Here is a 144,179-nt window from a genome sequence, read left to right on the forward strand (position 1 = left end):
CTACAGGGACGAGAGACCTCATGCAGTCTCTCTGTCACTTCCTTTCTTCCCTTCTCTTGTGCGTTCTCATTTTCATTCCTACCTTTTCCTTGCTGTCTTCCTGCCCTGTGCTGCACCTCATTCTCCTAGCTGTCTGATCTACACTGTGTCTCCCACATCCTTCTCATCATTCTATGCCTCCTAGCCCTGTCTATCACACTCTTTCTCAGTGTGTGTGTGTGTGTGTGTGTGTGTGTGTGCATGTTTGTGGTGATTGAATAAAGATTCAGTTTTCCATTTCTGAGTCTGGCAAAAGGCCCTTTCACACTATGACATCTTTTTTTCAGATGCTAATTTGTGGGTACCATTATACTCCTGTCAACTTATTTTCACAATTATCTTTGTACTATTTTCTACAGTTTCTGCTATGAATTTATTATTAACCACAAAAGAAATAACAATATGGATCAACAAGTTTAATGACTCTGTAAATTTCATCTAGCTGCTTTGCATTGGGTGGGACTGTATTGGAAGCAGGAACCTCAAGTAACCCTTGGTACAAACCAGAATTAGAAATATACTCACAATCAACTTCCTCTCTCATCCTTTGTGCCTGTAATTAAAACTGTATCCAGTGGAAAGATTTTACTTAAGGCCAGTGTTCATAGGTTACATGATACCTCCATGACAACCTGCCTTCATGACAACTGACAAAAAGCTACTTAAACATTCATAAAGGCCTATTCCAACAGGTGTCAACTGTCTGTCAATTTTGATGTCAAGTTGAAATAACACCTCAATCAAGTGACATAATGTTGGGTTGTGACATTTACTTGCCTTAGAATGTCATATTGACTTTGTATCTCAGTGCACTTCTGATATAAAAATGTGTGACAAATTAAAGGGAAAAAATGGTGGCTATAATGCTGTGGGGGGCATTTATTTTTGCTAGCATGGTTTGGGTACACTTTTCCGCTTAGTCACCGTCACTGCAAATAAATACAAAGTTCTTCCGACTGATCACCTTCATCTTATGATGAAACATTTCTCGAATGGTGGGTGTGGTCTCTTCCAGGATGACTCCGCCCCCATCCACAAGGCACAAGGGCTCACTAAACGGTTTGATGAGGATGAAAATGACGTAAATCATATGCTATGGCCTTCAGACTCACCAGATCTCAACCCAATTGTACACATAACTATCTATGTATTCATAAAAATCTTATAAACTGCAAACTGATACCTTACCCAAGTCTAGCTGTACTGTTACAGCGTAATGACTGTCACTATTAACCCCGTATAACAGTGATATAGAGCAGACTGGCAAGCTGATGTTATTACATCATGTGCCAAGTTCATGAGACACAGAGCATTAGGAAATGCTAACCTTTGTTTGAGTTTTCCAACTGAACCCTTATTTCGCAAGCTACATCAAACAATCTCCATTTTGTGACTCTGACATACCAGACGTCCACTAACTAATAAGACGCTCTAACGTAAGTCAACCTGGAAATTGTCATAGCACGATGTCAACAAAAATCTATCACATAACGCAAGCATAATGTCAACTTAACATCGTCATTAACAAAAATAGTGTTACAGCTGAGACCTACTTGAATAAGCTTTTTAAATGTTTATGTAAGGTATTGTTAGCTGCTATGGAGGATACATGTAGTTGTCGGATAGCACTATGAAAACTACTCTTGGGTAAAGTGTTACTCGTTTTTAAAGCTGTATGATGTAATGGCACAGCTCCAGGGTCCTTGGTCCACCAGGGTTCCATCCTGAGCTCAGCTTCCTGTCTGTGTGCATAGGTTTCCTGCCGGTTCTCTGGTTTCCGTCCACTTCCTAAAAACATGCCGGCAGGTGAACTGGCAAGTCTAAATTCCCGCCTCGGTGTGAATGTGTGTGCACATTGCCCTAAAATGGACTAGAGTCCCATTCTGGGTGTATTTCTGCCCCACTCCCAGCATTCCTCAGATAAACCAGGACCAGGATAAAGCGGTTACTGATGAAAGATGAATGAGAAATTGAAGTTAAGCATTTTATTGACTCTACTGTTGGTAAATTGAGACCTTGAAAATTCTAAGGCTGAACCTGACAATTTTGTGATTCAAAGTGGATATTTAATATATTAGTGTAAAATTGTTTTATTATTTAAATATAAATCATTTTATATTTAAAAAAAATTACACGAATATAAATAATATAAAGTGATTTTAGCAATAAATTATTACAGCATTAAAACAGAAAATTACTAAAATAAAATGTATTATTAAAAATATCATTTAAATAAAAACAATTTTGCAACATTATTATTATTATTATTATTATTATTATTATTATTATTATTACAACACTCCAAAAGCTTACTGTTATGAATGTGAACACATGTTATTAACATTTGAAACAATGTTGACAGAGTGTCTAGGGAAAATTTGTTCCAGAAATCCTTGTATCTACTGGGAGTTTAAAAAAAAAAAAAAAAAAACCATTAGTTCCTACACCCTCATTACAAGCTGTTCAGATTAAGGAGGACAGTGCAGCTTCTATGCTTAATTGGAAGCTGCTGTTCCTTGCCTTTTTTCTGCATGTTCCCTACAAAATTTTAGCCCCTTGCTGTGGCCTCGCATCCGTGAAAACCACTTAATTGACCAATTCCGATATTGTCTTGCCTAACCGGCAGTGACGTGGGCTATTGTGTGGCTGAAAATAGCTGACATTTTGCACTGACCCTCCCTGTCCATCCACCCATTCCACTGCTCAGGAACAAAAAAAAATGGAAAGTGTTCTAAACGTGTAATTTCTCCTCACAGCCCCCAAAGTTCAATCCATTACAGCCATTCGATACATGAGCCCCGTGTGCAATCCGCCATGGTTGTCATGGTATCCGCATAGCAACCGAGCACAGCGGCAATGACTTCTAGTTACCTTTTGTAGCAGTGTGGTAAAGGGGGGATGGGTGAGTTGAGATGTTGAGATGTCCAGAATTGGGGATGGGGAAAATGAGTCAAGTCAGACAATGGGAGTGTACAAATGACTGACAGCTGCTTCAACACTCGTCTGTGAACCATGCAAATCACTCGGGAGGTGGGGAAAGTGAGCGATGCTTCCAGTTTGTGCAGGCAGGAAGTGGTGTCAGGCCTCAATGGGATCAGTCACATGAGGAGAATGAGGGCAATGTGAATGCCATCAGTTCTGGGAAGGAGTGCATGCTTGATTAGGCACCCGCATCAGGCTTTGCAGAATAGAGATGCCTTAAACTAACCCCTATTCTAGCCAATTGTAAATATCCCCTGACCAATCAGAGGCAGAGGAGTCTCATGTTTTATTTGTGAGACAGGTTTTATTTTAGGACAGACATAAAACAGCAGAGCTTTTCTCCTGAGCAGGCAAAAAAATGCTCCCAAGATGTGTGTACGCATCAGTATGTCAGACTGATAAAGGGAAGTGTCTATTTTCAACACACACACACACACACACACACACACACACAGGCTGTCGTACATATATTAGTAGTACAGACTTTTTCAGATGTTGTTGTGTGTACTCTAATTGGTGCATCTCAACACACACAGTGTGGAAATCATTTAATTATGAAATAATTTATTAAAAATGCATAAAAAATAAAAGTGAATAACAGTAAATACATAATAAGCTAATGAAGATTATTTCTGTAAAAATTATATTAATGATATAATAATTATATCAATTAAATTAAATTCAATAATCAATTCAATTAATAATAATAATAATAATAATAATAATAATGCTTATTATTATTGTTGTTGTTGTATATATATATATATATATATATATATATATATATATATATATATATATATATATGTATATAAATATATATATATATATATATATATATATATATATATATACACACACATATATAGGGACAGTACAGGGTGTGTTTTATATATGTGGGTGTGTGTGAGAGCTGTTTCATGAGTATATGGGTTGTGTATGTTTGTATGTGTGTGCACGTGTGTGTGATGCAAGCTGGTGAAAAAGTCAGAGCAGCTGAGAAAAGAGAAATGAGGCTTTTTTCTACCTCACGGAGACACACTTGGGCCCTTCAGCCAATCAGAGACCTCACTCTCTGTGATGTCACCACACCTCTGTCATCACTGATCAGTCTCTTCACATTCCTGAACGCCTGAGCCCGACTCTTCTCTCTCACGTTACAGCGTGAGAGCGCATCTTTTATTCATCAGCGCGTGAATCAGCGCAGATTCCGAGAGAGGAATTTTCCATAATGGCTATACAATTTCACAAACCACTTTTATTGACGATCCAGTCACTCTCATTCAGTCTGGTGAATAGCATAAAGAGAGGGAATAGATGAAAGAGGAGTAGGCGTAAACACTTGAAATCATCAGATCAGTGGCTTCACTTTATCCACTCTCACTCTCAGTCTCGCTCTTACACACAAACATAAAAGCAATCGACACGGGTCAAGGCTGACACGGGTCACTTCCCCTTCCTATACCAGAAAGGTCAGAGGTCAGGGTGAATCTTCCCCCTTTCTCTGTCTGAAATATAATCACGCAATCTACTCATTATATACATACTCACCTGGTGTGAGCAGGCATGTTAATATCCTGATTCATATCCTGATACATGTTAATATCCTGATTCGAATATGACAATATTCTATTTAATAATTTGGCTGATGCTTTTATCCAAAGTGATTTACAGATAGAATCCAATTTAAGGATATAACGGAGCAGTCGAGGGTTAGGGGCCTTGCTGAAAGGTCCAGCTGTGGTGCTGTGGTAGTCCTAGGCTTTGATATTACAAACCACAATGCATCAAACGTTAACTACTGCCCTCCGAATCATGAGCACTAGTGTGTCAGAGCAACACTACCAAAAGCCTACATCTACAAAAAATGTTTTACCTGATCACTTATCAAAAACAAAAGTATATTTTTTATATTATTATTAGTAGTAGTAGTAGGAGTAGTAAGAGGAGTAGTACATAAATAATATATAAATACTGTAGATAGTAATTACAGTTAGTATTACAAGTAGTATCTGGTACATACCTTGCATATTAAATATTAATATTAATGTTCAATAATGATATTAATATTAAATCTGTTATGTATTTAATATAAATGTTATATAATATGAATATTAAATATATTAGTTGCTACGTTTATTACATAAAACTACCAGCTTTGTAATGGCAGAGCTTGGTTCTACAGAGCAATAATTACTCAAACCCCTTATGACTAAGTATGTATTTTTCTAGAATATTAAAATTTTGTTACCTTTGAATTATAAGGTCCTGGGAAATTCATGATTTTAAAGCTATTGACCATTATAAAGTTGAATTTGCATTAACTTTATTATAAATATATTATATTTAAATATTTTTTAACTTGAGAATATTGAATGAAATCTGAGGATATACAGTATATGTGTGTGTAAAAATGGCATATAAATACCATTTTTTGTTTGTATAAAAAAAACATAATTTATATTCTAATATTATATTCTAATTATAATGAGTGTTAAATTATGTATTGTATGTAAATTATGTATTACAAGTATTATTACACATTTATTACCTGTACCAATATTCTACTACCTCTTAGCATTAAGTACTGAAGTATAACTGTTTTGTTTTTCACATTAGTTACAGAGTACTTATATTTTCAACTTGCAAATTGTTTTAGTATTACTTATAAGTCTTACATTACTAAATACTAAATTCTGAGTGATTTTTGCATAATGGCCCAAAGTACCGCTGCATTAACCAGCCACGTATGCTTATTGTATTCTAAGTGTTAAGTATTCTAGTTGAGTGATTTCCTAACACCTCACAAGGTTAAGCTTCTGGGATTCTCAGTTAAAAGTAGACGCTCTCAGAGTGGTCAAATCCAGCATTTAGCCAAACATCTAGTTATCTGCTATGCTCATATCCATGACTACAAAGTGAAGAGATGTAGAGGATGGAGTCAAAATGGAAGATATGAATGAGCTAAGTGCATCTAATGATTTTACGTTCTAGTGGAACCCCTAAATTCCTATCAAGCAGCAAACTTTGGCTGTTAGCTAACGATTGCTAGCAAAATAATGTTAGCATAGCCTAACTAGGTAGAATTTACCTAAATAGTCACTAAGCAACAAGTGTAGAAAACTATTTGAGTAGGACATCAGACCTTTTTATATCTGTGATGATGAAATCATCTACTGTTCCCTGGGAATCCTGAATGATTCATTTGTGGCCTAATTTACATAAAATCTGTGTTTCTGAGATTTGAAATTTTGAGATTTGTATTGAGAGTTATGATTTTTTAAATCTGAGATCCATAATCTTGAATTATATATTTGTAAAGGTAAATCTTGCCACTAGGGCATTCAAAAGAAAGAAAAACATGCAGTTAATGGACTGTTTTGGACTTATGGACTGTACTGTACATTGTAATGGTTCTCATTATAAGTACATTACTAGTATGTATTATTTCAGTGTGTGATGGTGTGTATTGGTCCTGACCGCAAAGAATGAATCTGGCATTCCAGCGATGCAGCACCCTACTCATATTTCCATTTCAGTGAATTCCTTCAAGACTCGGTCTGTATGGTAATGGAGCAGATCTTTGGGTTTCATCCAAGATGTTTCCTTGCTGGCAGTGGATGACCTTGTGGAGACCTCTCCTTTTAGCTCTTTAGCAGCAAAAACCCTGCTCGGGCTGTATGAACTTTATTCACTATTCTTATTCAGCTGGCAAAAAATGTGCACATCTATTCTTCTGCTTATTCTATTTTCTTGGCATTTGTGTTTCCCTCATGCAAACTTCTGTGTGCATGCCTGCAGAGTCATAAGTCCGAGGCTGGTGTCACAGTAAACTGTAGTTGAATTGTCTCCTCCCACATTTCCAAAATCCTACTCTACCCTAAAAAAAAAAGCAATTCTAATCTACCAAAATCTATCTTAATCACCCCTCTTTCCAATCCACTGTGAGGTTTAGAGATGAGATGATGTCCGTGAGTCTTTATGTGTATTTGCATTTGGATGAAGAGTGCTCCAGAGATAGCAGCACAGCAGGACTATGCTAATGCTAAACATGCTCAAGAGACCCCCACATAATCCAGATGAATACTGTCTAGACAATTCATTACTTTCTAATCACAGCTGTTGGGGAGAGCCACTCCGCCCGGTATGGTGCAGCCTGCAGGGGGAGATGGGAGCTGATGGTACAGGATGGGTGGGTGTGTAAGTTTGGCCCTTAACCACATCCCATTTGACATTTATATATGCACTCACAAAAAAAAAGGTACTGAACTGTGCCATTTGTTGTTGCTGGAGTGGTGCCCTCACACGTACAACTTTTGTACCTTTTGCTATGTATCTTTTAGATAGAAAGGTGCATATATTGTATCTTAGGTGCATTATGTACCTTAAAGCTTTTTTAAAAGTATGCATTATCCACATATTAAAGGCACAATAATAGTAAGATAAGTGTACCACCCCAGCAACAAGGAGATGTAATAGGAAGTAAGAGATGCTAGAGTGCTAGAGATGGTACAGACTTGACCAATGGCGGGCCAAATATCCTGAAACATTACCAGAGCAAGTTCCTATTTAGTGTCCTTAGGAACTAACTGGATTGGACAGTATAATCATGTGGTCATACCTTTTTGGATGATTTATAATACATGTGGTACATCTTTACAAAATAATGAATTACTGTATGTATCATTGGGCAGCAAGGTGGTACAGCAGGTAGCGTAGTCGCCTCACAGCTCCAGGGTTGGCAGTTCAATCCTGAGTTAGGGTTACAGTCTCTTCTGTGTTTCCTCCAGGTTATCCGGTTTCCTCCCACCTCCCAATTACATTCCTGTAGGTGAATTGGTTATGCTAAATTGCCCCTAGGTGTATGAATGATACCCTGTGATGGAATGGTGCATTCCTGCCCAGTGTTTCTGGGATATGATCCAGATGCACCAAACCCCTGACCAGGATGAAGTGTGTAATTAAGATAAATGAATGAAGGTGTGTGTCAATTTATATTACAGAGATTTTCCTCTTGGGAACAACAAAGTAAATACAGTAAAAAGGTCACTGCTTTGCAATGAACTTTCAATCCTTGCAGGGTTAATATTCCCACCTTAAGCCCAGTGACCCTGACCAGAAAAAAAGAGCTTTCTGATGATGAATAAACGAATGAGCTTTGGTTGGTGTCCCAATTCCTTCATGTTATTGACACTACCTGCCTTTGCACACACATGTGCCAGCATCAGTGTGCTCAAGAATGTGGAGGAGTTTTAGGGCTGTATTTCCTTTCCACTCACAGTAAAGTAAGATATATGTGGTTCTTTAACACAAATTGTACAACTCCGTCAATAAAATTGGCTAGGGTAATTTTAACATCCATCACTAACCATTATAGAGTATGAGTTTTAATTTAATTTAGTATGGATGTGGTTTAGATAATGATTAGGAGAAAACTGTATTTGAGTTGACTACAGGACTGTCAGCTATGTTGGGATCATTTGTTTGATGCGTCAGATGTTTATAGTTATGTTACATAATTCAGTTATGCATAATTGTTTAAGGAAGAAGCAAGAAAGACTTTTGTTTAAGGAGGCAGCAAGAAATTTATATGAAAAAACAATATAACTGATTGACATCATGGATGCAAGCACCATGGATAATGCAATGTATCCTCTTACACACACACACACTCACACACACACAGATAGAAACATGAGACCCGTGGTGTTGGCAGCTGTGCAATTGCTATAGGAAAAGAACAGCGACAGTGCCACAGAGGAAGCACAGACCAGTTTCGGCAACATATGTGTATGTGTGGGTGGATATGTGTGTGTGTGTGTGTGTGTGTGTGTGCATCTGAAATATTTATGTGGTGCAGGAAGATTGGGGAATGGTGCTGGAACACACTCACAATCTCCCTCCCTCCCTGCTTTCCTTCCTCTCCTGTGTATCTCTCTCCTCTCAGGTACTCGGTACAAATGTCTCGTTTTGCCGCCACCGTCGCTGTCAGCTGTAACATCGAATCATGTCCACTGAAGACGCCTGTGTCTGTGTGGTGCTAAAGATTCGACATAGCAGATGTGAGAATGGGAAGAAAAACACTGGCAAATCTCCCTTTCAATTTCTCTTCATCATTCTCTCCTTTCCCTATAGCCATATGCCGTGATAATTCACCAAATGTATGAACAGCCATCTCATTAATTATTGCAAAGACAATAGGTTTTAATTATCTGCAGGATTATTTTTGTAAAAAAGCACACACACACACACACACACACATTCCCCATGTTCACACACTACAGCACCAACAAAATGGAAGTGAGTCGTACCTAGCATCCCATTTCCTCCCCTTTAATTTAATCCTCGTATGCACTATGTGCAATAGCGCTTATATATCTGGAATTACTGTGTCTATTGTTAGCCACCTCTTAAGGTGAGAGGAAGCTAACCAGAAGCTGAACTAGAAATTTCTTTCATATAACTGGCTAATTAGAAGACGTCTACCTACAGAAGCAATACATTTAGTGGAGTCCTGTTTTGGTATGCTGTGCTGTTTGACTGGGACATCAGCAGATCACAGTAAATGTAAACAGAGAATTGGGCAAATAAAATCAGCAAATTAAGGGGAAAGTTGCAGTTGCTTAATGTGATCTTCTGGCCAGCCTATTCAGACTACTGAAATTACCTACTGGTGTCTCAGTCAAACAGCATGTAATCGCAGCTTTTGCCAATCAGTCTGGTACTTATCATCACTAGCATAGCCACTAGCCCAAAACTCTTTAAAAAAGTTTAATGCTTTGATGCTGAAAACATTTTTCAATCTAGTGACTTCCAGACCAGTGTATGGAAGTGTATATCCAAGGAAGTGCAGTGAGCCAGTCAGATAGCAAGCTTTAGGATTCTGAAGCCTGTGGCCAGAAAAGTGTACAAAAGGTAGCACATGGTTTCATATCATAAGAGTATGCATTTTTCAACTGAGATTGTCAATATAGTGTACCTTTAAAACTGAAAGTATAGCTGAGGTTCATATAGTCTAATTATTTACCATAAATGAGTTTTTAGAAAATGAAAAAACAAGATTACAAAAGTATTCACCATCCTTGACCCTTTTCACATTTTGTAGTGTTACAACCTGAAACTGAAAGGGATTTTACTCAGATTTACTCAGATCTACACAAAATAGTCCACAATATTGAAGTGGAGGGAAAAATCTATAAAATTTGCAGAATTATTTACAAATTTACAAATACCTAAATTAGTTCTGGTGCAACCAGTTGCTATCAGAAGTCACATAATTAGTTGAATGGAGCTCACCTGTGCGCAGTTAAAGTGTCAGATGATCTCAGTATAAAATATACCTGTTCCTCAAAGACCCCAGAGTTTGTTAGAGAACATACATAAACAAATAGCATCATGAAGAACAAGCAGCTATCAAATCATATTCGAGACAAAGTTCTGGAGAAGAATCAGTAAGCTGTTTGCTATTAAAACTATTCAATTTATTTTTAATATTATTCAAAACAATATTCAAATATTCAATGGTGGAGCACCATTAAATCCATTATGAAAAAATGAGGCCATCCCCCAAAAGTCAGGAAATAACTAAGGAAGGCATTAGTCAGAGAAGCAAGCAAGAGGCCAAGGGTAAGTGTCAACATGATGCTACCACAACCATGCTTCACTGTGGCAATAGTGTTCTCCAGCAAATGTAGCACTTTGTGATAAGGCCAAAAAAATATTTTGGTTCAGTTTTAGATTCATTTCAGTACCACTAGGAAACATGGAAAAGTTCAGGGAATACTTGCAATGCACGGCACTGTAAGTAAGTCTCTAAACCTGAAAAAAGTTTTTACTATGTCCTTCTCATATTGGTGGGTAATCTGAATAGTAGCTACTGCCCCAACTAGCTAGTTAGCACAGCCTCTGTTTTGTGCAAAAATAATAAAGTGGCCTTGACCACACCAGTTATATGGCTTTGGAATCCCCACTGAATCTTTTATGTGTGAGGGTTTATTTTATTCTCATGCTGACTCTGAACCAAGCCTCCATGACATTGGCACTCCATTTAAAATTTGTTAGTTCTATGTTTGTGCTGTAAAATTACAGTTTTTTTTTTTTTTTTTGCTGGCTTGGTTTATGAGATATTTTAATGGTTATATTTCAATATATCTGTGGCTGAGAGTGATGTCATTGTTCATCAAACCCTATTCAACTTCAACCTAAACCAAAAATTTAACCAAAATTTGTTGATTAGTGGATTATTTGTTTGTGCTGTACAAAAATAGTTTCTGGTGGTTTGACGTTTCTGGATTCTATGCGTAATGCCATGGTTAACCACAATGCCAGTGGTTCTATATTTATAGTCTTTTCCTTAAAGGGAAAAGTTACGTTTTAAAATTGGCTTGACTGTTTGACAGTGGGGAGAAAAGTCTACTGAACCTCTACAGGGAGATAGAAACTTTGCTTCCTGCCTTTTGATTTTGGAAAACCATATACAATCCAGAATTCAGAATCATGTACAACATGCCCCAAAGCAAACCCAAACCATATCCACAATGTTCATGCCTTTGCTGTAGATAAAAGTGTGTGCTGGTTTGGCAAACCATTACATTCTTGGACTTATATTGATGTATAACATAATATCTGAAAAAAAAACTAGCCAGCAGAGGCAATAATTCAGAACAGATCAGCACAAACTCAAATAAATGTCACTGGCTTTATGTAAGTTCTTTTTGTATGATGATGTAGCTTCACTGAGGTCTTTAAGTTGGGGCAGCTTTGTCAGCACAACTGTCAAGACCACCAAACAGACACACTGTGAGATGCTGTTCTTTGGTGTGTGATGGCAGTGAAGCACCAATTATAGTCCTCATTGAGGTTTTTATTGCACATCAGATAGGATCAGTAGATCTGTGTTTACTCAATTGCAACTGCAATGTGCCAGGGTCAGTCCCCCTAACAAGCACCTACACATATACGCACACGTACGCATCTGCAGGCATAATTGGAAAATCAGTCAGGATTGATCATGATGGTTTCAAATGTCCAGCACAGCTCAGACTCCAAACAAACACTGGGATGTCTGAGAGGTGCAGCTACACAAACATGAGGGTGTTCAAACTAGTGACACAAACTGGGATTACTAGTAACAATAAACCAGATAAATCAGAAATAAACAGCTTGTGGGTGGCCAGACCTCATCTTAAGAGACTCTTGAGCAAATAGTTCTGGATTCATTTCCCTCTGCATAATAAAAAGCCAAATTTATAATAAAGCTATATGTGCTACTTTCATTTTTTCACATAACGATAACTTTCGTGAATGCAAAATTCATTCTGTTAAGTGAAAGTTATTTTATTGGATATCAAATCCATGTACATGTAAGAAAAGCTATGATTGCTAACCCTGTACCCCTAAACTTAACCGTTTAATCTGTTCATTTTTATGCACACTGTTATGAATTCGTAATTATAAAACCCTGCTGGTGATGCATACAACCAGTCTACAGTATGTTCTGCTTAGTACCAAGTGTAGTCATTGTGAAATTCATGACAGCTGGGACTTGTGGAGAACCTCAGCTTTTTATGTTGCTTGAAAATGGTTTTTAGAGTTGGGACTATTCCAGGGACAGCTGTATCTGCTGAACAGTGCAGCGATCTTAATGAGATAAACAGTGCAGTGTATATTTATCATGTTGGTCAATGCTGTGTCAGCATCATTTTGCTCTGGAGTTTACAACAGCCCATTGCTAGTGGTGTCCCATTTTTCCTCAGTTTAACGCTTGCTGTGTTGAACAGTAATCATCGCAACGGAAAGCATTTGGTTTCTGGACTCTGAGTGTTATGTCAAGGTTAACCACAATGCCAGAGTACTCCTCTCTCTTAAAAGTCTTTTCCTTAAAGGGAAAAGATATGTTTTAAAATTGGCTTGATTGTCTGTCAGTCTACTGAATTGCTACATGGGTAGCAAGATGGAGAAATTCTGCTTCCTGGCTTTTGATTTGGAAAACTACATCCAAGCCAAATTCCATTGTGTACGCCATGTGCCAAAGACAAAATCCACCATGTACGTAATATGCCAAAGCCAAACCAAGTCAAAATCCACCATGTCTATCATATGCCAAAGCAAAAGCCAAAATCTGTCATGCACGTTATGTGCTGAGTCAACAAATGGATCCCGCTTGTCCTATCATCTCAAAATATGGGAATATAATTTATCCTGGAAGATCAGAAATGATTCAGGATTTTTGGTGGAAACACTTTTCCAGAGGACTGCTTCGTATATTGGAAAATGTTAGCTTTTCTATTCTGAAAAAATGCATACTAAGGGGGAATTGCTTTTGCAGCTCTGTCTTTGGCTTTTATTTTCTTGGCTCGTCAGTTAGTGAAGATCTTTCCTCTGCTCTGCCTGTCCAACATGAATGGTCAGCATTTATAACCCCTTATTATACAGAATTATGAAAATTGTTGGCCATTTCGAGGGCTCGACGCATTGGTGAAAAGACATTTTTGTGTCATATTCCTCCTGCTTTGGAGGGGTTACAGTGTGTCTTTTTTGGACAGAATATTGACATAGCATGTTTTCAACTCAGTTGTGTGGCCTAGTTTACTACGCGCAGTTTGCTTGCGTCTGTGTGTCTGGGAAGTGCTTCGATGCAGCATGTAAGACAGCAACAATGACAATGATGCTTAAAGCTTGATAGGAAGAGACTCAGAAGGAAGAACAGCCAGAGGACTCAAGCCTTGAGAAGTCTACTTTCAGGTGTTAAATTTATAAAAGAGACCGAGGAAGGGAGAGAAAGTTGTCTAGCACAATAGAGCCACCGCTATATGTACAGAATTAGGTCAGCGTTTTCTCCTCCACGTCTTCCCTGCCCCTCCTCCCATTCCCTCACTGCCTCTTCTTCGTGCTCCTCTTGATTATAAATTCTCTTTTACTTCATGTCATACAAGCAGCTGGTAGAGAGTGAGGACCAAAATTGAGCTCTCTTAAATCTCACTGACTTATGTTAGAGGCATTGGCACCTTTGTAGAAAGAGAGCAAGGAGACAATAAAGGAGGGTAGAGGAGGTATAAAAGATTTTTTTAAATAGCAAAGACATGAGACACTACACATATTACCAAATGAAACTACCATTTTCATATCTTGACAATGAAACAAAGCTTGCCAGAACGTGTTTTGCCAAAAATGCCAATATTTACATTATACAATGTTGCACAATATTCAACACGGACATATTATTGTATACTAACAAAAAAAATGTGTGATATGAATTTGTATGCTTGCAATGTATTCATATTGTATTCTAATTCTGCAAGTTTTACAGTACATTAACCATGAGATAACCATGTGCAGTTACTTCCTTCAATGAACAATGAACTTTGATACTTTCAGGTAGGCTATTTATTTTCTAATGGAGGGAGTATGACATGGTTCAAGTAATGCAGGACTTCTTTACATCACAATTTTCATTTGACATTGCATTAAATGTGTTATCTCTTTTTTTTTATTCTACTGTCTTTGTACCTTTCATTTCCTTCAAAAAGTTCAGTGGAGTATTCTGAATATTGTATATTGTGACAAAAAAAGCTATTTCAACTATTGTTTAATTTAGAAAGTTGAAAAGATGATCAATCATACACAGATCAATATTGATTGGAAGCACAGATCAATAATGATTATAAACACATAAAGATACTGTTCACCCCTTTGTGGATCAAGACTTTCTTGTGGTAAAAGGGCTTGTGTACTTCCATGAACATCATGGCTATATCACCAGGTGCTTGCTCCCAGTAGGGCCAAACTTGGTGAACAGATCTAAGGGGAAAGGACAGACACAGAGAGGCCTTAAAAAGACTATGTGTATCTTGTGGACCCACCCTTGGAGCTAGTCATGGGGGGGGTGTCTGGAGCTTAGCTGACCAGGCCACCTACATATCCCAGTCAGACTCATCTTGTTGGCTCACCAACTGCAATGCGAAGGACAGTCTTAGATGGACCTTTGCAGATCGACCACCAATCCAGAGAGGTCTTTCTCATACTCTGGATTTTCCAGATTTTCTGGATAGGCCTCAGACTGGTATGGGGACGCTCACCAGTCTTAGGCTGAGGTCCTGCAGGTAGCAGGTTGCAGTTTTTGGATAAGAGGGCTGCATCTATGAGGTTTTGTGCCTCAGGAAGGAAAACTGTTGGAAAAATGTTCGGAGTGGCAGAGATACTTGGAGATGCCTGATTGGGAGGAATGGCCTTGTGAATCTGAAACCTAATGGTGAAATGTTATTAGACTTCTGCGCAAGCGATTGGCCGCGTCTGAATATCCTTACTACCCTACTAGTATACAGTAGGCGAAAGCAGTACACCAAAGGAGTAGTATGTCCCAATTCTCAGTATTCATAAAACAGTAGGCGAGAAATAACTGGATGACCTCATGCTTCCACCGAGATTCTGCAGTATGGAAGCAATGGACACTGCGCAGAAGAGCTGTCAGAATCAAAAATGGCAGAAGTCAGCGCATTGTAAACGTTGTTCCTTGTTCCTTTTGGTTAAACCGTACTTGTTTAACAACACCTGAGTTAATTGTTAACTTGTTGAAGATTTAAACAAAAAAAATAGTTGCTGTAATCTGGCAGGCTGTTTAAGTTTTTTGCAGTTACTATGACGTCGTTGGTCACATGACAATGCCACCATGGTGGATGTAGTATGTCCGGATTGTATTCATACTACTGATCAGTAGGTACTGTATCAATGGCCAGGTAGTAGGCACTGAATCGAACGCAGTTTGTACTGTCACAGTGCACAATTTCGGACGCAGCCATTGTCAGTAATAACCCAGGGATAGAACATGAGATTGCTAAGAAGCGTACTTAGTTCCAGAGCACCTTTGGCCAAAGATCAGTGATCTATTTGACAATTGTATCTTCAGACTTGAAGCCATATGTTTCAGGTAATGAGAGGGGCGGTGCTGTCAACTGATCACCACCTGGTGGTGAATTGGATTTGTTGTACACGGCACCGCGTAGATTTACCAGGTAAACCCAGGAGATCTTTCTTTGGAGCATCTAGCAGAAGCTTCAGTGAGAGACAAATTTAATCCCCACCTCCAACAGGACTTCTACTTTTTACTGAATGACGGCAGGGACATGGAATCTCAATGGACCATGTTTAAGTCTTCAATTGTAGAGGCTGGAGGGTTGTCTCTAAGTGTCATGGCAGTTACCCTAGGATGTTCTCATGACCACCAGTGGTTCAGGAAGTCATCAAGTTGAAGATGTAGGCCTATAGAATTGTATCAGGCATGTTACACTGGACATGATAAGATCTCACAGTTGGCTTGGGAATATCTGAGGAATCCCCCAATATGAGTGGAATCTGTGCCTAGGGAGAGAGATGACAAGGCTGAACTTCTCAGCCTGTTGCACCCTCAGCAAAAAAAAAAAGGGAATGAAAATAAATGAATTGTAAAATGAAAAAAAAACACTGTTCATGATTTCCTCCTTGGCCTTGGTTGATGTATGAAGCCATGACAGCATTCCTTCCTATTATATGTATTATTCTTTGTAAAGCTTGCTCAACTAAAACAGATTTATGGACCTGGATCAAGAAGAGATATGGAAAGACAACAAAGTCATTTTAAACTGTGCATCAGGGCAGCACTGAGTGGGAGAGAAGAGGAGACAAACAACTGGGATGATCATTAGAGTTTAAGATGGCGGCATGTCTGAGGACCATCTATGATTTATGAATACTGGCACAGCTGAGTGTGGTTCTGAGTGATCTGTCATCTCCAACCTCTTTCTCTCTCTTTCACTGTCTCCTTCTCTGTCTCTCACTCACTCTCTCTCTCTCTCTATCTGTCTGCATGTCATGTAGGAGCCTGGAAGTTGGTCTGAAATGCACTGAGGTCACATTTCTGTTTAAAGCCAGGAGAGCCACACACTGTGGATTCAGAAAACGTGGCCATGCGTTTTCATTGCATTTGGTTTCTGTATCTTTACTACCAGGCCCTTGATATTGCTCAAGATTGTATTTATATTCTATATATTTTTATTTCCTGCCACATGCAAAAGTACACAACATTTTGCACATTTATCATGAAAAGTGTACAATATAGTCTTTAAGTAAGTCAACACTAACACCATTTTTGGCTTATTGGCTCTGTAGCGCAGTGAAGTAATGGCTTTGAGGTTAAAGTAAAGAATGCCACCTTTATTTGAGAGATACTTACAAATTAAAATGATTAAATGATATAGTAAGTAATTGGATAAATAGCATCAGATACATTGTCAGGGTTAATACTTGGTTGCAAATCTCTTGCATAAACATCTTCAGGTATCTTTCCTGGTGATGCTTGTCCTGCTTGTTGGGCAGACTTCTTCCCTTTCATGCTAGTCTTTAATAAGTATTGAGCATTGGATTCAGTGGTATCTGGCCAGTCAAGAACATAGTTTCTACTTTTTTCCCCCCAATTTCCACTTCTTGAGGCTTAGCTGTGGTTTGAATCTTGTGCAGAACTCTATAAGGGCATGCTGTTGTATTTATGGAGTCCCTAACTTTGTACATCCTTGTATTCTTGTTTTTTGTCAGTTGCTTTCCTTTTTTTTATCCATTACTGGCTGTCTGTAGTCTGCTAGCATTGTTTGTTATTACTTATCTCACCGTGACTAGCAACTGCAACAGATTCATGAGATACAGCTTTGCATGCGACATTTTGAATTCATGCAAATCTTTTTTTATACATGAAGTAATGATGCACTGACACACATTTGGCAAGCTATTTGAATTGTTCTTTTGTCTGAAAAGTGGGGACTATGTATTAAAAGAGTTATACAGTTTGTGTAATATAGATAGATGTACATACCCTCTAATAATGATGACATTCTGTACTTTAACTTCTTATTTTAAATTCAAAGTGCTGGAGCTAAATTTCATAACAGGTGTGAAACTGAACTTTTGCTCCTTTTGGTTTCTCTTACAGCGCCTCACCTGATCATTATGTGTCAGGCTTATTGGGAATCCCCTGGTGCCCATGCTTGAAGTAGAAGAGTGAGTATGTTAGATGTGGGAAATCTTCCAGTTAAAAAGACACATTAACTCTGCTCACTCTGCACATAGTGGAATATAGGTCATGGCTAGCCAAGAATATTCTCCTGCCAAATCACTGCACATCACCATGGACCTAAAAGCAGAGGGAGTTTATTTACAACATGGACAACTGAGTAATTGCATTATGCTAAACTGATGCAAAGCACAACAGCACCTTCATTCCATTAAATCCATTCTGAACATCTGGCCAATATTAAAATATCTAGTTATGATGAAAAAAATAGGACCTGTTGTACTGTGACTGTGGTCCCTGAACTTTCCTTGCGCCAGAAGCTCCACAGGCTCTTCAAGTGAGAGACCAATTTCTTTCTCTTGTGATAAAGTGATCTTTATTTTAGACTACTACTTATCAATCCTAATGCTGGAGTAACCTCTTGCTCTGGATCTAAATTCAATTCATTAGCAGATTATCAAGCCTCTTACTGAGGGTAAAGGCAACATGAAATGGAAATTCAATCCATTTTTCTTTCACGTGTGATTTATTTCTGAGTGAAGAGCATATTTGAGCAGGGATTATATTCATTGGCTAGTGCAAACATGGAGTCAGAGCTAGATGCTAACCTGAAGTCAGTCATGAAGGATTGCTCGGCTCATGCAACACCACCAGCACGCTCATTAGAAGAGGTGGAGATTTAAGAGGAAAAGTTTAAAATTTAGTCCCAATAGTAAGGCCAGAATTATTTAAGCCTGTATGTGGAGAAATGCCGAGGCCAAAGTTTGTGCTCACCCCCGCAAACACTCAGAAGCATTTACCATTACAAATGGTAAATGATGGGTTTGAGTGAGGAGACAACACCCAAAATAAATTGCACTGAGTGATTGTTGAAGATGAGGTGGTGGTGGTGGGTGCAAAAACTAAGTATCAGTCACTGGTAGAGAAAAAGAGAGAGAAAGATGGGAATTTATAGGTGGAAGATGGGTAGAAGGTGGGCCTTCAGGAGTGATTTTTCTTCCATAATTCAGTTATTTCATAACTCCATTTATTATGTTTTGTCCTGACAGCAATTCTACAGCAACAGTCAAAAATCAGAGGCCATTTATAGACCGGAAGATCTGGAAAATCGCTGCAAGTTATTGAAAAAATATGGGCAAAGAAGAATTCTGTCTTTTAAATAATTACTACAGATGAATCATGAACATTCTATCTAAGATATGAGTTAACAAGATTTTTAAAGTCTGTTTTCATGTCTGGTGTGTTAGAGGAGAGAAAGCAGTCACTTTTCAAGATTTTTCATAGCAAATTATCATTGTTTCATTCTTAGTAGCAATTCTCTCTATTTCCATTCTCCTGAAACAGTATCTTTGTATATTTTTATGTTTCTTGTTAGTTTTCCTTCCCCTGGTATTAACAGTATGCATTGAATAATAAGATTTGGCAGAGTTGCATGGTGAGTGGTAACATGAATCAGCCTTGACCCCTCACGAGAATGCAGGGTCATCAGCTGTCATTCCTCCCCCGGTTGCTCAGCATTTACTGGCATGGCTGATTCTGATTGGCTGAATTCTCAATGGACAAAAGCATTCACAATACCTGATTGGCAGGGTGCAGCCCAGTTTGGGTTTTCCCCATTGTGATGTAAGCTGTGGGGGAATTTAGCGAGGTTTGAGATGCTTTTATCTGACCAAAAAACCCCTTAATCACCATCACTGGGCAAAAATCCAATCCAGAGTAGTACCATGACATCTTCATTGTAGAGTTCAATGAGGCAAGGAGACAATTTTGTTCACTTTTTTTATTTTGAGTTTTTTTTGTCACACTCTTTGCTCACAATAATAAACAATAAAATTGTGATCAGTTATGTTTATGAGCTCATGTAAAGCAGAATTATGAAACTGCTGTACAAAGGAAGACGTTGAATACATTGTAAAGAAACATTTTACTCCCCCATTCCAAGAAAAAAATATATTTTTGTTCACCACAAGGCCCAGCTATGCCAAACGTCTTTTTTCTCATGTTATGATATTTCACTCTCATGCCTTTTATGTTAGTTACATGCCCAGGGTTGCGGGTTTTGGTAAAAGGTTGCGGGTGGCGATTTTTGTTTTTCTGGTATTAAAAACAGTCCACAGATCTTTTTTCTAAGAATCAAAACCTGTACATAGTTCTGTTAAGTGTGTTTTTTTAGTGAACAAAGAAGGGAAATCAATAGGATATGAGAGAAAAGAATGATGTTCATTTAAGTCAGATGAGTAAACCATTTATTTGTGTTTGAATCAATGACCCAACTATATTCTCGCAATTTTGGGGGCTTTTTGGGCCAGTCTTTGGGCTAGTTTCAGTTTTTTGTGATTTTTTTTTTTCAGAAATTTTGCAACTTGATAACCCTGTCCCTGCCTTTCCGCAAATCACACACGGACACAAATTCGGTTGTAGCTCGATGCGTGGGTGTGGGTGAGTGTGTGTATGTGTGAGACTATCCCAGCTGTCGGGTCATTACTCATCCCCTCCCCCATTCCCCACCACACATACACCCTTCCTATTGTTCACCCCAAACACAGAGACTAGTGTTATTGACTCAGCATTGCACATATTGACCACGGCCTGGCCCTGTCCCAGGATTGCCATCACTAACGCACTACTCTATCACTACACAATGTCCTAATGCATTCTCGCACACTGCACACACTTGAATCTGCATTCTGCACTCTCTCCGATGCTAGATCCCTCGCGCTTAGAGTACACACTCGACACCAACTGGCACCAACTGGAGGGGGAGGGTGACATACTCAAGGGTTAGATGAGAAAGATGATGAAGAAGTCAGGGGTGGGAGTGGTAGAGAAGGAAAAAAATACAGAAAAGATGAGATGAATAGGAAATTAAATGAAAGAAGTGAAAAATTGAATTTATTTAAGAAATGGCAGAGAGAGAGACTGAGTGAAAGGAGGGTTGGGCTGATAGATGAGTTTGTGTTTGTGAGGCTATCGTAGCTACACTGGGAGTAGGAGATCGTGACTAATTAGGGAGTCTGACAAAGGGCCCTGCATCTCTCTCTTACATCCTAGAGAGAGAGATAGAGGAGAGAAAGGATATAGCCAGGGTGGGCTAATCTCTCTGGGATCTAAACTGGAGTGTTTTAAGTGATTGGAGGTTTTAAAATTCTAGAGCTCTAGTCGAGAAGTGTACTCCAGAGATTGATTTGTAATACTACTATACTAGCATTTGAAGGATATTTTCAGATTGAATGGTCTGGACAGTATCTGGACAGCCAGGCATTCCAGCCTCGGGCCGTGTCCACTCATGTACTTCTGCAAATGCTCATCATTCCTGAGGAATTCCAGAGATTCTGAGACTCCAGCGATGTAATTATGGCATGTTTAGGACACAAGGCCCGCTTCATACAGACTCTGCAGGCTTGTAAATCTCTAATAGCTCTGTAAACACCAATCTAAAGCAGGAAGAAAGAAGGGAATAGATATGTAAATGTGTGTGGTCTCATTTTCCTTACTGCAAATTTGGTTCGTTGCTATTTTGAATATGCTCATTTCAGCACAATCAGTGCCACAGGTCTTTAAGTAAGGAATAAAACACAACAGGGTGTCAGAATGGCAAAAATTTAGATCACAGTGACTTTGACCGTGGCATGGTTGTTGGAGCCAGACGAGCTGGTCTGAGTATTTCAGAAACTGCTCGTCTGGGATTTTCACACAAAACAGTCTCTAGATTTACATAGAATGATGAAAAAAAAAAGATCCAGATAGCAGTAGTTCTGTCGTTGGAAAAGCCTTGTTGGTAAGAGAGGTCAGAGAAGAAAGGTTAGACTGATTTGAGCTGACAGCAAGGCTACAGCAACTCAAATAATCACTCTTTACAACCATGGTGAGCAGAAAAGCATCTCAGAATGCAGAGCATGCTGAACATTGAGGTGGATGAGCTACAACAGCAGAAAACCATATCAGGTTCCACTCTTGTCAGCCAAGAAAATGAATCTGTTGCTACAGTGGGTACAGACTCATTGAAACCGAATACTAGGCGATGTTTTTCCAATCTTCAATAACTTTTCCCACCAAACAGCATGACGTGGAACAGCGTGATTACTAATGACAATTAACCTTTACCACATAAATCTCATAACAGTAGCTAGAAAAATATTTCTCTAGTGGTTGTGGGATGGTGACATCATTTTCCACCCAATGTTAAGATTAAACAGTAACAACGTTAGCAAATAATGGAGGAGTGTTGAGGTATGCTTTTACCATTTACTCAGCGTTTGGTTTTATGTAAAGAGACATAAAACAGCTGACCTCTTGGCACTTGATGTAAATGTTATCAACCACTACAGAGTAAGTACTAAAGGGTAGAAAAGGGATTTTATAGCATATACTATTTTGAAATGTTCCATAGTAGCATCTGATTTGTGACACAGCCCTAGTGTTTTGTTTATTACTCCAGAAAAATCCTGTGTCATACTTTGAAAAGAAAAAAAAGGGGGGAAACTATTTTCTAACAAAAATGACTAAAGAAACCATTTACCTACAGATTTAACAGGACAGCTTTAAAGGTCTGAGTTTGTTGTGCCATCGTGAGCACCCGTCTTGTACAATCATAGTCATTAGATGTTTAAAATGTATGCGAATCATGCTGTGTTATCATCATAACTGAAGAGAGTGAAGATGAGCTCCCATCAGCCACTGCACCTCATTCACATCAAAGCCTGCAGCTTCACAAAGCCTGGCTTGTTTAAGGGCAGCTAAAGACCCTGCAAGCTGAATTGTCGCCCCCTCCCTTCCACCACATCCCTTAAAAAGAGTTTTAATGACTGTTACACAAAGTGTACTATTGTACCAGCCACACACTATCACTGTCATGGAATTGTTAGATCTGTATGCTTTACTAAGCAGCCATTACGATTAAGCGTTTAACTGGGACACATTAAAAAGGTCAAGTTGACGTCAAAACATGCAATCTGCAATCGTCACGTAATTAAATTTAGTAATGTCATGACAGATCCGCTGCCACGAGACTAAGCATGTCTAATGTGGTTATCAGCCAGTGGCGTTTATTCTCACACCCTCATATACGGATTGGATTTATTGAGGCTTTGCCAGTATGTGGTCCCTTTGAAGACATGTTTGCACCTCAAAAATATGTCAGTGGCATGATTGTGATGAAAATAGAGTCATGTTGTGACAGTCTCCTGCAGCTCTGCTTCCTTCTGAACCAACAAACAGCTACTTCCTGTTCACTTACTATTTTAGAGTTGTAACCAAGAAAAAGGAAGCAGTGGATGTGATGACAGCTGGTTCAATCACAACATAAGCATGGTTGGCACATATGCAAATACAGAGCGACATGTGGTAGAGCTGCTAATATTAAAAAGAGGAAAATCACATTCTCAGTGCTGCTATGTGAGATTCTCTCCGAGAGAATCAGATTTTGGATGGTGACCTAGTTTGGCTGCGGTTCACATTGAGGGGGAGAGAGCCTTTGACGAAGTCTTCACCTCCACAAAAGAGCTGATAATGGCCCGTTCCCACCCCTCTGCCACTCGGCTGCAGTCCTTAAAGGAGCGCAAAAGAAGGATTTAATGAGAGTGATCAGTAGTGCCGCTCACCTCGGGGCTGAAAAACTCTGCTGTGGAATTCTGCACACCAGAGAAGGGGGGAGCATTAAAGAAAAGGCGCTTCGTCAGCGTCGGAGTGTACGCTCGATTGAAAGACTAGCCATGCCAGAAGAAAGCCATTCTCATGAGAGAGAATGAAAAAGAGAGGTAGAAAGAAGGAAAGAGCATGTGATAAGATCGCTCAGATGTATTGATGAAGGCAGGTTAAAAAGGAGAAGGTGGTGTTTCATTGCTTTTTTGGCACGAGATACCCCTCACCCCTCCCCATACTCTGCAGATGGGTTCTTTTACACACACTCACACAATCGCTCGCAAACAGAAAGGTTAGAGCTCCATCCATTCACCATTAATTAGATTTAGCCTCTGTCGACCAAGAGGCGAGCTTATCTTTCTCCCCAGGAAGCCCATGGCTTGTTAGCTCTAGCACAGTTCCCTCTATCACACTAGGAGTCCAGCTCCATCGTTTACATGGCCTCGTTGTCTCAGCAGCGCCCCTCCATTTTGTCACTTTGTGCTCTTTGTGGACAGAGCGTAATCTGCATACAGACTGAGAGCTGTTCGAGATGAGCTGTATCGCACCAGTGTGCTGCTGTTGTTGTTTGTTTCTGCCAGACGTCTCTGTCTGCACTGGCTGTCTGCATCATAATAAGAGCAACAGAGTGTTATTATACACAAGGAATGAACAGATAATGCGTAGTAAATGAATACAAATGTAGATACAAACATGAGCCACACGATCTGTGTTTTTTTTTTTTCTAAGAAAGCTTGCCCAGATATTGTCGCAGGGCATCTGGTAGAGAATAGAGTTGTGCATTGGGTCTGGGATCCCACAGGAAGCAAGAAAAAGCTGCAATTTAATGCAGATGAGCATTAAGATATAAAGCTTGTGGGACAAAGATTTATTAAAGTGAATTTGCAATGTATTTACAACATTCATTGATTCATCCTTAGTTACCGCCTGGTCAGGGTGGAGGTAGTTTAAATGACTAGTTTGTTTATATTTTAGGAAATAGAATCAACTAAATTCATTAGAAAAATTTTCAGACAGGTCCAAACAACAATAATATATATATATTTTTTGTTTTTTCCAGTTTAGGCCACGCCCACTTTGGGTTTAAATCCAAATACAGATACAAATATGTGGAGCACTAAACAGATACAGATAGTGGCAATGTGTTACACCACTATTGTACACAAAAATTAAAACGTGTATGTGTAGAGGTGTGTGTGTGTGTGTGTGTATGTGTGTGTGCATTAGAAAAAGCAGGAGGAACAGTTCACTAGGGCGAAACAGGCCCAGTGGCAGTGCAGATGCAGCATTAGTGGGTCAGTGTCCCATCATCCCATTTATCAGCATTACCGTCCACTCCCTCCCATCTCTCTCTGTCTGCCTCTCTGTCTCTCTCTCTCTCTCTCTCTCTCTCTGTGTCTCTCTCTCTGTTTCTCTGTCTAGCTCTCTCTTTACTATGCTGTTTTACCTAAGGCTCACTGAGGATAATGCACACTCAGTGACACTATATAGGTATACTTTTGTTGCACTAGATGCAATGTAAATCTCTGCCTCAAAGGTACAACAGTAGTATTACAGTATGCATTCTAATCACGTTCTTCTATATATATCTTCCTCTAATAAAGGTACACTTACCCTTGAGTGTACTATTGCACTGACAAGAGTTAGAGCCTTGTATATTTCAAATTAGGCTATGAGAATAAGCCATAGAAAGACTTTGCTTAGTGTTAATGTTCATATAGGTTTGAGTTTGGACCATCATGACTGCTGTTCTCACCACCTTTCTCAATCACACGTGCACTGAACTGCCCATTGACACTCCCCACCCACACACACACACACACACACACATAAACACCAAATGCAAATAGAGAGAATAGTGCCTTAACGGTGGCTGCAAATCCTTTTTGAGACTTCAGCACACCATCAAGCTTATTAATATTACAACAGATAAACTCGATGCACGCATCTTGTCTTTCCTCTATGAAGATTCACTACATTGTTACTATGATTCATTATGGTTGTACTGTATTACAGTGAGGTTCTCAATTCTGATTGGCCAGAAGATGTTGAGACATTTTCTATAACAGCAGCTCTGACAGTAATGTTAGCTGTAATGCAAATCTCAGGTTCATATTAATGCGCTTGTACTAATATGCTATTATTTCTAGTAATCTCTAATACACAGGGACTTGTATGCTATATGCTAAATATTTAAAGAAGAGTGTAATTGGGAGGAGATTTATTTGTATTTTTGGAAGGAGTTGCTAGTGTCAGCGCTTTGTAGCATTCAGTGGTAAAGCTGTAACTTACAGTATTTTGACACAGCTTAGCCAATTTGAGGGTTTTTTGAGGAAAAAAAGAAGCTGGTTAGAGAACGACTGTTTATAGCTGCTGTAACATAAGCGATAACAGGAATTTACTTGTTTTGTGGACTTTCCACAACACTAAACATAACTATAAATGGATAAAAAGTATGACATGTTCTATAATAAATTTTGGCAAATGTCTGTGGGTATAGGAGGAATAATGCAATTTGGGACATGCTGTTATTGGAAATTAATCAACTTCAGCTTGGTAAGAGTAACTCTGCTTTGCATCAGGACAAATCACACCACCCTGTTGTTGATTATTTTCCTATAACAGCATGCTTCATGAGGTTTACTATAGTGTTTTAGGGTAGCTATTTACTTGTCTATGTGTCTATACACTTTTGCTCTAGTATCTAGTTACTATGGTAACTAGGATTGTTAAACTTTTGACCATTACCGTGGATCATATATTAACTGTTATGTTGGTAAAAATAAATAAATAAACGAACTATGACAGACATACCATAATAACCTGATCATAGTTTTCTTTGGTCGAGGGTCACGATAGGTTTATTGTGCCTACACACTAAAGAACAAAAGGTCGTTAACCTGCAGCGGTGAGATATGTAGCTCTTTTGAGATAAGATGCATGGCATTAGATTTTTAGATGAGGATATATTTCCTAAGATGGCTCTCACTTCCTCATGCAACAACGAGCAACTGTGTGTGAGCGTGTACTTCTGCCTGTGTGTATGCATGTGAAGAAGCTGCGCTGCCCACGCTGGTGGTAAAAATAATCGCTTCTCTTTTCATCCTTTCATACATGTGAGCATGTTAACCACATCTTCTCTCCCAAATGCCATGCTAGCTTAGGGGGTGACTGTGAAAAAAAAAATAGAAATAGAAAAAGAAGTAGAGGCCATAAATGGAGTGGTTCTTAAGAATTCTGAGGGAAAGTACAAATATGTTGATCAGTTCATTGGCCAGTACATTTTATTGTTCTATCCACTTTGTGGTTTACATTATTTCCTCCATCATCATTCATAGGTATTCACATGAAGAACTGACTGCTTCTGTGTCACCAGTGAGGTGAGGAGATGGTGTCCAATGAAGAAAAGAAACATCTGTTCACAAGACCCAGAAGGCCAGAGTGGCCGTGCTAATCAAATTCACAATATCGCTCTCTCTTTATTGTAGTAAACAAACCATTTTTCTGATTTGTGAGATCGCTGTGTAACAGAGGCTGCACAGTGTTTGTGAAGAGATGGTATGAGGGCCATCGAGTGGCTTGTTAGTGGTCAGGAGAATGAGGGTTAGGTAGTGAAATAATGGAATACAGAGAGTAAATAAATCTACCTCTTGTTTTGTTGTGACGCAAACAGCTCAATTACTAAGGTGTGCTTGACTCCTGATCATGACTCGTCCATAGGGACAAAATACTGTATATCAGCCATTTAACAAATGTTAATCTGTATAAAGTCTTCACTCATGACCCTTTGCATTCTACGTTTTGTTAAAATACTAATGATTTTGACCAACGATCAAACCAACAATTTAAAAAAGGTTGCTATTTCGCAGATATAAGCCAATGTTCCACTGGTTTGCTCACCTTTCTAGATGTTTCTAGAAAGGTGGGACAGTATTATTGCACATATTTATTAAAAATGGAAACTGCAGCAACGCTAGTAGAGGCCCATTGGCGCAGGAATCACATGTAAATCGAATTAATTTTTTGACAAAAAAAGGCAAAGTGTAAGTGCAGACGGTGTGTCTGTGATATATAGAACCATTTCTATTGTAAGATACATTACAAACATTGGGAGAGAGAAACAGGGATTATGAAGTAGATAATCAGAAATGCGTGCACACCACCGTGACTTCATTTCCTATGCAAAGGCTGAGAAAAAGAAGACCTATGTCCAAATTTTTGCTGAATCCTGACAACCTTGGTTAATGATTTTTGCTTTACTGTGTTCTTCTCGCATACAGTGATATGTCTATGTATACTCCTGACACATAACTCACTCAGAATGAGCAGCTACACTGTATGCTGGATGACTGTGTATTGTTGACTTCTAACTGCCTCATAATGGGTTACTCTGAAAAATTCACTAAATTGTAGCCTATAGCAAAAGTCAAGTATGATAGCCTCTCTATTTCATTTTGTTTTGAGGCTATGTCAATATTAATATCGTCCTTCCCCAACAAAATCTTCATGAGCCACTGCTGCTGGTAAAATAGGGGGATTTTATTTAGCAGCTCAACTCCAATGAATAGTCATTAATTTCACAATATTAGATGTAATGTTAAATGGCAGGCAGGCATTTCTACTTTAATCTCGCTAATGCTCCTGATGGGATTTCCCCCAATACAGCTTGCTCAGAAGTGGCAGGCAAAAGCAGAACATCTGAGAGATAAAGTGAAAGCAAAAGTCAGTGACATGAGCAAAAGTTTTGGGATTTCCAGTAAAATTCTTTTGCTGAGGAAAACACCTCACAGCACTGAGACACTTCTCAGAGTGCTGGTAAACAGAAGCAGTGCCTCTTTAAGCATTTATGGATGACATTGCCAAGCTCCACTGGGGATTGCAGGTGAATTCCAAAGCAAAGGTCATTAGTGTACTGCGGTGACATATGGAAAAACACAGCCTGAAGTGAACCAAGGGATTGGGCACGGTAGCTGAAAACCCCAGTGTTTTTGTGCCTACTACTTTCATAGTCTTTTTTTTTTTCACCTTAAAAAGATGGATGATACTTTTTAGAAACACAGCGGGGTTAAGACCTTCATGGTGGGGGGTTTCAGAGATCTCTCACTCTCACTGCTTGCCAGTTGGACCCACTATGACCATGTGAGGGGAATCATAGAGGTACCTGGCCTTTGACATCTTGACCTGGCAGCAGCTCGTCACTAAAGCTCGAAGCTAAAGTCAAGATTTTGTGTTTTTGTTCTCTGGCAGTCTTGGACATCTGTCTCATAGTTCTCTATGCCATATGCTCATGTTGTTGAAACTCATGCTAAGGTTTGAAACTTTGGGATCTGGAACCTGGAATAATAAGAGAATATAATAAGAGAAGAAAAAATTATTACAACAGAAGAAATTAAACATATCTGTGGTAACAGGCACAGTAAATATTTCCACATTATAACTGAATTATAGTGCTTTTCAAACCTAACCTCGATCATCTGCAACTCATCTTTGGATTGCATTGTTTGTGAACTGAAAAAGGAACATAAATCATTTACTGGAATTTCTTATACTGGATGCTTAGTGCTAGTTGTTTACTTTTTCAAGTTGTTTACAATAAATTCACATTCTTTCCTCAGTACGAGGAAGCATGAAATTCCTCTTCATGGTAATCACATGTGTTACAGATAAATGAAGAAAAAGGATTGTATTTGATACCGGTATTCGCTTGGGTTCTCAGGCACCAGATTTAAAGGCATTTTAATACAAAATCATAGCAACGAAAATAACTAACGAAATGCCTAATGACCAATGAAAACAGACGATGTAGTCATTTATATGTTCTGTTACAGGCACTATATTGCAGTGAGGTAATCACAGACCATGAATATCCACATGAGGAAATCCTGCTAACAAAATAGAAAGAAAACAAAACTGACTTATAGGTGCAAATGCTATTTTTACTTTGAGAGGTTTTATTTATGACAAATGTTGAACTTACTCAGGGTTTGGGGAAAGTTTTGAGTTAAACTAGGCTATGTTCAACTGGTGCAACCAGCCGCTGAAATGTAATCATTAGGATTTCATATATCCATCAATATAATGTCACTGTTTTCTCTCACTCATCCTTCTCACTCTCTCCAACTCCCTTTCCCTGAGCCTCCCCTCACCCCAGCTTGTGATGCTCATCAGTTGGCTTTCTGAAAAGAGAACAATAGGGCCTTTTCAGGATATAAATCTCACTCTGTGTTCAGGCATGAAATCTGGGCAAGCAAACAAAAAGAACCATTGACTCTCGTGGGGAGGAAAAAAAAGGGAGATAAGATGCCCCACGTTGAACATCGCTGAAACCGGTTCAGTGCCTCAGGGTTGTAGTGAGAGAGGGGGCAAACATGTGAGATGCTGTAAAGAGTTAGATACATCTTAGATACAAAAAAGTGAGTGGAGTCGGTGACTTGCCACTTATTTGTCCTCCCCTTCATGAAATCTCCACTCAATAAGACTGTCTTGAGCAGAGATGAAAATTCCGCATGTCATTTACTCGAAGTTTAAGAGTTCAAAAGTTCTCTGTTGAGTAAGAGCTGACTACACACACACTCATACTATCCTTCAACAGACATAATTAATACTAGCCTACATTTAAATCTAAATCTAACCTTAACCTCAGTACTTGAAAGAAACCTTTTTAACTCTTTTTTGTTCTTTGTTTGTTCTTTGTTTTGTGTGTGTGTGTGTGTGTGTTTCAATAAAAGCTGCAGGTTCCCAACAAGATATATAAAAAAAATGCCCCCTACCAACACACACACACACACACACACACACTGGATACCAGAGCCAAAATGGTTGGATTATCATTAAAACATCAACTGATCCCTCAAAGTAGATCATCTTCTCCAAAACACAATCCTTTAATGACATTTGAGCTCAGTGGAAGACAATGCCGAAAAAGAACAACAACCAAGAAACGCCCTCAGGTTTTAGGAGTGACATTTACTAGAATGACAAAAAGTCAAAAGATGCAATCGGACAAAGTCAGAAGAATTCTTCATGAGAGAACTCCAGTATATAATGTTCTATTTATTTCCCTCCACACAGGATCCCTCTGAACAAGAGAAGAAAACTCCAAGTTTCATCTAAAAGCCACTATGGTCTCATCCATAGCACCTCCACCCTTCCGCCTCGCCCCCTGCTGTGATCCAAACATTCTTGATGGGGAAAAGGTGTGTGATAACACTTCTCAGCTACTCCATCCATTTCGCCATCCTGTCACAGGCCCATCAACACGGCCATTCACATTCATGCCTCAGGTCAGCCCTCTCGTGCCCGGCGCACTTATCTCCCCTGTGATAAGGCAGCTCAGCGGGGACATTAAATAATAACACAATAAGGACGCATCTCTGTAACAGAAAAACGTGTGAAATGCAGGCTCCTCTGTGGCCCATCACTGCTCTCGAGTCATTTCATGACAATGAGGGCCTTTCACACCAGCTGATTTGGAAAGGAGGAGGAGGAGGAGAGGGGAGTCAGCAATACAGCATACAGAATGAGATGATCTGCACAAACTCATAATCAAAAAAACACACACAAAAAGATCCGGGCACTGAAGACTCCATCCTTTAACTCTCAACCTCCCAACTCTGTCCATATGGCAAAAAAGAAGCAACTGTTCCAGTATATGACACGATTCATGACATTCTTTCATCTCTCTGACACAAAACAAGCATTTTAACTTGATTTTGTACCTATTCTGAGAAAGAGGTGGAAAAAAATCTTCTTAAGCAATGCATGCCTTGCATTCCTCCATCGTCCACAGACAGTAGAGACTTTATGTCACTTGGAAAGGCTGAGAACAGAGACAGAGGTCCGGAGACACAGTCAATATACTTATTAAAATCAAAATTTTAAACAGACATGAATTGAAGGATAATCAGAGGATGGCAATATATCACACTCGATGATGTATAATTTTTTCTTTCATTTAATTTTATATATACATAATCTACAAGGACGAACAAAATTTAATACAACTTAAGAAATACATATGCATGTGTCTGTATACACAGTCATGTATGAGTCATATAAATGTCAGGATTGGCCAAGCGGGAAAAGTGCTAATATACTATAACATATTCACTGCTCAACTATATATCAATAATTGACTGATATATGCAGAAGTGATGCATTACTCACATGCACATACTGTACTTTGAGCGGTCTCAGTCTCAGCAGGGAGTTGATATTTTTTAAAATATATATCATCTCAGTATATATCATCTGAAATTTATCATGACATGATGATGTCCAGTGATCAGGCAGATAATCGCTGGATTATAAGTCAGTTGATTAGGAATTACTATGATCCACAGCACACTTTTTCAAAACCGTTGAACCTAGAAGATTCATTATTTTGACCTTTTTTTTTTTTCTTTTTTTTTTTTTACAATTTTTTACATCCAGTGAATAAATGATCTTATAGATCTTGTAACCCACTTGTAGCCTATGCACAGCAAGCTTTTTATGAAAATTTGAATTTCATATAATATATTCTGCCATTTATTTATTTATTTACTTACTTACTTATGTGTTCAATTTATCTAGCACATTTCTAACACCCAAGATAACATAAAAAAAAAAACTCAAGGAGCAAAAATAATAATAATAATAATAATACTGTGGTTTCTAATAATTAGTTTCAGTTTCAACAGGTCCAGTAGGAAAAAAAAAAAAAAAAAAAGGCATTCTTTCCCTAAAATCGAACAAATGGGCGGAGTCACGTAGGGGTCTTGATAGAAGGCGGGATCTGTTTTATGATTGGTTAAAATCTCAGGGACACGCCCATAGGTGGGGCTTGGGGTTATCTTCAAGCGCCGTTCAACTAGTATCGGTTTAGTAGTAGCGACGGACGACCAGGAGCTGAGAAGTCCTCCTGTACTCTTCTACACTACAGCATTTAAAAGGAAAAACACTTTTTTTTTTTTTTTTTTTTTTAATTCCATCTTGCTTTGCACCTTTTTTGGATTCGTGACCGAACAGCCTGTTGATTTGGATTTACTTCCCATTTTTGATTTTTTTTATTTAACAAGAAAAAAAAAAAAAAAAAAAAACTACAAATCATGGGATCACAGGCGTCTAAGGGAGGAGTGACCGCGGAGGGCAAAGCCGCCGCCGCCGCCGCCGCATCACCGGACGCCGCCGGGGCCAAGACTAACGGCCAGGTGGGCACCATCACCGCGACACACCCACATACACACACACACACACATCTCTCCATCTCTCTCTCACACACACACCTTACACATCTCTACATCTCATCACACACATCTCAGCAGCGCCTCTGACTTCAGCTCTGATTCCAGTTTGAGTTTCTCGAAAAAAAAAACAAAAAAACAATTGCATTATCATCTCTTCATTATTTATTACTTCATGCATTTATTATTTTGCAGACACACTTTTTTTTGCATGAGTCCAGAATTAGACATTTAGACATAATTAGGCTATTCTCAGTGTCTGTGCAGAAGTAGATGCAGGTGTTCGCGCGTGCAGCAGGGAATCAACACGCGCTTTTTCCTGTTGAAATGAAGGCTTTTGCTCACTGACAGATAATAGTTAATGCATGTACTGCATGAATGCATCGTTCTGATTGCGCGTGCTCGTCAGTCCGGACCCGTGCACTGCTCATGTCACCTGAAATCATGTGCTTTCAACTGTCGGATGTTTGTAGAGAGAAAAAGAGCGAAAATTCCTCCTCCTCTTCCTCAGATTGTGGCTAATCCGTCGTCGATAGAGAGGCAGTGAGTCCTGATGGTGTGAAAAGAAACGCGTCGATCGATTCTCGCAGCCTTTTGTCTCACAGCCGCCGTCTCGAGTCGCGTCTCGTCGCTGCGCCGCTCTGTGTGGCGCGAGCGCCCCCGCGCGGTGCATGACGGAACTGCAAGGCGTCACCTGCAGCACGAGGGCTTTGTGTTCGACGATTTAGGGAATGATGTTAAAATCGCTCGCGCTTCTTCCTCATACCTGAGCTAGCTGTGGACTTAGGAGTAAAGATGACGGGAAAAGTGACCTCAGTGTGAAAGTATTAATCTCGTATTAATCTCGTTTTGTTCATCCATTGCAGGAGAACGGACATGTCAAGACGAACGGTGACGTCTCTGCCAAAGCTGAGGGCGACTCCGGCGCCACCACCAACGGCTCAGCCGAGGCTGCCAAGGAGGCCGAAGCCGGAGCGGGAGACGCCATCGAACCCGCGCCCGCCGCCGAGGGCGAAGGCACCAAGCCCGAGGGCGAAGCGGCCAAGGAGACTCCTAAAAAGAAGAAGAAGAAGTTCTCACTGAAGAATTCATTCAAGTTCAAGGGTCTGTCGCTGAAGAAGAACAAGAAGGCGAACACCGAGGTGAAGGAGGAGGCTGTGAAGGAGGAAGAGAAGAAGGAGGAGAAGCCGGCTGAAAACGGTGCCACCGAGGAGAAGAAGGAGGAAGAGGCCAAGCCAGAGGAGAACGTCGCTGACGCCGACGCAGACGCCGCCCCGGCCGAGACCCCCAAGGCCGAGGAGGCTCCTCCCAAAACCGAGGAAGCCGCTGCCCCCAAGGAAGAGGCCGCCACCCCCTCGGCTGAGCCCACGAAACCGACAGAGGAGACCAACTCGACACCTGCAGCATCTGAACAGAAGGAGTGATTGTACGTCGCAAGGAACTATTGTGAACTGTTTTTCAAGAAAAAAAATCTATATATATATTTATATATATATGTGTATATGTATACATATGTATATATACATGGATATATGTATATGTATATATACACATGTATGTGGAAAAAAGAGAGAGACTCCTCGTGCCACTTTCTTCAAGATTTAATGAGAAACGACAGACTAGATTCACTAGTTCACTTCCCTATTAATGGCTCAAAGATCTGGGACTCTTGAATTTAGGCCGCAATCGATCGGAGACGTCGTCGCTGGAGTGAAGAGTGTGAGAGAATGAGATGAAGAGGAGGCATCTTTCAATCCCACCATCACCAGAGATGCTAATAATATAAAATCAAGTGCAAGATGAACATCACCACATAATGACTGTTAAAAAAAAAAAAAAACGAAATGGAAAAAAAAAAATAGAAAAGACTCGCCAACTTTCTACATTCCTATATTTTAACCCAAATTTAAGTATTTTGTGGTGTATAGAGAACCATTTTAAATATCCAGAAGGCTTTGTCTTGTTTGTTTGAAATAGCATTTTAATTTCCATCTTGGCTAAACACACACACACACACACACATACACACACATTTGAGCTTGCTATGTTCACATTTAAAGTTTAAAAAAAAAGAAGCAGAGTTGTTATGTGTTAAATGTGAGCCTTGATCTGCTTTTTTTGTCTCTGTAAATAAATTTGACCAATTTTGTTCTTTATTTTGCTAATGTTAAAAGATGTTACTGGTTTTATTGTAAAGTTGATAATGGTAAATAAATGTTGGTTACCTAATGAAGAGTGATAAGTGTTTGTCGTTCTTGCCATTGGTGGGGTAGAAAAGCTCAGAAAAATATGGGAGCTGGCATTCAGTCACAAGGAACGGCCAAATCACAAACACATTTCACAGAATTATATAGTCATAATCATAAGTGATCCTGAAATCACTGTAGAAAAACATAAAAGGTAGCACCCTCAACTGAGGTTACGTAAGAAATAACTCAATTTGGGATGGTTAACTCATGACCCAGAACGTAACTCTTATTTTAGAAAAATTCAAACAATCCTAAAAAGCGAATTTCTCTGACGCACACAACTAAGTGTTTAAAATTCAGAATGACGTTACAGACCTGATTCTCGGGTGCCTAGTGTCTAAATATAACCCAAAACCACTTTATTACACCTCTTATTTACACTCTACCACTTCCTTATCAAGGGGATCTCCAAGCCGAGGAAGGACTTTCAATCAATGTAGTTTACGCTGATCATCATGAGGATGTAGATAAAACAGATTGGGGATATTTAGATCAACAGTTACCACTGTATTGCATAATGTGGTAATGTGAACACTGTTAAGTAGAAAAAGGAACATGGGTGTTAAATGACGTGTGTTAATTTGAATCAAATTATAAGATTGCTGTCATACATCTTCATAATGTAATGTAAAGAAATGTCAGCTTAAGCTAAGTGAATTAATAACGAATGCCCAACATTCGTCAAATCCGAATCAACCAAAGAAGAAGAATTCCTGTTGCTCAAGCAAGCCTATAGATTGTACTGCTTCATTCATTTTCACTTACACCGAGGCACCAGTCCAATCCAAGCCTACAGATAAACAGCTGAGGGAGAACGGACCAACCGTGGCTCTCTGGCTGTCCTGAAACTCTCAGCAAATCCTTAAGTCAAGTTAAATATTAGTCTAAATATTCAGTCCTGCCTATCATTATGTGCATGCATACATGTGCACAAAAGATCACCGATGATATGATTTGCAGAGGAAGAACAAGAAGGTCAGGGTGTTGTAAATGTAGTTTAGCATCAATTAACATTTCTCTAGCTGTATTTTATCAGTTAAAACCTTACGTAGTTGCACATTCTGCAACCTTGACTGCCATTTCTTTCAGGGACTACCTGTCCTTCAACAACAAGCGATTTTAACTGATGAACCTGTGTGAACTTGAGATGTGTGTCACTGCAGTGAGTGTGTGTGTAAATAATATAACTGCATCTATATTAAACAACTATTTATCATTCTGTGTAAACACCGTGTAAACATCAATTCCATCCAAATTTTTGTGCTTATTCTTAGGGTGTAGGTCAAATGTGGACATAGAGCACCACCATGTGTCAGATAGCTGCATTGATACCATGTATAAGTAATATTTGTCAATATTTTTTTAAAAAAAAACATCATTTAAGATTATTTATACCACAGCATGGTTGAATACTGAATTCAAATCTGCTTATTCGGAAAGTGGTGATTAATTTTCTATAACAGCAGCTCTGAGAGTAAATACAGCAATCATTTAAATCAGAGGTTTCTATTAATCAGCTCGTTTTAGTTTATTGTTTCTACAGTAACAGCTCATTCACAGGGATTTGTAAAAGGGACACTCCTCATAATCTAAATCTAATAATATGCAGATTTTTTTTTTTAAATGTGGTATTTAAACAAAGAAAAATATAATTGTTTTTGTGAAGTTTGGAAGCATTTATCTTGCATTTAGCAGGAAGTTTTCCACCATGGGAATGAAAGAATTTTGTGCTTTGTGTTAAAGCTTTTTTAAAAGTTTTGTCTTCAAGAGACAGAGAAAAAGACTGCGGTGAGGAAACAACTGTTTATATCTGCTATTACATAGTTTATAAAAACTAACTCACAGACATGTCTCCTAGACATTCCACAACATTAAAAATGTAACTGTTGTTCATTAATAAATAAGAAATACTGTAATCATTGGCAAACTGATGTGGTATATGAACAATAAAACACAATGTGGTATGCTATAATAGGAAAATAATCAACTTCAGGGCGGTTATTAGTAACTCCACTTCCTGTTTCCTGTTACCATAGCCAGTGAAACACTATGAGTCATTATAAAGGTTACATTTACAGGTGACTATGTTAAACAGATTACAACATAAAAATCCTCAAGGGGAACTAAATCTGAAACTCAGATGTACTCCAGAATATGTTTTCAGTCAGCTGTCTGCTTTACCACACACAGAAACCCAGTAGTGACTGTGTAGGAAACTGCTATCTAGCATTTTAGCATTTTCTACACACCATCTTAGCACAGTTGTTTACTTATTGTTGTTTACGCTTATTGTGAGTGGGTAGGTGTACCTCACTTTTTAACGTGACAAAAAGAAGAGGAATAAGCAAAGTCAGCTGTCATAAATGGTTATACCTAGTACTATAAAAGGTAAAGGTTAGATTTGTGGTTAATTAGCCTGAAGATTTGCTGCAGTGCCATCAAGCAGTGTGATAACAAGCAGTTGCATGCATGGACAGTAAAGCTAATTTAAAACTCGCAGTTCAAACTGTGTGACTAATAAGTACATATTTCTAAAGTAGCTAGAAGTGGCAAAGCAGCAGTCAAGTGTGCACAAACCCCAGTCTTATTTTGCTGCATTTCAAAATATTTTGCTGCATTATCTTCCCATGTTGTGCATTATTCCTTACTTAATCCTATTTATTATACGTTTGATATAGCTACACAGTTCACTGATCAAACGGATAATTTGCAGTGTATAACTATATTTAAATTGTAGTTACATACTTTATGTCTTGCATGTACCCTGGTAATGAGCTCTTCCAAAGGAATATCTAAAGATCTATCTAACGAGTCTAACTGGACACTGGTTTTCTGCCCCACTTGCCATTCAGATCCCGTGCCCACTTATCTGGTAAAGGCTGCTTTGCCTGTCCTTTATTCTCTCATATAGGACTGTATTAAAGCATCACTTTGTAATGAATCTGTACCAACTTAGCTAAAAACAACTGAGACAGCTACTGTGACTCCAATCTTGAAAAAGCAGGGCTTGGATCCAAAAAAATCTAACTAATTTCTGCCCCATTTCCTATTTCGCTTTCTTGAGCAAGGAGGTAGAACATGTAGTAGCCTCATAAATACAACATCACACTTGTTTAAACAACATTGATCTGGATTTAGAGCCATGTAAAGCATTGAGAGAGCACTGGCCAGGATAGTCAACAATCGTATAGTTACAGACAGGTGGAATGTGTAGTTGTAAACTTATCCTTTGAAATTTCTGCAGATTTTGATACAGTATTGCACATACTGTTTTTTTTTTGTTGTTTTTTTTTTTTTATTGTCTGAAAACCATTTTTGGTATAACTGGAAATTAACTGAATTTTCTGGTTTCATTCATACATATCTAACAGGTAGATATGTACGGCAGTACTTTGCAGCTGATTCAGTTCTCAATCAAGTCTTCACTATCTACACTATATGGCTAAATTTAAGTGGACACCTGACCTTCACACACATATGCAGTTCTTCCCCAAACTGTTACCACAAAGTTGGAAAGACACAGTTTTCTAGAATGTCTTTGTATGCTGTAGCATTACAATTTCCCTTCCCTGGAACTAAGAGGCCCAAACCTGTTCCACCATGACAGTGCACAAAGCCAGCTCCATGAAGGCATGATTTACCGAGGTTGGTGTGGAATAACTCTCAAAGCCCTGACCTCAGCTCCACTGAACACCTTTGGGATGAAAGGAACCCCAACTTTGTGGTTAGGTTAATCGTTAGGTGTTCACGTACTTTTGGCTATATAGTGTGTCTACTCCCACTTGGTTAAATTATCCAGAAACAGGAACTTCACTTTCAATCATATGTTAATGACACTGTGCTTTATCTTCATACTAATCCATTTCTTTCCCTTTCTATTCCTTCCCATATACTGTATATATGCTGTATATATGCCTTTTATAATTATATTTACTTGTAGTGTTTTATTCCTGTGTACATTTTTGTTGAATATTGAATGCCCTCTCTTAATGTGAGCATATCGGATCAAGTTATCAAGCACTTTATGTCACAGTGTTGTTGAATTCTTGAATCTGATTGGTCAGATGGTGCTGCTTAATTTTCTTTAACTGCAGCTCAAACAACAGCGCATTACAAACTCATTTACAGGGACTTGAATGGCAGATGCTTCACATAGTATAAGGCTAATAATAAACTATATATATATGTATAGCAGTTAGTTCCTGCCCACTAATTTGTTTGCTCAAGCAGCATTCCAGTAATGCTGACATTTTAGTTTAAACAGCTCTGAGACATTTCACTGCTTGTCTGTGTTCACTACATTAAATTCCAAATCTAGCAATATTTCTTTACATTGAAGCTGTTAATACACTTACTCCGGCCCTGTCTGTGCAACACTTTATCCAGCTGTGGCTTCTTTGGGAACTGTTTCCTTTGACGGAGCAAAAATAAACTAAATATTTGGCCATATTGTGTCTGTAATGTCAGTTACTTGATATTAATTTCTTATTAATAGAACTGTTTATATAAAAGCAATAGCACACTCGCAGTCCTGCTGTTGTACTGAATATTGACACGGCTGTGATTACCTGCAGCCGAATCACAGCCATGCTGATGATCAGTATAACAGCAGGACTGCGAGTGTGATATTGCTTTAATATGATATGGTGTAGTTTTCTGTAAATGGATGTTTATTTAACGTTAATAGAAGGAGTCTCCAGTGTGAGCTCTTTGTAACAGTCAGGTCATTTTCCACTATGGGAAATGACTGTTTATTGCTGTTACAACATAAGTGATAACAAGAACTAAGTTGTCTAGTGGTAGTTAAACAGCACTAAATGTATCTATAAATGGTTAAATGGTTAAACTATAAGCGTAAGTATCATTCTTTAATAAATTAAGAATTGTAATCATTGGCAAGTTGCTGTTGTATAAGAGGAACCAAATACTGAATGAAAGAAATGCTGTTTTTGATTATTTTCCTATAACAGCACACCCTTTCTTGCTGTTTTATTCATTACATGGCAAATCAAGTGACTGTTGTTTTAAAATCAGAGAAAATAACTTCAGATCTGAAAACCACATCCTCATTTGCTGCTGTCTGAGGCTAAGTGGAAACCCATTGTGCCTCAATTTTTTTTTTTTTTTTAATGAATGACAATTAAGAGAAGCTAAAACAGAAAAATGAATAATGTTTTGGCCACTGACAATAATTTTACACTGGTTAAACTGTGGGCCATTGCCATAACATCAAAGAAAGAGTTTTGAACTGAAAGCAACAATGTGTGAAGAAATTGAGGGAACAGTGTAAGGAGCTGATTGGTTTAGAGACACGATGGTCCCGCCCCAAAGAACGGAAAGCTGAAAGATGATTGGTGCAGACGTGCGGAGCCAAGTTGTAGTTGAAGTGAGCTGCGCAGAAAGCCCGGCAGGCTTCAGCCTCAGACTGTAACTGGAGCTAAAATGGCGCTGACTTCCCAAGGAACAAAGAAGAAAGTTTGCTATTATTATGACGGTAAGAAACCGGGCACTGATGTGCGAGATCATATTTTCACTTCTACAGCAATAAAAAGAAGCTTTTTCCTCCCCTTTCAGGTGGACTTTGTGCAAATTGTTTTCTTCCACTCCTGTACAAGGCTGATTGTTAGCCCGGTTTAGCCGGCTAGCATGATGCACTTAATGTTAGCTAGCTAGCAAAGCAAAAACAATGGCCAAACTAGCCACGCTTAACGTCCCGGAGTGTAACTGTGATGTCAAAGTTGACTTTTTCGTACGGTTCAAAAAACAGTAATGCTTGCTTGCTTCCATAATTTGGAAGAAATATCCGCAAGGCTAGTCGCTAGTTCGTGACTAGCATGCTAGCACGCCTGCACGAGAGAATAGCTAATCAAAGTTAGCAAGTTTAGCTTGTCAGCTTATTAAGTTTTTTTTGCAAGCGGTGCTCGTGCGTTTCTGCAGGAATGGTTGCAATTTAATATCCAGGGCTTGTTTTAGGGTTTTCTTCATTTCTAGCTGTTGTTGGATGCTTTAGAGTTGTCAGGATTGGATGATGCACTTAATTAGCCAGCTAGCCTGTGTAATTAAGCGGTAATAAACTGGGATGTGCAGTTTTTGTCTGTAAGACTACTCTGAATGCAGTGCAAAGCAAATTTCCCTCCATTACTTCAAGCAATAGAGAGGAAAATGACGTTTCTGATTTAAAAAAATAATAATAATAACTTGATCGAGTTTTTCCTCGATTCTAAATATTTTTCTGTGATGTCAAAGTGATGTTTTCTGTCTATGGTCCAGGTGATGTTGGGAATTATTACTATGGCCAGGGTCATCCCATGAAGCCTCACCGCATCCGCATGACCCACAACCTCCTCCTCAACTATGGCCTCTATAGGAAGATGGAGATCTATGTAAGAGAAGGGAACTTGTCTTCTTTACTCATACAAGTGAGAGATTGGGATTCAGTGCCTGTAAAAATGAAATGTTGGTGCATGGGTGTTTTTCTCGACAGAGACCACACAAAGCCAACGCTGAAGAGATGACCAAATATCACAGTGACGACTACATCAAGTTCCTGCGCTCCATCCGCCCAGACAACATGTCCGAGTACAGCAAGCAGATGCAGAGATGTGAGTACATTTCCTGCCTGACACATGCTTTATGCACCCAAGGCCCTCTTCATAGGTTTTAAAAGCGTTTTTTTTTTTTTTTTTTTTTTTTTATTAAACCACTGAGTCTAAAAAAAAATTCCTGTCCACTTGAACAGTGACTCATTTACGCAAAAACGTAAAAGAAAATTTGAAAACGTTCACATGAACACGCCAGAACCAACGATAGCATGTCATAAACTGTCACAAACTCCTTAAGACAGGGGTTGTCTTAGGCAAGCAACCCCAAATGGACAATATGAATTTTCTGACCCCAACCTTTGACCAGCATACATTATTGTAAATTCCAGGTTTATATTTTAGGGTTTGTAAATCCATATTCATCATATTTTTCTGTTCTGTTCTGTTCTTTTCTCTTTTTTTTTTTTTTTGACTTTTGTTATTCCCCTGAGTCAGAGTCACTCGATGTAGTCGAGGAGCTAGCAGAAGTAGATGAACAGAGAAACGTGTCCATTTTTGTTGCTGAAGTTTTACGCTAGTGCAGAGTGTCAGGATAGTCAAAAAAAAAATAAAATACGCTAAAGTAACACATTCACTCTTAATTTAAATGTAGTTTGTTTGAATGTGACTCCCAGAAACATTTCAAAATGGCCACAAACGAAATCAATCTTGAGTGATATTCATAATATCATTTTGTAAAATAAATGAATAAAATGAAAGAGGAGATTTTGTCACATCCCAGTTTGTAAGTCATGTGACCCCCACATGGCGTTGTGGATGCTAGTTTGGGAACCCTGTCGAAGAAATTCTGGACAAACCCACCTGCCAACTTTTTTTGCACTCACTTGCAATATTTTCTAATGCGCTTAATTAGCTCTATATCCCGAAATATAAAGAAACGTAATTCACAGTGACCCTGACCAGGATGATACATTTACTCGTTTACAGCAGAGAGAATGTTGTGGTCCAGCGCTGCCCACGTCCAACATGCTCCCATGTTAATCTGTGAGGTTCGGCACAATCCCAGCCCTAATGCACACAACTCTGTATGTTGCACATATTTTCATGTAGGCTGTAAGTCAGTTTTAGATGTAATGCAGGAAAGGACACTATAACATTTTACTAAGGTGTAAGTGTAAGTGACTAGAACAAGCACAGTTGAAGGCTGTGGATGCAAAGGTCTGAGTTTTAGAGTAGAACATGGCCCGGGTTGTGATAATCGAATCTGTTTAAATAAAAATCTGGCAGCTCTAGCAGTGAGGGAGCCAAGCCATGCTGTCCTCACAAAACAGCAATTAAACCCAAAAAAGTGTCATGTTTTGTGTAATGTTTGTGAAAATTACAGATTCGAGCATGCAGAATGACACGAGAACAAGTCTGTGTGTGACTCATGAAACCTCATTTACCTCAATACATACCTAATTTACATAAAACATCACCAAGCAAGTTAGATTTGAGTTCTAAAATGAATAAAAAACTACTTACTCTAACACTTTTAATATTGACTTTGTGTACAGTGTAGTACAGTGTGTTAATTGTTGCAGTCTTAGTCAGTGTTAGTTATTTGACAACCAAGACAGCAAAACTACAAAGAGTTAACACCCTTAGCTTTGCTGTGGTACTTAAATTACAGCGGCGTGACCTTTCTGAACAGCACAGCCGTATGAAGGAATGCTCTTAGACACTTATGTCTGAGTGTAATTGTTCACACAGTAATAAATTCAGTAGTAGAAGTGTTGCTCAGGTGTGATGAATGTATACATCACTGAAATGCTGCTCTGCCTCACTGATTACTGCAAATACGTGAACTAATCGGACCATGATTAAACCCTCTCAGCAGTTTTCTCTTATTTATGGCTAATGCTAAGTGTGAAATTGGAGCGGTGCTTAATGAGGTGTTGGTGTGTGGTGTGTAAGCTGTGAATGAACATGATGGCTTTTTGATGATGCTTGCGACTAATCATCAGACTTGTGTGCCAATTACCAGAGAGAAAGTGATTACTGTATAGGAAAAAATATCAGATATTTAATTGAATATTTATAAAAAAATAGGCCAGCAATGTCTTGGGGGATGATAATGTGCCTCACTTCCTTTGCAGTGTATTTTATTATGGCCTTTTTTTTTTTCTTTTTTTTTTTTTGCTAATAATGTGCTCATTTATATTCCTTCCTCAGTTAATGTGGGTGAAGATTGCCCCGTGTTCGACGGCCTGTTTGAGTTCTGTCAGCTTTCAACGGGCGGCTCTGTCGGTAAGTGCTTTTATCCAGACGGGTTGAGTGGTTTTATTTTATATTTTTCACAGAATTCCTAAGCGCTGCCGCATTTGGATTCTAGTAGATGACAAACTCAATGCAGATGGTTAAAGACTGTGTTTCTGTGTCCAGCGGGTGCCGTGAAACTAAACAAGCAGCAGACAGACATCGCCATTAACTGGGCAGGCGGCCTTCATCATGCCAAGAAGTCGGAGGCGTCTGGTTTCTGCTACGTCAACGACATTGTGCTGGCCATCCTGGAACTGCTCAAGTGCGTCCTCTGTTCAGGATCAGGTTTTCAAGCCTTTCGATGACTGAAATCATGATTACTTGCGGCTCGTCAAGATCAGGAGCAGAAAATCTGCAGCTTAACCAGGCTGTCATTTAGTCTGTACTGTGTCAAAGCAGAATGTAGCAGAATTGGTTCATAGGAACATAATGACAAGTTTGGCTGCGTTAATTAAGGGGTGAGCGATATGATGTCATGACTCGCAAAGTGATTTCTATACTACCCCCTTATATATACGATCTACAGGTTTGCTAAGAACCTTCTAGCGAAACAGTAGTGTTGTATTTAAAAAAAAAAAAAAAATTGACGATACTTTTATCTAATGTTTACAACTGTAGATATAAGATTAAAAAAAGAAAATGAAGAAAACTTTAATGATTCAGCACAAAATTTTAACTGTGTTGTAATAATAAATGAAAATAGAAAATTTAATTTGAGATATACACAATATTTCAGAAAAGTGTATTGTGATGTGTGTAATTTATCACAATATCCGTATGGCCATATTACCCAGCTGTCGTGGTGACTGCTGTTTGTTTAATTTAAAATTTTTTTTTTTTTTGTAAGGAATAGTTCATTCAGACATTTACATAATTTTCCACTTATCTCAAAATGTTTTTGATCAGTAAAGACATTTGTTGCATGTTTGCCTCTTTAGTTTTTACACTGGAGCTATGAGACTCACGTAGCTAACAATCTTTTCCGTAAATATATGCCAAAATCTTTAAAACTTCGGTAATCTGGATAGCTTCATCTTCACACTTCAGAAGGTTGGCTCTAAGATTGCTGATTGACTATTTACATTTTTGTTTGATTGATTCTTTTAAATGCTGTTGAATATTATCTCACTGACAAATTTAAAAGCCTTTTAGACCAGCCTTTTGACCTGATATAAATAGAAGTCTTGTTCTGATATTATTTTATCAGGTACCATCAAAGAGTTCTGTATATTGATATCGACATCCACCACGGTGATGGAGTAGAGGAGGCCTTCTACACCACAGATCGTGTCATGACCGTGTCTTTCCATAAGTATGGAGAGTACTTTCCTGGCACAGGTGACCTCAGAGTAAGTTTATTTTTATAGCTATACTGCGACTAAACTCTTAACTATACTTTTAGCTTTGTACCACAGCATTGCTGAATTCTCAAATCAGGAGTTGACGCCAGACACTCCACATTCTCTAAGGCTAATAATAAACAAATGTTTAAAAATGTGTTATTTAACAAAATAGCTATTTTGGGAAGGAGTGTCCAGTGCCAGTACTGTTATAGTTAGTAAGTCTTTGGGACAGAGGAGTTTGTGCTTTTCAGGTTCTTGGTAAAATGAAAGCTGTATGTGATCTTTTTGTTTGTTTTGTTTTTGTTTTAATAACCAGATATGAATAATTATAATGAATATGATATGATTTCAGTTATGCAACATTCCTGACCTTGTTAAATTAACAGTTCATTAATTAAAAAAAAAAAACTAATTAAATGCTAATTTCTGCGATTAGCAGCTACAGCTGATTTGTATCCTCAGTTAGTAAGGTTAGTATATGAGCTAGAAAACGCTTTTGGAAATGCTGTTGTAGGGACATTATTTTTGGTGTGGTAACATCATTAACACCCTGTTGTTGCTTGTTTTTCTATAACGGTGCTCCTCATCATGTTTTACTCCTTAGAAAACAAATACTGAATCCATCTCCTTTTTGAAGCATATTTTTGTCCCAAACAAATCCTTATTTCTACAAACACTAAGAGCAGCAAGTCCATTGAAAAATTCTCTCCATTTCCCAAACGAATACGGCAGTCCTCGCTGTGCTGCAGGGTCGTTATTTGCTTGTGTGCCAATATCACGGTGTATTGATGTATTTTTTCACTCCAAGTTAGGTTCATTGACTTGCAAATGTTTTCCTCTTTGTCTTTTTTAATGAAAACACTTGCATTGGCATCAGTGAGTCTAATGTCCAGGTTGTTGCAGGACATTGGTGCTGGAAAGGGCAAATACTACGCTGTGAACTACCCACTCAGGGATGGGATTGATGACGAGTCTTATGAAGCCATATTCAAACCCGTAAGTCATTAAAGAGGCCCTGTGTAATCGCTTTTGGACTTCGACTCTGCCTGGACTCGATTTAATGTGTGTGGTGTTTTCAGATCATGGCCAAAGTGATGGAGATGTACCAGCCGAGTGCTGTAGTGCTTCAGTGTGGTGCTGACTCTCTGTCGGGGGACAGGCTGGGCTGCTTCAACCTCACCATCAAAGGTCACGCTCAGAACAATATCCATGTACCATTAGAGAGTTCTGTGTATCGTTTAGTATTTGTGTGTGTTAACAGTGAACCTGTTTGCTCTTCAGGTCACGCTAAATGTGTCGAGTACATGAAGAGTTTTAACCTGCCCTTGCTCATGCTGGGTGGAGGTGGCTACACCATCAGGAACGTGGCCCGCTGCTGGACCTATGAGACAGCCGTCGCCCTGGACAGCACTATTCCTAATGGCAAGTTTTATATTTTATGTCTGCGCTAGATTTGAGACTCAACAGTTCGAGCTTTGACTCTATGCAGATAAACTGTATAATATGTGATTTCACTAGCAGTAATGTAAGCGCCAGTTGTTCAGTTTATAATGTAATCGTTTAGTGCCGCAAGCAAAAAAGTGAAGAATGTCGAGGAGAAATGAATAAGTGTTCTAACAAAAACCTAAATGTATAAGAACTGGGCACTCTCGTACCCCACTGGGACTCAAATTGATGCTAGCAGGCTAATTAAATGTCTAGCATCAATTATTAGATATAAATAATGTGCTTCGAGTGTCTGAGTACGGTGATAATGAATATGGATCTTCATGGTAGTGGTGTATGTCAGGACTGGGACAAAAAAGCAAAACAGTTGTGGGAGTGGCTGAGTTTTTACTCTCTTTCAGAAAGGCGTGGTCAGATATGAAACTCGCTGGATGAAGAAAGGCTATGTTGATTAAAACACAAACCTCTTGGATGAGGAACTTTGTACTGTGTTCAGAAGCTACATCATACTGGTCATGGCTGGACCAACTAGATTCATTAGAAAATGTCATAGGCAGGTACAAGCAAACATAACTGCAGGAGTTATTTATTTCATTTCCTAATTGCCTGATACAGATTTCTATTTTAGAGTATTTGACATGAGCTTGACCCTGATCACTAAATGTCTTTTGGTGCTATTTATACCTTTTGACTGTGTACTGAAGTAGCACGCAAATAGGAATATGTAGTAAATAAGTAAAAAGTAGAACACACAAAAATACCTAAAACCTACTTCCAGCTTCTCTACATGGTGAATAGACACGTAGATTAAAATAGCATCAGTAGGTCAGATAAATGGCTTGTTTTAATAGCAGAGTGTAATTGTTAATTATTTGATGCATGTCCTTTATTCTGTAGAGTCTTGTTCTAGTGTGATGATTTTCCTCTCCTGATTTCAGAGCTTCCATACAATGACTACTTTGAGTATTTCGGACCTGACTTCAAGCTCCACATCAGTCCCTCCAACATGACCAACCAGAACACAAACGACTACCTAGAAAAGATCAAGTGAGTGTGTTGGTCCTGTTGCTTTTTTTTTTGGACATTTGTATTTCAGCTCAACATTTGGTCTCCGGCTGCCAGTATGATATTCTGATCTGATTTGTTCTGTGTTTAGGCAGCGTCTGTTTGAGAACCTGCGCATGCTGCCCCACGCTCCCGGAGTGCAGATGCAGGCGATCCCAGAGGACGCCGTGCAGGAGGACAGCGGGGACGAGGAGGATGACCCAGACAAACGTATCCCCAGTGAGTATCCTATTAGTCACTTGCTCTTAGATTACAGTGGATCTCCTCCGAAAGTAACATGCCTGGTTACGCAGCATGAAAAAATTAAAATGGCTGTAAAAATGAATCCATCTGAAAGTGATAATTCAGCTGTGAATGTGAAAATAGATTTTGTCATAACCTTCAGTAAAGTATGCTCTTATTTTAATGAAAATCACCTTATTTTCAGATAAGAAACATAAAGCAACAATTTTTCAAACTAGTTCCTCTAATCCAAGGTTTTGTTTTTTTTTTTTGTAAAAATGTTGAACGGTACCAGTATAATTAAATCTGAGCTCGCAGGTTCTTAATTCACATTTCTTGGTGCACATAATTTACAGGCATTAGTGCAAAGCTGCTTCTCAACATCCTGATTTGATCTCACATCCAACAATGGCCACATGCAGCAAAAAAACAAAAAAGACCTGATAAGAGTATGAGGCCAAATTATTGCCAAATCATGCTGTTTATATGCAAAGTATGTTTTTTTTTTTTTATTATTTGGTTGTTTTGACAGCAGGGTTATTTTTTTCCTGTCTGTGTCGTGGGCTTTTTTTTGATACATTAGTTACTTGGTTTCTTTGATTGCCCATGCTTCTTGGTACCATGAATATTGCAATATGTTTTGCAATGATCATCTTGATGTTAGGCTTTAAAGTAGTCTATAGGTTTTGAATAGATGTGAAGTGTTTGGAAGGGGCAGATGCATTGCACATTATGGTATGTCAATGCCTAGGTGATGCAAAGTGAACTGACCTGGATAACACATGAGGTATCAACATTTAGCCCATAATGCATGTGAAGTGGAGTTTCAGGGCCTAATACATTAGTCTTCAGTGTGAGCTTCAGAGAACTGGCTCACTCTTCCATGAATGGGAAGGAAAAGAGGGGAAATGACAAACAGCAGGATTATCTTCATTATCTTGTGCTAACAAACAAGCCTAAAAGCCTAAAGCTGTGTTTGATAAATGTTTCCTGTAGCCTGGGGCAAAATGTGCACTGCAGTAAACAAAGCTGCTGCTGTGACTTTATAGGAGAAAATGAATGCAAATTCCTCACATCTGAAGTTGTACTTCACAGCGTATCTCCTCCTAAGAGTAATTTTACAAAGCAGTGTTGTTCACCACTCTGCTGTATAACATTAGGAGCTATGGCCAATATTTGTTATTTAAAACTATTCAAATGTGTTTCTTTGCAGTCCGTGCCCACGACAAGCGGATAGCCTGCGATGAAGAGTTCTCCGATTCTGAGGATGAAGGACAAGGCGGCCGCAGAAATGCAGCCAACTACAAGAAGACCAAGCGAGTGAAGACTGAGGAGGAGAAAGACGGTGAAGAGAAGAAAGGTGAGCACACGGGTAGAGCTAAGAACACTTCATCAGCATTCTGAAAATAGCTTAATCCTAGTTTAGGGCTGAACTACACTATATGGGACAACTGACAGTCACACCCACATGTAGGCCTTCTCCAAACTGTTGCCACAAAGTTGGAAGTATAGTTGAAGAATTTGCTGACTGTTACTGAAAATTAGCATGTAAACATTGGACTCAAATTGTCTTGAAGCCCGCAGTTACTTTTGTTCTTACATTAGACATAACTAAGCACCGTGTTATAGTTACTAAAGTGAGGAACATCACAGATCTTGTTATTAATCGGTGCAGGAAGTCGCCATAGTGATGTAATCCATGTTAAGTGACCAGCCCACATTATAGTCCCTACAGTGCATGTCTCTGATAAAGAAGCTGTTCTATTGTAATGGACAGTTTATACACAGGGGCATCCTGGTGGTGCAGCAGGTAATGTTGCTGCCTCACAGCTCCAGGGTCTCGGGTTCAATCCTGAGCTCGGATTACTGTGTCATGTTTCGCGTGGGTTTCCTCCCACCAACCAGAAACATGCCAGTAGGTGGATTGGTGTCTCTAAATTGCCCCTTGGTGTGAATGAATGTATGAATGTGTATTCTCAGGGTGTATTTCCACCTCTTGCCCAGTGTTCCTGGAATAGACTCCAGATCCACCACGACTCTGACCAGGATAAAACGGTTACTAAAGATGGATGAATATTATTATAATGAACACATTATTCATGAACTGTTTCATGTTTCACACTCCTGCAGATGTGAAAGAGGAGGAGAAAACCCCAGAAGAGAAAATGGACACAAAAGGGTGAGTTTTATTCCAGCTTGATTAGACTGGCATAATTTGATGTGTTGAAATATTCAATGTTTTTACTGTTTTGTCACATTTTAATAGCAAGGCTGCAGATTTGTGTTCAGTGAAAGAGGCAGGTGTTCATTTTCTGTGTACATGCCAGACATGAAGGTGCTGTTTCAGTGACAGTGCATCAGATGCCATTTAAATTAAAATTTTCTCAGTACTATGCAGATTAGATGAAATGATAAAGTGACAAATTGAAATGATAAATGATCCTTCAGTCAAATCCTGTGGTGTGTGTGATCAGACGTTTCTTCAGTTCCCCCACTCACAGCTTTAGCTCCTGCCTGCTATTATTTAATGTTTGACACAAAAATGGAAACCATAATAACTGTGGTTTCATCTTATGCAGTCATACAAGACACAATTAAATATGAAATGAGACATTATAAGAAAAAAAATACAGTTTGGAAGGAAGTAGCGGAGATGGTTAGTGGCTCTGGTGGTGAGCTAGAACAAAGCCTAGCAAGCATCGTATAAATCCAACAACCAAATTTCACTGAGTGAATTGTTTAATTCGTGTTAAATTCTTCAGAAGCTATATATATACACAGATACTACCATTTCTCCAAACCCGAACGCTTGCTAATGTGTAAGCAGGGTTAATCAGATGTGAGAGTTAATGTTTAAATAATTTTTTTTATTAATTTTTTTTTTTTTTTTAATGTGGTGTTGAGTGGCAATACTAATAATCCTTTCCTGTTTCTGAAGGCCAAAAGAAGAGCTGAAAACAACCTGAGCACCCGAATCCAAACGGTTGCATGAACTTGAGTTGTCCCACACACACACATGCACACACACACGTGATGTTAGCCTCCAAGCTAAAGACTGTAAATTATTTTCTAAGACTCCTTTTACTATTTGTATTCTTAATGGGCGGTATAAAGGTTTTTTTTTTTTTTTTTTTTTTTTTTTTTTTTTTTTGCATTACACCTGTGTGTTGAAATGTAAGTTGTATCCTTTCCTTATCACACCTAGCCCCCCCCCCCCCCCCCCCCCTTTTTTTTATTTTTCTTTTCTTTTTTTTTTTTTTTTTTTTTTTTTTGCTATGACTCTTTGCATCATTTTTTTAGGTAGAAATTTCTAGTAGCACCTCCAACAGGACCAGAAGCAGTAGAGATGGTCATTAGCTTTGCTCCACCCAAACAGCTTCACCTTTAAGTTATTTGGAATCATGGACTTGAATACACACACACACACATACACCGTTTCCTGTATTAGGTCTTGTCTTTTCTGGATGCTGCTCCCTGGCCCAGTGTCCTTTACCTCATTTTTAAGAGAGAAACTTGTTTGTTTTAATGACGTGTCTGTGTTTATGGCTCCTGTGGCCAGAAATAGCAGTTTTAGGAGTTCCACAGTTCTGTGGTTTTGAATTGTCCATATTATATGCTTTTTTTGGTAAAGTAAATAAAGAGAACATGATCTCTCATTCTGTAAAAAGCTTTCATTTACTGAATGTACTGTGCACAAGTATTATTAAATAAGGCATCAGTTTATAGTCTAGTGACTACCAGGACAGTAAAAGTTCACTAAAAGTTTTAAAATGTTTGACTCAAACTAACAGTTAAAGCCACAGCTCCATTACTGAAAACAGTTTAAGAGCATCTCTGATCCTGCTTTCGCAGCACTTCATCAAAATCCAAGCCTGAGTACTCAACAGGGAAAATGAGCCAGAACTGAACTGTCTGTCGATTTTAAGCTGCACTTTAGGGCTTGTGGTTTTCCCTTGACATGTGTTTAAATGGGAGGAGAAGCGCTAATGGTACAACATGCACTAAATGCCTGTCAATCAGTGAACCAGACACAGGGTTCTCTGCAGTCACATGCACACTAGTCTATAAATATACTTTAAATATTGTCAATGAATTTTACTCAGTGCACAGGCTGAATTAAAAATAAATAAAATTAGATGCCGTATTAAATTTATTTAGTTCCTGGAAGGGTTTATATTGTTACTGAGCATGTACTGAGGTTTTACACAAAGTGCAGAAAGCATAGTTTTCTGTGGAATTAAAATCACTGAATAGATGAGCAGCAGATAAGCCTTACCCTTCCTTCAGTCACGGCACAGCACGTGTGGGAAACCGGAATGGGGAAAATACTATTTTTCATTAACAAACATTACCTTTGTATTTGTCTATATTTTCACTGGTGTTGCTCTTGTGATAAGCCGTATTAGCCATTCTACAGCTTTGGTTTGTCCTTAAAAGCTGCTAACTCAAATTATTCTGAGTTGTGGATTAACTGTAGTTAACTTAACTCTACATCTTAATTAGTAAATTAGAGTCCTGTATGAAAAAACAAACCCCCATTTTGTATGTCAAACAGTTTATTGAGAATATGATTTATTAAATACTCAGGAACATTCCAGCCATCATATGCACAGTCTTTAAAACTGAGTGTAAAAAACAGGCTGTATCTCTGACTGATGAACCCATGATGATGCTGGCTGATGAGCTGATGTTAAAACAGGAATGATTTCTGATTTTAGGCCTCGAGCTCAAAGTCAAAGTACTGAGGATCGAAGTAGTGAATTCTGACGTAGCCGTCCTCACCTCCGCTGCTGTAACTGCACAACAAAAACAACAAAACAAAATGTTGAAACTGACAGTTACTTTATTAACCTGTAGTCATGATGTTTAACTCATTTAAATGTTCCTAACACACCAACATTGATTATCTTTCTATAACAGTACACCCCGCTGTGTTTTATTCCTCTTATACCACCAGGTTACTTTCACGTAAGTTAATAAGACAAAGTATACAGTGAGGTACAAAAGTCTGAAACCACTAGTGAAAATGTTTCTATTTTGCATTATAAAAAAAAAAAAATTAGAAAATTGAATAATTTGACAATTTAATTATATTATCAGCGGTAATCCAAGTTAGAATTTCAGAATTTCTCAGTATTTTGTTTGTCCTCCTTTAACTTTTGATCTGGCACTCCACTAGTTTGTAAAACCTGAAGATTCATGTTATAAATCCATCTGCATGTCATCTGAACACAAGCTTTAATGGAAGGGATAAGACTCAGTGAGAACTCTAGCTTTTGTACAAAGCAGTTAACATGGTCAATATCATAAATTTGCTTATGTTTAAATAGGGACCTAGACATAGAATCCTGAATATTAAATATTTAAGATATTGAACATTTACTTTCTTTGTTTTAGATAATTATAAAAATTCTAAAATGTTGTTTATATCCAATTTTAAATGGAAAAAAAAAAAGTGGTCTCAGATTTTTGGACTTCAGTGTAAATGTGTTACTGAGAAACACAAAATGCAACATCCTCGGTCCAGAAGACTCTCCCTTGGTGGCAAACAAAGTCACAGTGTTTACTGTTACGAAGCACTGGCACTGGAGACTCCTTCCAAAAAAAAAATAAATAAAACTTCACCATATCAACAATTATACATTTGTTAAATTATATCATGTTTAATATTAGATACAGATCATGAGGACTGTGCCACGCAAGTCTGTGTGAGTTGTTGCTATAGCAACAGTAACATTAAACTACTGTTGGAGCTGTGCTGTTATAGACAAATAATCAACACCTTCTGACCAACGAGAATCAAGAAATCAACAGGCAATTATCCATCACAATACTTCCAGGAAAAGTCTAAACAGTACTTGATTAGTCTAAACGGTCACTTTTTGAAAATCCACAAATTTCAAGATTGTTTCATTCAACATTTACAAAAAGAGGACAAATTAATTGTTTAAAAATGATCATTGATAATGATAAATAGGTTTCTTGTCGCAGCGAGTTAAACTGGAAATGGTCAAAGTACCGACACTTGCTAAAAGCATAAGGTGACGTAATTAATCACATTAGTGATGTGTCTCGTCAGAAAACACATTTAATGGGACATGTTGAGAAACTAGAGGCCTTCTGTTATTTCCCAAGCTATTGTTACGCTAATGACTCTCACTGGATTCGGAACTATGTGTAAGTATGTGCAATAAATTAAGTATTTTAAGGAAGAAATAAAACTATGAATAAATACCTTTTGCCATCTGGGTGGAATGCTACACAGTTGATGGGGCCGAAGTGACCCTTCACTCTTCCAAACTCCTCTTCATAGGCTGCGTGGAAAAACCTGTAATGAGAAGAAGAAAAAAAAAAAGTGGGAAAATATTCCCAATGCTTACTGATGTGAGGAAATGTATAATGAATGGCACCAGTTTCAGATATCAGACTTCATAGAACATAAAGAGTCGGTTTTATAACAAACGCATGTAGAAGTTGCTTGTGTTTTGTTATTTGTTAGCTGGAAGGCGTGGCCTTTCTCATTTGCATATTCAATTCTGGATTTCTTGACGTGGCTGTACATGTAGGTGTCCTTGTGCCTTTTTTTCCTCTGTCTAATGACTGTTTATAGATCAGCCACATAAAGCAATTATTCAGTATAGGAAAAAAATCTCAGTAGTTTGGCCCAGCAGTGACTCTCTGGCAGTCCTGTGATTTGAGCTTACACCTTTCTGATGACTTTCACTGTATTACTCTCACCGGCACTATTTCTGACCATATCTATTCGTTACTTATATTATTTACGTACTGCCTGATAGTACGTGTCCTCTATGTGTAATTTGACATGGCTTGTACGGCAAAAATTCCCTATGGATCAATAAAGTATTTAACAAAGAACCTTAATCTCTAGGCTAACACTGCAGCTAAAAAATGTTTGTGTATGTACCAACCTGGCTTCAAATTTGCCAATCCTAGTGGAAGTGGTTGTGACCTCCATGGCTTCCTGACCTCCTCCCATGACCACCTGGACACAACACGGTTTTAACAGGAGGACTAGTCCGATTTGATTACATTCTTGATGCCATGAACACAATACGTTTGCTTCACACACACACATTTCTAAACATCGGTAATGCCTGAACATGCATTTTATTAAATGATCTGTTCTTAATACTGAAGAGCGATCCACACAGATTTCATACAGTTCAGACTAAAATCAAGACCACATTATTTATGTATTATATAAAAACAGTCGCATTGATTTTCCTTCATTCTCGTAGAACAGTTGTGTAATTGAAGGCGCATTGGGGGGAAAATAGTTTTTTGACAGTTAGAATATTAAACGCATACTAACCTGAGGATTATTTGTGATTTCTGAGGTACACGCTACATTTACAGTGACTTACGTGGTCCATGATGGGCGAGATGGCAGCAGAGTTCACGGGTCGCTCGGTCTTGAAGGTTTTAATGTGTTCTAGCGAGGTCGAATCAAACAGCTGTGTAGAGTCAAGAGGCAGCAGATCAGCTGAAGAGTTTAAGAACACTATCACACCTATTAGTGTGTGTGTGTCACCAAATCAGATTGAAACCCGATACTTCAGGTTTGTGTGCTTTCACACAGTTTCACATAGAACATAATAAACCGAAAACAAACAAAAATACACTGATATGGTTGAAACTGTAATTGTGAAACTCATTACCACAGACTAGCTTTTTTATTCCGACAAAATATTTACACACAGAGAGACAATAATATCAAGACTAACAGCAAATTGTGATCATGTGTCTCAGTGCTCGCAGAAGTGAAGTGATAGTTTCTCTGCAAGCCCTCGAAAGACCATGCTCGCTGACACTGCTCTGTGCACTCATGCCCAAGAGGATGGCGATCAGATAATATTCAAAATGTAAACACATCTTATATTATATACAGTACTGTGCAAAGATCTTAGGCACATGCAAAGAAATGCTGTAGAGAAAAGGTGCCTTCAAAAATAATGAAATGAAATGTTTCTACATTTAAAAAATTCTATAAAGAGCAGTAAACATTAATAAATGAAAGTCAATATTTGGTGTGATGACCCCTTTTTGTTTTTTTAAATAGTAGTCTCAGGTACAATTTGTGGAGTTTTATAAGGAAATTAACAGTAAGTTTTACTGAACATCTTGCAGAAGCAGCCGCAGTTCTTCAGTCGCACTTGCTTCTTATTTTTGCAGCAAAACCCAGCAGCCTTCATTATGTTTTTTGTCTGAAAAATGGTCTTTTATGTAATATGCTACTTTCTGTACTGACATACAAACATTATTCTGTAGCATTTAATTTTGCACTGGAAAACTAATGTTTGGAATCTAAAATGTACTGACTCGATAATGTAGAAATCATAAAATATAACTCTACAATGAAGTTTGTACTAAAAAAATAACAGACTTTTGCACAGTACTGTATATATAATAGTTTGCAAAACAAAAACTGTAATTACGAAAACTGTTCAAAGTGCTGTTTAACAGTTGTCTCTGTATTACTGCTCACACACTGATGATGAAGTGCACAAAAGGCTTTCTGGGTACCTGCTAATAACTGCTTCAAAAAGACCTTGAAAATTCAGAGCAACTGAAACCAGACATATTCATAAAGCTACCACACTAAAGGCTTTTCTCTTTTCTCGAATGGGAAAAAATACAAACCTTAGCAGCGCAGTCTTTAGAGGCTGTGATGACCATTGTGAGGTCTACAGACGTCTGGATGTCGTTGATTTGCTTAGTGTGCTCCTTCACAGTAGTCAGGATATCCCCAGACTACACACACACACACACACACACACACACACACACCTGGTTACTGCAACATTCTCAAACTGTAACCTCACAGCAGACATTATGTGGTCATAAAACATTCTGCTTGTGTCCTATTATTTAGACACACACATTCAGAAATTACTACAAATACACGTTTATTAAATCAGAGCATGTGGGGAAATTAACCTTGGCGCTAAACTGGTTGATTTCTCCATTTTCGTGTCCTGCGATCACAAACTCTCCCAGCGGCCCCCACACCGCACTCGTGATCTTTGACTCGCTGCATGGCACTGACAGATACGACTGGTTGTCCTCTGAGGAGCAGAGAAAAATTAAACCACCTTTAATGACTGTTAGCACAAAGTATCTGATCTCGACACCATTAGACGGTCCGACGGCGACCTAAAGTACTTCAGTGGCTCAAACTGTGCACTCAGAACATACTGTAGTAGAGCCGAGAAAGGTTTCGGGAGGAAAAAATAGCTCCAGAATAGTATCCAGACCTTCAGATAGCTGGATCCTCACAAATTTTGGTTCGATACCCGTGGATTCATATCTGCTCCTGTTAACGCTTACCGATCTGTTGGGGGTCTCGCAGGTCAAAGAAGTTCAGGTAGCACTGGTAGCCCATCTGTTTGTCCGTGGAGAACATGATGATGTTCCCGGTGAAGTCGAAGCCACACGTCCTCACTGCTGAGTTGGTATCGAGCACGGCGAGCTGTTTACCTGAGGAGAAACGCATCAACCTTTCTCATGAGCAGTTTACAGCAGGCATTCGTTTATAATTAAATGTTCTATCAGGCTTGGACAAATCAAACTTATTAGCTAGCCCACTGGGCAAGTGAAAACTCCAGTGTGCTGCCCAGTGCCATGGTTTGCTACCAGAAATGTAACTAACTCAGCTAAAAAAAAAAAAATATGGTAGTTATTATAATATAAGCTAGCCACTTAAGTTGGTTGGTTAAGTACATAGTACTGGCTAAGGGAAATGAATGAGCACTGTGTTTGTGCCGGACTGGACTGGTTCGAGCTGACAGGAAGGCTACAGTAACTCAAATAACTACTCTTTACAACCGTGGTGAGCTGAAAAGCATCTCAGAATGCACGACACAGTCAAACACTGAGGCTGATGAGCTACAGCAGCAAAAGACCACATCATGTTCCACTCCTGTCAGCCTGTCACAGTCTCAGCAAAACACACACACACTAATGATTTTAAAGCATGTAGTGTTATTACCAAGTTAGCAGTAGAACTATAAAAGAAAGTAACTAACCCGTCTCACAGTCCCAGAGTCTGCAGCTGTTATCAGCAGATCCAGTCAACACGTGCTTTGTGTCCCCTTCAGTTTATTAAGGCAAACTTACAGAAAGCAGTCATGTAGAAAATTTAGAAACACAACAAAAATCCATAATTTAAATTGTGCACCGTTCTGAGTAACGTGATGAAATCTCGCGTGGTCCCACCCAGGACGTTAATCATCCCTTTGTCCGACGTGTCCATGCTGTATACGCTACCCAGCTGTTAGTCACTCAGTAGCTGTCTCTAACTGCGCTTTCATGTATCTGCTGGGGGCCTGGAACAGGGTCCTACTGTGTGCTTGTGCATATATATATATACAATTTTTTTTTTTTGACACTATGCATCAACCTTACTTACTGAATTAGAGATAGGTGTCTGTAATATGTGTTAGGTCTGTAATTGTCTGCTGCTGTGACAAAATTTCCCCCAGGGATCAATAAAGTTCTCTCTCTCGCTCACTCTGTCTGTCTGTCTGTAAATGTTTTAAGCTGTTACAGTTTTTCACAATGGCTAAGACAATAAACCCCATTCTCTGAACCAAATTCTCAGTAGCCTAAACCAATTTCTTGAATAAATCACGCTTTCTGCAAAACCTTAAACAAGTTCAGGCATTTAGACACTGTTTGCAAATTTCATGCACTCTTTTTGCTAAACTCTAAACACATTCTCACTCATGCATGAAGCAAGTATACAGAGTACCCTCTGAGCGCAACTCCAAAAGGGTAAAAGATCTACGACATCAGTATGTGCAAGTAAGTAAACGCTCAGATATTTTCAGTGCTGATGCTTACAGTACACTTCTGAGCTTCTAGCCTAGTTACTGTAAAGTGCACTGTGTTGTTGTGTATGTAAATCAGAAGTCCATACAAAGACACTATTGTAAAAGTCTTTCAGTATCACTTACTACAGTTAATTACTTTATTTTCATCTACAGAGAGTGTTTGAATTGGATTCCATGGAAAGGCCCCATGAATGGATTTTTGTAGATGAAGCAAGATTCAATCTTATGAAGAGAAGGAGAGGGAGAAACGTAATTGGCCAACGTGCAATAATGGAAGTCCCTGGTCAGCGTGGTGGCAATGTCACCCTTTGTGCAGACATAAGCAATCATGGGGTTCTCCATGCACATGCAACCCTGGGGCCATACAATACTGAACATCTTCTCACATTTCTGGATGGTCTAAGAAATGTTTTGTTTGAGCGAGAGCAACAGGATCATCAGCAGGAAGTGCAACCTGTTTTTGTTGTGGTTTGGGATGATGCCAGCTTTCACCGTGGTGTCCGAATACGTGAGTGGTTCAACAACAACCAGCAATTTTTAAATGTGTTCCTTCCACCATACAGCCCTTTCCTCAACCCAATACAAGAGGTTTTCTCGGTATGGCGGTGGAAAGTCTATGACCGAAACCCATATACCAGGGAAAATCTCTTACAGGCAATGGAACTGGCCTGTGGTGACAGACGTGCAGTCTCGTCAAGGCTGGATCCGCCACACCAGAGGGGTTTTTTTGCACGTTGCCTGGCAAGGGACAACATTGCCTGCGACCTAGTTGAAGTCCTCTGCTCAAAGACGTGATCCTGAGGCAGAATAATCTTTCTGATGTGTTTTTTTTTTCTTCTTCTTCTTTGATTGTAACATGGTTTTCGGTAAATTCACCTTACTTAGGTGTGATTTCTTTTGTTTTGTGTGTTTTTTACTATATACAATAATTTTTTTTTTTTTTTTGTGTGTGTAACTACATGCCCTGGATGCTGTGTTCTCCATTTTTTGACGTAGTGTCTAATGAATGAGCTGCAGTGTGTATATTATTGAGTCATATGTGATGATCTGAAAGCAGTGTTTGATTTTGAGTGCTGGTGAAATGGTTTTGAAGCAATTGTTTGATTTTGCCAGAAGATTCAGAGGTTTTGTGAATTTAGTTTGAGTATTTGGATTTGTGTTTAAGGTTTTGAGAAAATGAGTGATGGTTTCAAGAAAAGTGTTATAGCAATTCAGAAAAACTGTAAAAGTAGCAAGTATCAGTGAAGGATACAGTCGACATCCACACACCACACAGCTCCGGTGTGGCCGTTGTAAGTGCCGAGCCGCTCCCCGTTGACGGAGTACCACACGTTGACAAACTGAGGGGGACAAAAAAAACAACACACACACACACACAAGTAAATAAAATGTCGCACAAAAGGCACCAGAATAAACAGGAGACTGAATAATAAGCATTCTGAGTTTGGACCACAGTGAGAAGTTTTTCCACTTTCTTGTGTATCTCTTATGTATTTTTGTGTCCTGAAAGTACTTTTTGCCCTGGATATACTTGATATTGCATTTACATTTGTATATTTTGTTTAGATGTTGTGTTAATCCCTGTCCAGTGTTGGTCAGTGTAAAAATAAAAATGTCAGTGTGCAGTTTTCCACGTGTCAGCTGTGCAAATGACAAAGCACAGACTTTGACTTTAAACTCAAATCATGTCCAAATTTTGTCCACATACCTGGTCCTTGGCCACGGAGAACAGCAGGTCACCCTCTCTGTTGTATTTGATCTGAGTGATGGACCTTTCATGGCCCTGCAGAAGGATGGGTTTCTGCATGAAGGAAATGAAACAGTATTAATACAAGTGCTTTTACATTTAGTGGCAGTTACACAAGTCACACAAGCAGCTCCTCTTTTTATTTTCTGCCTCCAAAGTCAGAGTTAAACCACACATCTTATCTGGGTGAGTGGATCCGGAGCCTGTCCTCGAAACGCTGAGTGTTAGACGGCAGAACTCAGGAAACCCACACAGAAATGAGGAGAACAAGTGAAACTTCACGCAGACTGACGCCTTTGTGCTGTTACGTGACATGCTTGCTTTCTTGACATGGGACACCCGCCATTTTGTGTTGTCCAGCAATCCATCCATCCATCCATTTTCTGTACCACTTATCCTACCTTAATATAATAAACCTTAATTATGTTTGCTTGTATGTATGTGCATGTCTGATTTTATTTTTATTTCTATATAGTTCTGTTATCTTGGCATTCAATGTGGACAGCAAAGAAAGAATTTCATTGTTCAGGGAAACTTGGTTTCTCACTGTGCACATGACAATAAACGCTTTGAATCTTTGAATCTACACAGAGTCTCGGGTAGAAGCCTGGACCCTATGCCAAGGGACTCGGGGCACGAGGCGGGGGACACCCTGGGCGGGGTGCCAACCCATCGCAGGGCACAATCAGACACACACACACACACACACACACACACACACACACAAGGGCTGCACAATATATCGAAATTATTGAAATATTGCAAATGTAAATATCACGATATGCATATCACAAAGGCTTGAGATAACCGATTGATTTTAATACTTTTTACGAAAAGTATTACAAAGTTACAAAAAGTCAAACTTTTAGGGCGACGCAGATAGCAGAGAACGCTTTCTTTTCCTCAGAAGAGCAGGAAACATGTATGTTGGTTATGTCATTTTCAGTTTTTATATAAATATAATTTAACATGCATGTTGTACACACTTATAGCATTATTGTACCACATATCGCATAATTTAACAAGTTATCCCATACTGCATTTTTTTTTTCCCCCCCAATATCGTGCACACACACACACAGCCATTCACACACTATGGACAATTTGGAAGTGCCGATCAGTCTACAACGCATGTCTTTGGACTGAGGGAGGAAACCAGAGTACCCCGAGGATCACGGGGAGCTCTAGGCATCTTAATTTAATATTTATTACTGGTAATAATAAATCTAAGCTAGACAGAAGATAAGGTCTTTAGTGAAACTAGCTAGAAGGTCACATCTGTCTTTTTTTTTTTCAGCACAGGGCTCTGTTCAGTGCTTTTTCTGGGTGAAATTGAATGGAAAAATTGTAATCGTGTTATGGTATAAGAGGAATAAAACACTTCAGGGTGGTCAGAGAAATCTACTTCACACCACCCCATCGTTGATTACTTTCCTACATCAGCACGCTCTGAAGTGCTTTATTCCTCTTATACCACAGCAATTTCTAATCAGTGAGATGCTACATGATAGGACACGTTTGCTGAAAGTGCCTAGTATTTAAATAGTTAAATTATAGACTACTCAGGATTAAGACCTGCTCCAACACCTAGAGAGTAAACTAATGAAGATCCCAGTGACAATAAGCAAAAGAAAAACACTAATTATTTGTAGGTTAGGTGCAATATCTGTATATTAGAATGGTAACTGTGCTGGTAAATGTTATGTCTAGTGGATTAAGGACCAATAATAGTTAATGGTAATGGTTTTAATGGTGAGCTGATGGTTTGTAATGGTATTTGTAGTGGAAACAATTAGAATTTCTGTGGTTTCTGTGCTTTTTTTTTTTCTTCAGCATTGATAGCGAGATGAAAGACTAGCTTAGCACGGGCTAGCTAGCAGCAAAAAAAAACACTAAACAATCGCTAAATAGATATGCTACATATCAACACTCACTGACAAAAAACAAAATTAGCTCACTGCTAAACAAGAAAGCCGGCCATTTTTGTGTTTCATAAATGTGTGAAAAGGAAATAAAACAGCTAGCGGGTGAATTAGCAATCATGAGATAGTAGCGCTAACCAGCTTTTATAAGAACAAGGCTTTATTCCAAACGGCTGGACCTGGACATGTAGTGCACTACATAGGTTGTAAAAGCCATTACAGCATCCCCTATGTAGTGAGCGTATCTAGGGAGTAAAGAGTCATTCGGAATACTGCAGCAGTTACCGAGCTACTCAGGCCCAGGTTGTCGCAGCTGTTATCTGATAATAAACGGTCGTGTCTTATTCGAGTTAATGACTTTTTAAAAACCAAGAGCCCGGATCTGCGCACTCACCATGTTCACTAATCTTGGTCACTCTGTATCTTCTTGATAAAGATCCTTTTATTAGCCCAGAGAAGTTATATCAATACTCCATGCGCGTGCTGTTAAGCGCCGGGTTAAAGCGGAAAAGGGAATTTCTTACTTCCTGTTCTTCAGAAATAACGACCCGAAGCAAACAAACCCCCACTCGAGCGTTCCGGCTGGGTTTCTCTTATCTAAAGCCTCAGACAGAATAAGGAAAAAAGATAAACAATCATATACACCGATCAGCCATAATATTAAAACCACCTGCCTAATATTGTGCCGGTGCCTCTTGTGCCGCCAAAACAGCTCTGACCCATCGAGGTATGGACTTCACAAGACCTCAGAAGGTGTGCTGTGGTATCTGGCACCAATAGTTTAGCAGCAGATCCTTTAAGTCCTATATGTTGTGAAGTGGGGCCTCCATAGATCGGATTTGTTTGTCCAGCACATACCACAGATGTTCAATCGGGTTGAGATCTGGGGAATTTGGAGGCCAAGTCAACACCTTTAACTCTTTGTCATGTTCCTCAAACCATTCCTGAACAATATTTGCAGTGTAGCAGGGCGCATTATCCTGCTGAAGGAGGCCACTGCCATTAGGGAATACCGCTGCCATGAAGGGGTTTACTTGGTCTGCAACAATGTTTAGGTAGGTGGTACGTGTCAAAGTAACATCCACATGAACACCAGGATCCAAAGTTTCTCAGCAGAACATTGCCCAGAGCATCACGCTGCCTCCGCTGGCTTGCCTTCTTCCCATAGTGCATCCTGGTGCCATCTCTTCCACAGGTAAGCGATGCACACGCACCTGGCCTTCCACATGAAGTAAAAGAAAACGTGATTCATCAGACCAGGCCACCTTCTTCCATTGCTCCATTGTCCAGTTCTGATGCTCACGTGTCCATTGTAGGAGCTTTTGGCAGTGGACGGAGTCAGCATGGGCACTCTGACTGGTCAGCAGTCCCATATGCAGCAAGCTGCAATGCACTGTGTTCTGACACCTTTCTATCATAGCTATTTTTTAAAACTTTTTCAGCAATTTGTGCTGTCGCCGTTTCACCGGTTTTCATTCCTTGGACCACTTTTGGTAGGTACTAATCACTGCATACTGGGAACACCCCATAAGACCTGTTGTTTTGGAGATGCTCTGACCCAGTCGTCTAGCCATCACAATTTGGCCCTTGTCAAAGTTCCTCAGATCCTTACGCTTGCCCATTTTTTCCAGCTTCCAACACATCAACTTCGAGAACTGACTTTGTGCCTAATAATATATCCCATGCCTTGACAGGTGTCATTGTAACAAGATAATCAATGTTATTCACTTCATCTGTCAGTGGTTATATATTATATGTAAATTATATATTTTTTTCCACTAAATTTGTAACATTACAGCCACCAATCTGGAAAAAAAAAACTCCATTATGGGAAACCCATAAGCAAAATTTCAATGTTTTGTTAATTTATTACAAACCTGAAATATCACATTAACACAAGTTTCAGCCACTTTACTCAGTACTTTGTTGAAATACCTTGGCAGCAATTTACAGCCTTTAAAGTCTTCATTTTAGTGAATCTTACACTCTCCTGAAGACTCTTCTGTGCAGGCACTGCTCATCAACTGGCTAATACCATCCGTATGATGAAGCATGGTGATGGCAGCATCATAATAATGGGGTACTTCTCAGCCCCAGGGAGGAGGAGGAGACTGTTCAGAACTGAGGGAAGGATGGATGGAGTAAAATACAGAGAGGTCCTTGTAGAAAATCTGCTCCAGAGTGCACACAACCTCAGACTGGGGCTAAGGCTCACCTTCAAGCTCGACAATGACCAAGCATACAACTAAGACAACACTGAAATGGCTTTGGAACTAGTCTCTTGTTACTGTGAAAGGTGCTTCTACAAAGTACTGAATAAAGGGTCTCATTATTTAAATGAGAGATTTCAGTTTTTGTTTTGTAGTCAATTTCCAAAAATTTTCATGTTTCTTTCTTGGGTTTAAACTGATGGGCAAAAAGTCAATTTAATCCATTTTAAATGAAATCTAGTACCACAATAAAATTTACAAAAACTGAATGGATATGAATACTTCCTGAACCTACTGTATTAGAATTAAAATATTGCGAATTAATATAAATCTGATTTGAATGAGAGAAAATTACTCAACACTTTCTGACCAATCAGAATCAAGAATTCGACATCACTGTGGTATAAAGCCATAAAATAACTCTATAATCAAACTGACATTTCAGTATGGAAAATTCTGTACAAAAGAAAACAATGAATAATGAATTCAGACTCTCAGGCAGATTAATCTGTGTAATATCTTTAATTTCTCAAACCATGTTTACAGGGTGTGAAAAAAAAAAAAAAAAAAAAACCCAAACAAAAAGATCTTTGGTACCTTCTATAACAGTGGGTGTGTCCAGCGTTAAGGAGCAGTAGGAGCCAGAGAAATGTGGCATGCTGTTATTGTGTAAAAGATGGAATGTAGTTAAACAAGATCCGGTGTGGATCCTGACTTTTACTCAACTCATGTAGGACCTCATGGAGATTTAGCGTTCAGGTTAAAGAAGCAATAAAATTCATGATGCCCTGGTATAAAAATAAAACAAAACATAACATTGTCAACTAAAAATTTTATTCTAGACACGACTTCACACGTGCAGCTGCCAGTGTGAATGCCATGACTCTGAAGCCATGATGAGATTATAATAACGTACATTCCTTTGCTAGCATGATAACACTTGATTTATTACATAGATAAGATGAACGGCACTAGGATTGCATAGAGTTTTACCATTTTAGAATCTCTTTATTTAACCGGGTCACACACCAGTCTGGATCTGGTATATCAATGTATTATGCCAAGTTGCCGTATACAATCATACTGAGAGACAGTGTAAGAGCAACAACATAAGAAACTGTGAAAATAATGGTCCACTATGAGGAAGTATGATTAAAATGTACGAGACAGAATAATGTAGTAAATGTGTTACTCAGTGTTCACGGCCTCGTTCAAGTGCATGCTCTCCTCTGGAACGATCTTATAGAAGCAGTTGTTAAAACTTGCCAAATTATCAGATGGTGGAGAAAATAAAATGTAAAACGGTAAATTTCAAATTTGGCGTTTTGAAAGGCAAAGATCTGTAGAGTGGAAGAAAAGCAAAAGTGAAATGCATCAAAAAAACAAACAAAAAAAATCAGTATATAGGGTTTGGAATGGACTACATGAACACATTAGATTATGTGTACTCATTATAATCATGAGGGGAAAAAAATAAGTTTAAATAAATCTGAAAGCAATGCAGCAGCTAAGCGAGGAATCTGGTTCCTAAAGATCTGATTTGATGGCATGGAATTCAACGTGACATTCACTGACTGCACATTTCAAAGCCGAAGTCAAGAGCAGTGAGCAGTGATCAGTGTCAGACGATTGTGAAACAGAAAATATTGATTACATGATCAATCACATACAAAAAACATTGGCTAGAGTGTGCAAACCCTTAAAATGTGTCTATAAATTAAAAAAAGAAAAAAGACAAGCCTGACGCTATATGTGATGAATTAATATTTTGCTGCACTACAGTTGCTGTTAATTTCATAAGCAATAATATGGTGTGCTCAAGCAGTTTACCTGGTTTACAGTTTATAGTTTACCATCTGTCTAAATTCTTCGTTTTTTCAGCCGAGTGGACAGGACTCGAGGCTAACACTTAAATATAACTATAAAGAGGATGAGAGCACTCCAGGGTTAGCATTCCAAAGCAGCAGTGGTGCTCAGTGCCTCTTAGCATGGGATTTCTCACAAACAGGAAATTTTCATAGTGATGGTAAAAGACGAATAAAGGGGGAAAAAAGTGAACACACAGCATCTCAAAGGCACAATCTTCCCTGACAGAATGGAAAGACCCAAAAATGCTGAAACAGCTCAGAGACTGAGGGCTGCTGGGGAGATTGTGAGTGGTTCAAACCAGGCGACAGCACCATTACCTCAGTCCTGGGCTGAACACTCCTCCCTCTGCGACTCGGCCCCTGGGACGGGACTGCAGTGACACGCCTGAGAGTGGGCGGTGGGCGGAGTCTCTGGCTCTGGCTCATTTGTGTGGGCGGGGCTACACTCAGCTGAGTCTGTGGCTGGTTGTGATGATTTGGTCTCCGTCTCCGTCTCCGAGCCCCGGCCGTCCGCTGGGTTACTGAGGTCCTGAACCTTCTTGCTCAGCTCGTTGCGTTCGATCTGCAGGGCACGACACAGCTTCTCCAACCTCTGCACCTTCACCTGCAAGCTCTCGAGTTCCTTATCTCGAAGGGTTTTCTACAAAAGACAAAAAAAGAAAATAATAATCATCATTTTGTTAATATGTAAATATGTTTAAAAACGTGGCTGGGGGAAAAATAACTTCCAGGACACTGGCAGCACTGGCAGTTTGATGGGAACCTAAATGGAATAGTGTGTACAGGAAGTTGTAATTAAATCCAACACCTCCTCAGCCATCTCTAGCAGGGCTTTATTACTGCTCTCCCATCGGGACCTGTACATGGTCGTCTCCTTCTCCAGCTTCTTAATCTTCTTTGTCATCTGAAAGACAACATACGTTCGTTAAGAGAAAGATTTTCATCTATCAGAACAAAAAATTTTCCTAGTGAAGTGAAGTGAGTGAAGTGAAGTGACTTGTGGCCAAGTATGGTGACCCATACTCGGAATTTGTGCTCTGCATTTAACCCATCCAACTGCACGCACACACACACACACACACACACACACACACCCACACCCACACCCGGAGCAGTGGGCAGCCTTTTTTGCTGCGGTGCCCGGGGAGCAGTTGGGGGTTCGGTGCCTTGCTCAAGGGTCTCACCTCAGTCGTGGTATTGAGGGTGGAGGAGAGAGCTGGTCATTCACTCCCCCCACCTACAATCCCTGCCGGACCCGAGACTCGAACCCACAATCTTCGGGTTCCAAGTCCGACTCTCTATCCATTAGGCCACGACTGCCCCCAACTGCCCCCCTAATACGCAAAGCTAATGTTAGCTACTGATTACACCAACAAACATGACGTAAGCGCACTCGGGCTAGGGTTTAGTCCACCTCCACAAACACACAAAGAAAATAAAAGAGTTTGCATGTTTCATATGGTTTAAATACAGTTTAAATACCTTCTCCATCTCTTGCTTGAAGGTTGTGAACACCTCGTTGCTTTTGGAGAGTGTGTTCTGAAACTCTTCAAACTTCTCTGTGTATAATGACAACTGAAAGACGCAGACAAAAAGACATACAATTACAGAAGTGCATACACAAACGGAAGTTCCCCTGAATTTCTTTACCACCACAGCAGGGTATAAATCTTTTTTTTTTTTTTTTTTTTTTGTTAATTTACACATTTGTGCCATGTTATGAGCCTGATCCTCACCTGCTGTTTCAGATGAACTTCTTGTTGTTTCATAAGTTCATACATCCTCTGTGACTCTACAGCTTCTTTCAGCAGCTGTGTACAGCCAAAGAATTAAATAAAAAAGGAGTGATGAAAATATTTAACACAAACAAGACTCATTAGCAATTTAAAAAAAAAAAAAAAAAAAAAGAGACAAAACATTAAACCTACATTATAAGGAACGTGTGCTGTGTCCATTTCAACACTAAAATTACGTTCATAAATAGAAGATCTCGGGAAACTCACAAACTCTTTCTCCTTCTGGTGGCGATCCTCTGAGTCTTTGAGCAGTGCCTGGGCCTGGTGGAGCTTCGCGTCGACCAGCTGCTGCTGCAGATCTTTGTGCTTGAAAACTTTATCTATGTGCTGCAACAGAGAATACACTTGACACAGGGCTTGACAATATGATATCATATCAAGATAGAGATCAGCTGTGAGACAATACAATTTTCAGAGGTATTCAGTAATTCAGCCTGACTCTTTAACCCTCTGAAGTTCTTGATGCGGTACTCACTTCCTCCCGAAGCTCATACTGCTCAATGAGCTTCTTGAGCTTCTCTGCCAGCTCCATGTTCTCCTGCCGTAAGCTGGCGTTGCGCTCATTGTGCTGCTCCATCTGCGCCTGGATGTCGTTCAACGTTAATTGAAAGTGTGAGGTCACTTCCTTCCTCTTCTCCTCCTCCTGCCGAGCACGCTGCACTCCGTCCTCCTGCCAGGACGAGCAAAACACTACAGGTTCAGACGGGACAACTAGAGCTGCGACATATATCAGTAGGGCAGTATACATCGGCAAAGAAACTGTTAACCATTAACGATGTGTTACACTGATATGTACAGCTACAGATGAAAAAGCCTTCTAATATTAAAAAGGAAATGATGCAGAGGTAAAGAACACTTCTACCCCATGTCTGTAGGCTACCAATATGCAAATGTTATGGTTATGTTGTTACTTTTTATTAAAATATTTCAATGAACTGGAGCCTGTAAATCTTCACTATCTGGATAAATCCAGCTTTAATTTTTCCAAATTCTGTGTGAAATTCAGTCACAGTTCTAACATGAGTTTAAAGAAAGAACTGTGATCAATCAGGAATGAGTATCATCCGTGACGTTAAGATAAAGAACACACCAGCCATCTAAGTTTAATATTGCTATTGATTTAATATAGATATTTAATATTAACATTGTTTCTAAAATCTTTCAAGGTTTTCCTGTTTTAAAAGCGTGGCGTTATATCAAAGCAGATACCTTGAACTACTATAAAACATGATTTTACTCCCTAATTAGGCAACAGCAGTGTTTCTCAATCTCAGTGTTTTTTTTTTTTTTTTTTTAAGCTCCACATTTGATTAAAGTGATACAAGAGTTAAAGAGCTATATTAGGTGTTTTACAGCAGGAAAACCACCAAAATGCATTCCAGGACTGGGATTTAAAACCACTGGTCATTAGGCTGAAATGTACGGTGTGTCCGAAAAGTCAGGAACCAATGGGGCGCAAAATCCGTAAAAAAAAAAAATGATACAGCGGCTGAGAAAATGCGTAGAGCGTAAGAGTGAACATGTAGAGCGAACATGGAGAGCATGCTGTAAATAATAATTACAAAATTAAGTATATGTAGTTTTACTCTCATTGGTTCCTGACTTATCCAACACCCTGTATTTGATTTAAAAAGGATTTTTTGTTAAATACTGAGTCAGGGGACTAATACTTTAGAAGATGAGGGTTTTGAGCTGATGTCGTCCTAACATTCCTGTAATGATGATAATTCCTGGTCAGCACTGTGTCAGGGGTTGGGGGGGTCAGAATTGCCAGTAAGTCTGTACTCAGTCGCATTGAACATGTCTGAGTGAGTCACCCTGGGCGTCTGCTCTGTGTCTTTTTTTTTGTTGCTATGTTTCTCTTGGCTAGTGTGCTAACACTATCAGGATCATGCCTAACATGTTTGGCAGTCTGGAGACTAAAATACACAGAGCAGATAATAAAACGCATGATGAAGACAGATCTGGTAATAAAAACACACATCTAAAGCGATCAGAGGAGAAAGTTTTGCTCTCTACACTGTATTTCATTTTAACTAGCTAGCTAGAGTTAGTGGGCTAGTTCCCATCGACTGGCATCTGAGACACAGCGGCGTGTTTTAACATTACAGCGGCTGTGCAATGGGATGTTTCTGCTCTTTCACCTTCACAGTCACACTACTATGTAGATGTACTACTTAGTGCACATTATGTGGTTTCGTATGCAGGTCTGTATTCTCTCGAGCAATGAGGTTAATTTGCGTAGTGCAGGCAGCACAACCCATGTTATGAAAAGTAGTTTGCAGTAGCAGTTTTGTTGCTACAGAGGGCAAAATTCCAAAATCACACCTGCTGTAAATTTAACTCGTGGTAATTGCGTGTAGGCCGGAGAGTTGTTTCATAACTTCTGTGCGCAAGTGTGTACCTTCAGTGTGCGGTTGTGTCTCTGCAGTTCACGGCACAGGCTCTCCAGCTTGCTGCGGGCCAGAATGGCTTTGCTGTGCTCGTTCCTAAGGTGGTCCTTTTCCTGGATCAGCTGGGCCTGCTTCTTCTGCAGAGCTCGCATCTGCTTCTGAGAGTTGCGGTGCTCTTCAAGCTAAACAAGATGATGGGACATTTTAAGAAATGTAACTTTTTTTAATACAGATTTTTACTATTAGTACAACAGTTATTTAAAGCGGTGACTCTCAGTGCAGGGTCCATTAATCCATGGACCTGACCTGCCTTGTGTCACCAGTTCAGGCAGGTGGTGGTGGTGGTGTGATGGTGTGGGAATGTTTTCTTGGCACACATTGGGCCCCTTAATACCAATGCCACAGGCTATCTGACTGTTGCTGCTGAACAAGTGTAGCCCTTAATGGCCACAACGGACCCATCTAATAACGGATACTTCCAGCTTGATAATGCACCAAAGTGGTTCCGTGAACATGACGATGAGTTCGGTGTACTTCAGGGATCTCCCCAGTCACCAGCTCTGAATCTAATAGAGCATGTTGGGGATGTGATAGAACAGGAGATTCACAGCATGCATGTGCAGCTCTCCTATCTGCAGGAATTATGTGATGCAGCATGTCATCACGGACCAGAATCTCAAAGGAATGTTTCCAAGACCTTGCGGAATCCACGTCATGAAAAAAGTCCTTCTGAACACATCACAAACATAGATCGCTGACACAGTGGCTCACGTTAATAGTGAAACATGTTCTGTGAAGAACATTCTAATTATTATTTTAACAAGAAAATATTTAAATGCACAGTCATATTCAAACGTACAATGTGTTACAGCAGCAACAAGCACAAAAGGCATGGTGAGTCTCCGGCGTACTTCCTGCTATTGTTCTCCGCGTGGCTGAGTTGCCTCTGATGAATAAAATCAATCAGCTGAAATGGCAGTGCTGGGTGTGCCAAGCACGCAGCCTGCCAAAGGGCTCTGTACTGCAGTTTATTAACACAGACCCAGGAACAAGGTCCAGATCCTGCAGCTACCCAGGACAAACAGCGCAAGTGTGTGTCAAGTTGACATCTTAATGGCACGCTATTCCTGTTAGTCCCACTGACACACTGATGCCCAAGTGCTCGCCAGTGTACACAGCATTGCATATACACATACACAAAGACTCAAAAGCACAACAGGATTTCTGTGAATAATAGAACATTTACTGTTATGATATCCAGCTAGCTAAACTCTCTGAAGAGATTCCATGCATATCTGTGTTCATATATGAAATAGTGTTATGTCTAAAATCTGTCATTTTATCCGTCCTTCATATAATAGAACCACAGACCTCAAGCTTAAGCAATTTCCCCCAGAACTAACAAACTAGCATAGTGCTAATTCACAAGTCTCCTCTAAATGTCACTGCAATCTCTAGAACTTTTGCCTGGCGAAAATGCCATCGCCAAGACTAAATGCCACACTTATCTGCACAAGCAACATAGAGTTTTGTACAGAACCTAGCAATCCAAGGTGTCTTTTTGCCTCAGGTATTGTCTGTGTGTACATTTCTGATATTTAGGCAGATTTGTGGCTGTAGACGTGTCATTAACGTTCACTAAAGAAGAGGACTATAGAGGATGTGAGCACCACATGTGCAAAAAAAAAAAATCCAAAGTAAAAGTAAAAGTAACATTTTTATTGCATACATTACTCACACTTACTCATAAGAATGACAAACTTACCAGCTCAGCATACTTCTTGCACAGACCAGCAAGTTTTTCTTCGGGAGTGCTCAGCGTATTCAGCGTCTGCATAAGCAGCGTTATTTCCTTACCTATAAGAAGCAGAGATGAAAAAGCACTGCATAAACAGTTCAATGAAAAGCACAGGAGCTTAACTTCTGTTATTTTAGAAATTGTTGTTCATGTTGGTAATAGTCATGTGCCAAAAACAAGTGAAATACTTTATCAATATATCTCAGAGTATGGCATTATCATGATACTGTATTAGAAAAAAAATATTTTTATAGATCAGAGGAGAACGGTCAGACTGGTTCGCGCTGAAAGGGAGGCTACAGTCACTCAAATAACCACTTTTTACAACCGTGCTGAGCAGAAAAGCATCTCAGAACACACAACACATTGAACCTTGAGGTGGATGAGCTACAACAGCAGAAGACCACATCAGGAATCTGAGGCTATCATGGGTACAGACTCACACAAACTAGACAGTTGAAGACTGGAAAAACATCACTTGGTCTTTTTCCAATCTTCAACTGTCCAGTTTCTGTGTGCCTCAGATCCCTGTTGGATCAAAATTCGCTCTAAAATAAAAAGTGCCATCCAAACAAATTACTGAAAGTCTCTTTTACTTGACCCCTAAAATCCACTTACCCAGCCCTTTAACCTTCTTTTTCTCCTGCGGCTTCTTCTGGTCCTTCTCCGCACCGCTGTTGCTGTTCAGACTGGCGTCCTCTGACTTGCTGTCCTCTCTGTCTACCAGCCCGTTGACCTCAGCGCCATCAGGTTGGCCGTTAGGTACGGCCGAGTCTTCGCTGCCATCTGCCTGACAGTACGTGCTGAGGATGTCCTCTAGCTGTCTGCTAAGCTCCTCAGCTACATCACAGGAGGTAGCCTGAGATCCAGCTTCAGCCACAGAGCACATGATGAGGTGATGAGGAAAATGACGTACAGGACAAAGAGAACATTACTCACATGCCATGTTGATTAAACATGTAGTAAATCTGTTTATCTTGGCATGCATGGAAGTAGGACATGAATCTGGAATTATTAAAAACTTCACAATCGCACACTCTTACAGGTTTCGTCTGTTTCGGAGTTAACAGCTGGAGAGCTATTCGTCAGCGTGTTCTGTTCCTTTGGGCTCTCGGTGCCTTCAGGAGTAGCTGGAGTCTCTGATGTGCCCTCTGCACTGGACTCTCCACTGTTGTCCACCACCTGATCCTCAGTGTCCTGCCTCTTCATTATTCAACTGTGAACAAGCAACTGAGGTCAGTTTCACCACACGCACACACACTCAGTTACACACCAAGTTTTTAATCATGCAACACTGCTGTCTTAAGATCTGTCATCATAGAGTAACAGCAGTGTTGCCATCTTAGTGACTTTGTCTCTCAATCTGGTGGCTTTTTAGACCTCCTTAGCCACTTTATTTCAAAAACAAGCCTAGTGACAAACATAGTGACTTTCTGAGCAGACATGAGCAGCTGTTCTGCACTTGATACGGCTCTCCAGCTCCCATCACAGCTGCTGGGTATACGAGTTGAGAGAGCAGGTTCACTCGACTCACCACCAGCGTATAAGACTGAGTTGTGCGAGCCAATGTTCCCAACAACCAATCAGTGATTACCGTTATTCCCAGCAACCAATCAGTGATCACCGTTATTCCCAACAACCAATCACTGATCATCCTTATTCCCAACAACCAATCAGTCAACACTGTTTTCCCCAACAACCAATCAATCAGTCTTCACCATTATTACCAACAACCAATCAGTGATCACCGTTATTCCCAATGACTAATCATTGATCAGTATTATTTCCAACAACCAATCACTGTTCAAGTGTTCATATCGACCAATCACTGATCACCATTGCTCCTCCCACCCTCACACTTATTTTAAATTCTCTTCTTGATGATATTTACAAGTAATTAAATATTAGTTATTCCATCCATAACCATTTCCTTTATGTCTAATTCCTGATATTATCCCTGCTTCATTGTGTCTGCTTTCTTGATTGAAATTATAATATTTTGTAAATACATAACCAGCTAATTTGAATAGCTCTTTTTGTAAAATAATTTGTGGTGCCATGACCAAAGACTATAACTTAAGTTACAATCTATTATTTTCTATTCTGATAAACCTCCATTTTGTTCTAAGTGTGTTCAGAAACTCTTCCTTGCTCATGTTAACACTCTTTTATATGCAAATACTCGCGACGAATTAATGAATATGCAAATTAGTCCATGGCGTCACATGGGGACTGCTAGGGACTTTTCGAGCATGTATCAGCTACTTTCCCCTGAAAAGAAATGGTGAAACTCATCACTGATCATTAAGTCTAATGAGAAGTTGGTTTATATTTGAGAAATACAGAAGTTGGCTGAAAGTAAGACTCGCAACACAGGAGACCTCAAATCTCCATAAACAAGACGTTCCTGGACATGCTAGTTATTCAAGTTAGCTAACCAAATCAGACTAATTAGCTAATATTTTTTTCCTGCTTCTCTCTCTCTCTTTTTCTCTCTCTCTTTCACTCTCTCACACACACACACACACACACGCTAATATCTCGCTAAGACCATGACTGTTAGCTAGCCTGCTAGCTTCCTGACAACCCCAACGAGCTAACTTGTTTAGCTTGCTAGGTAGGTTAGCTAAGCTCTCAGGCTAAAACCAAACCAAAAACAGCCACTAAGAGTGTAAAATTATTCTAACTTTAAACTTACACCACATCACATCCCTTCTGCTCTTTCCTGACAGTACAACCCCGCTTATATAACCCTACCGGAATGTTCAAAAGCTCCCAGGAATGTTTGGAGATGGACTTGTTTCTTCTGCCAACGGACGCCGGAAACAGAAAGAAGAGACTGAAACCTGATTGGAGGATGAAGAATCCAGTTTCCGGTGAAGCTGCTGCTGCACTGAGGAGGCAAAAGAAGCGCCAAAGCAAAAAAAAAAAAAAAAAAAAAAGGGACTCTTTTTCAACAAACTTCGAGTTCCTTAGTGACATTTTCCTCAGGTTTAGTTTCTCTAATAAAGACAAGGGGCTTATTTATGAAGCAGGAACGAAAAAGTCAGCACTGACCCACAGTCAATAATTCATGAAAAAGTGTCAGTTTAAATATTTAAAAGTTGAACTAAAGCTAAAATAATGTACACATGTATGTGTTTTAGCCTGAGAAAACCCTTCACATGTGACATTTTACATTTTCTACAATATATAGTTCTGAAAATTTGAATTAGATACACTGTATGGCCAAAAGTATATAGACACCTGACCATCACACCAATATGTGCCTTTTGAACATCCCTTTACAGATTTATTCACTTCTTTACTGTTATAATAAGCTCCACTCTTCTGGGAAGGCTTTCCACTAGATTTTGGAGCGTGGCTGTGGGGATTTTGATCATTCAGCTACAAGAACATTAGTGAGGTCAGGTACTGATGTTGGTTGAGGAGGTCTGGGGTTCAGTCAGCGTTCCAGTTTATCCCAAAGGTGTTCAGTGGGGTTGAGGTGCAGGACACTCAAGTTCTTCCACTCCAACCTTAACACACCATGTCTTCATGGAGCTGGCTTTGTGCACAGGGGCATTGACATGCTGGAACAGGTTTGGGTCTCTTAGTTCCAGTGAAGGCAAATTGTAATGCTACAGCATACAAAGACATTCTATACAATTGTGTGCGTCCAACTTAGTGGCAACAGTTTGGGGAAAACACACATATGGCTGTGATGGTCAGCTGTCCACAAATTTATAGAGTATCTTAGACCTCTGATGTCTAAGACAGAGTGTTAGAGCACTGTCATCATTCAAAAGGAAGAAAAAGTGGAAGAAGCTGTGGGACAAAAGCCCACGGTATCTTCAGGGGCGGACTTAGCACTAAGCAAAGGTAGGCAACTGCCTTGGGCCCCTAGAATCCATTTCACCCTAAAAATGCAAATTATAGATATTTTTAATTATTAATGCTAAATAACGTATGTTGAAAATTTTAATATCGATGTCAAAGCACTGAAATGAGGGCCCCCAAACTTTGTGGCATCAGTTTGGGGAAGAACCACATATGGGTGTGATGGTCAGGTGTCCATAAACTTTTAGCCTTATAGTGTATCTCAGTCATAAGTAAAGTTATGTATGGAATAAAACACAACAGAGCATGCTGTTATTGGAAAATAATCAACAGCCGGGTGATGTGATGCAGCCCGGCGTGAAGCATTGTTACCTTTACCATGCCCAAGTGGGTTATTTTCCTATAGAAATGTGCCAACGATTACAATTTGTAATTTATTAATAAACAATATGTTACGTTTAATGTACTGGAATGCCTGTGAGACAAGTTAGTTCCTGATATCACTTACATTATAGCAGCTGTAAACAGTAGTTTCCTCATTAGAGTCTCTTTTTTTCCTTCTTTGTTGAAGTTAATAAGAAAAAGCACAGCTTGTCATGTTACTGAGAAACCATAAAAAGCACAAACTCCTCTGTCCTGAAGATTTTCTTGTGGCGGAAATCTTATTGAAAGCGCTGACACCGGAGACTCCTATAAACGTTAAATAAACGTTTTTTTTTTTCTATTAGCATTAGGTTATGTAGATCTTTAGCAGCTTGTAGTTATTTTCCAGCTCCCTTATTACTGGACTAAACTTTTCAGTAAATGACATTTATATATTTGCTATTTTGTTGTGTGTGTGTGTTTTGCATTATTAGCAAAAGTGTTTCCTTTCTATCAGCACTTACCAGTTGGCAAAGATGGTCTACCAGTATGACCAGCTTGGCTTGTGGTTTTGTAGTTGGTTACTGGTCAAACCAAGCTGTTTTTTTCCCAGCATGGATACACACCCTTGTGTTTCAGAACCTGCGACAGCTTGGCAGGAATGTTCTGGGAAAGCTGGCTGTATGACAGCAGTATTTATCGCTAATACTGCGTTATACACAGACCTGTCAACCTTTATGCATTTTGCGTAGGAATTACGCATTTTAACCGAGTACACTAGCAGGTCAACACTGCAGAAAAAAATACACAGTAAGTAAATTGACATATGACTCTGGAATGACACGTGTAGGTATTTTGAACTCTCTAATATTAACTGACTCCCACTGGAAGCTCCGCCCACTTCACACATCACATCAGTAAACTTTTGGCCAATGCTCTCACCTCGACTCGATCCTCTAGCCTGACAGATGCGAGCTCATTTTCTGTCAAGGTAAATGGAGAATGTCACTAATGTAAAACAAAATCCATCAGTGTTTGTTTGACTTAGCTAACTTTAGACATGTGTATAGGTAACATCAGCTAGCTATATTGATTCCACCAAAAAATTCGTATGAAATTGGTCAAAAAGGGCACATCTTTTTCAGCCAAAGAGAAACAAACAAACAAACAAAAATGATAAAATAAGCAATAACAGAAGTTAACACTTTACCAATAAGCGTAATGGTACTGATAATTAGAAAGTAATTCAAGAAGCTGTTTGCTCTCCTGTGCTGCTCAGTGCAGATGTGCTGGAGTAGAAACTGGAGTGTGAATATATACGGGGATGTACGATAAAACACCAAACACTTTGGGAAAAAGTTGCTGCTTGTTTTTTTGTTTAAGATGTAGACTTTTTTTTTTTTTTTTTTAATTACAATTATCTAACAGCACTCTTTTCCCAAGAATAGTAAGAAAGAACGTTTTTACTTTTATTGCTAGTGTGTACATCTTAACTAAAACGTTAAGATCTGTGGTTTATGTAAAATCTGTACTGTACCCCCTGGGGCTACACAATATTTCTCTTTGGGGTTTGCAGTTAAACGCGTAATTAGTGCTTCTTGGCCCCTGATTACTTTGTTGGCTCTACTTTTATGTTCCAGATGCATGCTTGCTTTATAGATATAAGCAATTACTCAAAATGATTATTGCTTCAGTAGTCAAAACATTACCAACATATTTGTTTCTTTTTCCCCAAAACTAAAGATAATCAGGCAAAACAGAAGAAAGTTATGATATGTTCAAATATCACATTTACATCAAAAAAACAAAAAACAACAACAACAAAAAAAAAAAACAGGGCCACAGTTCAGACAATGCAATATTTCTTTTTCTTTATTTTTTTTTGCATGTTATTTGCATTCTGGACAAACCTTTTAAATCTCTTTAAAACATTTGTACAGTATTGTTAATGTACATGTTCATGTTTTTCACGTGTGTCGCTCATTCATACGGTCGGTAAAGTCAAGTCAGTCACAGTATGAGATGGGTAATAGTTGGCAAAAGGAGGAGGAAAACAGATTTATAAATACATTTTAAAAAAGAAATTACAGGACCAGGACACAAAACTCCACCAGGGCAAGATGAATGGATTGACAATTTAATATGAAGAAACATGTAGCATTGTAAACATATGAGTTTGCCTTTAAATTTTTTTTTTTTTTTTTTTAAACTTATTTTTGACGATAGAGCCAAGCATTAGGCTTCAGATTTGGAGGAGACAAAAAGTCTCGAAGATATAATCATCTACAAGATCTAGGACGGAAGACCAGAAAGCCTTGACTGTACATATGTGGCCTTTAGCAATTTTTGCACTTCTTGGAAGTCAGTGTTTAATCAGGGAGAGCATCAGGAAATTGTGCCGATACAACAACTTGTCCACAACAGGTCTGCATAATTTTCTGATCGAAATGCAACTTGCATTCGATTTCTGAAGCCCTGATCTGATAATCTCTCTAAAGGACGTGCTTCAGCCTGAACTGAAGCTTCGTGTATTCCCTGCACGTGACAGATTTTTGAGCGGTTGCTGCAGGTGACAGCTCTACCTGCGTTCATTCCCTGAAAGTTAAACCTGTTCAGATCGAATTTTCAGCGATTGAGAAGACCTGATTGCTTACACACTGCTGTAGAATTAGAGATTTCGAAACTGTATAAATGCAAGCAACATCATAAACACAGCGCTGCAGAAAAAAAAAAAAAAAAAAAAGAATGACATTTCTCCTATGATATTTGGATCTCAGTATGAAAAGGGTACTTTTTTTTTTTTAATGCAATCAAAGCAAAAAAAAAAAAAAAAAAAAAAAGAAAGAAAGAAAGAAAAAAAAAAACTTGATTAAAAAAAATTGTAAATTAGTCCAGCATAATTTAAATTAAATTAGCATTTAAATTTATTTTTTCAGTTTACCAATTTGGTGTACAAACAGCAGACCGTCACATGTCTACAGAAACTACTCAAGATAATGTAACCGCTTAATGTGATTACTATAAGATATGAAAATAAGAGAGCAGCAACATCTGCACAAATACGTGCACATTCAAGTAAATAAAGAAATGAGGAAAAAAAAAATTTATCAGATGAATCGATATACATCATCAGCCACCAGTCTTCGTTGGTCTGATTGGCACTTTTGTGAAAAGGAGTGCATTTGCATTTTTTTTTAATTAATTTGTTTATTTCTTTCCGTGTCATGATTACCCCCGCCCCCTCCACCAATAGTCTCTCAGACAGAGGAAAGTCGCGTATATATTTTATAACTAAACCTCTTCCTGGTAACCCCTTTATCTACACGTGTACAGATAGCTGCAGTATCCCTTTAAGTGCAATGTAATCTGGTCAAGCAGTTTTTTTTTTCTCCCCCCAAAAAAGATGCACAGAAAGCTCCAAGAGCAAAAGCGTATCTGTATACTCCAGTTCCACATGGATCACATGGTTCAGCGATTCCCCTAGCTTTATCAGCCTTTACGTTAAAATAAATCTTACTTGATCTCAGTGATAAATTGTGTTGTTTACCGAAGCAAGGGACCGAACAGCTGGAACCACGATTTTATATAATTACTCTAAACAAGTTTACAAAAACTTGCACTTAAAGGAAAAGTCCACCCTGAAACACATTTAACGTGTTTATATTGAAATACGTGTGACGTGTTCAGTGAGTCTGGTGCTACTTTGTTAGCTGATGCAGTGTTTTCTTTATTCCTGTGAGAAGTCGTGGTTGTGGACCGCACTGAGGTCACATGGTGTCATCGTTAGCGCCGATACAACAGTGTTTAAGGAAGCGTTCGCACATGCAGTGTTTTGTCCATTTGAATCGAACCCTTTTGCTACGCGTTGTGAAGATTTGTACAGATGAACACAAAGAGAACAGGAGTAGAGGAGATACACAGAATGTTTTAAACTAGTTTTTTCTATAATTAGCTAGTAATTTATTGGCGCTGTGTACTCCATGCTTGGGGGAATTTTATGATTTCTACACACACCTGGTAAAGGTTTGTTTACTCTCTCCACCGTTGTATTACTGACCAATGAAAGTAAAATGCGTTTTCAGCCCTACATGCAACTGGATTGACAATTTCAGTGATCTCAAACATAAGGGATTACAGTCAGGTCCTTGCTGTGAAAAACAAAAGAGCAAGAGCTTCTTCTCTCACTCGTCCTTTTCCAGTGATGTTCAAAGTCATATTTAAGAGAAATCAAATGGAGAAGTAGTGGAGACGGTAAACGCTGGACTCAGTCATATGAGGCAGAGTTATGGCTCGGCTAGTTAGCAATCTGAGAGATGACTAGCACGATGACGACATAAGGATCAAAGCTAGAGCTCTGGAAGCTGATCTGTACACTCTGCTCAAACAGAAGAGGAGGCGAGAGAGAGATGTGCAGACTAAAGCGCCTCTGCATCAGTCTCTTTAGGTAGAGATTTTAACCCCCACTGCACCACTATCAGCAGCTAGCTGAATGGCATTGTGGGTAGGAAACTGTTAACCAAAGTGAAAACAGACCAACGTGTCAACGAAAGAAGTGTAAACTAACTTACTGTCGCCACTGAAGCTCAAATTATATAAAAGACTGATATGAAGTCAATCAGGGTGGATTTTTCCTTTAAGTTGTTGCGAGGGTGAGTAGAACTGTGAAACTGTAAACTTCAGCGTAAAATGGAAACGTTTACAGATGCTGAACGCCATGTTATGGGACACAGCTTACATTTTCATGCACTACGCACAAGAAAATGTCACAAACCGCACAAGCAGAGCTGAACCACTAAAGGCAAAGAACACGAGCAAAGATTTCACCAGCACTTTCACTACGGCTCAAAATGTTTGAATTTCCTTTAATTATAGTCAACTTTTCAACTATAATTTTCCGCTCCAAACAGTTCTCATGCTCTGACATTAACCTCAATTTTGCCTTTATGGAATGCCATCACTCACCAGAAGATTCGCTCTGTGATGATAAACTGATAAACACGAGCCTCTCAAGCATCAGTCAATATAAACGGAATTGGGATGAAAATGTAAACAAATCTATAAACATGGTCAAAAATGTATCTGAACTTTCCAGTTAATTTTATGAATCAGAAGACCTGTAAAAATAAAAATTCTCTGGTGAGTGACAGCACAGTTCAGGAAAATTGAGGTTCAGGCACGATTTTAATAAAAGATATCCATATTTAGCTGAAACACCAAGATGTTCAAAAATCTCAGCTTGACCAAAATACTCATGGATGCTAGCACATCGTCCTCGACGCTGATCATGCATTACACCAAAAAGTGGACGACACAAACTTGTTATATATGTCTATACACGTAGAGCACATACTCAGCTAACTATATATACTATAAAGTTTCACCGCTAACATCGGAAGTGATGAAAGCTACCAGATTACGATCGAAAGTTCTTCCCGCCGCTTCACGGAACATCCGTCAGTCACTGTCTCGTTCCTCATCCGTCGCTCGCCGCTCTCAAACCTTTACTCAGTTACGCACGCACGCACGAGTCAGTGTAGTGTACACGGAGGAGAAAAATGCTTCGGAACTCAAGATTTAGATTCAAATCTGCTTTTAACACGTACGTGCTGCGTGAAAATAGGACAGAACTTCGCATTTTGGCCTCTGAGCAGTACCCAAAAATGAACATATGAATGAACATGAGCAGTGAAATCAGAAAAGCTGTGGAAGAGAGTTCCAGAAGCAGTTTTCTCCTCCGTGTTGTTTTGTGTGCAAGAGGTGTGTGCAACTATATAGCCTTATATTCCTGTGTGTGTGTGTATATATATATATATATATGTATATATTTCGCCTACAGTTTAGCTCTTTTTTTTTTTTTTTTTTTTAAATAAAACAATTTATGTATCCCTTGCCATCTTTGTTAAATTGCCCCTAAATGTAAATAACTAATTAAATAAACACTTTCAAAGAAAATGACTGAAAACCAAGCAACAAGAGCGTAAGGACAAGTGCAATCGTTAAATGTTATTGATCGCTGATTAATAGAATCGAAAAACCTGGCAAGGGATACACTGGAACTGTTGATAGAATGATACAAAACCATGCAAAGGCCTAACTCTGAAAAAAGATCTTAACACAGTCTGCACCACCTACTTATACCAGGCTGCAATTACAGAGCCAAAAAGAAAAAGAAAAAGAAACCAAACCCCAAACTACTTAAAGGGAAAGCACATTGGCTGTGTCGGTACGGAACCACACGCCCAAACCAAATGATTCAACTTTGTGCTAAAGCTTTGTGAAACCCCAGCCCTACGCTATGCACTCTTCTTCTTTAATTAATAAATCGAATGGGATTGCAAATCTACAGGTATTCAGAACACCAGAACACCGCACACCACAAACAGTAGACGACTAATTATTCTGCCTTTCAAATACCACTACCCTGGATATCATTTTAAACACTGCAGGATGAATTTCAGTCTTTAACTTCCAAACCAAAAATTACAGAGTAAGGAACAGAAGGAGAGAGAGAAGACAGTCTTATCTAAAGTGCATAAAGCCTCTGAAAAGTGTGTGAAGTGTGTCTTTCAATGACAAGTTACCTTCGTCTTAGTATAAAGCCATGTCTAAGAACTATCTGAAGCACATCGTTTTCCAAAGGCCTGCACATGTGGGCTTAAAAATCAAGACAAATGAAGCAGGAGAAAACACCAGGTTTATGAGATTGTGTTGGGAATGTGTGCCCAGTAAGGTAGTTTTAGAAAAGGAAAATACTTTTTTTTTTTTTTAACCCAGAGCCAATCTGTAAGTGGCACTACTTAAATTAAGACAGAATAAAATGAAATAAAAGCCCAGCTCCTGAAGTCTTGTGTGAGTGAAAACAGTGGTAAAGTTCATCTGCAGGCAGCGCGCTTCCTCACGGTCTGTCTAGATTAATCTGCTGAGGGCACATGGGATACAGCCTGCAGTACAGATACGGGCACGGGAAGGACCTGGACGCATCGTACGGAGCCTAACCGAGTGTTGGGAGGTTGATTAGAGCTGAAAGCCCTCCATGGGGGCCTCCTGCTGAGGGAAAAGGTACTGCTGCTGGTTCTCGTCCACCTGCGGAGCCAGACTGGTGTCCTCCTCCTCCACGCCAAAGTAGTGCTCGATGAGATCGAAGGCCTTCTGGTAGATCTCCTGGTTCTCATGGCTCTGAAGGAACTCAATCTTGTCCAGGCCTGAAGGAAAAGGAAGGCAAAACATCAGCCTCTAATAGATGGACACGTAGTATTATATTTTACATGGCAAGATTGCAACTCTTTGTTTAGAAAGAAAAAAAATAAAAATTTTTCCCTAAATAAATAAATTTAAAAAAGGCTTTTTTTTTTTTTTAAAACACTTTTTTCTCTCTGATTTTCTCCCAATTTGGACGTTTGCCAGTTCCCTTCCACTAGCCTGTTCTTTCTTATCACACGACGGCTAACAAACGAGGACACTGAAGGCTAACACATGCTTCCTCGGAGACATGTGAAAGCAGTCACTGTATCTTTTCGAACTGCTGGTAAAGCTACGTCTCAGTGCAGCACAACGCACTCACAACTCAGATAACTCACACCATCTGCCCTCTTCCACATACATGAGCTCACAGACGCCGTGATCTGTGACTGACAGCCAAAAATATTCCAAATTATTGTTTTTTTTTCCCCTGCCATAATTTACCTTCAATATTTTTCACCAAAATGACATGGAAATGATTTACTTTGCAATCTTACCTAGGCCATCTTCCTGCAAACAGCCAGTTTTATAAACTCAGTGGTTACCAAAAAAAAAAAAAAAATATCGGCCTGTGATTTCCTGATACAGTGACTGCCATGTGTTGATCGAGTTACTGGATAGTTACGTGCCGCAGTGAAAGACACGAGCCTGATTAATTCAGTCTGTAATCAGATGCTAACTGTCCGCGATACTCCTTCACTGTAGTTGGACAGCTGCCACATTTCCCTTGTAAAGTAAGATTTTAGACAGTATCATTAGGTACATGGTAGCCTAATGGGAACACATTACCATAGGCCTCCTCTATAAGGCTGCAGTAAGGGTTGAGGCCGCTGCAGTTCTGCTTGGCTTCCTGCTCTCCCAGTCTCAGAATGTTCTCCAGTCCGTTCAGAGCGACCTGCACGATCTTAGAATCCATCACTGTCAACAGATCGCACAAGGGCTTAATGCAGCCCAAATTCACCAGATACCTACAGAGAAACAAAGAGAAAAACGAAAGAGTGAGGAATATCAGAGTACTGACAGCAAACCCATTAGAAGCATCACTTATTGAGGAGGAAATAAGAAGTGTTTGTTTTTTTTTTAACACTATCTGGGCTGCACTGGTAACTCTGAGGAGGTTCAGTTATGTCAGTTGTAAGAGATTTGACTGGTGAATTATCACAGATAGCCCAGATTGACGTATCCTCGAAACATGATCTCTTATCAATGCTGGTTATTATGTTACAGCGAAGCTGATTTGAGCTGATTATTGCTATTTAGAAATGAAACACTACAGATTTACTGTCGATAAAGACTCTGTCCAACACGTATTCGGATATTTTAGAGTTTTGTTCTCCAATCAACACAAAAACGCTGAAAATTAACATCCTCCAAGGTGAAGAAATTTTAAAACTCTATTTTCACCATTTTGTAAAGAGGGGAAAAATATACGGTTTTAAAACGTCACAGCGCCACCATGTGCACGACCACTGCAGTTTTGCACGTGTTATGAATGTGCTAGGACTCTTTTCATCATGGCTGTTGACCAGGTTGTTACTTTGTGGTCCGCAATTTCTTATTTGATAATCTATTTGCAATTTAATTTGTTAATATTACACCCACATGCAGAGACGCCAGAATGACGCATGCTGTGCTGCACCAGTGGTACAGAAAGTACTAGATAAGACTTGGGTGAACACTTTGTATTCATGTTTGCCCTTAAGCAGCATTTCCACCTCTTTTTTTTTTTTTTTTTAAACTTTTGGGCATGGCGTTTTTCAGCATTTTTCTTCTCTATAGCACAATACGCATGCTCTCAGTGCTATTCTTGAAGTGTTTGACATAACAGTTTTTGATATTGTATAGATGGAGATGTTTCATAAAATGTGTGTGTAGACAGGATTTTCTTTTTAAATGTGGAGGGAAATACTATGTTTTCAAAAATATCTGTATATACATGAACAGGGCATAAATCTTTTTTGGTTTTTGAAAGCAAAAGCTTTTGACTTTTGCAACACATTCGATTTCTTTGTATATGCTTTGTATGGTCCATGTAATCTTAAACTCTGAGCAGGCAGAGGACACTACAAGACTGAAATGTATTTGCTGTTGTTAGGGAAAAGTGCTGCAGTAAGATCAGATGGCTCAAATTTCTTTTTGGTAATTGGGTCGTAAGCATGGACTTGGTTTAGCACCCCTCACGCCTGCTCTCAGTGGATAACCAAGACATAAAATAAACTGGGAAAGGATGGGGCTGGCCACTTTTGTAAGAGAGACCTGTGTTAAACACATGATGGAGCAAGAAAAATAAATACCACATGCTATTTTAAGACGGTAGAAGTCGTACAAAGTTGTCCGAGTTTACAATTCCTCATATAATATTGTCATTTTTTTACCGGATTTGCTCGGGCGTGCCACCTGACGTGGCGTTAGTTATGGCCCATGCTGCTTCTTTCCTGGTGCGGAACTCGGCTTTCTGGAGGATGTCTATCAGCACTGGGAAGATGTTTGCGTCGATGACCGTCTAAGGAGAGGTAACAGGTTATGTATTGATTAGGGATACTTTTCTACGGTCCACTGGTGCATATATATTTAAAAAACATTTGCACACCAGCTGAGGTGAGGTGTGTGTACCTGTATCTGAGCTCGGTTTCCTGCCGTGATGTTGGAGATGGTCCAGCAGGCTTCCTTCCTGATGGATTCCTTTGCGCTACTGAGCAGGTGAAGGAGGCATGGGAGAGCCGAGCAGTTCAATACCACCTTGAACAAAGCAGGGCAGAAAAGAAAGAGAGAGAGAGAGAGAGAGAGAGAGAGAGAGAGAGAGAGAGAGAGAGAAAGACAGAGAAAGAGTGTGTCAAACCAATACAATATTTCATATTTCAAAAGTTTCCCAACAACAAAACACATTCCCACTTACCTGTGTTTGAATGTCATCTCCAGTGACGATGTTCCCAACGGCTCTCAAAGCTGGAGAAGCCACTTTATAATCAGAGTGCCTGGAAAAATTACGAAAAACAGAACCACATCACGTCCCATAACTCAAGTGTAATATGCCGAAAGAATGCCGAATTAAGCTGTAATCGGGACTCACATGAGCAGTTCTACGAGCCTCCTGCAGACTCCTGAGTCGATCACTGCCTGGATCTTCTCGTTGGGTCCGTCTGAGAGGTAGGACAGAGCCCAGCAAGCGTCAGCCAGCAGATCGGGATCGCTGCTGAACAGCAGGCGGGACAGCACGGGCAGGCACTGAGACACCTGCAGCGCACGCAAAGCCATTTTTGAACAGACAGCTTGTACTTGATGTGCTGAGCTTCCTGTTAGCGGTCTCATCCAGCTACCATGAAACTCATGAATAAATTCGCTGATGGGTCAAACAAACTGGATATTTTTAAGCAAATGAACATTCTCGACTCAATTAGTAAGGTGAATTTGGAGGTTTAAAAAACATTTTTAAACCGTCATTATGTCATACTGTCATCATGTCCTGTTTAGCAATGTTTACACAAATCCTTGATGTGGATTCTAAATCAGATATATAGTATCTATGCATAATCCCATTCTGAAACCTATTAAATATGTATATGCTGAAACATTTCTAATGTGCTTAGTCATTCTGATGCTAGTACATAGGTTGGTGCTGTATTTTCATTATTTTTGTGAGAAATCAACAGTTTTCACTCACCATTTTTCAGCCATGCTTAATGTCATATTAAGGAGAAATCCAACGTAGCTAGACAACACAGTAGCGCTGAGTTACAGCAAAGACCCGACTTAGCTAATTAGCAAGCTACACAATGGCACTGACGGTATCGTGTGTATAAAAGGTGACTTTTTTGGAAGCTCATGATGAAGTGAGAGAGCTGGACAGACTAAAGCATTAAAGCCCTGCTGCATTACTCTCTTTAGGGCCAAATCTGACTGCACCACTATCTACAGGTAGTCGGGCAGCAACGTGGTAGGAAACTGTTAACCAAAGTGAAAACAGACCATGTGGTTGAAAAAAAGTTTAAAAGAAAAGTCATCTCAATACAAATTTTTATTATAAAATAAATCCTGAACACCAGTGAAAATCTCATGTTTCTATATAACGATTAATATGCTAGTTATTCAGGGTGGATTTATTTCTGAGTGTTCAGAACTGATCCCTAGCTGAACATTTTGTCCAACCCTCTGGAATTCGCGGTTGTGGAATGCAGGCTGGCAGGCGCAGAGCTGAGAAAAATCTCCACCTCCTAAACCACGTCATGCCCAGCTGGACAAAACGAGGAAGGGAATGGCAGGAAAGAGTGTAGACTGACAAGCACACGCTCATATATTATTTATTAACTACATTCTGAAACGTGGAGCGAAGAGCAAGTGTAACATGGAATAGTGGCTTCTTTGTAATGGCATGATGGAGTGAGCAGAGTGAAAAAGACAAACCTTTTCAAAGTCGGGTGGTGGACTTTTGCCTCTGCAGAGGTTGGACAGCGCCCACACAGCATTCCTGGTCATTGTGAGACGAGTTGATTTGGTCAGCAGCCTGAATGGGGAGGACAATAATAAATTGTGCCACCATTTAGAGAAAGAGGCATTAGGCAAAATTTCAAAACGGCATTAGCCTTTCAAATGGTCTATAAAACAAAGAAATGGCCTATAAAGCTAAGAAACCACATGTACAACTGAAAACATTCAAAATGTTTGAATTCTGGTGCAGTGTAACAGCACTCACGTTAACAGTGGTGGAAGGATATTGCAGTTCAGTACGAAGTCTCTGCACATGGCACTGTCTCCTGCAATATTCCCTAATGCCCACACCGCCTGAAACAAACACAAATGAATGACATGGGAGGCAGAAATCATTTGAACACTGATAGTGATACTACATATAAGGTATAAAACACTTTGGGACTTGCTGTAGTAGGAAAATAATCAACAGTGAAGGGGTGTGATACTGTTACCACCCCAAATTTAAGTATTTTCCAATAAAAGCACGTCCTCAAGAGCTTTATTCCTCTCTTATTCAACGGTTAATTCCACTTCCAGACTGGAGTTCCGAGAGTGCTGATATTTATTACAACCGCACTGGGACATTTCACTGTGTCTATCGCTCCACTCGTCTGTGTTCGCCACGTAGAATTCCAAGGCTAGCAACTGTGAAAATGTTACTACAGTAGTTAGTGACATCATCAGCGGACTCACTGCAAATGATACATTTTTCATGAATATAACTTCTGACTTAAAAGATGAAGATGAAAAGGAAGAAGGGATGCCAGTTTCATCGGATGCACCTTTAACGAGAATCAATGTGAGCTAGCCAGCTAGCAGACGAGGCTATCAGTGAGTGTGGCTTTTTCAGGCTCTATTTCCGTTCTCGCAGCGAAAATAAACAAATTATTTGGTCATATAGTGTCCGAAATGGCAGTTACTCAATATTAATTTTTTATTTATAAAATGAGAAAGAGTGCAGTTATACTGAATATCGGCACGGCTGCGGTGACCTACGGCCGAATCACAGCCGTGCTGATATTCAGCTTAGCTGCACCCTTGCTCATGCTTATATTGCTTAAATATCACAGTAAATTGCCCACGATAACATTTTTATTCATTAAAGAATGACATGCCATACTATTTATCCATTCATAGTTACATTTAATGCTGTGGAACATCTGCAAAACAAGTTAGTTTTCACTGTTATCACTTATAACAGCTATAAACAGTCATTCCCTCACCATCCTTTTTTTTTTGTTCTCTTGAATTTAAAAGATAAAAACACAAATGCACTTTATGTTGTGTGGAAACAAAGACCTTGAACTCTTTGTCATGTTCCTCAAACCATTCCTGAACAATTTTTGCAGTGTGGCAGGGCGCATTATCCTGCTGAAAGAGGCCACTGCCATTAGGGAATACCGCTGCCATGAAGGGGTGTACTTGGTCTGCAACAATGTTTAGGTAGGTGGTACGTGTCAAAGTAACATCCACATGAACACCAGGATCCAAAGTTTCCCAGCAGAACATTGCCCAGAGCATCACGCTGGCTTTCCTTCTTCCCATAGCACATCCTGGTGCCATCTCTTCCCCAGGTAAGTGACACACTGACACACACACACACACACACACACACCCGGCCTTCCACATGATGTAAAAGAAAACATGATTCATCAGACCAGGCCACCTTCTTCCACTGCTCCCTGGTCCAGGTCTGATGCTCACGTACCCATTGTAGGAGCTTTCGGTAGTGGACAGGGGTCAGCATGAGCACTCTGACCGGTCTGTCGCTCCGCAGCCCCATATGCAGCAAGCTGCGATGCACTGTGTGTTCTGACACCCTTCTATCAAAGCCAGCTTTAACTTTTTCAGCAATTTGCGCTACAGTAGCTCTTCTGTGGGATCGGACTAGACGGGCTAGCCTTTGCTCCCCACACGCATCAATGAACCCTGGGCTCCCATGACCCTGTCGCTGGTTCACCGGGTGTCCTTCCTTGGACTACTTTAGGTAGGTACTAACCACTGCATACTGGGAACACCCCACAAGACCTGCTGTTTGGGAGATGCTCTGACCCAGTCATCTAGCCATCACAATTTGGCCCTTGTCAAAGTCACTCAGATCCTTACGCTTGCCCATTTTTCCTGCTTCCATCATATCAACTTTGAAAACTTGACAGGTGCCACTGTAATGAGATAATCAATGTTATTCACTTCACCTGTCAGTGATCTTAATGTTATGGCTGATCGGTGCATGTTTGCACCCACAAAGAAAGGCTCAAAAAAAAAACAAAAAAAAACAAACAACAAAAACACACCATCCATGAGCACAGGCTACAGGTGGTTTTAGCATTATCTGCTACATTTACTCATTAAGCCTACCGATAAAGCCGACTGAGCTTCTAGTGTACAGTGTGTCATGCACTAAATCACTTCTGAATATAATGCATGCATATGCATCTTTGTCATCTGAGTGAAAACAACTATTTACTGTACACATTGCCCAGATGGCCAGGATTGTGTCACATTGTAGATAAAAACCTATCAATCATCTACAGCCAACTATTTTAACAGCGTCCTTCAATTTTCATTTTACAACATTGCTGAAAAAGACAGAACAACTTCCTTGAACACAGAAAGGCTTCAGTTGCCTCATGATAACATAACCACAGAGGGAAGTAGGCACCAGGCTGCACTGAATGTCCTCCTTACTGAGGCCAACTGAAAATTACTTAAAGTATGAATACAGAGACACAAGTGAAAAGTAAAAGCACAATCATAATTTAAGCTCGAGCTGACAGGAAGGCTCTGGTAACTAGAATAACCACTCTTTACAACTGTGGTGAGGAGAAAAACATCTCATAATGCACAACACATTGAACTGATGTGGTCTTCTGCTGTTGTAGTCCATCCATCTCAAGGCTCAATGTTTTGTGTGTTCTGAGATGCTTTTCTGCTCACCACAGTGGTAAAGAGTGGTTATTTCAGTTATTGTAGCATTCTTGTCAGCTTTAAACAGTCTGGCCATTCTCCTCTGATCATCAACAACGCATCTCCACCCACAGAGCCTGGATGTTTTTTGTTTTACACATCATTCTGTGTAAACTCTGTCATGTGTGACATTTTCTCAGAGATCACATTTTCTCCTCATTCTGTTGTTTAATGTGAACATTAACTGAAGCTATGTATGATCTATATCTGCATGATGTTACGCATTGCACCGCTGCCACATGATTAACTGATTACATTATGGAGCAGCTGTACAGGGTTTCCTATTAAAGTGACTGGCAAGTGTAGTTTTCTCTCTTTGAAAGGTGAACAAAACCTTTAAATCATTAATTAGTGTTGGACAGTGCCCAAGAGAAATTTATTCCCACACTCTAGGTTTTGCATTTAGCCCAAACCTAATTTGCAACTCATTTCAATATGATTAAGAGAATTAATTTTGCTCTTGCAGCTTCATTGGAGCAGATCCAACTAATGCCCGTTAACACACTGACAGCGAACACACTGCGGAAATGCTGCCTTCGTCCTCCGTTTATAAACTCAGTACCTGTTCTTGGACGTCCTCAAACTCAGAGTTGAGCAGCTGGATGAACACTGGCACAGCACCTGCCTCGATCACAAATTTAGTTTGTTGAGACGTCCCAGAGGCGATGTTGGTCAGTGCCCAGGCTGCTTCAAACTGTACAGAAATACAGACATTAACACAGCGAGTGAAGACATCATAAGGTGAAGAGAGTTACTCGTCATAAGGTGAAGAGAATTACTCATGGGGAGAATACAGTAGATGTCATATTTACCTGCAATGTGCAATCAGTGCTTTTTTCAAGGAACTCTACAAATCTGTTTACGACTCCTGGAGTGCTGATAACTTCATCGATGGGTGGGTTCGGTTCTGCGTAATAACAAGCAGGAATTGCTTAGTTTGGCAAGCGCATTGGAACAAGCAAGAACAAGAGCAAGAACAACTTGAATAAATAAATAAAACAAAGAAACAAACAAGGGACATATGTAAGGAATAAACCATGACGAGGTAATGCTGTTAAAGCAAAATGATCTACTACCTTGTCACTGATTATTGTCCTACAACAGCACATCCTTTTTTATTTATCTAAGAACAAGTTGCACTTTTTATCTGTTTAGCGTTACATTCACTGTTGTCCATGGTATCAGTTACGTTGCAGCAACCATAAACAATCGTTCCTTCATTTTCTCTCAAAGTTAATGAAAGAAAAAAAATTCAGCCCGTCACGTTAAGGAGAAACCATAAAAGCCGAAGGTCCGAAGACTTTCCTGTGGTGGAAAACCTAAAGTTACAGCTTTACCTCGGACTGCTACAAAGCACTGACACTGGAGACTCCTTCCAAAAATGTTAAACAAACATCTCCTAACAGAAAACTTTATCAATCAACAAGGACATGTTTTTCTTGTTAAATGAAAACACACTTTTGCAAAATCTGTTTATTTTTGGGTTTAGATAATGTGGAGTGTCCATCATGCAAGACCGTGAAGGTGGTGTTACTATAGAAACGATAACGTATCAGAACAAGCACGTTCATATAAACCTGTGCTTTGAATTCCAGACTGCATGACTGTCAGAGACACTCTGATAGAATATTAATCAACAACTTCTGTCCAATCAGAATTGAGAATTCAACCTTGCTCTTAACTAATAATGTGTGTCTTGGATACCTTTGGACAGTAGTTTTCTGAATTTCTGAGTGGTAACCAGCAGCAGTTCAGGATCATCTGAGAAGAGCATTTCCACCATGTCTCTTGTTATGACTCCTTCCTAAAAAGAAAAATCAGCACACAGCATCCTGATACTTTCATCTTTGTTCAACATGTGACTCCATAACCAATCTCAAACCGGCAGCGATAGCAGCTATGAAACAGTCCTGCTGATGATTACAGGCTTACTGTAGGTCAGCAAATTAACAGCTATTGTGTAGGTAATGGCTCTGACTCACTGGTGCTGTGCTGGAGCTGACATAAGCGTCCATGAGAGGGCTGTCAAACATTCCTCCTTCCTCGTTCAGCAACTCCACATTTCTCCTCTTAAACAGCTGCAGAAAGCACAGACAGGCAGACCAGTGTAACATGTCAGGGTGGCTGGTAGTGTAAAGCAAAAACCACAGGGTAGGATCAGAGAGAAAGTTTACTCAGTGCTTATACAGGTGATGGATTTGTACATCCATCTCTACTTTGATTCATTGCGGTTCTATCAAAGGAGAGAGATTCTTCCCCAGGTATGATACCATTCATTTATTTAAAACACTAAAAATTGTGAAATATTGTGGCATATGTGAACATACAGTGAGATGTTAAACCTGCGGGTCTGGGGTACTTTCACAATGTTTTTTCTCCTCAGCCAGCACACACTTTACATGTAATCTTATGGGAAGTGGCTGCAAGGCGGGTTTAATGTCACTGCTTTTAAAAGGCATTTGTTCTTGTTTGGTCACAGTGGAAATTACAAAGTCAAAAAAAACCTGATGTTTGCAGAAATGCACTGATTAACTTTTTTTTTTTTTAAATCTCCCAAACAATCAGCTTGCAAGTTGGGGGACAAGCGAGAAAAACATAATTTATTCCACAGTTAAAGCAGTGCCTAGCTACAAAAAGTTTACAAACCACTGTTACAGTCTAATATTATAAGGGTGCAAAGTTTAAGGGCGCATTACGGTTGGGTTAGTGTTAGTGATGCGAGAGCAGCATCACTGTGGTGACAGATTATCAACAGCGTTAAATTCAGCAATCATGTTACTGTATAAACGTCAAGGGTGTGTAGTTGATCACAACGAGAAATCAATTTTTGGATTTTTCCAGGATCGTTTCAGTACTTTCTGTGGTATCATGACAACACTACAGAGAACAGCCCACTCTCGAATCTTTCCTACTTAAATATGACATATTTTGGGCTGGATTCCCCTCAGGGATCAGTGGAGGAAAAAAAGCCAGACACTGGAGATCTGTATGGAAATGAAACCCCAGAGTAACACCTCTGAAACAAGGCTAAAGAGAAATACCTGCTGTTCTCTTTTCTGTTTCCTCAGCTGAATGCCTTCCTCTTCTCGTCTCCGGCGCATCTCCTCCAGATTGAGCGCTTTGTTCTTGTAGCGGTTCATCCTGTAGTTATCCTTCGCAGGACTCGCTGACGGCTCTGACGGACAAGAGAAGGCAAAAATGTGACCTGAATCTCAAACACACCTTCCTGAGATGATCTGAAATACTCTGCTGGATACTATAAAAAAATTCAAATCTCATATTCATAAATATAAACTGTGCTTATACAGTACTTCTGTTAAAGCTGATAATTCCTTGTAAGCATTATATAAACTCGAATAATGCCTCATAAAGCTCTAATAACATCCTAAAAACAATTCCTTGATAACATCCTAATGAAACAACCGAGATCAGGAACATAACTGGAGCAGCAGCAGCAGCAGAAGAGACGAGGTCTGGTAAGGAAAGGGGAAGTGCACCAGTTGTATGGTTATATATCTTGCTTATGAAAGCAGTAACTGTTCACAAACGCAAACTATGTGCGAAATATGTCGACCAGTACGACAATGGCTACTACAGGAGGAACACAACCATCACTGAAAAGTGTTTAGCATTAAATAACCCGGTCTGAACAGGCTCAGTGCTCTGCTCGTGTGAAATACATTAGGTCTAATACAAAAGAGCGCTACTGTGCCCTTCACACACCATTGCTCCATCATTGTGAGCTGCTTCGTCTAGGTGGAGTCTGTTTAAAAACAGCTTACCACAGTCTCTCAACACAGACTCCACCTTAGATATGATTAGATCTAAGCCACTGAACTAAATGCCTGGTACAGATTACAGCGCTGAAAAAAGCTGCATCTTGCCTTTGCCAGGCGTTAATGTCAATAAAACTCTCCACACATCTGACGTTCTCATGCTCGCAAGGGAATAATTTATCGTTTTAAAATGAGCAGAGTTGTAATGAACCTGGCTGGGAGAGGACGCAAGTGTATGCTGCACGCAATCCAAAGTGTGTCATTTTTGGTTCGTTTCCTGAGTCGACTCGGAGTCAAATCGCTTTCTCACTGCAGTCGAGCCACACAGTGTTCTCTCGGTTTGGTCCGAGTGTTCTCTCCTGCACAAATGAACCACGTCGAAGGGAAAAATGTAGCAGATGTACCAGGCGTTGGACTTCTGATGGGAAAGTTCAAATCCCAGCATCGCTAAGCTGTCACTGTTAAGCTGCTCTTAACCCTCACCTGCAGTTATATAAGTGAGATAAATGCAAAATGTACCTTTCACTTCTCTAAGTCGCTCTGGATAAGGGTTCTGCCAAATGCCATAAATATAAACTGGTTGAGGTTTGCATATGCACTCCTAAATCTCATTAATTGGAAATATAGAGACGGAAGAAGGTAAATACACCAAAAACACTCAAACACAGTGCTGGTGCTCCATAATTAGTTTATTGACTAGTTTTTCTTTTCTCTTTTTCTTTCATTGTTTAAAATCTCCAAAACGTCACATTTCCGCAGTTCTCCAGCTCTGTCCTTTGGCTCAGTTTTTGCGTCTTGAGAATCTACGAAAAATGTGACCCAAAATACACGGCATATTTGATTCACTTCCTGGAGTTGGGTTGAATCAGGATCCAATCACTTTCTCACACTGCAGCTGAACTGGACTGAGTCACCTCGCTCAGATAGTCGCAGTACATCTGCTACATTTTCCCCGTAGATGTGGTTCATTTGTGCAGGAGAGAATACTAAAACCAACATGAGAGAACACCGGTGTGGTTCGACTGCAGGGAGAAAGCGATTTGACTCCGAGTCGACTCAGGAAGTGAACAAAAAATAATGCATATTTTGGGTTGCGAGCAGCATGGGGGCAAGATACGAACTGCGTCCTCTCCCAGGCAGGTTTATTACAACTCTGATTTTAAAATTCTAAACTATTCCCCTGCGAACATGAGAACATCAGGTGTGTAGAGAGTTTTATAGCAATTGCGTTATTTATGAAGTTCAACACACTCTTTACCATGTTATTGAAAGATGAAGGGAATTTGGACTTGTCCTATGTATAACTCGGTGAAACAGGAAGTCATGGATGACCGCTTAAGAGATTCTAAACACATCGCGTGAACTTTAAAGGAAAACAGAAAAGGGAACATTTGGTTTGTTAAACATTTCTAGGGCTGCCAATGATTATGACTTTCTGAAATGTTGTCTTTTTAAAAACACGTGTACTTCAAATGACCTCAAATGTACTTCAAGCGAAGGTGAATTTCCTTCTGGGATGAATAAAGTGATCTATCTATCGAACCCCAAAAACATTTTCCCCCACCATGCTTAATCTAGGGGGCCAATATTTTTGGAGCTGACCATATCCCTCACTGTTCTCCGAGTTAAAAGACTCAGAAAGTCGAAAAGACTGCAATGACTCAGCACACTGCTGTTGAGTATGGCTCCTAACTCTACTGCTTAGTCATCTTCCTAAGAGACGCAGGAGGGTGAAAACCTTTTCCACGTGTTACAGATTTAGTTTTCCAGTAAAGCAAGCTCTCAGTGAGTGCAGCGTTACAGTTATAGTTATACATCACATGTCCCTCGAAAATAGCAGCGTGGCATCGGCCTCGGTCACCGGAGCCATGTCGCTAAAGTCAGGCTCTAAAACAGAGACTCGGATTGAGGAAGTAAAGCTAAATATGCCACTGTTGAATTCTCAGATCTGATTGGTCAGAAGGCATTGATTAATTCTCTATACCAGCAGCTCTGACAGTAATGCCAGCTACAAGGCAAATCACAGGTTTCTATTAATGCGCTTGTTCTAATACCAGGGTTGCGTCGGGCCGCACCAACCACGCTGTCGCTGATTATTTTCCTATAACAGCATGCCGTGTTGTGTTTTATTCCTCATCAGAAGGTCTAAGAGGATTAACTACAGGATAAGCCGAAGATGGAGAGCAAGGGATCAAGTGTGGTGATGATGTCAGCGGTAGCAGCACGAAAGTTGAAGCTTTGAAGGATGATCTGTTTGAGTAGAGTGTACAGATGATAAGGACAGAATAAATAACTAAAGCGCTGCCGCATCGCTCTGTTTATGTAGAGCTGAAGCAAGAGCTAAATCTCACTAACAGCACTGTGGACTTTGTGCTCTTTCGTTCATTTTCCAACACTCAATGACCTTCTTTTCTTGAAATCTCACACTTTGCCACTGACTGAAAGGCTGACATGGCGACAACGACTTCTGATGTGGAGCTTCAGAGACGAGACCGCACTGAGTGACTGTGTCTCTGGATTTAGTGACTTGTTAGACTTTCCACTTCATTAAGAAAAAGAAAAAAAAAAAAAAAGCCTACTGATGAATCCAGCAATGTTTTGAGCAGACGTTAGTGATGATCCTGCACTTGATTCAGCTCTCCGGCTCACAACACAACGACTAATCACTGATCACTGATCACCACTCTGACGTCACGTGAAATCAGGATAAAAAAACAAGCTATATGCTGCGTCTCAATTCGAATACTATCCACCCTAAATAGTATCTGAGATTAGAATGAGTGTGTCCCAAATCATAGTTGTTGAAATGAGGATCCCAGAGGTACCCCGAAGGTCTACGATTTCCGGTAGATTTTCCAAGTGTGGATCCGTCGACACGTTTTCAGCTAATATTACCCACAACTCCTTGTGCGAAGGAATAAGTGTTTTGTGACTGTTTGCTTCTCTGAATTCCAGGACGCATTTTAGAGAGATGTAAATGAAACATGGAAAAATAAATCAAGGGAATGGTGAATTCAATTCTATAAGGAGTAATGAATGAACGGTGACAGTGTGTGTAACCAGGCAACAACGTTCTCTTCTGCTACATAACGTGGTGGTTAGTATGTCCCGGTACTCGCATACTCTTTTGCTACACACACTTTTTAATCACAAAATGAGTACACACTTCTAGTGCATAGTAGAAGTAAGCAAATTGGGACACAGCAATAATCTACTGTTTTCTAATTCTGATGAAACTCTAGTCTAAGTGAAAAAAAATTCTTCTTCATGTGTTGTTACACAAATCATCAAGAAGATTCAATGGATATGCAGATTAGCCAATGACGTCATTTGGTGACTTTTTTTGAGCATGCATCAGCTACTTTCCCCTGAAAAGAGTTGACAAAACCAGAATCACATGGACATGGACTTTGCCTGTTGTTGACTTACGTCGACTAATTACTGAATGACAGAAATGTTTATTATTAAATAAATGTTTAACATAATTTAAGAATAACAGCTACAATATTTAGGATTTTGTAATTAGGATATTAGGATTTGGTATAATATGACTTTTTTTGTCTTTTGACTGTAGACAATTACGGTTTAAAAGATAAACTATATTATTAAAGAAACCATGGTATTACACACACACACACACACACACACACACACACACACAGAGAGAGAGAGAGAGAGAGAGAGAGAGAGAGAGAGAGAGAGAGAGAGAGAGACACACACACACGTTACAGCGATGAAAAGCTTCCTCATAAATCTCCAATATTACGCTAAGTCACTACAGTAACACAACACTGAAACAGAATTTCAACTGACAGCCTTCCTCCCTTCATAGGGGCACTACGTAAGGAATGATAATAATTCCTCTCTCGCGCTATGTAGTGGACTTCGCGTCCAACACGGAGACATTTGAGGTTCTGCCGAACTGCGTTGGCTTGCTAGCTAGCAGCAGCCGCGGCTGCTAATGAGGCGGCTAAAGTGCGCTAGCTGTCCGGCGTTTTCAGGTCTACAAAGCACAAAAATCACCCAAATGTACGTAAAACCAAAACCTACAGGGACTTACCCATCTTGCTGACTTTACAAGGTAAGCAGTTTTAACGCCCTGTGATGATCTAAAGGAAATAATCTTCGCTCCCTCAGGGTCTTCAAGAAATCGCTCCTCACAAACAATATGTCGGAGATCTACGGAGCGCCCGAAAGGACAAACTTAACGAAACGAGTAACAGTTAAAACAGCTTTGCGCATGCGCAGTTTAATCGCGTTTTACAATCGTTGGGCAAAATTAGTAAGCATTCTTGAGCAATGTAATGGGAATGTAAATCATTCCGGACAATACATTTACCCAAAAATCAATTTGCATCGATTTTTTTTAAAATTCTAACTTCTATTCTTGTGCAATAACGAGCAGTAAAAACAATAAATTATATAGACAAAGTCTGACTTTTAGTTTTACTCAACGCTACAGGAACACTGCTGCCTATCCCAGATACAATACTATTTATCCCAGATACAATACTGCCTATCCCAGATACAATACTGTTTATCCCAGATACAATACTGCCTATCCCAGATACACTGCCACCTATCCCAGATACAATACTGTTTATCCTGTTTATCCCAGATACAATACTGTTTATCCCAGATACAATACTGTTTATCCCAGATACAATACTGCCTATCCCAGATACACTGCTGCCTATCCCAGATACAATACTGCCTATCCCATATACACTGCCGCCTATCCCAGATACAATCCTGCCTATCCCAGATACACTGCTGCCTATCCCAGATACACTGCTGTCTATCCCAGATACAATACTGCCTATCCCAGATACACTGCTGCCTATCCCAGATACAATACTGCCTATCCCATATACACTGCCGCCTATCCCAGATACAATCCTGCCTATCCCAGATACACTGCTGCCTATCCCAGATACACTGCTGTCTATCCCAGAAACACTGGTGCCTATCCCAGATACAATACTGCCTATCATGGGAGCACTACTGCCTTTCCCAGGAACAATACTGCTTATCCTGGGAATACTACTGCTTATCCTCGGAACAATACTGCTTATCCAAGGAACACTACTGCCTGTCCCAGAATACAATCACTCAGGGTTAAATCCATCCAAAGCATCAAACACACACACACACACACACACACACACACACACACTCACACATACACACACTACTGCCTGTCCCAGAATACAATGACTCAGGGATTACACCCATCCAAAGCCTCTCACCCACATACACGCACACCCACCCACCCACACACACACACATACACAGTCACATGGTTAAGAGTGGTGAAGGTTGGAAATATTAAGCAACAGGTTTAAGATAGATAAAAAGTTTGTGCCATATGGAGGCCTGTGGCAGGCTGTGTCACACATACACTGGGGGGCGCTGTTGTATAAGCGCAGAGAAATACAATCACCAAATCACTCAAGCCAGAATTCACCTGCTCTAGTCCAGCTTCTGAGAAATTTCTCTTAGAAGACTTTGCTATTGTAATTGTGCATGCTTTGGTAATTGTAGAGAACAAATGGTGGTGTGATGGAACAGAAGGGAGGCGTAGACTATCATAAGGTATTTATATTTGCAGGAAATTATACTGCAGATTAAAGCATTTTCTGCAGCAGTTTCCATGTGATTCCTAATTTAAAGTCCCATCAGGCCTGATCTTGTGTAGCTCAGCAGTTTTATAAAATGGAAGGTCTGCGCTTAGCTATTTGTCAATGCTAGACATTGAAGTCTGAGAGCTTAAATGGATGAGCATTTCATTGTAGTACTGTATTGTGTAATATCAGTGGCTGCAAAGGCCTGTGTTGCAACAAAAAAACGTTTTTTTGTTATATTAAAGCCTTAGACTCAGGCTGAATAATATGATGCAGACTGAATGCAGACTGAATCATATGATGCGTTAACATTTAATGATAGTTGGCTTATGTTTTATGCTTCACTATTATGTCTATTTACATGAATTCATTTGGCTGATGATTTTATGCACATCAACATTCATGTGGGGTGGAAAAGGGGTGTGTTGACGGTGAGGTTTGTAATTTTAAAAATGTTTACAGACCTATAATAATAATAATAATAATAATAATAATAATAATACAATTTCAGTAATCTTAAATAATATTTCCATGCAGTGGATTTGTATACGTTCTTCATTTTAGGTTTCTGTTTAAATTTCTTTTCCAGCCCTGTAATTAGCTCCAACTGTAACAGAGTTCCTCAGCTCTGCCTGTTTACACAGATCTTCTGATTCACTTGGACGCATCATCAGTGATGTAACCTGGGGTCACTGGGTGTTTCGGATCTTGCAACATGAGACACCCTCAACCATGCAACCCAGTATGTGTTAATCAGACACTGACTTGTGTCAGTAACTCCTCCTGATCCACAGCCATCTAGAGGCCTTTTCAGCTGTGATGTCCTCGATGACCTTCCATATGGGCATGCATCGAGCACTCCAACCCCATGAAAGACTCATCCTTGAGAGCCCCCTACCCTCAAGGGCAGAAGGGGGCTCACAATATTACAAACTGCTCCTTTAAGCAGTAACCAGATTTAGGGCCTCTTTCAAAGGTCCAACAGTGGCTCTTTGGCAGCCACTGCCTACTAGCACAACTCTAAAATAGCACTTCCAATTCCAAACAAACCTGACGTTGTTAGATCGAAGGAAAAACTACAACACTTGGTATATTGTAGATTAGTTTTGGCATCCACATCAATTGCATTAGGTAGCTAAACCAGAACTGGGGTTAATCATACATTTGATGTTGTATCCAATGTTCCACAAAACCAAGCCTGATTCCCGTGGACTAGATGTAATTGTCCTGACAGCTATGTCTTTTCTATATTAGTCAAAGAATCCACATGAGTAACGCAATTAGCCTGTGAGAAATGATCATAGAGAAAATAATTGCTCGGTAAAACATCAGAAACACTTTTGAGGATATACCAGCACACCTCCTCATCTCGATGCACACATGCTAACGAGCAGCCGTGAAGAAATACAAGAATAGGACCTGACTGGATAGCACACAGGAAACCTGTAAGAGGATCCCTTGAGTGCCAATGTCTGTGTTGCGCTAATAAAGCAAGTGTTAGATAGCAGAAATGGGAGGCACATCCATTGAGAGGAAGCGTGTGAGCGAGAAGACAGTGATATGTCTTTATTAACTAATATAAAATTAAATCCACACCCCCCACTTTCCCCATTCTCTTTATCTGCCTCTGTACGGAGCCGGCAAGGTGGTGAGAGAGATAGCAGAGAGTGGGAAGAATTTCTGAGTAACAGCAAGAGGGAAAATTTTCACACACAAGTGCTATCACCAATGGATGATGTGGGTTTTGGTGCTTATAAGGCACCACTTGGAAACTCACAACCACCAGCTCAAGTCTTCATGTTTGACTGACAGTCTTTAATACTCCCATCTGGGGTTTTAGCCGTGTTGAAGTTTTCCAATTCCATCTCTTTTAAAACCTCTAGAAAGTTCTGAAGATCGTCTTGCACGGTTTGGGGGTTTGGTTGTGCTGTTACACCTATGCCGTTTACTCACAGCTGTATACCAAGCTGCATCAGAATGATGCAATTTGAAAACTTCATGATGTGATAATCATGCAATGAGCAATTTTACGAGGCTTACATCGCTTGCAAGGAAGTATTTTTTAAAACAGATAGCATTATAAGCAATAAATTAGTAAACTATATGGATTGAGAAACTGCTAGGATAGTTTTGAAACACCAAATTCATGATTTACAAACTATTTCAGTGTGTAAAACCCAAAAGTGCTTGCTGATTATTAGCACGGACTACAGAGGACTGAATCTTTCACATGCTTGCCTTAGTGAATATGCAATTTGGGGCATTTCTGCCTTTGAAAAACTCAGGCTGGTGTCTATGCAAATATAATAATTTAGCACCAGCAGTGTAATTTACTAAGACCGAAAGTCACTTGTTAGTGCAAATTAGTCCAATTGAAAGACAAGTATTAAATTTGCAAAGACAATTGGCACCAGTTTGCTGCACATTCACATCTGTTTTCATTCAAGTTTAGCAGAACACACACATGTCTCTTCTCATATATTGTGTTCATGTAATATTTTGAACAATGCTTCGACTTGCCTTTCTTACTTTAATCAACATTACACTTAATGTGCATTTACACAAACACATGGCATACATTGGTTTGATTCTTTGAGATCCAAACTCGCCAGACCTATCAAGATGATTAACACATGCAAAAAATATTGTGTCTTCCTCCTACTATGACATCATTTACACAATTCTTCTTTGTGAATCATCTACAACATGCCCAATGTGTTGAGGATTCAGGGTCCGCAGTTTGATCCTGAGTTCAAATGACCATCTGTGTGGAGTTTCTCATGTTCTCCTGTTCTCCATTTGTTCATGTGGGTGTCTTTCATGTCTCCTACCAAAAACAAGCTAGGCCTGGCTATGCTAAATTGCCTCTAGGTGTGAACATATGTGTGTATGATGCCCTGGGATGGATTGGTATCCCATCAAGGGTGTACTCTCACCCCTTGCCCAGTGTTCCTGACATAAGCTCTGGATCCACCACAACCCTGACTAGCATAAACTGTCTACTGAATATGAATGAATAAAATAATGTATCTTAGAGCATTTATTTCATTAACAAAATGTAATGGGCTCTTGTTCAACGTCCTTAAAGCAATTCAATTAGAGAACCAAATCTACCAAAGTGCCAGTTTCTACTGATGTACCAGTTCTTGATCGTGTCTGATCCTGAACATGATCATGTTTCACAGATTAAGAGGCTTTGGATCGTGATGTCTTTGGATCGTGATGTCCACACTTTTCTCTCTTTCTGGTGCTATGATCCGGTCTCCTCTGTCCATAATTCTTTGTCTCTGAGGTCTACAGACTATTTATGTACTTCTTATTGGATTTTAATCTAGACTGTTTGTTCCTGAAGCTCGTCATTGATTTGTCTATATTGTGGTTAACCCTTTAAGATCTGAGATGCAACTGTTATAAATGAAAAGACAGTTTGTCAACTTCATAGGTGTTGCCTCAGTACTGGTATACAGAGACAAAACAACACAAAGTAAACGTTGGGTGTGTAACCAAATATGAACAATACTAAAAAATAATATATTTTATTTATACATTTTGAATTTCTATAAAGCTACTTTGGGACAATGTCCATTGTTAAAAGCGCTATACAAATTGAATTGAATTGAATTGAATAGTAATCACCTGATCAGGGACTTAAAATTAGGCTACTAGTTAGTCTATATTTTGTGAAATACAACCAACCAAATTAATTAGAAAATACTGCAGCAGGTACAAACAAAAATTATAGAACTGTGCAAGTGGTATTTAAAAAAACCAAAAACAACAACAACAACAACAACAGCAAAAAAAACAGCCTTGCATACATCTTAAGTTGAGACCTATTATGAACTTGAGTGATGTAGCTGAGGTTGAGGAACCATCAGAGCCAGAATACACACACACCAAGTGTTTCCAAGTGTTTCTGGGGCCATAGTGTTCATATTCAATTAAAAATAAACTCTTCTTGTTTAGGCCATACCCATGTTTAAATCCAAATACAGATACGGATATTTGGAGCACTAAACAGATACAGATACAGATAGTGGCATTGCGTTACATCCCTGGCAAAGATAAACCTCTGGGCTGTTACTCTCCACTAGGTGCAGGAAAGCTAGTAGAAACCCATTTGACACCTTTTAATTTAAAATGATCTAACACAAACTCAACCAATGATATATAGCTGAGGCTTATTTGTCAGTAATCGGTAACTAAGAAAAAGTGAATGAGAGTTTCGTGTTGAAATGAAAGCGTACCAGCAGGAAAGGGTTAATATTTCAGTAGCTAGAGACATGTCTGCCAAAATGATCATCGTAAAAGTAGCCATTTCCCATTTATAAGAAACACTTATATAAGTAGAAATATTCCCCAAACATATTTACCTGCAGTAATAAACAGTTTTACTTCTTTGCTACACACCGCCTGATGTAAATCAGATGCTACTCAATAAAGTGAGAGACAAAGCATTGGAAAGCACTTAGCTATGGTAATAGATAAACTCCCTGGGATCAATAGGACATAATATTGTGCACAGTCATTACCTGATGAACATATTGTAGAAGGTCACTCTCATTTCTCACATCTTTATTCACATTGGATGAAATTAGATTTGATTCAACTTTATTGTCATTGTGCAGCGTATGAGTACAGAGCCAATGAAATGCAGTTTTCACAAATCCTAGCTTGCTAGGAAGCTGGGGTCAGAGCACAGGGTCAGCCATGATACAGCACGCCTTTAGCAGATGTGGTGGTTAAGGGCCTTGCTCAAGTGCCCAACAGCAGCAGCTTGACAATGCTGGGGCTTGAACCCCTGATCTTTTGATCAGTAACTCAGAGCCTTAACCGTTCCACCACCACTGCCCATGATGGCAGACAGCTCAGACTCTATCTTAGAAGAAATCCATGTGCATGTAGCCATAAGTGAAGGAACATTTTCCAAAGGGAGAAAGTGTCTATGGCGCTAAGTGAACTGTAGCTTTACTACATAGACTGTATGTAAGGAGTAAAACTCGACAGGGCATGCTGTTATAGGAATATAATCAATGATGTGTTGGTGTGAAGTGGCCCGATGTGAAGTAAAGTTACTGTTATTACCCCGAAGCTGATTATTTTCCTATAACAGCACCTCCTGAAGTGTTTCATTACATACATACATTACATAATTACATTATTGCAGCTATAAACAATTATTCGCTCACTAGCCTCTGTTTCTAATAATAATAATAATAAAGCAATGTATTATTATTATTATTATTATTATTATTATTATTATTAGTATTATTACTATATTGTTCCTCTTTAAGGAAAAATGCAATTCCAAGCAAAACATAAAGGATAAAAAGTGTTTGTTGTATTAACTGAGCTGTCAGAAGGGTCTAAAAAAGATGTCATAGTTCTGTTTGGCTATTATAATACTAGCAGGCACACTTACTATTACAGCATGATGGAAAATCCCTCCACAGGGAAAGGAATAACATTGTAAAGGAACATGCGACTCTGTCCTATCACCAGGCCCCAAGGCCCAGGAGCTGATAAGAGTGAGAGAGGACGAGGTGGCTTCAGCCCTCAAGCTCATCTCATTATTAAAGAAAGCTCCAGTGGACAGCTTGCTGTGCTCATAAATCCTCACAGTTATCCTGGACCGGAGGACGCGAGAGACTGAGAGCCCCTGGGCCACAGACGTACACTCACTCCTGCACTAAATCAACCTTCTAGATCTCAGCCAAGCCTCTTCTAATCTCCAGACCCACAGAAACATACCAGGTGTAATAAAATTCCATGATGGTAGATGTCTTTCCTCAGGCCTCGAAACTTTCTTATTAACATTGCATCGCTAAAGCAAGACCTTTATTTCTCCAGCTGTTACAGATGTTAATAATGTATGCTGTCGGCTGTGCACAGAAGGGCTCAAAAGCATGGGTGTGTTACCAAAGTAGTTCAACCGCTCTTATTCCTTTGATGTAAATCTAATGGAAATTAAATGGTATTTTTTTACTTAAGGGATAATACTCGATGGGACATGCTGTAATAGAAAAATAATTAACAACACAAAGCGGAGTCACTGTTACCACCCAGAAGTTTATTTTCCTGACTTGTTTTATTCCTCTTATATCACAGAAATTTGCTAATGCTAACAATTTCTTTTTTAATAAGACACATTTTAATTTTTTTCCATTTATAGTTACATTTTATATTGTGGGCCGTCTGCAAAACAAATTAGTTCCTGCTATCGCTTGCACTATAACAGCTATAAACTAATTCCTTCACTAGCCTTTCTTCTTCTCTCTATTGTAATTAATAAATTGTAGTCAAGAAATACAGATAGTCATGTTACAGCAATGACAAACCACAAATCCTTCCATCCTGAAAACTTTCCCAGATCGGAAAACTTAAAGTTACAGCTTCACCTTTTTTGACTGTTGATACTGGAGACTTTTTCCATAAATGTTAAATAAATGTCTCCTCACAGAAAACTTCCAATCAATAATTATAAATAAAAAAAAAAATTCAGGTTATGTGCTTTGCCTCACAGCTGGAACTACTTTTCTGCATCACACCATCATAGAAAATTAATGAAAAACTTTTGACCAATCAGATTTGAGAATACAGCAGCACTGTGGTACAAATATGATGATCATATGAACCTGACATTCATACTTCGTTCATAGTTCATTTCAATTCAGGTTTATTTTAATATTTAACATTAAAAACAAATACATATACACCACTAACACACACAGTTCTAACTGTAGTCTGGTCCTAATGACAAATCCCTGATATGGTATTGGTTATTACTGTCCTCTATGTGTTACTGTCAATAGCATAAACTCAGACTCGGTACATAATGATGGAATACTGTTTTAACATCAGTTGGATCAATTAACTTACAAACTGGATTTAATTGCTAATTTATATAAATGCTTCATATGACTTATCGCTCTAAAATTCATATGCACCCCAGTAAATGTGTGCAGAATGATGTGGTTTATTGTCTTGGTTGTTAATTGTTTTCCATCATATCTACTCTCCACAGGACCGTTTCTGCTTTGACTATTTGATCCACAATCCAAAAGAAATAGCACAGCAATAAAACGTTCCCCTGATAATAGGTCTGATTAAAGCACTTATTGGTTCTGACAAATGGCTGGTAATTACAATTATAATATTATTGCTGCTCCTTAAATAATTAGTTTCTCTTCTCCACCAGTTAACTTGCTATAAAGCAAATGCTGGTCTGTTCAGTTAATTAATTTATATAAAGTACTAATTGATACATTACAGTTGATTAAAGGCAGTTTGTTTACAGATTAATCAAATGTGCCAATTTACAACATCAAAGCTCAGAATCAGAGGTGCCTGAGTGACACTTTGGGTGAAAAATAGTTATACATTGTATATAAAAAAAGTCTTAATGTGATATCTTAATGAGATCTGCTAGCAAAACAAATATGAGCGTTCAAAGTCCCTGAACGGTTCTAAAATCATTTTTCTGCTATAACTTCATTTCTCCGATATAATTTTTTAAAATCTCAGGTCCTATTATTGATATGCTCATTGACAAATAGACACAAGTCTAATGCATTTAGCATTTAGCACATTGGGGGGAAAAATTCGTATCATGGTATGATAAATTTACAACCCAACATCACAATAGTACAGTATTAAATGATATAAATGATATAAGCAATATAAGCAATGCAAGTAGTATTAATTAGGTAATATTGTTATGTGATGTTATGTCATTTAATGTACATCATTTTTAAAGAACAAGCATGATAATAAAAGATTAAAAACTATATTTCTACATTGTTTTGACAAACTTCTGAAAAGTAAATGTAATCTATTTTACAAGGCTGTACCGATTTTCTTGTAGGAAACTGAAATTAAACAAAATAGTGAAAATAGCGAAAAAGCTTTTGTAGCTTTTATTACAAAATAAATCTTGGACTCACATGTTATTGATAAATATTAATGTGCAAGTTATTCAGTGTGGATTTCAGTGTGGTTCATCAGTGAGTCGATGCACATCATGCACAGAACAGATTAGATTCAATCCACAATGTGAACATTTTGCAACAAATTTAATGGATTATAAATCCAACTGTATGGAAATTTACAAACTGGGGAAATCCATTCAAATTGCTTTCTTTGGTTAGAATTTCCATACAGTTTGTATGATTTTGCATTTTCAGAAATCAGATTGGAATTTATCTGATATGCACAGTCCTGTAACTCATACAGTCCAATAGGAGTGGAGTGTAGCTTTCTACTAGGGGTGTGGCTCAATGCCACTGTCTGTATCTGTATCAGTTTAATGCTGTAATGATCTGTTTCCCTATTCAGATTTGTACTGGAAGTGGGTGTGGCCTAAACCAAAAAGTTGAACCTTACCACTATGCCTCAGGAAACTGAAAAAAGAGAAGTAGTACAGTAATATAAGTAGTATAACAGTAATATTACAACAAATGAATTTTAGTGCGCATATGGTTTTGCAGTAAGACTTTCATCTAATAAAGCAGAAGAAGAAGAAGAACAACAGCAACAATAAAACATGCATAAGGAATGTACAAGTTAATAAAAAAATTTCTTGGAGACCCAAGTTCATGGAGTTAGCATGAACTTTATGAAAAGGCGGCTCTACTGAGAAGACAGAAGGATGCTTTAAACTGAAATCACATTTGCACACGTGCCACACAAAGCGAGCACAGGCGCACTGCAGCGCGAGGGTCGAACAGCCCTGAGAGCGCTCAGAGCGATAGCACCAAACAACACAAACAAGGAACAGAGCGGCGCAAACTTCCCCTCCACTGACAAAAGCAACTGACATTCACATCTCACACAGAAGATCAAGGCCAGTGTAAATGCGCCGTGGGTGTGGAGCAGCGGACAAATTCAGCAGAGAATAGTGTGCCTCATAGCTGTTTAGTACACATTATCTGTTCATTCTGAATAATGTATTCATATTCAGTTACATCTCTACTTTCTATAGTAACTTTTATTTTATCTGCAATATTAATTACATGGTGGGGCTTGAGATTAAAGTTGCACAATAGGAAACTGCTAAAATGAAAAAAAAATCACAATAAGAAACTTTTAAAACAGAAGATTACACAATAAGAAACTGATCAAATGAAAAGCTACACAAAAGAAATTGTTAATATTAGAAGTAATGAGAAACTATGAAAAGGAAAAAATTCACAATAGGAAACTGCTAAAATGAAAAATTCATGAAGAGAAACTGCTAAAATGAAAAGCTACACAATAAGAAACTGCTAAAATGAAAAGCTACACAATAGGAAACTGCTAAAATGAAACATTCACAATAAGAAACTTCTAAAACAGAAGATTACACAATAAAAAAAACTGCCGAAATGACAAAATCACAATAAGAATCTGGTGAAATGAATAATTCATGAAAAGAAACTGCCAAAATGAAATGTTACACAAAAGAAATGGATAAAAAAAGTTTTATAAAAAAAAAGTTACACAATAAAAATTCTCAAAAGTTGCATAAAAGAAACAGCTAAAATGTGTTATACAATAAGAAACTGGTAACACTAAAAACCTGCTAAAATGAAAGAGTGCACAAAAAGAAACCACTAACAAGAAAAGATTACACAATAAGAAATTGCTAAAAAGAGCAGGTTAGAATTTTGTATTGATAGTTTGTGTAAGATTGGGTTGCTTACTCAGCCTGAGTACGGTATGAAAAATGTTTTTTTTTTTTATTTAAAAAATTAAAAAATTTTTTTTTTTTAACACGTGAAGACACACGTAAAACGGGTGACACATTCCTGCTAATCTTCCCAGCCACTGCATTAAAAACGTCCTGCTTTTCAGCAGTGGCACTGATGTAATGTGCTTGCGATTCATGCTCGTGATACAGGCTGGAGGAGGTGAAATGGAAATGAACTTTAAATGCTGTGTTTGTGTATATGTTAGCATTTCTGGGCAGAAACATTAATAAGAAAAAAGACAGTGAAAATTCCTCTAATACTCGAAAAGGGCAAAGTCAGGTGTATTTATGGAAATTACCAATGCACTCTGCCACGCGGTTTAAAAGCCCTGCTATTTGGTGCTGAGTCTGCAATGTGTGTGTGTGTGTGTGTGTTTCCAAGGTCCAGGTATTACAAAAGCCTAGCACAGCAATATCAGGGTAAGACGGATATGAGGTCTGGAGGTGATGGTTATAACGTATGTCTACATTCTATGTCTCAAAAAAGGTGGCACCTTTGGGTCATCTCAGTGGGACTCAAATACTACTCCTATTACTCCTCCTCCTACTACTACTACTACTACTATTACTCCTCCTCCTCCTCCTCCTCCTCCTACTACTACTCCTACTCCTCCTCCTAATCCTCCTCCTCCTCCTACTACTACTACTCTTCCTACTACTCCTACTCCTACTACTACTACTACTACTACTCCTCCTACTACTACGACTCCTCCTCCTCCTACTACTCCTCCTCCTCCTCCTCCTCCTCCTACTACTACTACTACTCCTTCTCCTCCTCCTACTACTACTACTCCTACTCCTATTCCTCCTACTACTACTCCCACTCCTCCTCCTCCTCCTCCTACTACTACTACTACTACTACTCCTTCTCCTCCTCCTCCTACTACTACTCCTACTCCTATTCCTCCTACTACTACTCCCACTCCTCCTCCTCCTAATCCTCCTCCTCCTCCTACTACTACTCCTGCTCCTACTCCTCCTCCTACTACTACTCCCACTCTTACTCCTCCTACTACTACTCCCACTCTTACTCCTCCTACTACAACTCCTACTACTCTTACTCCTCCTACTGCTCCTACTCCTACTACTCTTACTCCTACACCTATTAGTCCTCCCTCCTCCTCCTCCTCGTCCTGTTCCTCCTACTTCTTGTACTGCTCCTTCTCCTAATACTCCTCCTCCTCCTCCTTCTACTACTACTACTCCTGTACTCCTACTCAAATTACTCCTACTCCTCCTTTTTAAACTCAAGTCAAGTGGCTTTATTGTCATTTCAACCATTACAGCTGGTACAGAACACAATGAAACAAAACAACGTTCCTCCAGGACCATGGTGCTACATAAACAACACAGAGCTACATATGACTACCCAGAACTAAATAAGACTACAAAGACCTACACAGGACTACATAAAGTGCACATGTGCACTTTACTACTACTACTGCTACTACTCCTCCTCCTCCTCCTCGTACTACTACTACTACTCCTACTACTGCTCCTGCCATAACTACTCCTACTACTAGAAAAATGGTGATGTAATCAAATGTGTACCATCGAAAAACACAGTGTTTCATACAAGATACACTAAGCTGCTAACAGAAAGGTCACACTGTATCTCCACAGGAACTCAGATGCACTCAATGGATTCAATTTTGGTGCTTATAGAATGTCAGTATATTTTCCTGGAACGTTTGGTCGTGTTTCATGGTGAACAATGTGATGATTTTAAAATAAGACTTTTCACAGTGTTCCTTAACACTTCTTCAGCATTTTCTCTGCCATTATTCTAATTATTGAGTATGAATAAAAGAAATTATTCTTTATGGTTTGTTTGTGGTTTCGATTTGATTCAGTTCCAAATGGCACATAATTAAACAAACAACAAAACATTTGCTGAGGGCTGTGTGGGAAGATGCAGGACTGAAAACATACGTGAAAAGTCAGAAATACAGAAACGGAAATTGTAAACAAATTAAATTAAAACAAATCATAAATTATGCTTGTAAATAAGTATATAAATAAAAGAATAAATATATAGTAGTAAAAGTATTAATATATATTCTTTCTCATCCTTCCTTCCTTCCTTTTCCTTTTTCTTCCTTCTTTCTTGCTTTCTTTCTTTCCTCCAAATATGCAGAACACATTAGACCTCTGTGTCACTCCACTTTTTTGTCCCAGTTTGAGTGTGTCAGTTTGGCAGCTCACCGCTCAAACATTGTAACCCAAAATAGGCAGCATGTTTTGTTCACTGCGGTCGAGCTGAATCAGGGTTAATTGCGCTTGGTTGTATAAAAGGACTGGAAGGGTCTTAACACTTGGCCTCTATCCTCATGGTATGAAATGATCTGGATCTATGTGCTATATCCATTATTGCTAATGATTTCATCTTACATTTCATAATAAATGTGTTAAACAGACTGGCTTTTAAGTGTATACACATGCATTAACCTCCTCATTAACCTCTCCTCCTCCTCCACTTTCACTGGTTTTGTGGTTGCATACAACCACAAAATGTCTCTGTATGATAGAATTCAACAAGCAACATTCATCAAGAACTGTAAAACCACAAAAATATCACTTGAGGAGATATATTTAGATGCTAGGTCACTTTTTTCACCTCAACCACTTTGTAGAGATTTTGACTTTAATTTCTACAATTTCTTTTTTTTTCTTTGCACAAACACAGGTGAATGGAAACCATTTTACTCTCTCTCTCTCTCTCTCTCTCTCTCTCTCACACACACACACACACACACACACACACACACGGACATTCCCCTACCACACACATACAATGGTACACTGATACGAAAAAGAGAGACATGCCTTGACCCAGCACGGTCTCTCAGGAAGAGTAGACAGATAAATCCAGCACTGAGACTTCCTTCAGACAGAAAACAAGAAAACAGACAAATATATAAATAAATGATAAGCATCAACCACAACAACATGGAAAAAAAAATCCAAGAGCTGATTCTTCCTTTGAAATCGACCTTGTTCCCCTTGTGGAGCTGTCTCAAAAATAGACAAGCCAACGGTGGGCAATAAAAAGAGAAAAGAAAGAAATAAATAAAAAGAACGCTGAGGCCAGAAAGGACATTCTGAAATCTGGAAAGTGTCTGTTATTTTCCTACACGCTCACACACACATTTATAAAAAGGTCCAGAGCGCCGTGTGGAGAACCAACAGCTGTTTAGATTTCATTATTTATCAAAGACTTTACTACTTATTAATCAGTCTGGTTTACAATTTTATGAAACTCTAAATGAGCTCTTTTATCAATTTTTCATTTATATGTTTCCATCTTGTGTTATGATGCCTTTGTTTTTGTCTGTTATTCAATTTTTGTTGGAAATCTTCCCTCCACTGTTCCAGTTTGTGTTTCTATTGTCTTCAAGTAGATTCGCTGCTCACCAGGCTGCCATTATAAATATGAATTTATTCTGGATAACTTAAAGGTTTAAATAAAAATACATTTTTTAAAACTGTCTATTTTTTGATGTAGCTGCTTGTATAAAATTGAAAACTGAAAAAATGGCATCACATACTAACTGGTAAGACTTTACAAAAACATCCACTACGAATTTTGCGACTATGCACTTAGACAGTTCAATTGGAATTGGTCAGTTATGTTATGTTATTTTGTTATATATATATTAGCTAATTGAATAATAATACTGGGGCTGGATTCAGACTTTGGATTCTATTAATTTATTAAATATTAGGCTAAAATGTAATATCTGTCAATAGCTCACCACAAAAACTGGGGTTGAGCAATGTAATATATCACAGGGTCTGGAATAATAAGAATGATGTGGGGAAAACTATTACACTCACACTTAAGGACAGATAGACAGCTGTATTCATGGCCTTTTTTTAAGTGTTTCAAATCCTGGGTCCATGGCGTGGTTCCTCCAAATACCACATACAAATACCAAACAGAAAAGCTGTAACCTTTTACATAGAATAAAAAAAACAACACTAAATGGTTCTGTCATCTCTCCTCTTGTGTAATTTGTACTTTGATTGGGCAGTGTGTGCTTAGTATAGCTACTTCTCCACCATATATTTGGGGGAAAAATATAATAAATTAAATACAGATGTGTCATGGAATAAATCATAACAGCCAGATCACAAATGGAGATCAAATCGAGGGGGCGTGTCACTCTGCGTAATCACATGACATGACTGTCACAGATAGGCTGCATGAATCTACAGCCTGGGCTAGAAAGTAATCAGCCTTAGCCTCACTTCTTCATACCATTCTGTAAATTTCACATTTTGGGTGTTTGTTTTCACAAAAGTCCAAAAAAATACACTTTAAAAACATTAATCGAATGTTAACCAAAAATAAAACCTTGTAGTCATGTCTTTTTATCTTTGAAAGACAGGAGACTTAGCCCTGTTAGTGCATTTGTACCACACACACACACACACACACATAAACTTAAATCTCTGACATATCTCTAGTCAAAGTAAAGAATATATCTAAGAAGAAAGAATGACCTTTCTCAGTACAAACCTTCTTAACCTGTTGGGGTACATGTGTCAGTTTTGGGCGTGGAAATTTCAAAACATTTGTGTGTGTGTGTGTGTGTATGTGTGTGTGTGTATGTGTGTTATCTGCAAAATCTGTCATGCTCTTCTCCCCTGCTGTCCATCTACCAGCTGGCTGGTTGGCCATGAAGCCCTGCTCTTTTCCCCTTTACTCAGGTGACACTTCCACAGTCAATCTCTCTCTCTCTCTCTCTCTCTCTCTCTCTCACACACACACACACACACACACACACATTATGCACCAATGCAAGATCATGTAAGATTCTCTTAATAAGATTTACTGAAAGTGGAATAAGAAAAAGAATAATCACTATGAAGCCTGTATTCATTAAGTTATAAGGTTGTGCTTATAATTCTTATAATTTTAATATAATTTAATTTGGTATGAATGAGTTTTAGGGTAAAATTTTACCTTTTAAAAACTGACCATCTCAGAATTGCTTCATACTTTCTGGAAATAATGTCACTATTCCCAATAAATAGCAAAATTTCAGGCTTGTATCTGAATTTGGCTTTAAAAATGGGTGTAAAAACGAGTGCTACAGAAGAAGTTAGAAAAGTGCCATAAGTCATTATTTTTGATCTATTCATGCTAGATGCATGACATTTTCAGGGATTGTAGGGATTGACAAGATGTCCTTAACAGCTAAAATGTTCATAGTTGCATATTTGGCAATTTATGGCCTGCTGAATATTGTTTAAAAAAAAAACTCTTTGGTTTACCAAAAAAAAAAAAAAAAAAAAAGTGAAATAAAAAAACTTTCATATTGCAAGTGAACAGTGTCCTGCACTGTTCACTTGCACCATGAAAGTTTTTTATTTGTCTGTTGCAATTGAATAAAATAGAAGAAAAGATCAGAACAGAAAAGAATAGGAGTATATGTAGTTAACGATAGCATAGAATAGAAGACAACAGGATAGAATTGAATAGAACAGAAATATGTCTAGAATGATAGAAGAGCAGAAGGAAAACAGAAATGAACAGGATAGAAAAGAATAACAGAAACAGAAGAACAGAACAAAATCAAAGAGAAAATAACAGAAAAGTGTAGAACAGAACAGAACAGAACCTGACAAAGTACTGTAGATGCCTTAACAATAGAATAGAATAGAATAGAATAGAATAGAATAGAAACAGAAACAGAAACAAAAAGAACTGGAATGAATGGAATAGATGTTTGTAACAATAGAATAGAATAGAATAGAATAGAATAGAATAGAATAGAATAGAATAGAATGGAAATTTGCCTGTTATATGATTTAGTGGTCTTATTCCACATTCCCTAATGTCCTCATTCTTCACGCACTTAGTGGAAGAGAGAGTGCGAGTAAAGGGAGGAAAAGAGAAGGAAGAAAGTTGATAAGATGAAGAATGATGACCGCTGGGTATGAGAGCCTCAGGAAGTGGAGGAAAGATAAAGAAGACATCATCCTTCAAGCCATTTCCATTCTCCATTCGGAGAGTCAGGCAGCGTTTTATCTTGTGTAAGGCCTCTGGCAAAACCAAACACTCTCACACCTTGTGTGTGTGTGTGTGTGTGTGTGTGCGTATGTGTGTGTGTGTGTGTGTGTGTGTGTATCTGCCACCCTTGTGTCTCTGCTTCTGGGCTAAATGAAGGAAATGTATGAGAGAGAAGCTTCCTAGTGCTGAGACTCACAACACCAAACTCACACTGGATTATATTTAGAAGACTGATATTTATTTAAAAATTAAAGGCATGATAACCGTATGATTTAATATGACCCAGTATATAGAGAATGTATTTACTTTTATAGCACAGTGATGCTGAATTTTCAATTCTGATTGGTCAGAAGGTGTTGATTAATGTTCTATAACAGCAGCTCTGGCTATAATTCTAAGTTTATATTAATGCGCTTATTCAAATACGTTATCCTTTCTATAGTAACAACATACACAGGGACCCCTGAAGCACAAGGAGAACATGCAAACTCCGTACACACAGGGTGGAGGCGGGATTTGAACCCCCAACCCTGGAGGTGCGAGGCAAATGTGCTTAGCACTAAACCACCATATTGACTGAAGAGGTCACTTGGAATCTACTACCCTTTTTAAAAATTAAAAATTACACTAAAATTACAGATAAAAACATAGTAATTATTAATTTAATGAAATATGAGCTACAAGGAAATCATTAGAAAGTCCTTAATGTCCTCTTGCCATTAGCATGGATGTTAATTAACCACATTTTGCACATTTGCTAATTCAATGCTAAAAACTCAACCTTGTTACTTATTTAAGAGCAAAATGCAGCCAGAAACCTTGTAGTACATGAGATATTGTTGCCTGAGAACTCATTTTTGAATGGTTAAATGCATCATTTCTTAGATTTAAAGTCGAAAATTGATTTAGTAGAATCACCCTCATGGTAAACCCTCACGTTCGTACTACATACAACTGCAAAACACAGTAAAATCCTGTTGGAGATCTAGATCTAGATTTATACTTATCACTGGAAATTACACAATGACAAAACGGATGATTATTGTTTAAAAATCTGCTGCAGTTCAGTCAGTAGGTTCTCGGACAAAAAAGTACAAATCCTCTTAGCTCAGGAATTGCTCTATAATTTTCACCACAGGTGAAAAAGATGTTCCCTGCAGCTTAGTGGTGAGAGGAGTACACACACACACACACTCACACACACACTTAATCCAAATAAGAGACTAAAGGCATTAATTAGCCGCCTGCTGGTTTGTGACACTCAATAACTAGATGAATCGAGCATCAAGGTCATCACTACTTACCAGCCAGTGCATCTCATTCAGCCTCTATTCATTCACTCAGTAGGACATTTGGGATTAAAAATGATCCAGTGTAGCTGTATTTATGCCACAGAAGTACAGCAACACAACCAAGGCTTGCACACACACTCATTCACACATTATGGACAATTTAGAGATGCTAGTCAGCCTACAATGCATGTCTTTGCACTGAGGAAACTGGAGTGCCTGGAGGAAACCCCCGAAGCATGGGGATAACATGCAAACTCCATGGTCATAGGGCAGAGGCAGAGGCAGGATTCGAACCCCCAACCCTGGGGGTGCAAGCCACCGTGCCTCCTTATGAATACAATTTCCAGAATTCAAAATGTAATTCAAGAATTTCTTGGCCACTGCATAATTCCGTACAAGTTATTTCATTGCGCTTTGTTACAGTCTGAGGTAAAGCTGTAACTTTAAGTTTTTCAACACAGGAACATCTTCATGACTGAGGACTGTGTTGTGTCTTATTAACTTCGATGCTGTTGAGGGAAGGAGTGTTTATACTCAGCTGCTATAATGTAATTGATACATACATACATATGTTCCAAATCCTTAATTGTAACTATAAATGGATAAAATGTAATGTGTAAATTAAAAATTGTAATCACTGGCAAATTGCTGTGGTATAAGATGACTGTATGAGTGTAGAACTTACCCAGAAGGCACTGGGATACAGTTTCCTTTTTTAAAAATTTAACTAATGCATTAATACATTACATTTATTAGCAGGCCAGTTATAAAGCAATGCAAATGTTTTAGCATGCTAGTTCGTCCTGCTGAAAAATCCACTCCCTGTTACACTCTCGTCCAAACACCCTGGTACACACACCACTCCTGTAACACAGGTAATACACACTTCCCAGACATAAATGGAAGAATGTATGAATGCTGAATACATTATTGGAAGGAGGCCAGTTTGAAGAGTGGAGTCATCCGCCAGGAGGTTCTGGTACTCAGCCATCAGACACAGTTTCCCTGGAACAAGAAAACGTATCACTACCAGTACATTTAGGTCTCTGCACAATACAAAGATACTGCAATTTTACTTCCACTTACGTTCATTTGCCTTTCAGCGTAGTTTGCACAGAAAGAGCCTGTTTCGACAAGCTGAATGTCATCATCTACGCATGCTAGAATAATGGGGTCACACGTGTAGCTTTTCACGCAAACCACTTAAAGTAGACTGGATACCATGTGGCTAAATGACCGTTAGAGAAATGTGTTTGCGTTTTGAAGGGAGTGAGTGAATTTTCATGGCTGCACAGCTGAGAATAAAAATGACTCTGCTGCTATTCTTGCTGTTTGGCCAATGTGCCCACAGGAGCTGAGATGAACCTGTCAGTGTTAATCAAAAGCCTGCACAGACACTGAGGGAAAGTCTGCGAGCTACAGCCCATCCTCTCAACAACAAAATAGACACACAGGTCAGCATGTAGGATCTGTAGCTGTAAACTGACTCAGAGGTAGGAGGTGTTATTTAAGGTAAAACACAATCCGTTCCCATATAGAAATATTCACATGCAGTTCACATGTGATCATGTTTTAGTATGAAAATAAATGAATCATATAGACAAAAATCACAGATAAATAAATGAATCATATGGACAAAATCACATGGGAAGATAAATGAGTCATATGGGGGAAAATCACGTGGGAAAACATGGAAATCAAGGAATCACGTAGAAGAAAATAAATAAATAAAAAGATGAATCGTGAAAAAAAAATCACATCTGAAAATAAATGAATCATGGAAGAAAAAACCACATGAAACTAAATCAAAAGGAATCTTGTGGAAAAACATCCCTGTAAAAATACACTATATGGCTAAAAGTTTATGGACACCTGACCATCACACCCATACGTACGTCTTCTCCAAACTGTTGCCACTAAGTTGGAAGCGCGAGGTTGAGTTGAATGTTTTTGCATGGTGTAGCATTACAATTTCCCTTCACTGGAACTAAGAGGCCCAAACCTGCCCGACCTCAACCCCACTGAACACCTTTGGGATGAACTGAAACACTGACTGAACCCCAGACCTCCTCATCTGACATCAGTGCCTGACCTCACTAATGCTCTTGTAGCTGAATGATCACAAATCCCCACAGCCACGCCCCAAAATCTAGTGGAAAGCTTCCCAGAAGAGTGGAGCTTATTATAACAGCAAAGGTGGAATAAATCTGTAAAGGGATGTTCAACAAGCGTGATGATGGTGGATGTGATGGTCAGGTGTCCACAAACTTTTGGCCATATAGTGTAAATTAATCTTGAGGAAAAAGCACATACAAAAAGAAATGAATCACATGGAAAATAAATGTGAAAATCAAGGAATCTTGTAGAATAAACAAACAAACAAACAAACAAATAAACAAATAAATAAGGGGGGCATGGTGGCTTAGTGGTTAGCACTATTTCCTCTCACCTCTGGGGTTGGGGGTTCGAGTTCTGCCTCCATCCTTTGTGCATGGTGTTTGCATTTTCTCCCCATGCTTCGGGGGTTTCCTCCCCCATTCCAAAGACATGCATTGTAGGCTGATTGGCATTTCCAAATTGTCTGTATAGTGTGATTGTGGCCTGCGATGGATTGGGTGTCCAGGGTGTACCCTACCTTGTGCCCCGAGTCCCCTGGGAAAGGCTTCAGGCTCTCTACAACCCTGCTTAGGATAAGCAGTCCAAAGAATGGATAGATGGATAAATAAATAAAAAGATGAATCATGGAAATTTACATGTGAAGTTCATGTAACTTTTCTGTAAGGGTCACTCTTTCATCCAAAGAGTGAATGAGTAGATTTTTTTAAACCATTTTATTTAATATACAATTTTACGCACATACTGTATGTATAATCTCCTGAATATAAAAATGTGATTCTATGTAAATATTCTTTTCACATGTACAATAATATACAATTTTGTCCATGTTCAAAATGTCATACTTTTATACGGCTTACTATATTACTATGTGGTGTTCCTTATATTGGTATGCAGAATAATATGCTATATATGAAAATTATAATTCCTACACAGTCATGTGATTACCTGTCAATCAAACTTATAGGTGGACTCATGTTTGTGAGTATTTCACAGTTTCTGTAATCCAAATTGTATTTGCTATTTTAATAGTTTATTCCAAAAATAATGTAATGATGCAGCAGTCAAACGATTTAAATCAGTCCCATAGAAGAACTCCTTTAGATTTAGTGTAAAAAATGGAGTAAATATTAAATATTAAATGTAGCCTATTCTTAAATCAACTGCAGAAATCACATTATTTATGTTATTTATGCAGTAATAAATTCACACGAAAAAAGAATACACAGAATGAAATAAGAATTACAGAAACACACATTAATACTGTATTTATAATTTCTCATCTAAGGATGAACTGGATTATGTTCACATACTACAGAATGGTAAAAGTAGACAAAACTACTTTTAAATAAAAGAAATTGCTTAATGTTTTTTACTCAAGTTATAGCAGAAAAAAATAACTCTTCAATTTAAAGTATGAAGCTAAAAGTTCAAGAAATACTCACCAAAGAAAAAGACATCTACCTCAAATTACACACTGATTTTTAGTTACTGACTTTCAATTAGTGCCTATTTCTCCATGGAATAAGTATTAGCTAAGGCTAACTAGCAACAGCTTTATTGCTAATCTCACAAATATAAGCTTGCATGATAATAACTGACAATATAAACTAGCTCAATGCTCCTGTTAAAGTTCAGATTTGTTAGGAATTTAGATAAGCTCCTTCAAGCTGACGTCTGACACCAAAATTCCACCTTATGACTTGCGATTTCACCTTGTAACTTGCGATTTCACCTTATGACTTGCGATTTCACCTTGTAACTTGCGATTTCACCTTGTGACTCACAAAATTCAGTGATGATTAGAAATACAGCGAGTAGAAAGTAGATTTTTTCCCTTTGCAAATATAGGAAGCAAAAGTGTCTCTACATTATTCTTCCACATGATCTCCAGACGTCACACCAAATCTCATGAGAAAGATTGTTTAACAAATATGATTAATTAGCTTCATTCTTAATTAAAGCTATTTTCACAGATGAGGCAGTTTTATAGGCATGGTGTCGCTAGCAGTTTAGAAATATTACTAAACGCATACTATTTCGACAGTAAAAAGTATGAGACATGCAGCTTCATGCTGTGCTAATGCAGTGTGACTAGTCATGACTGAGCAGAGTGGCGTCTGGGGCATTTGTGGGATTGGAGGCATATTTGTCACGACTGACTATTTCCCTTTAGTCAACATGTCTATAGCATCTGTGCTGAGGAGAGCTAAAACTTGTGTAAAAGAAAAGGAGAAGAGAGAGGGAACGATATACAGCATATAGCACTTTCTCAAGGTTACCGTTTTCCACTCTTATGTTTGCGCCACCATTTTTTCACGCTATTAAATATGCTCTACACGTGGCATTGTTTCAATCTCTTTACTTGAATTGTGCCACGAACGCCTTCGCTTTACTTCTTTCTTCCTGTTTCTCATCAATTCCTGCTTTAACCCACCTTTCTCACAACTGATCATTGTAGTACCTGAGTCTGTTCTCACTTATGGTGTGGTTTTATAATAACTCCTACATGTGATTATCCACATTAGACCATTATGAACTTGAGCGATGTAGTCGAGGTTGAGGAACTGTCAGCGCCAAAAGTCACACACCATGCTGACAGTGCCGGGGAAAAAAAAAAAAGTTTAGACCATGTACACTTAAATCTGAGTACAGATAGTGATATTTGGAACACTAAACAGATACAGATAGTGTCATTGCATTACATTCTAGTCACGTATGATTGGCGCATATTGTATTATGAAGCAGGAAACCATGGGACATGTTTAAATGGACAAGGCAATGTAAATGTGTTTTGTGCTTGTGCTAGATCATTAAGTCAAGTTAAGCTTGGGGCCTCTCCTTTTTAGTTGCGTCTGATATTCTCATCGTCTGTCTCTGTCCTCTGTGTCTCCCTCTGTCCCAAACACACATCGCTGTCAGAGGTGATGAATGGAAGGAGCAGGTCGATTAACAGGAATGAGGCTGAAAAACAGACAGTAGGCCTTGTTTAGAGGAAATCCAGTGGGAATGCTCACAACCAAGAGCACTGCGGAAAATAATTTAGGCCACTATAAAGTACTCTTAAATAAACGAAACATCCATAGGAGACCTGTAATTGAGCATCCATATTTACAAGTGCTTAAGTTCACATTGATCTCCGAAGAGAACCTGATAGCCTTGATGGCTTACATAAAAGCATTTTACCTTCAGAGTGGACTTACAGGAGAGTGACTACGTCACTGAAACCAACCTGAAATAATTCATGCTGACCTGTTTTAAATGGCTAACATGCCAGTTAACTCAGTAATTGACTTGTATTGCTCCACAAAAGATAGTATATTCTCAAATCTGATTGGTCAGCAAGGGTTGATTCGTTTTCTATAGGAACAACATATTCACAGGGACTTGGTGTAAGTGAAATAAAACACATCAGGATGTACTGTAAATGAAAAACAATCAACTTCGGTGTGGTAACAGTAACTCCAATTCATGTCACATGCCCAAGTGTTTTATTCCTTACATCCAGAATACATCCTAGTGTGAAATAAAAGTATATGTGAATATCTTATGTGCCTGCAATTTGCTTCATTTTGCACAAAGTAAACTCATGGTGATCAGGTCTTGTACTGCCCTTGGGCTGTTTTTGCGATAATGACCTGCTGGCTCTACATTATCACATTTATTACATGGCTACTTACCAAAGAAATAATGAATTTTCCAGATAACACACACACACACACACACACACACATAGAGTCTAGCCATAGGAGTGGAAGATAATGGGAGGGCCGGTGTTATAAATAATGTACGAGAGACAGCGCTTACTGAAAACTCTGCCCTGTCAGCACACCTCACACACCTCCTTAGGGACTTCAAAAAGCCATTTTAATCTCCCTTCTTTGCCGTCCCTTCACCCTTCACACTCAAAAGAGGAGAGAAAAAGAGAGAAGTAATCTTCAGAAGGAATAAATAAGTCACTTTCACTCCAGCACATCCAGAGAAGGCATTCATCAGAAGGTGTGCATGCTGTGTATGCATGTGTCTCCCATCAAATCACATTCGGTGAGTGAGAGAGATCATAAGACAAAACAGAATATTAATATTATATATCACCTAGAATGTATGAGTTGCAGTCGGAGCGAGAAGCAGAGGAGAAATCAATCCTAGCTATCCATTATGCATACCTTCGCTTTCGCTGTAATCGCACTGCAAGTGTTAAAATGCTGCAGGGAAACAGAAAAAGAGAAATGGTGTACATCGAGCATTGATGGCGAGCTATTGGAAATTCTTTGCTTGTATCATATTATACAGTATACATGGCAACAGGTAGCCATCATTAACGACTGAAAAAAGTGACAAAATAGCTTCTTACAGAACATTTATTTCCAACACCTTGAATATTTACAAATTCAGGGTTTCACTTCTTTCAATCCTTTAACACAGAAATGTTGGCACCTATTTGAAAATGAGTCTCCTAACAGGTGGCATTTGAAAATGTTCCTAACAAAGGGGTGTATACAGAGTCGGCGACTGCACTCCAAAAGTTATGACAATATTGACGCAGGGAAAGTTACACATATTCAGATTCATGTTATGCACTCGCTCAAGTCAATGGGGTGCACCATTCAGATTATGAAAATGAGTATAGTTCATGCCTGTGTGTAGTTGCCAGATGTTTCTTGATTAGAAATGTTAGGAAGTGAGACGGGTTTTTAGTGTCTAGACCAACGCTTTTAAACACAATTACTTTCAAAGTCAAAGTCAAAGTCAGCTTTATTGCCATTTTTAGCACATGGCATGGCAATGAATAAAAACGAAACACAGTTCCTTCAGAAAACTACCGTGCAACATGTAGTAGACATTAACGAGGAATAAAAGACAACGGTAAATATGGACAATTAATGCAGACAGTAAATATGGACAGTTAATGCAGGACAATTAATGTAGACAATAATACCATAATGTACACAACATCAAACAAAATTAAACAAGCCATATTCACTTGCCTTTAAACCTGAAGAAAAAAATCAGGGATAGAAAATCCGGACTGAAAAAAATTTAAAATATGATGTAACATATAAGCAAGAGGCAAATTAAAAATAAAAACTGATAATAATACGATGCTATATGGCGTATAAGAGGAGAATATGGCAAGCACTGAAATAAACATCTAATAAGAGCCTAGTATATTGCTAAAATATTGCTGCTCGAACTGTCCAAATTGTAATTATATGATATTAATCATATAATCTCGTTAATCAATTAATCTCGTTATTTGGCATCTTATAAAATAGCACTTGATCTAACATATTCTATTATTGTGTAATGACAGATCATTTTTGTTAATCTGAGGTGACGTACCCACAGAATGAAGGATAAGAAGGATTTCAGTATTAAATCCTCACTGCATGTGCTGAACTCAACTCAGAATACTCTGAATATGTAAATCCACTCATCTCTATATGTGTGAGAAATGCATCTCATCTCAAAGCACTAAGCACTGGTGTGATTTCATTTAGCTCCGGGGTTAAAGATCAAGACTGATCTTACTCCAACCTCAGTCTGTGCCACAATACCTGCAGTCATCCATTTCTCACAAAAAGTTGCTCACTTGTGTATGTTTCATTGTGGCTTAGTCTCATGAAAGGAGGCGGGGCCACAACAGTTTCATGTAGAGAGATTTATTTAGCGCTACAGGGTTTTGACAGCACAACTCCACTCTAGCATGTTTTTGATAGATTTCTGGAAACAGGTTCAACATAGTACTAGATTGCTTAGTTTCTGCTTTGACTGTGGCTTTTAGCTTACTGTGGCTCATTTATCTCTTTACTTAATTTTTATTAAAGTTGCCTGAGTGAGTTTTGGTCTTTATGAAGACAAGAAGGACTATTGAGCAAAAAAAAAAAAAAAAAAAAAGCATTAGTGTATTTTTGTAAGTTGTCATCCTATGCAGCTAAGGTGCCAAGGAAAGCTAAAAAAAACAAACAAACAAACAAAAAAAAAACGCCAGCTGTATTTGCACAAGATTTGTATAGAGCTGTGCCAATTACTGTCAGCTTTTTTTTTCATGTTGCTGTCACAGAGAAGCCAAAGGTGAGAGGATGTAAATGAGTCTTTATTATTTTTTTTTTCGGTGTTGGAAATGTTTGGAGTTCTTGAAGTAACAAAATCATGACATCATCTGTATGGAAAAAATAACTTTTTGTAGACCTTAAAGGGTTGATACTATTAATAAACTAATAGTGTAATATTTATGTTGTTAATATTGGCTTTGAATGGCATTCCACAGTTTTCTGAGTGTATTTACAGCCAAAAACATACATTTCAGCATGAAATATTGTGGTTACATCTAACAGCAGTGCTGGACTTAATACTTCTGCTTGTTTGAACCAATATCATGCAAGAAAATGGGCTTAAGGCCAAGGTCAGTGTTGAGTGTGAGGGGACAGGAAAACTTTCCTAAGCATCTGACCTTGTAAGTTACTTTCAAATAACACAAGAATGGAGAACCATGTAAGATTTTCTGCTGCATACATGGTACTTAGCTAAAGTTTCCACAGCAGATTATTGCTATCTAGATAACTTAAAGCCAGTGCTTTCTTGCCTTATGTTAAAATCAATCAGATTTTTTAACAAACTTTTTAGTTAAAATAAAAGAACAGAATGCAGTCATGAGTCGATTGGTTCATTATCACTACTTTTTTTTTTTTAATGAATTGTGAGTTTTTCAGTTTGTTATTGATAAGTAACCAACTGAACAATCTTTTGTATTTGGCTTGGATCAACTTCTGGGTATTTAACCCATGTTCTGTACTTGCGTTTTTCATCGCTGGGGTTACCTGCATTGATGGAGCTGATCTCAAACCACAGTTTTTAAGAGGACCAGGGCCTGGTTATATGGACCCCTCCAGGCTCAAAAGCAGCATTCGCACTTCACCAATCATACCAAACTTGTGGCTCAAATAGTCCCTGGTCTGGCCATAAGTTTGGGAAAGGAGGGGCACTGCCGGGGGTTCAGCTCCCCCTAGTGGCGGCTGCATAGTATGCTGGACGCAGCACATTAAAACAACGGGTAGAAATTGGTTAAACAGTGGCGTAGAGTTATATATTTATATTTTTAATTTGTTGAGGAAACATATCATTTGAACAACAGATTATTCAATCAAGTACATCACACTTTTACATTCACTTGGCAGCCAGCCCTACCTAAAATATCTTCCAACTCGTCTAATGGAAGAGGACATTATGTAAATCCACAAGAATGCATAATAGTCCATAAAACATCCTGAGTTGGACCACTGGCTCCTTACAGAGAATACATCGACACTCTCAAGGTTGTTTAGTCTGACATGGCATCAATAGCAGAGCTACAGATGCAAAGTAATGACCTGAACTAAATGGAGGAGGCTCATTATCTCTCACCTTCAGTATTCTGAAATCACTCCAGTAACACATAATTGTGAAATAGGTCAGTTTCATTGTCACAGTCATTATTCCGACAGTAAAATTATATGAATATACCAAAAGTAGCACAAGAAACTCTTTAAAAACCCAATTACCCCAAAATGATTGGGATTAAAATCAGCTTGACAGTGTGTCTTTCCAAAAACAGGTTTAATACAGCAAGCAGTCACAGGGCAGAATATCCTGCAGGCAAATGAGCAAAATTATAAAAACCATGTTTGTAAATGTTCTAGGATATTAATGAACTAGAGTAATGGTTGCAGTTGACAAAATTGTTGGGAGATTGTGTTTTTTTTTTAAATTAGTCCACATTAAAATAAAATATGTACTCTGATAATTCAAGAGTATTTATTATTATACAAATGAATTCAAGTGTATATATTATTACAATGTATGAAGCCTTTGTACACACCCTGCAAAGTAGAATTGGCCATGATTTTGTTCCTTATTAATTAAACATCATATTTACTGAAATAAATTCATCAAATCACCATTATTATATTCATTCAGACCAAAAAAGTGGCAAATCTGGGCAGACACTTACACCGCAAGCTTCCGCTGCTAATGATGGGATGTCCTCAATTTTCACAGCTCCATACAAGGGTTTTTATTTTGCCTCACTTGTAAGCCACTTTGGATAAAAGCATCTGCCAAATGAATAAACGTAAATGTAAATTAAATATGGATGTAGAAAGTGCTAAGATGTTCTGTGGCCTACTAACAAAAAAAGTAATAATTAATCCATGAAGATCTCAAAGCGATCTCAAAGAACTCCCCAAAAGGGGGATGCAATAAATCATGCAAATGGCACAGATTTTGCAGAAACACTTTTACTTAGCATGCACAAAATGATGAGATGGTGTGACATCTTAACCTGCCTTCTAATCCCAGTGAGAAAACTGATGAATTCTGGGTATACATACAGCCACATGCTGAGAAGGGCGGAGATTTGTACATGAACTGACACACATATACCTACAGGGGTCCATGCTCTCATTATCAAACACATACACTCAGTTGCCACTTTATTATGTATACCTACTTTGTTGCAAAACTCATTGGCTTCTTATCAAGTACACCAGCCATATACAGAATGTTCACCCACTGTACGATACCTGTAGGATACCTAATAATCTTTCTGCTCTTCCTCCTGCTCTCACCCTCTGGACCTGCCTGATGCTCTACTTCTGCTTGGAACCTCTGCACATGTGACCTCTGCTGTTGCGGATGGTCCCACAATGATACCCTAAAGATTTACATATCCCCAAACCAGTTTATGCCCAAGTCTCATTGCATTATATGGTATGTGTACCAGATAACATGGCCAGTGAGAGCATCCCTGCTCATTCATGCGATTATCCAATCAGCCGATCATTTGGTAGGAGCACAATGCATAAAATCATGGAGATACAGGTAAAGAACTTCAGTTAATGTTCACATCAAACATCAGAATGTGATAAAAATAAGATCTCAGTGACTTTGATCATGGCATTGTTGTTTGTGCCAGACGGGCTTGTTTGCGTATTTCAGGAACTGCTGATCTCCTGGGATTTTCACACACGACAGTTTACATAGAATGGTACGAACATTACCTGAAGTGAAGTGATGTGAAAATTAATTGCATGAATGAGCAGGAATGCACTCACTGGCCATTTTATCTGGTACACATACCATATAGTGCCATACACGGGTGAGACTTGGGCATAAACTGTTTTGGGGATGTGTAGATCTTTAGGGAATCATTGTGGGACTGTCCGCAACAGCAGAAGTCCAGTGAGCAGCAGTTCTGATGGCAGAAACACTTTATTAATGAGATAGTTCAGAGGAGAGCAGTGACGCAACTAAGCATTCTTTACAACTGTGATGAGCAGAAAAGCATCTCAGAATGCATAACACACCAAACCTTGAGGCTGATGGGCTACAACAGCAGAACACCACAATCTGAGCCAAGAACAGGAGTCTGAGGCTACAGTGGGCACCAGCTAGTAAAACTGAACAGCTGAAGCTTGGGAAAAGATCAGGTGATGGTAAATGAACTCCAAAAGTGAGCAAAGTGATTAAAAACACTTCACTCTCTGGAGTGTCATAAAATCAGGACTATTTCTTATGAATATTACCTTATGAATAGCTGAAGAAGAATTTTGCGATGGCATAGAAATTCATTAAAAAGGATATACATTAGTGGCAGGTACTGAACTTGATTAATGCTAGTTTATATTCATTCATTAATACTAGCTTGTGTCACAGAGGAGCAGCAGCCTGTTCTAGCTGCTATTTCTAGAGATGTTTTTAATGAAGAGCAGGATAGACCTCCTTAACATTGCTATTGCTGCATAATTAAGAGATGCTGCCACTTTGCTTGTCTCTTCTCCTGCCTTGTTATAGTGTAGGACAGAGCTGAGCAGACAAGGTGAGAGCTCCATTTATCAGTCTTAGCTATTCAGGGAAACTGTAATCGAAGGCACTGCAGCATACATTTAAATGCAAAGAATAGTGCATCTCTGTAGCCAAATAACTTTTAAATATGATTACGGGATGACAAGTAGTTGACATTTTGACATTCTGACATTCTTATTAACTATTTATGACTGATAATAATTATATTATGTCTAACACAGAGTACCATTTACAGTTGCCAATATCTTGACATGATTTGAAGTTCTTACTACACTCATAAATTTTCAAATACAAATGCATTTATATTAGGGATCCAAGCATTAAAGATGCAGGAACCCTACAGTGCCAATGAAATCTATGGCTTGACATAGAACCATTTGGCAGACTGATTCAACAGAATTAAATTAATTAATCCATTTGTTTTTGCCTCACCTGTAAATCATTTTGGATAATAAACAGAAATGCAGTAACAATCTACCTGTCTGGCGAGCATCTTCACACGTTAGGTGTGCCATTTTTTGACACAATGAATCACTGAATCACTAACTCAAACTGTAATTAAACAGAGAAGAACAAGACTTCAGCAGCTTGTTTACAACCTATTTGTTTGCAAATGGTTGCTAATGAGCTGTTATGAATTTGTCTTGAATCATTTGTTTTATAGAAGTAAATGTCAAAACAATGAAAGCATCAAAGTCAAGTGGGAAACAAATGATAATAAAGCAGATTACAATTATTCTTGCAATTCTGTAATTATTTCAACATTAAGTAAAGCACCATCCTGTTTATCTGCACTTGTAAAATCCAATAAAACATTATCTATTATGATTGATCTTCTAGGAGCTGAAAATATTGGTTTAGCATGAAAATAATATAGTGGTTTTGTAGGCTTTGACCAAGATTTGATTTTCTGCCAATAACACACTTTGACACCTCTACATTAAGAAAACATAAATATATTTTCACAAAACAATGTAGAAATAATGTTCTAAACTTGCCTGGGTGTTATGCAAAGGTCAGATTAGGTAAGAAGCCAGTTCAATGCTATAAATAGACGCTGCTGTTAGATAGTGTGTTGGTGTTTTCAGTGGAAAGAAATTCAGTTTTCAGTTGCAAAGGAATCTTTAAATGCATTTCCCCCCTCTTTTTCACTTATGCTGGTAACCAGATTTAAAATGCTATAAATTTGAATTTGAGACTCTCAATTTAATACCTGTTTTTTTTAAAATTTTTTTTTTTAAAACCTTGATATAGCATACTGACTTCTGATGATGGGTGGAAGTGTAATGAAAAGTGATTGCCCACTTTTTTCCAATAATAAATCACTAAAATTTGGAGATATGAAACAAAATTTTAGAGATCACACAGTACAATAAGGCACAATGTCGTACAACCAAATATGTTTCATATATTACACTTGTCATTACCTGTTTATTATTTCAAGTTATGACGAGAGTAATTATTTCACGTCCTTAACCTGAAATAGTCTCTGAGGAACAGAAGTATTGTCTAAAATGCTAGAAGGCTCTTCAGTGTTCTTACTAAAATGTCAGTTATTTTAAGAAACATCAAGAAGAACTCAAAGGCACTGAATCCATTCTAATAAGGCATATTTATAGATGCTAGTTGTTAGTTGTAGTGACGCTGTAGTACAGTAAGCCAAACTAAATGTTCTTTTCGCATTTCTCTTTCCTGGAAGTAAACTAAGGAGGATGAAGAGGAGGGTGACAAAAAAAAAAAAAAAAACCAGAAGGGAATTGAATGAATAATGAATGAACGGGTCTATTTAGAGAGAAAGTGATTAAATGACTCATAGTGAGGGCAACAGCACGGCACATTATAGGATTATAGCATTATGTGTGTGTGATTATAGCCTGTGTGTGTGTTTGCATGTTTCTCTTTATTTAATATATCTGTTTTTACACTTCAAACAGTGTGTTCTTTATATAAGACTGCAGAAACACATTCCAACAACAGGCAACAGCAGTATGGAGGTGTTGGGGGCGGCAATGTGTCCCGTCCAATACAGATGATGAATTACTAACTTCTGCCAAATGGATAAAATATGATCTTTTCGGTCAGATATTGATAGATGACAAACAGTAGAGTAAACAGTATGTTTTTATATTCTCCTTTCTGAAAAATGAATCATATTTCTGTCAAATTGTATTTCCCAAGCCAAATCCTACCTTTCATCAGTTATGTAAGTTAAGTTACACTACAGCACTGTTGAATTCTTGATTCTGATCATCAGAAGGTGTTGATTAATCTTCTATAACAGCAGCTCTGATAGTAGTTCCAAATGCAAGATTTATATGAATCATTATATGAACTTACACAGGCCCTTGTATTGTTGATGCTCCACATAACAGACTATTTAACATTTTTGGAAGGAGTCTCCAGTGTCAGTGCTTTGTAACAGTCAGAAGTAAAGCTATAACTCTATGTTTTCCAGCAAGGGCTTTCTGGTTTCTCTGTAACATGACAAACTGCATTTTATTAACTTCAAGAGAGAGAATAAAGACAGGCTGGTGAGGGAATAACTGTTTAAAGCTACTATAACATGTCATAACAGGAACTAACTTTTTCAAATGTAACTATGAATGGAGAAAAGTTAATATAAATATATAATGATATAACAATCTTTAATTAATAACACACTTCAGGACATGCTGTTATTAGAAAATAACTTTGACCACATCACACCACCCCGTCACTGATTATTTTCCTTTAACAGCACGCCTCATTGTATTTTATTCCTTACCTAAAACAACACTTTGAGAACTTTATTAACTGAGCCAGTATACAGTGTTATTTACAATGAGATTCAACATAAGAGCCAACAATACCAATTTGTCACTCTTTTCAATTATTGATGAAATGAAAACAGTACTTCATGGTGCACTTGGACCCTGATTTACTAAGATCTAATTAGAGCACTAATTTGCAAATTGATTAAGCAATTAGTGGGCTTGTGTGGGTGATTTACAAAGAATAATTACGGAAATGACATCCAGTAAAAAGTAGTGGGAGGAAACTGTTGAATTTGCTGTGGTTTCCGAGAAACTTCCTTATTATTTTGATCATTATCACAATTTTGAGAAACTTTAATGAAGAAATGGCTTCATTTTGTCTTAAAATGTGTGCTTCGGTCATTTTAATTTGAGCTATCAGAATGCAGTAAATCAATAAACCCAAAACTTTGTATTCGTTAAAGCACTGTGATGTGTTAGATGTGTTATTTTGCTAATATGGAAGACGCAATCCTACATAGACCCTGTAAGTAAAGCAGCTCAAGTAATATCAAGTTTGCATGTATGTTTTTTCCACAATTATTTAATACACCAGGGTCTGACTTTCAGAGAGGAATATTGTATAGGAACATAAAAGCAACTCTTGTAGTAAGATGATACACAAATATACGGCATGCAAATTCATGGTCAGCTGATAAGAACAAAATAGCTGCTATCTCTATCATGGCTGTGTGTCATTTAACATTCAGGCACAGACAGCTCTTCAGGTGGGAATTCAGGTGAGAGGAATGAATAAATATCACAGTTGTTTACATTTTTTTTGCACAAAAGCAAATCACACACTGGCATCAAATCACTGTTATATTTTAGGTGTGAAACCAAGACAATCTTTTGCACTTGTGACTCACCTGCTGCTGTTGTGAATTGTCCCACATGGTTAATCTCAGTGTTGCTTCAGTGGATAATGTCACCTAGATACTGTAGATTTGTACTGCTGTTGTAAGAAGAAGATTTGTAAGTACTGCTGTTGTATCATAAAGACTGTCCTGTGTTCATCCCAAGACTCTTATTCACAATGGGTTGTGTTCTGAGTTGTCGCCTTAAATCCAAAAATTCTGTCAGTGTTTACATGGGGAAAGTTACACATATTCAGGATCTGGTTATGCGCCTACTCAAGTTGATTTTCAGGGCTCCCCCTTCAGATTACGTGTGTATGTACGTGAGGTGTTTTTTTTTTTTTTTTTTTTAAATAGCATCTTGATCAATGGCTTTAAACACACATTCTTGCCTTTAAGCCCCCCTGGGATGGAAAAATGCAGACCAAAGGAAATAAAATAAAATAATATGTTGATATATAAATGAAATAAATGAACATAAATGAAAAATGGCACTGAAATAAGCATCTAATAGGATGGTTTATTGCAAATATTATATTACTGCAGTCCTAGTCCTAGTCTTAGCTGTAAATTTAACCATATAGCTTCCACCCTCATTATTTGGCAGCTTATAAAATAGCACTTGATCCAGCTCATCTTATTGTATACTATTATAATATTATACTATGTATTTTTTATATTGGGTGCCAAAATCATAAGCAATGTCTCACATTATGATGCTGTTTCTTCTCTGTCCTTTGTGTGAAAAAATGTGCACTTTAATTCATTAATATATATATTTTTTGTATACAAACAAGTATTTTTACAAACATATAAAACAATACATCAAATAATAAAAATACAAGAATAAAATAATAATAATAATAATAATAATAATAATAATAATAATAATAATAATAAAAAAGAAATGCTGGTTCACCCTAAAAGGCAACCACATAGTATAATCCACACACACACACACACACACACACACAGACACACTCACAGAGCTGATGGTGCTTCTGCATCAATATTTAAGCGCTCTCAAAAGATTCGAGTCTTCAGGCACGCTATACAGTATGTCCCCTGAGCAAGGGATACTTTTATCACCACTGTGCATTAAAAGAGATTATGGATTGATTCTTGGCATCATCTGATATAGAGTTAAGGGAACATTTGCCTCCTGTGCATCTCAGACGCTCCGGACTGCATTAATAATGAAAGATGAAACAGAGTGAAGTTATTAGCTTTCTCGAACCATCAAAGGGATTTCAGCTTAACTCGCACAAATAAAGGCATAGTGATATTTCCCCAGTGTAAAACAAACAAGAGTGAAGGCTCAATAATCAAGAACTTTTCCATAGTGTGCAATTTCGAACATTGATTAAACAAATTGGCACACTTTTATAATGAAGTGACATTAAAGCCACAGTACGCCTTGCAGTCCTTCTTTTAATCCCTCATCATCACTTTCCATTAGTTTCATTTCAGGTGCATTTCACATGAGACAATAACCAGGTTTCGTTGCAGATAGTTCTCTTTGAGGTATTAACAATGACTGAGGTTGCAACCTGATCTCACACTAAACTATGTAACTGTAATAAATGTAAAAAATGTAACTGTAATACCTAGCCCCACCTCTCTGGCTAACACTATCTATTAAAAAATTAAAAATACACACAGTTCATATTAGTTCCACTGTAGTTGGATTTCTTTTATTTTTCTTCGTCTCTTCATGTACGTTCACATAGCTGGACAGATTGGATGTGCCTCAGAGACAAGAAACACCACAAACTGACCGTAATTTTACACTACACTCACAAAATGGAGACAAAACAACATTTTGTGCCCTCAGTATTATAAGGTTCTGTCTGGTATTTGGTCTGAAAATGAGTTAACCAGATAACTTCATCACTGGGGGATACTTTATTCTTCTGTGCTTTTTTCTATTTTTATTTAATTTTTTTTATTTCAGTGTATATAACTTTTGCAATGATATTGTATCCAGCACTGAAAGTCAGCTAGCAGGCTATGAGAATACTGCATGTACTGAAAAATGTACTGCATGTTCTAATGTATTTTAATACAACTATATCCTAAAGTCTTTTAAAATGAAATTTTAAGGTGAGTATCTTGTTTAGGAACAGCTTTGGATTTTTGGATGGAAGTGAAACATTTGACATCATAGAGAATAAATCCAGAAAAAAAATTAATTATGTAAGAGCGTATCTAATCATAATGTGGTTTTAATGGGCTTAAAATGCCCTTCCCTACTTATGTATAACATTTAATATTTATTTATTGATAGAGATTGAGGGATTGCTTAATAAGACAAACCTGAACTACTAGAGATCAGACTTTTTGTTATTAATTAATAAGCAGCCTAAGTGGGAAAATAATTTGCTATGACAATATTAGCACTATACTGTATTCTTGAATATTTTTACCTGGCAATAGCAATAGAAGACTGCATATACTACAACATGCTGTTTCCATATTCCATCCTCTAGTTTAGTCCAGAGATAGCGTTGTTCCTGCAATTAATGATCAGCCCATTAAATATCAACCATCCACACAATCTTTCTTCTTAAGCCCTTTCCTGTTTCCTTTCTTTCCCTTATTCTTTCTCCTCATCTATAGTAGTAGGAGCTGGATGATCAGAACCAATCTCGCAGACAAAAAAACCTACCCACAGGATTTAATCTCACCCTCCTCCTTCTGTTTCCACTGACAGGCCAGTTGGAGTAGCCGAGGCCTTCATTACTGCACTCTCACAATCAGTGAAGAATTATAGGCCATACTGGCTTCCTGCAGCCCTGCTGCCATACACTGTGGCCATTTAAGCACAAAATACTCTGACAGGCTCGGTTGATAGGAGAGAGGATTTTCCCCTCAGTGCTACACTTTGAAACTGTTTCTGCTGTAGTCTTTCAAGAAATTTAGACAGCATGTTCATTAGGATAAAATGCACCATGCTCAGTAATTTAGGCAATTTAGGTGGTTTTGAGGCAAGTAAGAAAGTATAGTCATATAAAAAAAAAGAGTGCTTAATGGTTTTGTCTGGTCCAGGATGCAACTATTTACTCAAACTATTTAATGATTTATCAAGTAAAAAAGAAATAAGAAAGCAGTTATAAATGCTGTAGTATTGGTGCTGTAGAGTGAAAAGATGCACAAGTCCAAGACCACAAGCTACAAGTTTAAAGCTATACCAAATAAATGAGAGTAAGGAACCTTAGTTCTGAGTAAAAGTTAAATCATTAAGAAAATCATTAAGCAAACTTGCAAAAACAAGTTCTACATGGGTTGTAACTGAATATGAATACATTATTCATAATGAACAGATAATAAACAGACCTTTTCAGAAAGGTTCACAGGGCATCTGGTTGAAACTATAGGTGTGCATTGAGACAGGGATCCTGTGGGACACACCAAAAAAAGTTGAGCGAATGGGAGGTTTTAACTTTCCTGCCTAAGCAAGTGATCAGATATGAAGCTCACAAGACAAACAAAACCATGTTCATTAGCAAGATGCAGCTACAGCATCCATAGTAACTGCCTGGTCAGGGTAAATTTGTTAGAAAATGTTACTGGCAGGTATAAACAAAAATAATAACTGCAGGATTAAAAAGCAGTCCAGTGCACATCTCTGGTTGAGGCCAGTTATGCACTCAAATGATGTAGCTGTGGTTGAGGAACTGTCAGACCAGAATTCATGCACTGACAATGCTGACATTTCTAACTCTGGGTCTTTGTCCAGTGTTTTCCAGTGTTTCTGGGATCATTGTGGTATGGTTCATATTTAATTAACAACAAAAAACATTCATGTGTAGGCCATGTGTGTGTTCATGTGTGGTCACTCCCACTTCAGGTTGAAATCTGAATCTACAGGAGATACAGATATGAATATTTGGAGCACTAAACAGATACAGATAGTGAACATGGTACAGGTAGAACATGGTAGGGTGCAGCACAATGCCACTATCTATATCTGTACCTGTTTAGTGCTCCAAATACTCGTATCTGTATTTTGATTTAAACCAGAAGGGGGAGTGCACTTCGGGTTTAAATCCAAAACCTTTGCACAAGATGCTGTGAGCAGGTGTCAATATATGCTCAATTTACAGTACAAGGTGATAAAATATACAATATACAAACAGCTCTGTGCACAAGTAAGGTGTGGTATAAAGAGGAATCAAACAGGTGAAATACTGAAATGCATTATCATATAAAAAAAAAAAAAAATATATATATATATATATATATATATATATATATATATATATATATATATGTATGGAATATGTAGTAATGGAATTGTTATTGTCTGGCCAGGTTCCGTATATCTCCCTGTGTTTCCCCTTCCATATTTTTCCAGTGTTTTCTCTCCCTCTCCCTTCCCTCTATGTTTGCATGTGTCTGGGCACAGCACTCCAGTTCGCACCTCGCCTGATTACAGATCGATCTCACCTGGTTCTCATCTACGCACCCAAATCGCAGCGTTTATAAGCCCTGGTTCAGCCACTCATCGCCAGATTGTTCCAGCCTCAGTGTGGTACACTTCTGGCCTTCTTCGCATTTTCTTTCATGTCATGTCAAGTGTTTTCCTGTGTTTCTCAGACTCCCTTGACCAACTAATCTCTCTTGCTATCAGATTGTATAACCACATGCAGGGGCGACGCAGAGAGAGAGCCAGCCGAACACAGGCACCTCTAGGCCCCAGTCCTTTTCTCTGCTTGTCTGCCAATCCTGCTCCGAGCCTCAGCCTAGTCCCAGAGTTCCATTCCCTAACTCCATGTCACCTGGGGAAGAACCCATGCAGCTGGGTCAGGCCCGGCTTACCCCTGCTGAACAGGAGAGGAGATTCCTGGCAGGTGCATGCTTCTATTGTGGCCAACCAGGCCACTCCTTGGCTAACTTCTCCCTGCGGTTAAAAGGGGGTGGGTGCTCACAAGTAGAAAGGGGGCTACTGGTGAGCCAAACAGCTGCCACTCCTGACCCCCTGTCCTGCTTCCAGATTCCTGCCACCCTGTGCCACAACCTGCTCTCCATTCCAGTGCTCACTTTTATCAAATCGGGCGCTGAAGATAGAAGCTTCCTGGATAGAAGCTAGTGTCCCTGTCTGGCCTGCCCCCATTACTGTTAATGCCCTGGATGAGAAATTCCTGGCTCAGCTCACCCATCACACTGCCCCTTTGCTCCTTGTGCTCTCTGGGAATCACCATGAACAGGTGGTCTCCTCTCCATGTACCATGCTGGTGCTAGACTATTCTTGGCTGAAGAAAAACAACCCCCAAGTAGACTGGTCAGCTGGGAGGGTTGCGAACTGTAGCGCTTTTTGTCACTCCTCATGCCTGAAATCAGCCGTTCCACCCACTGTGGCCACTATGGCTTCCTCAGCTCACACTCCTCCAGACCTCTCCACAGTGCCCCCTGAGTACCATGACCTGGGTGAAGTTTTTAGCATGGACCAGACTCTTGCACTGAACTGCCAGCCAGGCAAAAAGGTATGGCTCTCATCCAAAGACTTTCCCCTCAAGGACAGTCCCAAGGACACCCCTCGCTATCTAGGCCCCTTTACCATTGAGAGCATCATTAATTCCTCTGTGGTCAGGCTCAAGCTCCCCAGATCCTGGCACATCCACCCATCCTTCCATGTGTCCCAACTTAAGCCAGTTCACTACAGCCATCTGATCTGGCCAGATCCTGTATATCTCCCCGTATATTTCTCCTTCCATGTGTTTCCAGTGTTTTCTCTCCCTCTCCCTTCTGTTTATGTTTGTGTGTCTGGGCGTAGCACTCCAGTTCATGCCTCGCCTGATTACAGATTGATCACACCTGGTTTTCATCTACTCACCCAATCTGCAGCTTTTATAAGCCCTGGTTCTTCAGCCACTCATCACCAGATTGTTCCAGCCTCACTGTTGTACACTTCTGGCCTTTCTTGCGTTTTCTTTCATGTCATGTCAAGTGTTTTCCCCGTCAAGTTTTCCTGTGCTTATCCTGTGTTTCTCTCCCCGGGTAACAGGTTTCCTGCCCATCCTGCCTGTCTGCTCATCCCCGGTTCTCCTTCTGCTATGCCCAGCCCCACCTTGCCTTCCTCGTGGTCCACTGGCCCTGCATTCATGGTCAGCTTCAGTCCTCCTCCCCATGACATGAACACTTGGCTCTTGTGCTGCCGACCTGCGTTCAAATCCTGACCTGTGTCTGTGATCTGCTTCTGGGTTCTGGTGTCTGTGACAGGAATCTATCTCTCCATCCATGTATATGTGCAAAAGTCTTAAGCACCCTATTTTTTAAGTACAAACTTTGTTATAGAGTTTTATTTTGATTTCTACATTATTGAGTCAGTACATAATCATTTGAGATTTCCAAATATTAGTTTTCCAGCACAAAGTTAAATGCTACAAAAAATGTTTGTATGTCAGTAAAGAAAGCAGCATATTATGTAAGAGACTGCTTTTCAGACAAAAAAAAACCATAATGAAGAGTTTTGCTGCAAAAATAAGAAGCAAGTGAGACTGAAGAACTGTGGCTGGTTCTGCAAGATGCTTAGTAAATTTTACCAGCTAATTTCCTTATAACTACACAAATTGTACCTGAGACTACTGATTTTTTTTTTAAAGCAAAGGGTCATCACACCAAATATTGACTTTGTTTCATTTATTAATGTTTACTGCTCTTTATAGAATTTTTTAAACGTAGAAACATTTAATTTCATAATTTTTGAAGGCATCTTTGCTCTACACCATTTCTTTGCATGTGCCTAAGACTTTTGCACAATACTGTATTACTACTAGTTTCACTTTCGTTACTAAATAACTCATAGTAGTTACTGTATAATATGCTTTAAAATGAACAAAGGACTTTAATAGGATAAAACTGAGAGCATAAAATTCACCTAGTAACAGAGAAAAGATGCACTTGTTTATGAGTTCTCTTTTACAAGAGTCCTCCTATGTGAGAGTCCTTCTTTATGAGGAAGTCGTGCAGCTGAAGGCCATGAGCTGAGAAAATGCTGACGAAATCAGTGGAGTTGGCTGAGAGAAGCTGTGTAATGGTGTTCCTGTTTACTGTATATACTTATTTTACTACCTATAAGCATGCTCTTTTTTGTTTCCTGGTGTTCTGTAATTGTACCCTTGCAGAATAGACTCAAATGGAAATGAAGTAAGGAATAAAACATCCCGATGCATGCTGTTACAACACAAAGTGTAGTTATCCATTACCACCGTGACATTGATTATTTTCCAATTACAGCATGTCGCAAAATGTTTTATTCCTTTTACATCACAGCAATTTGCCAACAGTTAAATTTTAGTACTTATTAAATGACAATGTATTTTACATTTCCTCCACTTATAGTTAAATTTACTGTTGTGGAACATCTGTGAAACCAGTTAGTTCCTGTTATCACTTATGCTATAGCAGCTATAAACAGCTGTTTCTTGACCTGTCTCTCTGTTTTCTGTCTATTGAAGATATTAAGACAAATAAACACAGCTTGACATGTTACTAAGACTTTCCATGTTGAAATCTTAAAGATACCCTGGTACACTGACATTGGAGACTCCTTCCAAAAATGCTAAGCAAATCTCCTCACACAAAACGTTAGCAGGCCACAGAAAACACTTTAGTGCCAAGTGTAATTGTTCATTAATTGTATCTTGTATATAATATATTAAAAGTTTCTATTAAATGGCTACAGTGAAGAATTATATTCTTCTATATATTTAAGAGTTATAAGAATTATATTCTAATTATATAAGTACGTTTGGACTGATAACAATGATGCTGACTTTCGCATGTGTGCTCAGGTTTAGATGTAATTGTCCCCATGAGTGTGTCCAATTAAATTAATATTGTCTTAAGCAAATAGACGTCTGTGGTCGCAAAGGATGTTCACGACTAATGATCCTGTACATTAGCATTTTAACAAAGTGCAGTAAGTTCAAATGCTGAACTTAACTTAATTACTTTGCATGCAAACTAAGAAGCAACTTTTTGTGTCACCTCTTAAAACTTTTTTTTTTTTAATATTAAACACAAACGTGACCTCTTCTGCAACATGCCCAGAGTCTACTTATGAATATTTGAGCGAATATTTTCTTCATCTGCATACCATTAACATGCAGATGGAGACATTTACTTGAAAGGTCACAGTTCTCACTTAATTTCCACGGGGGAAAGATAATTAAACTAGAGACTGAGGTCTCACTAGGTTTATAATTGCTAAATAGGCAATGTATGCTATAGAGTTTATATATTAAATATGCATGCATATCAATCTAAAAAAACAAAGTACAACATGAAAAAGAAAAAAAAACATATGGTTATGTGATATGCATAATAGTTTTTTTTTATTTTTTTTATTTTTATTTTTATCTCTTTCCTTGGTCAAGCGCACTGCATATATATCACAGTATCAAGTTCAGTGAAGAACACCTAGAATATCATCCAATAATACAGCATCATACAATGGTAAAAAATTACTAGATCAATCTAGGTGTATGACAGAGAAAGCTAGAATGTAGCAATGTGGGCGAAACAAGCTGTTTCCTTTTTTCCATGGGGAAATTAGCCGAGATCAGACACTATGACACGAATTAACAACTTAATCCTAAAGTCACGGTGAATTGCAGCTTTGGGAACCATTTTCTGTGGAGTGTGTCTGTGATGTTCTTACAGCAGACAGCCTTTAGGCTCACCTCATGTTGGCGGGATGAATTTTGCCGCAAGTTAGTCCAAAGAACGAAACAAAATTGCTGACAAAAGATTCACTTTGAGAGTTTTATTATGTTTGTGAAGGCTAAGTATTTGTCCCAGCTGCTCTGCATGGTATTTGCTATAAATCTTTGACATTTATTCTCAGTGGTTAAAACTCAAAAGAGAGTTCTGCACACAGAATAACTATTAGCATGGATGGAGCTTTTTTTTTTTTGGTGATAATTTGCAGTTTATTCTCAGTAGTATATATGCCTTGGCAGTAAATGAACCGGCTTATTAACTCAGAAACTGTTCAATCTGCTATGCTTCTGGACAAAAGGTCATAGCATCATGCAACATGACAAAATTCTTCAGCTAACTCAAATGCTTAATAACAGTTAGCAGTTTTATCCAACTCTCTCCTTTCTCTCCTTTGGTCAGATGTTCAACAAGGATATGTCTGGCAAAGATGCTGAGGCTCAGCTCTCAGGTGTCCTGTTAGGTTAATAATTTAGAGCATATCTTGGGAGGTAATGTGACATGCGAATGTTTTCTCTTGCCAGCCGAGTATAATGAAGATAGATAGTCATATTTCACATATTGCACTGCTCTCATAGTCCTCGGAATTAGTCGCCTCTAATGAGAACGAATGTGAACAGACCAGGAGCAAAAGCATATGAAATAGTGACAACAAATTCACTTTAATTAGCAGCTATCTAATTATACATTTAAAGTTGTAATTAGTATATGATATGATATTATGATGCTGTTATGGGAAAATCATCAATGATGCCGTGGTGTGCCTGATTATTTTCCTATAACAGCGCATACTGAAGTGTTTTATTTCTCTTATACCACAGCAAATTGGCAATGATTATATATATATATATATATATATTTTTTTATTGATGACACATCATACTTTTTATCCATTTATAGTTACATTTAATGTTGTAGAACATTTGAATATACAGTGGTTTATACACTCACCAGTCTTTTTTCCCTTATATGTAGTTAATAATATGAAAAAACACAGCTTGTCATATTACGAAGAAACCGGAAAGTGCAAAGTTTTCTATCCTCATTGACTGTCACAAAGAGCTGAAACTGGAGACTCATTCCATAAAAGCTAAATAAACATCTACTTACAGAAAAATTCTCCATATCCATGATTACATGTCTTTTATTTAATTCTCCTTTATTATTATTATTATTTATTATTATTATTACTTCTTTATTAAATAACTGCACTTTTTAATCTTTTTTTGTATTTAATTTATGTAGAGCATCTGCTATAGGTCCTTGTGAATTATCTGATTCTACAGAAAAAATAACATATGAGAGCAAGAGCACAGTATTATAACCATTTCAGCCAGAACTACTGTTAGGGCTGCTGTTACAGTAAATTAGTCAACACCTTCTGACCAATCAGATTCAGGAATCCAACAACATGGTTTTAAGGTGAAAACAGTTTCAGATGAGCAAACACATGAGAGTGAATATAGCCTGCGTCTGTTAAGTGAATCAGATCAAGAGAATTACAAGGCATCACTTTTTAAGCATGCAATGTGCAGCAAATATTGCATGCGTCACTTAAGTATTGGTGTGGATGAAGAATAATGGCAAAAGTAGCAAAGTGCCAAAGTCTTGAAAATGTTTAAATGTGACTCTTAAATGTAAATGAGGCTTTGTTAAGGGTCCCGTTTTAAAGGTCAGTCCACTTTGGGTGAGCTGATGTCTGCATTCCTTGAGCTCGAAGCGCACACAAGACCCCGAACTTCCCTCGCGGAGCTCACCATGGTAACCGAAAGGAGAAGGTAGCAATTGAAACGAGTGAGAAAAACATTAAAAGTTAACAGCGTCTGAAGCCAAACAACCACCAAGGCATCGTTAGTGCTTGGATGACCTGCTCGAACC

The 144,179-nt window shown here is 38.8% G+C and overlaps 5 protein-coding genes across 6 annotated transcripts; 2 read left to right on the forward strand and 3 right to left on the reverse strand.

The window, feature by feature from the left end:
* Positions 1-32,561: 32,561 nt before the first annotated feature.
* On the forward strand, positions 32,562-35,155 carry marcksl1b (MARCKS-like 1b). The gene is made up of 2 exons (XM_026942092.3): positions 32,562-32,889; positions 33,789-35,155. Exons 1-2 carry the CDS (start codon positions 32,788-32,790, stop codon positions 34,344-34,346), a joined length of 660 nt encoding a protein of 219 aa, XP_026797893.1. The 5' UTR covers positions 32,562-32,787; the 3' UTR covers positions 34,347-35,155.
* Positions 35,156-40,523: 5,368 nt separating this feature from the next.
* hdac1 (histone deacetylase 1) lies at positions 40,524-51,746 on the forward strand. The gene is made up of 14 exons (XM_026942117.3): positions 40,524-40,665; positions 41,442-41,554; positions 41,656-41,773; positions 43,928-44,002; positions 44,138-44,276; positions 45,222-45,363; positions 46,261-46,353; positions 46,437-46,545; positions 46,639-46,779; positions 47,742-47,850; positions 47,960-48,087; positions 49,304-49,450; positions 50,221-50,269; positions 51,029-51,746. Exons 1-14 carry the CDS (start codon positions 40,614-40,616, stop codon positions 51,054-51,056), a joined length of 1,443 nt encoding a protein of 480 aa, XP_026797918.1. The 5' UTR covers positions 40,524-40,613; the 3' UTR covers positions 51,057-51,746.
* Positions 51,747-52,628: 882 nt separating this feature from the next.
* eif3i (eukaryotic translation initiation factor 3, subunit I) lies at positions 52,629-63,161 on the reverse strand. The gene is made up of 11 exons (XM_026942118.3): positions 63,007-63,161; positions 60,652-60,744; positions 60,196-60,283; positions 58,137-58,202; positions 57,439-57,588; positions 57,049-57,176; positions 56,752-56,862; positions 55,476-55,565; positions 55,020-55,093; positions 54,326-54,418; positions 52,629-52,886 (listed from the first exon to the last, which is right to left on the reverse strand). Exons 1-11 carry the CDS (start codon positions 63,007-63,009, stop codon positions 52,805-52,807), a joined length of 978 nt encoding a protein of 325 aa, XP_026797919.1. The 5' UTR covers positions 63,010-63,161; the 3' UTR covers positions 52,629-52,804.
* Positions 63,162-65,634: 2,473 nt separating this feature from the next.
* On the reverse strand, positions 65,635-75,576 carry txlna (taxilin alpha). 2 transcript variants are annotated; one of them, XM_034301501.2, is made up of 11 exons: positions 75,435-75,576; positions 73,721-73,893; positions 73,296-73,547; positions 72,645-72,736; positions 70,891-71,061; positions 68,962-69,156; positions 68,694-68,813; positions 68,427-68,501; positions 68,173-68,265; positions 67,499-67,594; positions 65,635-67,330 (listed from the first exon to the last, which is right to left on the reverse strand). In XM_034301501.2, the coding sequence occupies exons 2-11, from the start codon at positions 73,884-73,886 to the stop codon at positions 67,010-67,012; spliced, it is 1,581 nt and encodes a 526-aa protein (XP_034157392.1). In that variant the 5' UTR covers positions 73,887-73,893; positions 75,435-75,576; the 3' UTR covers positions 65,635-67,009. The 2 variants fall into 2 exon arrangements, with proteins under 2 accessions (XP_034157392.1, XP_034157393.1); XM_034301502.2 differs by having other exon boundaries at positions 75,376-75,513.
* Positions 75,577-78,708: 3,132 nt separating this feature from the next.
* On the reverse strand, positions 78,709-99,527 carry kpna6 (karyopherin alpha 6 (importin alpha 7)). Its single transcript, XM_026942190.3, has 14 exons — positions 99,369-99,527; positions 94,574-94,707; positions 93,515-93,610; positions 93,237-93,336; positions 92,345-92,439; positions 92,095-92,226; positions 88,789-88,877; positions 88,500-88,599; positions 87,169-87,332; positions 86,995-87,073; positions 86,712-86,837; positions 86,474-86,601; positions 84,888-85,066; positions 78,709-84,061 (listed from the first exon to the last, which is right to left on the reverse strand). The coding sequence occupies exons 1-14, from the start codon at positions 99,370-99,372 to the stop codon at positions 83,874-83,876; spliced, it is 1,614 nt and encodes a 537-aa protein (XP_026797991.1). The 5' UTR covers positions 99,373-99,527; the 3' UTR covers positions 78,709-83,873.
* Positions 99,528-144,179: the final 44,652 nt, after the last annotated feature.

Source organism: Pangasianodon hypophthalmus, chromosome 29, assembly GCF_027358585.1.
Source record: "Pangasianodon hypophthalmus isolate fPanHyp1 chromosome 29, fPanHyp1.pri, whole genome shotgun sequence".
Taxonomy (NCBI): Eukaryota; Metazoa; Chordata; class Actinopteri; order Siluriformes; family Pangasiidae; genus Pangasianodon; species Pangasianodon hypophthalmus.

What these genes read in the sequence shown, in the direction of transcription:
- marcksl1b (XM_026942092.3), top strand. Translation starts at nt 32,788, where the DNA reads ATGGGATCACAGGCGTCTAAGGGAGGAGTGACCGCGGAGGGCAAAGCC. An exon ending in GGGCCAAGACTAACGGCCAG is followed by an intron (nt 32,890 to 33,788) that starts GTGGGCACCATC and finishes CATCCATTGCAG; the next exon opens with GAGAACGGACATGTCAAGAC.
- hdac1 (XM_026942117.3), top strand. Translation starts at nt 40,614, where the DNA reads ATGGCGCTGACTTCCCAAGGAACAAAGAAGAAAGTTTGCTATTATTAT. An exon ending in GCCATCCTGGAACTGCTCAA is followed by an intron (nt 44,277 to 45,221) that starts GTGCGTCCTCTG and finishes TTATTTTATCAG; the next exon opens with GTACCATCAAAGAGTTCTGT. An exon ending in CTGGCACAGGTGACCTCAGA is followed by an intron (nt 45,364 to 46,260) that starts GTAAGTTTATTT and finishes AGGTTGTTGCAG; the next exon opens with GACATTGGTGCTGGAAAGGG.
- eif3i (XM_026942118.3), bottom strand. An exon ending in TCTCCGTGGCCAAGGACCAG is followed by an intron (nt 60,284 to 60,651) that starts GTATGTGGACAA and finishes TGTCCCCCTCAG; the next exon opens with TTTGTCAACGTGTGGTACTC. An exon ending in GTGGTGTGTGGATGTCGACT is followed by an intron (nt 58,203 to 60,195) that starts GTATCCTTCACT and finishes AATAAACTGAAG; the next exon opens with GGGACACAAAGCACGTGTTG.
- txlna (XM_034301501.2), bottom strand. Translation starts at nt 73,886, where the DNA reads ATGAAGAGGCAGGACACTGAGGATCAGGTGGTGGACAACAGTGGAGAG. An exon ending in AGTATGAGCTTCGGGAGGAA is followed by an intron (nt 68,814 to 68,961) that starts GTGAGTACCGCA and finishes TCTCTGTTGCAG; the next exon opens with CACATAGATAAAGTTTTCAA. An exon ending in TCAAGCAAGAGATGGAGAAG is followed by an intron (nt 67,595 to 68,172) that starts GTATTTAAACTG and finishes GTTGTCTTTCAG; the next exon opens with ATGACAAAGAAGATTAAGAA.
- kpna6 (XM_026942190.3), bottom strand. An exon ending in AACAGAAAAGAGAACAGCAG is followed by an intron (nt 93,611 to 94,573) that starts GTATTTCTCTTT and finishes TGCTTTCTGCAG; the next exon opens with CTGTTTAAGAGGAGAAATGT. An exon ending in GCACTGATTGCACATTGCAG is followed by an intron (nt 92,227 to 92,344) that starts GTAAATATGACA and finishes ATTTCTGTACAG; the next exon opens with TTTGAAGCAGCCTGGGCACT.